Consider the following 120,030-nt stretch of genomic DNA (forward strand, 5'->3'; position numbering starts at 1 on the left):
CACGGGAGACATGCGGGGGACACATGGGGGTGACACGCAGGACACGTGGGGCACACGTGGGGACACACGGGGACACGCAGGGCACATGGGGGACACACGGGGTCACACAGGGGACACGGGGGACACGTGGGGGGCACGCGGGGGACGCGCGGGGGGGACACGCAGGGCACGTGGGGGACACATAGGGGACACACAGGGGACACACGCAGGACACGCAGGGGACACGCGGGGGGACACGCGGGGGGACACGGGGACACGCGGGGGACACGTGGTGGGGACATGCAGGACACGTGGGGGACACATAGGGGACACACGGGGGACACGCAGGGTACGTGGGGGACACGTAGGGGACACACGGGGGACACGTGAGGGACACGCAGGGGACACGTAGGGGACACACAGGACACGTGGGGGGACACACAGGACACGTGGGGGACACACGCAGGACACGCGGGACGCTGCTTCTCTGGGACTTGCCACGCAGGCACTGCTCTGCCACCCACATGGGGACAAGGGGACACATGGGACATGTGAGGACACATGCAGGACATGTGGGCACATGTGGTTTTACATGGGAACACATGGGGACATGTGGGGACACAGGCGGGACACGTGGGGGACACGTGGGGGACACGCTGCTTCTCCTGGAATCGCCACGCAGTCGCTTGAGCTGCTCCGCCACCCACACAGGGACATGGGGCCACATGCGACATGCGGGGACACGTGGGGTCACATGGAGACACGTGGGGGACACAGTGGGGACACACTGCGCCTGCATGCAGGGTGCCAAGAAGGGACAAGAGAGACAAGAAGGGAGAGAAGAAGCCGGGTGGGGGTGCCAGGAAGGGCCAGCACTGATGGCAGGGGCTGGAAAGGGCCCGGGAGGGGACACGAGGGGACAGCAGGGGACAGCAGGGGACAGCGCCCACCTCGCGCAGCTTCTCCTGCGCCTCGGCCTGGGCCGCCTGCTTCTCGGCCAGCTGGGCCATGGCGGCCGCCACGCGGATCCGCTTGGGCTCCACGACGCGGTGCACCCGCCCGTACGTCTGCGGGCCCAGGCGTCCGGGTGGGCCCCGGCGTCCGGGTGGGGCAGGGGGTGGGATGGGGCGGGTGGCGAGGGGGGCAGTGGGCCCAGGTGTCCGGGGGTGACACCCAGGAAGATGGGGGGGTTGGGGACACCCATGGGGCTGGGGGGGGACAGCCAGGGGAGTGGGGACACCTATAGGGGGTGGGAGGGGTGACGCTCATGTGGGCAGGGTTTGGGGACAGGGTGTCGGGACACCCATGAGGGCAGGGGGAGTGACACCTATGGGACAGGGAGGTGGCACCCATCGGGACAGGACGGGTCCCACCCACCTCCATGGCGCGCACCCACACGCAGAGCGAGCAGCGGCGCGGGGCAGGGCGGGTGGGCTGGGACACCCATGGGGCCGGGGAGGTGACACCCATGGGGACAGGGGGTTGGGGACACGCGTTGGGGGACACCCACCTCCATGGCGCGCACCCACATGCAGAGCGAGCAGGCGGCGCGCGAGGGCTGGGACACCCATGGGGACAGAGGAGGTGACACCCATGGGGCCGGGGAGGTGACACCCATGGGGACAGGGGAGGTGACACCCATGGGGACAGGGGATTGGGGACACCCACCTCCATAGCGCGCACCCACATGCAGAGCGAGCAGGCGGCGCGCGAGGGCTGGGACACCCACGGGGACAGGGGAGGTGACACCCATGGGGACAGGTGACACCCACCTCCCTGGCGCGCACCCACATGCAGAGTGAGCAGGTGGCGCAGGGCAGGGCGGGTGGGCTGGGACACCCATGGGGACAGAGGAGGTGACACCCATGGGGCCGGGGAGGTGACACCCATGGGGACAGGTGACACCCACCTCCATGGCGCGCACCCACATGCAGAGCGAGCAGGCGGCGCGCGCCACCCTGCCCACCACCTCGGGCTGGAAGTCGGGCTGGGCGCAGTAGGCGCCCACGCGCTTCAGCACCCGCTCGGGGATGTTGTCCCGGTCCAGGTTCAGCAGCTGCTTGATGAAGTTGGGCTCCCCTGGCGGGGGGGGGCGGAGCAAATGGGTCCCCCGGGACAGGCCCCGCCCCTCGCCGCAAGCCCCGCCCCCTCACAAGCCCCTCCATCACAAGCCCCGCCTCCCAGTCCCAAGCCCCTGCCTGGGTGGGGTGGGGGTTGCTAGCCCCTCCCATTAGCGCTCGGATCTCACAAGCCCCGCCCCTCCAAGAGCCCCCTCCAAGCCCCACCCACTTTGCCCAAGCCCCACCCCTTGCCCCAAACCCCACCCTCTGCCCAAGCCCTTTGCTCCTCCTTTTCTCCCCAGTCTCTTTCGCATCTCAGGCCCCGCCCCCTCTTCTTAGCCCCGCCCATCTCCCAAGCCCCGCCTCTGCCTCCCCTGAGGCTCCACCCCCTCACTGTTTGCCTGCAGCCCACATGGGCCAGTCCCCCACCTCTCCCGCTAAGCCCCGCCCTCCCTCAGAGAGTCCTCAGCCTCAGCCCAGGTGGGCCCGATGCCCCACCCCAGCCCGATAGGCTCCGCCTCCTGCTAGGCTCCGCCTACCCGTCAAGGACCCTCCCCTTCCATTAGGCCCCACCCCCTGGGATCCCTGGCATGCATCGAGCTGGTGCTTGGCCTCGGCCCACGTGAGCTCAGCTGCCCCTCCCCTCCCCTCCCGGCCAGGCCCCGCCCCCCGGTTAGGCCCCGCCCCCAGCACACCCAGCTGGCGCTTGGCCTCAGCCCACGTGGGCTCACTGCCCCGCCCCTCCGGTTAGACCCCACCCCTCCCAGCCAGGCCCCGCCTCCCCGGCCAGGCCCCGCCCCCTGCGCACCCAGCTCGCGCTTGGCCTTGGCCCACGTGGGCTCGCTGCCCTGCCCCAGTTAGACCCCGCCCCCGGTTAGACCCCGCCTCCTCGGTTAGGCCCCGCCCCTGGTGCGCACCCAGTTGGCGCTTGGCCTCGGCCCACGTGGGCTCGCTGCCCTGCCCCAGTTAGACCCCGCCCCCGGTTAGACCCCGCCTCCTCGGTTAGGCCCCGCCCCCGGTGCGCACCCAGCTGGCGCTTGGCCTCGGCCCACGTGGGCTCGCTGCCGCGCAGGATCATCACGGCTGCAGCACCGTCTCCACCAGCCCCGGCGGGCGCCCGTACGACTTGATCTCCGTCAGGTCCTTCTTGTTCAGCGACTCCAGCGCCTGCCGCCACCGCCACGCCAGTGTCACCGCCATGTCACCAGCACCACCACGTCACCGGCACCGCCATGTCACCGCCACAGCAGCGTCACCACCCATGTGTCGTGGTCCCTGGGCCCCTTTCCTATGTTCCTGCCATCCCCATGGCTGTGTCCCAGGGTCCGTGCCAACCTTGGATCCCCATGTCCCATCCCTGCAGCCACCATGTCCCTACTTCTGTGTCCCCATAGCCCATCCCTGTAGTGCCCATGTCCTCATCCCTGTGTCTCCATGTCCCCACCTGTGTCCGCATGACCCCACAGTGTCCTGCAGTGCCCATGTCCCCTTCCCTGTGTCCCCACATCTTCATAACCCATCCCTGTGTCCCATGCCCCAACCTGTGTCCCCGTGTCCCTGCAGCCTCATCCTTGCAGTGCCCATGTCCCCATCCCTGTGTCTCTGTATTCCCCGGCCCCATCTCTGTAGTCCCTACAGCCCTCCTCCCAATGTCCCCATGTCCTCCCGCATGTCCCCACGGTGTCCCATGGCGTTCCCACGATGTCCCCATGGCGTCACCACAGTGTCCCAATGTCCCCGCAGTGTTCCCACCGTGTCCCTGCAGTGTCCCCGTGGCACCCCAATATCCTCCCACATGTCCCCATGGTGTCCCCGCGGTGTCCCCACGTCCCCACAATGTCCCTGTGTCCCCGCGGTGTCCCCGCACCCGCATGGCCTCCTCGAGGGCGGGCATGGCCTCGTCCAGGTCCCGCTGGGCCTCCTCGGCCAGCGCCCGGCACCGCTGCTCCTCCTCGCCGATCTTCTCGCTGTTGGCGGCCACCGCCTGCGGGGGACCTCGGTGGGGACCTCGGTGGGGACCCCCAGGACTCCCCAGACCCTTCCAGTACCTCCCCTGGCCCCCAAGATCCAGGACCCTTGGGACCTCATGGGGACTCTCCAAGACCCCCAGGAACCCCTCCAGGACCCCTGGGTGCCCCCAGACTCCCCTGGGCCCCTCCAGGACCCTCCAAGAGCCCTGGGTGCTCCTTGAGACCCTCCAGCTCCCATCCAAGACCCCCGGGACTCTCCAGGACCCTCTTGGGCACCTCCAAGAGCCCTCCAGGACCCTGCGACCATCCCTAGACCCTTCATGTCCCTTCCAGGATCTCTCTAGGATCCCTGGGTGCCCCCCAGTCTCCCTGGGACCCTCCAGACCCGCTCTGGGACCCTCCCTGGAACCCTGTAGGTCCCCTCCAGGACCCTGAGACCCTCCCCAAACCCCTCATGGATCCTCCAGGCCCCCTGGGACTCCATGGGACCCTCCAGGACTCTCCCAGGACCCTCAGGATCCTCCTCAGATCCCTGACGGACCCTCCACAACTCCGTGGACCTCCTGGGACTCCACGGAGACCCCCCAGGACTCTCCCAGGGCCCTCAGGAGCCTCCTCAGATCCCTGATGGACCCTCCAGAACCCCCCAGACCTCCTGGGACTCCACGGAGACCCCCCAGGACTCTCCCAGGGCCCTCAGGAGCCTCCTCAGATCCCTGATGGACCCTCCAGAACCCCCCAGACCTCCTGGGACTCCACGGAGACCCCCCAGGACTCTCCCAGGGCCCTCAGGAGCCTCCTCAGATCCCCCATTGACCCTCCTGAACCTCCAGGACACCCCAGGACCTCTCCAGAACCCCCGGGACTCCACGGGGACCCTCCAGGACCCTTGGGACTCCTCCAGGACCCCCCCACAGGGACCCTCCAGGACCCTCCCAGGACACCTGGACCCTCCTCATAACCCCCATGGACCTCCAGGACCCCCCGTGACCCCTCTGGGACCCCTGGAGCTCCATGGAGACCCCCCCAGGTCCCCTCCAGGAGCCCTGGGACCCTCCGGGCCCATCTTCCCCCGGGCGCCCCGCAGCCCCCGCGGCACCTTCTGCTGCTCGTCGGCCTCGGCCGTCTCGCGCCCGATGACGGCCAGGTAGTCCTGGCACTCGCGCTGGAACTGGGCCACCATGTGGCGCGCCTGGGCCAGCTCCACGGACATGGCGTCCGCCCGGGCGCGCGTCTCCTCGAGGCGCGCGAGGCCGCGGCGCAGCCGCCCCGCCGCGTGGCCCAGCGCCGCCCGCTGCTCCTCCAGCAGCCTGCGCGACACGGGGCCGCCGGGGACACTGAGGGACACCGTGGGGACACCGGGGAGTCCCCCGGTACCCGCCCCCTGCATTGGTGCCACCCCCTCAGAGGGGTCTCTGGGACTCCCAAGACCCCCGCAGAGGTGCCACCTGCCCAGATGTGTCCCCAGGACCTGTATTGGTGCCACCCCCCAGATATGTCCACAGGACCCCGTATTGGTGCCACCTGCCCAGATGCGTCCCCAGGACCCTGTATTGGTGCCACCCGCCAGATGTGTTCCTGAGACCCCATATTGGCACCACCCACCCAGATGTGTCCGTAGGACGCCGTATTGGCACCACCCGCCCAGATGTGTCCCCAGAACCCCACAGTGGCACCACCCACTCAGATGTGTCCCCAGGACCCCGTATCAGTGCTACCCCCAAGGTGTCCCTGGGACCCTGTATCGGCACCACCTGCCCAGATGCGTCCCCAGGACCCCATATCGGTGCCCCCCGGCCTGGCTGCGTCCCCAAGACCCCGTATCGGTGCCCCCCCCAGATGTGTCCCCAGGACCCCGTATCAGTGCCACCCCCAGATGTGCCCCTGGGACCCCATATTGGCACAACCTGCCCAGATGTGTCCCTGGGACCCTGCATTGGTGACACCTGCCCCAATGTGTCCCCAGGAGCCTGTATTGGTGCCACCCCCTAGATGTGTCCCTGAGACCCCATATTGGCACCACCCACCCAGACGTGTCCCCAGGACCCCGTATCGGTGCCACCCTCCAGGTGTCCCTAGGACCTCGTATTGGCACCACCTGCCCAGATGTGTCCCCAGGACCCTGTATCGGTGCCACCCCCCAGATGCATCCCCAGGATCTCCTATTGGCACCACCCACCCAGATGTGGCCCCAGGACCCTGTATTGGTGCCACCTCCCAGATGTGTCCCCAGCACCCCGTATCGGTGCTCCCGGGCCGGCTGTGTCCCCAGGACCCCGTATCGGTGCCCTCCGGCCTGGCTGTGTCCCCAGCACCCCGTATCGGTGCCACCCCCAGATGTGTCCCCAGGACCCCGTATCGGTGCCCTCCGGCCTGGCTGTGTCCCCCGCACCCCGTATCGGTGCCCCCTGGGCCGGCTGTGTCCCCAGGACCCCGTATCGGTGCCACCCCCAGATGTGTCCCCAGGACCCCGTACCGGTGCCCCCGGGCCGGCCGTGTCCCCACCTGCCGTAGGTGCCCACGAGGTGCAGGAAGCTGCGGGGCAGCACGTAGCCGTGGCGCTGCGCCTCCGCCTGCGCCCGCTGCGCCCGCTGCGCCGCCGCCGTGTGCACCGCCGCAAACGCCTCGGCCACCGCGCGCCGCGCCTGCCGGGCACGGGGACACGGCGTGGGGACACGGTGTGGGGACACGGCGCGGGGACATGGCACGGGGACACGGCACAGGGACACAAGGGGCATGGGGACATGGTGTGGGGACACGGCGTAGGGACACGGTGTGGGGACATGGCGTGGGGACATGGCACGGGGACATGGCACGGGGACACGACGTGGGGACATGGTGTGGGGACACGGCGTGGGGACATGGCACGGGGACACGGCACAGGGACATGGCGTGGGGACACGGCATGGGGACACGGCACGGGGACACGGGAGGCATGGGGGACACGTGTGGCATAGGGACACAAGGGCCATGGGGACACGGGGGGCATGGGGACACGGCGTGGGGACACGGCATGGGGACATGGCACGGGGACACGGCACAGGGACACAAGGGGCATGGGGACATGGTGTGGGGACACAGCGTAGGGACACGGTGTGGGGACACGGCGTGGGGACATGGCACGGGGACATGGCACGGGGACACGACGTGGGGACACGGCGTGGGGACACGGCATGGGGACACGGGAGGCATGGGGGACACGTGTGGCATAGGGACACAAGGGCCATGGGGACACGGGGGGCATGGGGACATGGCGTGGGGACACGGCACAAGGACACAGGGGGCACGTGTGGCATAGGGACACAAGGAGCATGGGGACATGGGGGACATGCGTGGCATACGGATACAATGGCATGGGGACAGGAAGGAAATGGAGACATGGTATGGGGACATGGGAGGCATGGGGGACACGTGTGGCAGAGGCACACAAGGGGCATGGGGACACGGGGGCATGGGGACACGGCATGGGGACACACCATAGGGATGCGGTATGGGGATATGGCATGGGGACATGGGGGGCATGGGGGACACGCGTGGCATAGGGACACAGGGGGCATGGGGACACGGGGGGCATGGGGACACGGCTTGGGGACACACCATAGGGACGCGGTATGGGGATATGGCATGGGGACATGGGGGGCATAGGGGACACGCGTGGCATAGGGACACAGGGGGCATGGGGACACGGCTTGGGGACACACCATAGGGACGCGGTATGGGGACATGGGGGGCATGGGGGACATGTGTGGCATAGGGACACAGGGAGCATGGGGACACGGGGGGCATGGGGACACGGCTTGGGGACACACCATAGGGACACAGTATAAGAACATGGCATGGGGATGGGGGGCATAGGGGACACGCGTGGCATAGGGACACAAGGGGCATGGGGACACGGTATGGGGACACGGGGAGCATAGGGACACAGCGTGGGGACGCACCATAGGGACGCGGTATGGGGACATGGCACGGGGACATGGGAGGCATAGAGGACACGCGTGGCATAGGGACACAGCGGGCCTGGGGACACGGTGTGGGGACACACCATAGAGATGTGGTATGGAGACATGGTATGGGGACACGGGGGCATAGGGGACACGCGCGGCATAGGGACACAAAGGGCATGGGGACATGGGGGGCATGGGGACACGGCGTGGGGACACACCATAGGGATGCGGTATGGGGACATGGGGGGCATGGGGGACACGTGTGGCATAGGGACACAAGCGGCATAAGGACATGGGGGACATGAGGACATGGTGTGGGGACACACCATAGGGACGCGGTATGGGGATATGGCATGGGGACATGGGGGGCATAGGGGACACGCGTGGCATAGGGACACAGGGGGCATGGGGACACGGCTTGGGGACACACCATAGGGACGCGGTATGGGGACATGGGGGGCATGGGGGACATGTGTGGCATAGGGACACAGGGAGCATGGGGACACGGGGGGCATGGGGACACGGCTTGGGGACACACCATAGGGACACAGTATAAGAACATGGCATGGGGATGGGGGGCATAGGGGACACGCGTGGCATAGGGACACAAGGGGCATGGGGACACGGTATGGGGACACGGGGAGCATAGGGACACAGCGTGGGGACGCACCATAGGGACGCGGTATGGGGACATGGCACGGGGACATGGGAGGCATAGAGGACACGCGTGGCATAGGGACACAGCGGGCCTGGGGACACGGTGTGGGGACACACCATAGAGATGTGGTATGGAGACATGGTATGGGGACACGGGGGCATAGGGGACACGCGCGGCATAGGGACACAAAGGGCATGGGGACATGGGGGGCATGGGGACACGGCGTGGGGACACACCATAGGGATGCGGTATGGGGACATGGGGGGCATGGGGGACACGTGTGGCATAGGGACACAAGCGGCATAAGGACATGGGGGACATGAGGACATGGTGTGGGGACACACCATAGGGACGCGGTATGGGGATATGGCATGGGGACATGGGGGGCATAGGGGACACGCGTGGCATAGGGACACAGGGGGCATGGGGACACGGGGGGCATGGGGACACGGCATGGCGACATGTGTGGCATAGGGACATGGAGGGCATTGGGACATGCCGGGTACAGGGACCTGCGGAGCATGGGGACCCCCCATCCCTCCGTGGGTGTCTTGGGGGCAGGGGCACCCCCGTGGGCCCCCCCGGCGTGGGGCCGGGGTCTCACCTGGGGGTCGGGGCCCAGCTCGAGCCCCTCGAGCGCCGCGTGGGCCACCTCGAGCAGGGCCGAGCGGGGCCAGGGGCCCACCCAGTCCAGGGTGCTGCAGGCCAGCAGCGCCGGGAAGTCGCGCAGGCGGGTGCTGCGGGCGCAGCGTGAGCGGGGCGCCACGGCGGGGGGCGCGGGGGGCCGCGGGGGGGGTCCTGGGTGCCCGGAGGGGGGTCCCGGGGTGCCACGGTGGGGTCGTGGGGTGCAGGAAGGGGTCCCAGGGAACCCGGGAAGGGGTCCCAGGCTGCCAGGGGCAGGTCCTGGGGTGCTGGGGTAGGGTCCAGGGTGCAGGGGGGGTCCTGGGGCACCAGGGAGTCCGGAGGGGGAGGTGCCAGGGTGAGGGGGGTGGTCCTGGGGTGCGGGAAGGGGTCCTGGGTCCCCGGGGAGGTGTCTCGGGGTGCTGGGGGGGGGTCCCAGGGTCCAGGAAGGGGTCCTGGGGTCCCCAGGAGGGGGTCTGGGTGTACTGAGGGGTGTTCTTGGGGTGCGGGGGGGGTTTCAAGGTGCAGGGGGGGGTCCCGGGGAACCTGGGAAGGGGTCCCAGGGTGCCGGGGGTGGGTCCTGGGGTACTGGGGGGAGCTCCTGGGGTGCGAGGCGGGTCCCAGGGTGCTGGGAGGGGTCATGGGGTGCAGGAAGGGGTCCCAGGTGGGGGGTCCTGGAGCCCAGAGGGGGTCCCGGGGTGCCAGGGGGAGGTCCCAGGGTGTGTGCGGGGGGTCCTGGGCTGCGGGAAAGGGGTCCTGGGGTCCCCGGGAGGGTGTCCCGGGGTGCCGGGGGGTGTCCCGGGGTGCCGGGGGTGGGTCCGGGGTGCCGGGGGGGTGGTCGGGGGGTATCCCGGGGGGTCCCGCTCACCGGAAGGCCTCTCCCACAGGGCTCACGCACAGCAGCACCCGCAGGTCCCGGCGCAGCCTCTGCGCCAGCAGCGCCCGCAGCTCCGCGTCGCTGTCCGGGGCCGGCGCTGCCGCCCGCAGCTGCGTCTGCATCTGGGGGGACATGGGGGGACGGCGTGGGGGGGACACGTCGGGGATGAGGGGGGCAGTGAGGGGGTGGTGCTGGGGACGCTGTGGGTCTCTTGTGGGGGTGGGAGTCTGGAGGAAGGAGACTGTATTTGGGGATCCCTTGGGGGACACTGGGGACCCCACATGGGGAGCAGGGAGCCCTTGGGGGGGACCCCATAGGGGCACTGGGGACCCCGTGGGGGATGCTGGGGACACCACATGGGCAGCAGGAAGCCATTGGGGGACACTGGGGACGCCATAGGATCACTGGGGACCCCGTGGGGGACGTTGGGGGACCCCACATGGGGAGCAGGAGTCCTTGGGTTCACTGGGGACCCCACGTGGGGAGCAGGAAGCCCTTGGGGGACATTGGGCGACCCTGTGGGGCACTTAGGGACCCTGTGGGGGATGCTGGGGACCCCATGTGGGGAGCAGGGAGCCCCGTGGGGGACACTGGGGACCCCATAGGGGCACTGGGGACCCCGTGGGGGACGCTGGGGACCCCATGTGGGGAGCAGGGAGCCCTTTGGGGGACACTGGAGACCCCATAGGGGGCACTGGGAACCTCATGGGTGACACTCAGGACCCCACGTGGGGAGGAAGGAGCCATTGGGGAACACTGGAGACCTCATGGGGACACTGTGGACCTCATAGGGGGCACTGGGGACCCCGTGGGGGAGGCTGGGGACCCCATGTGGGGAGCAGGGAGCCTTTGGGGGACACTGGGGACCCATAGGGGCACTGGGGACCCCGTGGGGGACGCTGGGGACCCCAAGTGGGGAGCAGGGAGCCCTTGGGGGACATTGGCGACCTTGTGGGGCACTAGGGACACTGTGGGGGACACTGGAGACCCCAGGTGGGGAGCAGGGAGTCCTTGGGGGACACTGGGGACCCCATGGGGGGAGCAGGGAGCCCTTGGGGGACATTGGGTACCCCGTGGGGGACACTGGGGACCCTGTGTGGGGAGCAGGGGAGCCCTTGGGGGACATTGGGGACCCCGTGGAGCACTGGGGACCCATGAGGGACACTGGGGACCCCACGTGGGGGAGCAGGGAATCCTTGGGGGACTCTGGGGACCCCCGTGGGGGGAGCAGGGAGCCCTTGGGGGACACTGGGGACCCCGTGGGGCACTGGGAACACCATGGGGGACACGGGGGGACCCCATGTGGGGGAGCAGGGAGCCCTTGGGGGACACTGGAGACCCCATAGGGGCACTGGGAACCTCATGGGTGACACTCAGGACCCCACGTGGGGAGCAGGGAGCCCTTGGGGGACATTGGGGACGCTGTGGGGCACTGGGGACCCCGTGGAGGACACTGGGGACACCAAGTGGGGAGCAGGGAATCCTTGGGGGACTCTGGGGACCCCGTGGGGGGATCAGGGAGCCCTTGGGGGACACCGGAGACCCCATGAGGGGACATGGGGGACCCCATGTGGGGAGCAGGGAGCCCTTGGGGGACGTTGGGGACCCCGTGGGGACACCGGGGTGTCACCCACCTCGTGCCAGTGCGGGGGGGCGCAGAGCGCGGGCGCCTCCCCCTCGGCCATGAGCCCCTGCAGGTCCTCCAGGACGGGGGGGGGGCAGCTGCGCGTCCGCGAGCAGCAGGGCCAGGGGGCCCCCCCCGGCCCCCACCTCCACCACCAGCTCCCGCAGGTCTGGGGGGGGCAAAGGGGCGGGGTCAGCTCGGCCACGCCCCCTGCCTGGCCCCGCCTCCCCACTGCCCCCAGCAGAACTACCTGAAAGGGGGAGATAAAAGGAAGCTCCACCCACTGGGAGGGACCTTAGGAAAAGGGGTGGGGCCAGAGGCGGGAGGGAGCTGCTGGGCGGGGCTTGCCACAAGGGGAGAGTGTGAAAGGGGGGCGGGGCCCTGGACAGGAGAGGGAGGAGCCAAAGCGAGAAGACGAAGCGCTTGCCATAAAGGGAGGGTGTGATGGGAAAGGGGAGGAGCATCGGCAGGGGGCGGGGCATAGAGGAGTCATTTAAAGTGCTGAGTGGCAGAGGGGGCGTGTCCGGACAGAGGGGGCGTGACTGGGTGCAGAGGGCGTGGCCGGCCACAGGGGGTGTGGCCGGGCAGAGAGGTGTGGCCGGGATGAGCGTTACTCGGGTAGGGGCGTGGCCAGAGGAGGGCGTGGCCAGAGAAGGGGGTGTGAGTCGGCAGGGGGCGTGGCCGGGCGGGGGGGCGTGTCACTCACATGCCTGGAGGCGGGTCCCGCTCGGCGGCGGGGGCGGGGCCAGGCGCAGCCGGCAGAGCTCCGCCCCCAAGGCGGGCCAGGCTGCGGCGCCCGCTGCCCCCCGCGCCCAGCAGCAGCACGTGACCTCCGGGCTGCCCCGCGGCGCGCGCCACGCGGGTCACTGCGGGGACACGTGTCAGGGACACGGGGACACCCCCTGCCACCCCCACGGGGGACACTGCGGGGACGCGCGTCAGGGACATGGGGACACCGGCACGGGGGACACTGCAAGGACGTGTGTCAGGGACACCCCCTGCCACCCCACCATGGACACTGCGGGGACGCGCGTCAGGACACGGGGACACGCGTCAGGGACAGGGGGACACCCCCTGCCACTCCCACGGGGGACAGTGCGGGGACACGCGTCAGGGACACCCCCTGCCACCCCACCGGGGACACCACGGGGACAAGTGTCAGGGACACAGGGACATGCGCCAGGGTCACAGGAACACCCGCAAGGGGGACACTGCAGGGACACGCGTCAGGGACATGGCGACACCCGCACGGGGGACACTGCGGGGACACGCAGCAGGGACATCGTCACAGGGGACACCATGGGGACACGTGTAAGGGACACAGGGACACGCGTCAGGGACACCCCTGCCACCCCACCGGGGACACCGCGGGGACACACGTCAGGGACATGGGGACACCCTCTGCCACCCCATGGGGGACACTGTGGGGACACATGTCAGGGACACATGTCAGGGATATGGGGACACCGGCATGGGGGACACTGCGGGGACACGCGTCAGGGGACACGCGGCCACCCTCCGTGGTCCCCGGTGTCCGGGTGGGCTCCCCGCGCTCACTGTGCTCGATGGCCTCCCGGAACAGCACCGTGTCGAGGGGGGGGCCGCCGCGCTGGGCCCCCCCCAGGCGCCGCTGCAGCTCGGCCCGCAGCGCCCCCGCCTCGCCCAGGTCCTCGTAGACCCCCCGCGCGCTCAGGAAGTCCCCTGCGACCCCCCCGCTCAGGGCCCCGGTGTCCGGGGGTCCCCGCGGGCCCCCCCGGCCCAGAAGGGCCCCGGTGTTTGTGACCCCCCCAGCCCCAGGCATCCAGGTGCCCCCCCCACCACCCAGGTGTCCCGGGTGTCCCCTCCCCCCCATTCCTGGGGGTCCCTGGTGCCCCCACGGGGGTCCCAGGTCCCCTCCCGTCACAGGGCCCCCCCACATCCCATGTCCCCCCCCCCCCGGTCCCGTATGCCCCCCCGAGGGTCCCGACACACCCCCCAGATCCCATGTCCCCCCCCCCAGTCCCACGTGCCCCCCCAGGGTACCCAGATGTCCCCCCCCCAGTCCCAGGCACCCCCCCCCCGTCCTATGTGCCCCCTCCCGGGGCTCCAAGACACCCCCCCGGTCCCAGGTGCCCCCCCCCCCATCCCACGTGCCCCCCCCCAGGGCTCCCAGATGCCCCCCCGGTTCCATGTGCCCCCCTGGGGGTCCCGGTGCTCCCCCCATTCCCCTGTGTCCCCCCTTGGTCCCCCCCGGTCCCCGCTCACCGAACAGGGGCGGCCGCCGCTCGGGACACGCGCGGTGGAAGGGCAGGTCGAAGAAGGTCCCCAGCTTGTCCCCCAGGAGCCCCACGAAGGCCTCGGCGTCACTCGGCTCCGCCAGCCGGTCCGAGAACACCCTGCGTCACCCGCGTCACCCGCAGCGCCCCACAGCACCCGGCCTTCCCCCCGGGTCCCCCTGTGCACCCCTGTGTCACCCTGCATCCCCCTGTGTGTCACCGTGTCCCTGCATGTCACCCTGCGCCCCCCCATGTCACCCTGCCTCCCCCCATGTCCCTCTGGGTGCCCCTGCATCCCCCTGTGTGTCACCGTGTCCCTGCATGTCACCCTGCATCCCCCCGTGTCCCCCTGGGTGCCCCCATGCATCACCTTGTCCCTACATGTCACCCTGCATCCTCCCATGTTCCCCTGGGTGTCCCTGCATCCCCCGTGTGTCACCATGTCCCTGCACGTCACCCTACATCCCCCTAAGTCACCCTGCATCCCTGTGTCCCCGTGGGTGCCCCTGCATCCCCCGTGTGTCACCGTGTCCCTGCATGTCACCCTGCATGCCTCCATGTGTCACCGTGTCCCTACATGTCACCCTGCATCCCGCCGTGTCACCCTGCATCCTCCCGTCTCCCCCCGTGTCCCCCTGCATCCCCTCGTGTGTCACCATGTTCCTGCATGTCACCCTGCATCCCCCCATGTCCCCCTGGGTGCCCCCACGCATCACCTTGTCCCTACATGTCACCCTGCATCCTCCCATGTTCCCTTGGGTGTCCCTGCATCCCCCGTGTGTCACCATGTCCCTGCACGTCACCCTACATCCCCCTAAGTCACCCTGCACCCCCGTGTCCCCGTGGGTGCCTCTGCATCCCCCGTGTGTCACCGTGTCCCTGCATGTCACCCTGCATGCCTCCATGCGTCACCGTGTCCCTACATGTCACCCTGCATCCCGCCGTGTCACCCTGCATCCTCCCGTGTCCCCCCGTGTCCCCCTGCATCCCCTCGTGTGTCACCATGTTCCTGCATGTCACCCTGCATCCCCCCATGTCCCCCTGGGTGCCCCCATGCATCACCTTGTCCCTACATGTCACCCTGCATCCCGCTGTGTCACCCTGCATCCTCCCATGTCCCTCTGGGTGCCCCTGCATCCCCCTGTGTGTCACCGTGTCCCTGCATGTCACCCTGCATCCCCCCGTGTCCCCCTGGGTGCCCCCATGCATCACCTTGTCCCTACATGTCACCCTGCATCCTCCCATGTTCCCCTGGGTGTCCCTGCATCCCCCGTGTGTCACCATGTCCCTGCACGTCACCCTACATCCCCCTAAGTCACCCTGCACCCCCGTGTCCCCGTGGGTGCCCCTGCATCCCCCGTGTGTCACCGTGTCCCTGCATGTCACCCTGCATTCCCCCATGTCCCCCTGCATGCCTCCATGCGTCACCGTGTCCCTACATGTCACCCTGCATCCCGCCGTGTCACCCTGCATCCTCCCGTGTCCCCCCGTGTCCCCCTGCATCCCCTCGTGTGTCACCATGTTCCTGCACGACACCCTGCATCCCCCTATGTCACCCTGCATCCCCGTGTCCCCATGGGTGCCCCTGCACCCCCCCGTGTGTCACCTTGTCCCCCCATGTCACCCTGCATCCCCCCGTGTCACACTGCAGCCCCCAGAATGGGCACCCGCGTCTCCCTCATCGCCCCCCTGCAGGTAACACCCAAGTCCCCCCGTGTCCCTCTGCATGGGACATCCATGTCCCCTGTGGCCCTGGTGGCCCCGATGTCCCCACATGTCCCTTGGCAAAGAGCCCAGCCCTGCCGTGTGCTCTGGGGAAGGACCCGTCACCTCCAGGGCGAGGGACGTGACACCCACTGAAAGGGACCTGCCACCATGTCCCCCACCCCCAGGAAAGACCTGTCACCCTGCGGGGACCTGTCACCCTGGAAGGGACCAGTCGCCCTAGGAGGGCTGTGTCCCCGGGGAGGGGGGGACACCAGTGTCACCTGAAGCACTCGTGGATCCAGAGGCGGGTGAGGGCGGCCTTGGTGTCGTGGAAGTCCTTGTGTGCCCTCAGCATCCCCTGGAAGACCTGTGGGCCACCAGAGCGTGGGGACAGGGACACCCGTGTCCCCCACGGCGTCCTCAGCCCCCCTGCTGCCGGCCTTGACCCGCGTCCCCCCGCAGCGTCCCCTGCTCCATGGGGACAGCCAGAGGGCAGCACGGGGTGGCCCTGAGCCTGATGTCCCCTGAAATGCGGGGACAGTGACACGTGCGGGGTGTCCCCCGTGTCCTCGCGCCCACCTTGGCCACGTCGCGCAGGCAGAACTGGTAGTGGCTCCTGGCGGGCACGGGCGGGAAGCGCAGGGCCACCGCGCGCCACAGCTCCAGGGTGGCCTCGGTCAGCACCGTCCCCAGCGGCTTCACGGCCTCCTCGAAGTCCTGCAGCTTCTGGGCCAGCAGCGTCCCGAAGACGCGGCGGACCTGCGCGTCCTGCGGGGCCACCGCGGCGTCACCCGCCCGCGACGCGGGGACGGGCTGGGGACAGGGACCCCCGCGTCCCCAGGACCTCGAGTGCTGGGGCAAAACCGGCTGTTTGGGGGCAACATTTGCCAACAAAACGGCCATTCGGGCGCAAAAGCTGACACGTTGGGGCAAAACCTGCCATGTTGGGGGAAGAAGTGTTCTTTTGGGGCGAAACCTGGCGTGTTTGGGCAAAATCCTCCGTGTTGGGACAACATCTGTTTTGTGGTATCATCCCTCCTGCCCTGCCCTGGATTGGGGCAAAACCCACTGCGTTTGGGCAAAATGACCCATGTTGGGGCACAACCCTTCATGCTGGGGAAAAAAACACCCTTTTGGGGCCAAACCCAGTGTTTTGGGACATAAACCTGCCATTTTGGGGCAGAAGCCTGGCATTTTGGGGCATAAACCTGCCATTTGGGGGCAAAGCACCCTGTTTTGGGGTCAAACCCAGTGTGTTTGAGCAAAACGTCCCATGCTGGGAGAAAACCTGCTGTTTTGCAGCATAATCCCCCCCGTCCTGCCCTGGATTGGGGCAAAACCCGCTGCATTTGGGCAAAATGACCCGTGCTGGGACAAAACCTGCAGTGTTGGGGCACAACCCTCCGTTCTGGGGAAAAAAACACCCTTTTGGGGCCAAACCCAGTGTTTTGGGACATAAATCTGCCATTTTGGGGCAGAAGCCTGGCATTTTGGGGCATGAAGGTGTCATCTGGGGGCAAAGCACCCTGTTTTGGGGTCAAACCCGGTGTTTTTGGGCGCCGGGCGCTCACCGCGGCGCTGCCCACGCCGAGCAGGGTGAAGCGGCTCTGCAGTCGCGCCGGGAGGGGGCGGCAGCCGCCGCCGGGGGGGGCCATGGCGGCCAGCAGTGCGATGCCCTGCGGGGACACGGTGACACGTGGAGGGACACGGTGGCGGCATGCAGTGTGTCCCGAGGTGTGGTGGCACGCGGCAGCATGTGGTGGCGCGTGGTGGTGGCATGTGGTGGTGTCACACGGTGTCCCGCGGTGTTGGCACGCGGCGGTGGCATGCAGCGGTGGCATGTGGTGTCCCACAGCGGTGGCATGTGGTGGTGTCACGCAGTGTCCCGCGGTGTTGCCATGCGGCGGTGGCATGCAGTCGTGGCGTTCAGCAGTGACGCATGGTGGTGTCACATGGTGACCCGCAGCAGTGGCCCGTGGCGGTGTCCCGCGGTGTCCCACAGTGGTGGCACACGGCAATGTCCCACAGTGGTGTCCCGCGGTGTTGGCACATTGTGGTGTCCCACAGTGGTGTCGTGCGATGTCCCGCGGTGTTGGCAGTGGCTGTGTCCCGCGTTGGTGGTGTGTGGTGGTGTCACGTGGTGACCCGTGGCAGTGTCCTGCGGTGTTGGCATGTGGTGGTGTCCCGCAACGGTGGTGCATGGTGGTGTCACGCAGTGTCCCATAGTGTTGGCATGCGGCAGTGTCCCGTGATGTTGGCCCGCGGCGGTGTCCCGCAGTGGTGGTGCGCGGTGGTGTCCCGTGGCGGTGGTGTGCGGTGGTGTCACGCAGTGTCCCGCGGTGTTGGCAGTGGAGGTGTCCTGCAGCGGTGGTGCGCGGTGGTGTCCCGCGGTGGTGTCACGCAGTGTCCCATGGTGTTGACCCGCAGCGGTGGTGCGCGGTGGTGTAACGGGGTGTCCCATGGTGCTGGCAGTGGCGGTGTCCTGCAGCGGTGGTGCGCGGTGGTGTCATGCAGTGTCCCGCAGCGGTGGTGTCACGCAGTGTCCCGCGGTGTTGGCAGTGGCCGTGTCCTGTGGCGGTGGTGCACGGTGGTGTCCCGCAGCGGTGTCCTGCGGTGGTGTCCCGCGGTGTCCCGCGGCAGTGGTGCATGGTGGTGTCACGCAGTGTCCCGTGGCGGTGGTGCGCAGTGGTGTCCCGCGGTGTCCCGCGGTGGTGGTGCGTGGTGGTGTCACACAGTGTCCCGTGGCAGTGGTGCGTGGTGGTGTCCCGTGGTGTCCCGCAGGGGTGTTGACCCGCAGGGGTGTCCCGCGGCGGTGGTGCGCGGTGGTGTCCCGCGGTGTCCCGAGGCGGCCGCGGCGCCGTGCCCGTACCTGCACGCGGCGCAGGGCGGGCGCCCCGCGCTGGTACCAGCAGCCGTGCTCCAGCCACAGGCGCAGCAGCTCGAGCGGCGCCGCGGCCGCCGGGGCGCCCAGCGCGTCCAGGAAGGCGGCGACGCGGCGCCCGCGCGCGGGGACGTAGGTGCCCTGTGTGCGCCGCTCCACGCGGCTGCGCAGCGCCGCCCGCAGCGCCCGCGCCGAGCTCTGCGGGGCCAGCGCGGCTCGGCCACGTGCCCGATGGGCCGGGGACCCCCCGCCATGGCTCCTCTCCACAGCCCCTCTCCGTGTCCCATGGCCCCTCTCCATGGCCCCTCTCCACATCCGCCCACCGTGTTCCCTCTCCATGTCCCATGGCCCCTCTCCATGTCCCTTCTCTGTGTCCCCTTGCCATATTCCCCCGTGTCCCCTCTCCATGGCCCCTCTCCATGGCCCCTCTCCGCATCCCCTCTCTACATCCCCCTATCATGCTCCCTCTCCGCGTCCCCCCACGGTGTCCCCTCTCCATCTCCCCTCTCCATGTCTCCATGTCCTCTCTGCGTGTCCCCTCTCCGCGTCCCCCCCACCATGTCCCCTCTCCGCGTCCTCCCACCACGTCCCCTCTCCATGTCCCCTCTCCATGTCTCCATGTCCCCTCTCCGCGTCCCCTCTCCACATCCCCCCGCGGTGTCCCCTTTCCATGTCCCCTCTCCATGTCCCCTCTCCATGTCTCCACATCCCCTCTCCACATCCCCCCGCGGTGTCCCCTCTCCATGTCCCCTCTCCACGTCCCCTCTCCGTGTCTCCGCGTCCCCCCGCGGTGTCCCCTCTCCATGTCCCCTCTCCACGTCCCCTCTCCATGTCTCCACGTCCCCTCTCCGTGTCCTCCCGCGCTGTCCCCTCTCCATGTCTCTGTGTCCCCTCTCCGCGTCCCCTCTCCATGTCCCCTCTCCGCATCCTCCCACCACGTGCCCTCTCCACGTCCCCTCTCTGTGTCTCCGCGTCCCCTCTCCGCGTCCCCCCGCGGTGTCCCCTCTCCATGTCCCCTCTCCACGTCCCCTCTCCGTGTCTCCGCGTCCCCTCTCCGTGTCCTCCCGCGGTGTCCCCTCTCCATGTCTCTGTGTCCCCTCTCCACGTCCCCTCTCCATGTCCCCTCTCCGCATCCTCCCACCACGTGCCCTCTCCACGTCCCCTCTCCATGTCTCCGCGTCCCCCCGCGGTGTCCCCGCGCCGTCACCTGCGCCGAGAGGCTGACGCAGAGCGTGGCCCAGCGCGGCCCCTCGAGGCCCTGCAGCAGCCCGTGGGCCAGCGCGGTCTTGCCGGCGCCCGGCGGCGCCACGAGCAGCACGGGGCTGCCGGCGTCCAGCAGCGCCCGCGCCACGTGCTGGTAGCGCGCCGTGTCCGCCGTGGGCACCAGCACCTCCGCGAAGGGCGCGCTGGGGACAGGACCGCGGCGCCCGTCACCCTGGGCACCGCCCGCGGGGAGGGGGACAGGCCACAGCGATTGGGGACAGGCTGTGGGGCTTGGGGACAGGCTGTGGGGCTGGGGGACAGGCCGTGGTGCTAGGGGACAGGCTACAGCGTTTGGGAACAGGCCACAGCATTTGGGGACAGGCTGCAGGGGCTGGGGGACAGGCCATGGGGCTAGGGGACAGGCCACAGCGATTGGGGACAGGCTGTGGGGCTTGGGGACAGGCTGTGGGGCTGGGGGACAGGCTGTGGGGCTGGGGGACAGGCTGCGGGCGCTGGGGGACAGACCACAGCATTTGGGGACCAGCCACGGGACTTGGGGACCGGCTGCGGGGCTTGGGGACAAGCCGTGGTGGCACCTGGGATGAGCCCCGGAACCAGGAATGAGCCATGGAGCTTGGGAATGCTCCACGGTGTTCGGGAATGAACCACAGAGCCCAGGAATGAGCCAGGGAACCTCGGAATGAGCCAGGAAGCCCGGGAATGAGCCAGGGAGCCCAGGAATGACCCAGGGAGCCCAGGGATGGAGCCTGGGAATGAACTAGGGAGCCCGGGAATGAGCCAGAGAGCCCAGGGATGAGCCAGGGAGCCTGGGAATGAGACAGGGAGTCCGGGAATGAGCCAGGGAGCCTGGGAACGAGCCAGGGAGCCCGGGAATGAGCCAGGAATGGAGCCTAGGAATGAGCTAGGGAGTCCAGGAATGAGGCAGGGAGCCCAGGAATGAGCCAAGGAGCCTGGGAACGAGCCAGGGAGCCCAGGAACGAGCCAGGGAGCCCAGGGATGGAGCCTGGGAATGAGCTAGGGAGCCCAGGAATGAGCCAGGGAGCCCAGGGATGAGCCAGGGAGCCTGGGAATGACCAGGGAGTCCAGGGTTGGAGCCTGGGAATGAGCTAGGGAGCCCGGGAATGAGCCAGAGAGCCCAGGGATGAGCCAGGGAGCCTGGGAATGAGACAGGGAGTCCGGGAATGAGCCAGGGAGCCTGGGAACGAGCCAGGGAGCCCGGGAATGAGCCAGGAATGGAGCCTAGGAATGAGCTAGGGAGTCCAGGAATGAGGCAGGGAGCCCAGGAATGAGCCAAGGAGCCTGGGAACGAGCCAGGGAGCCCAGGAACGAGCCAGGGAGCCCAGGGATGGAGCCCAGGAATGAGCCAGGGAGCCCAGGAATGAGCCAGGGAGCCCAGGGCAAGCCATGGAGCCCGAGAATGAGCCAAGGAGCCCAGGAATGAACCAAGGAGCCCGGGAATGAGCCAGGGAGCCGGGGCCGCGTCCCCCAGGGAGCCGGGGCCGCGTCCCCCGCGCGCTCACTCGGGCGGGTAGCGCCAGGCGGGCGGCAGCAGCTCCTCGAAGGGGGCCCAGCTCTTCTTCTTGGGGTCCACAAAGTAGTCGTAGACGGTGTCCTGGGGCGGCGAGGCGGTGAGGGCTCCGTGTGTCCCCGTGTCCCCCGTGGGTCCCCGCGTCCCCTGTGTCCCCGTGTCCCCGCGTCCCCGCGGCACCTTGCTGGGGAAGGAGGCGTCCGTCTCGCGCAGCCACGCGTCCAGGCGCTTGCGGCCGCCCTCGTCCACGGCGCCGCCCACGGCCCACACGAGGCTGAAGAGGAAGAGCAGCTCCAGCAGCACCGGGTCGATGCCGCCGGCCGCCAGCGCCTGCGGGGACAGGGGCCACTGTCGCCACGGAACGGGGGGGCACCTTGGGGTGCGCGGGGCACCCTGGGGCACGTGTGGAATGGGTTTGGGGCACCCTGGGGTGCATGTGGGACGGGTTTGGGGCACCCTGGGGTGTGCAGGGCACCCTGGGGCGCATGCGGGATGGGCTTGGGGAACCCCGGGGTGCACGTGGGACGGGTTCAGGGCACCTTGGGGTGCACGGGGCACTCTGAGGCGCATGTGGGATGGGTTCGGGGCACTCTGGGGTGTGCAGGGCACCCCAGGGTGCATGTGGGATGGGTTCAGGGCACCCTAAGGTGCATGTGAGTTGGGTTTGGGGCACCCCAGGGTGCGCAGGGCACCCCGGGGCACATGCGGGATGGGTTTTGGGAACCCCAGGGTGCATGTGGGTTGGGTTCGGGGCACCTGGGGGTGCATGCGGGATGGGTTCGGGGCATCCCAAGGTGCATGCAGGATGGGTTCGGGGCACCCTGGGGTGCATGGGGCGCTCCGGGGTGCATGCTGGATGGGTTTGGGGCACCCCAGGGTGCGCAGGGCACCCTGAGGCGCATGCTGGATGGGTTCGGGGCGCCCCAGGGTGCGCAGGGCACCCCGGGGTGCATGCAGAATGGGTTTGGGGCACCCTGGGATGCATGGGGCACTCCGGGGTGCATGTGGGATGGGTTCGGGACACCCCAGGGTGCACACGGGATGGGTTTGGGGCACCTTGGGGTGTGCAGGGCACCCCGGGGTGCATGCAGGATGGGTTTGGAGCACCCTGGGGCGCACGGGGCACCCCGGGGTGCATGTGGGATGGGTTCGGGACACCCTGGGGCACACAGGGGACGGGTCGGGGGCACCCTGGGGTGTGTGGGGACACCCTGGGGTGCATGCGGCGATGGCACTAAATGGGGGAAAACATGGCAAAAAAGGGAGCGATGGTGCTAAAAGGAGAGGAATGGTGCAAGAAGAGGCTGAAATGCAGCCAAAAAGGACAGAAATGCCCCTCAAAAAGACAGAAATCCTGCAAAGAAGGGCAGCATTGACCCCAAAAAGAGCATAAATGCCCCCAAAAAGCAGAAAGGTCCCCTAGAAAGACGGAAATGCTGCTAAAAGGGGCAGAAATGCCCCTAGTTAGGGCAGAAATGCCGCAAAAAAGGGCAGAAATGCCCCCAAAAGGGAGACAGACCAGAAAAAGGGGCGGAATTTGGGAAGACGTGGTGGGAAGAGCGGAGGAGGGAGCCCGTGCGGGGGTGGCAGGGCCGTGGCTCGTCCCCGATGTCCCCACCATGTCCCTACCCCGTCGGGTGGCGTGGCCAGCGCGCCCAGCAGGTCGCAGAGGGAGGTGACGGCGCCGTGCGGGCTCAGGGCCACCGGCTCGTGGCACGAGGCCGCCTTGAAGGCCAGCAGCGGCTCCAGGAACTTGTCGAAGAGGCGCTGCAGCGTCTCCGCCTCGGCCTGCGCGGGGACGAGGCCGGTGACAGCGGGGACGAGCCCGGTGACACCAGGGAGGAGCCCGGTGACACTGGGGATGAACCCAGGCACACCAGGGATGAACCCAGGGACACCAGGGAGGAGCCCAGTGACATCAGGGATGAGCCTGGTGACACTGGGGATGAACTCAGGGACACCAGGGACAAACCCGGTGACATCAGGGATGAGCCTGGTGACATCAGGGACGAGCCCAGTGACACTGGAGATGAACTTGGTGACACCAAGGACGAGCTTGGTGACACCAGGGACAAGCCCAGTGATATTGGGTAAGAGCCCGGGCGCATCAGGGATGAAGCCAGTTACATGGGGACACCCTGGGGAAGAGCCTAGTGGCACTAGGGACAAGTCTGGTGACACGGGGACAAGCCTGGTCATGCCAGGGACAACCTCGATCTCATGGTGTCACGCTGGGGACAACCTAGGCCTTATGGTGTCACAGTGGGGACAAGTCTGGTCATGTTGGGGACAAGCTTGGCCTCATGGCGTCACACTGGGGATGAGCCTGGTCATGGCAGGGACAACCTTGGCCTCACGGTGTCACATTGAGGGCAACCTTGGCCTCCCAGTGTCACACTGGGGACAATCTCAGCCTCCTGGTGTCACACTGGAGATGAGCCCGGTTGTGCCAGGGACAACCTTGGCCCCACACTGTCACATTGAGGACAACCTCAGCCTCCCGGGGTCACACTGGGGACGAGCCCAGTTGTGCCAGGCACAACCTTGACCTCACGGTGTCACATTGGGGATGAGCCCGGTTGTGCCAGGGACAACCTTGACCTCACGCTGTCACATTGAGGACAACCTCAGCCTCCCGGGGTCACACTGGGGATGACCCCAGTTGTGCCAGGCACAAACTTGACCTCACGGTGTCACATTGGGGATGAGTCCGGTTGTGCCAGGGACAACCTGGGCCTCCTGGTGTCACATTGAGGACAACCTCAGCCTCCCAGTGTCACAATGGGGATGAGTTCAGTTGTGCCAGGGACAACCTTGGCCTCCCAGTGTCACATTGAGGACAACCTCAGCCTCCCAGTGTCACACTGGGGATGAGCCCAGTTGTGCCAGGGACAACCTTGACCTCACGCTGTCACACTGAGGACAACCTCAGCCTCCCAGTGTCACAATGGGGATGAGTTCAGTTGTGCCAGGGACAACCTGGGCCTCCCGGTGTCACATTGAGAACAACCTCAGCCTCCCAGTGTCACACTGGGGATGAGCCCAGTTGTGCCAGGGACAACCTTGACCTCACGCTGTCACATTGAGGACAACCTCAGCCTCCCAGTGTCACAATGGGGATGAGTTCAGTTGTGCCAGGGACAACCTTGGCCTCCCAGTGTCACATTGAGGACAACCTCAGCCTCCCAGTGTCACACTGGGGATGAGCCCAGTTGTGCCAGGGACAACCTTGGCTTCACGCTGTCACACTGAGGACAACCTCAGCCCCCCAGTGTCACACTGGGGAGGTCACCGGTGTCCCCACTGTCCCCACGGCGGGTACCTGGGGCCGCGTGCGCAGCCAGGCGCGCACGTGGGGCCGCCAGCCGCCGTAGGGGACGTAGATGACGCCGCAGCGGGACACGGCGGCGGGGGAGGCGCCCGCCAGATCCTCCACCTCCAGCAGCAGCGACACCTGCGGGGCCAGGGGGGCAGTTAGGGGCGTCCCCGCCGTGTCCCCAGCCCGTGTCCCCGTGTCCCCGCTCGCCTGCGCGGGCAGCGCGATGCGCTCGCCGGAGCCCAGCGGCAGCACGCGGCTCCCGTCCAGCGCGGGGTGCAGCGCGTCCATCCAGAGCGGCGCCGCGGGGCCGTCCAGCACCAGCCACGTCGCCTCGGGGCGCCCGTCTGCTGTGGGGACCCGGCAGCACCCATGGGTGCCTCCGTGTGCCCCAAGAGGTGCCCCTCGACATGTCCCAGGGTGTCCCTGTGCACCCCAGGGTGTCCCCATGCCCCCAGGGTGTCCCCGCGCCCTCCAGGGTGTCCCCCCACGTCCAGGGTGTCCCCTCGCACCCCAGAGTGTCCCCGCACACCCCAGGGTGTCCCCGTGCACTCCAGGGTGTCCCCCCATGTCCAGGGTGTCCCTGTGCACCCCAGGGTGTCCCCGCGCGCCCCGGGGTGTCCCCCCACGTCCAGGGTGTCCCCGCACACCGCGGGGTGTCCCCGGGGTGCCCCGCACCGGCGCAGGCGTCGCGCAGCAGCCCCGCGAGGACGCCGTCCTGCCAGTCGCCCGTGGCGGGGTCGTACTCGCCGTAGAGCTCCCCCGGGGACAGCGCCGCCGGGTTCAGCACCAGCTCCTGGGGACAGTGCGGGGACAGTGTCCCCGTGTCCCCTGTCCCCGTGTCCCCATGCTGTGCTCCCGCCTCCCTGCGTCCCTATATCCTGACATCCCCAATGCCCCCTGTCCACATGCCCCTGTGACTCCATATCCCTGTGTCCCCACCTCCCTGTGTCCATGTCCACACATACCCATGTCCCCATGCATCCCCATGTCCCCACGTCCGCACACCCCGCCATGTCCCCATGTCCCCACGCTCCCCATGTCCCCCCACACATCCCCGTGTCCTCACATGCCCACGTCCCCACGCATCCCCATGTCCCTACACTCCCTGTGTCCCCGTGTTCTCGCATGTCCCCGTGTCCCCACACGTCCCCGTGTCCCATGTCCCCACATGCCCACGTCCCATGTCCCCATGTCCCCACGTCCCATGTCCCTGTGTCCCCGCATGTCCCCGTGTCCCCATGTGTCCCCACATGCCCACGTCCCCACCTGTCCCCATGTCTCCACGTGCCCACATCCCCACGCATCATTTCCCCACGCGTCCCGTGTCCCTCTGTCCACACGTGTCCCCGTGTCCCCACCTGCCCATATCCCCCGTGTCCCCGTGTCCCTACATGCCCACGTCCCCCCATGTGTCCCCGTGTCTCCACATCCCCACATCCCCACGCGTCCCCATGTCCCCACATGCCCATGTCCCTACGTGTCCTCGTGTCCCCACCTACCCACGTCCCCCCATGTGTCCCCGTGCCTCCACATCCCCACGCGTCCCCATGTCCCCACATGCCCACGTCCCCTCATGTGTCCCCGTGTCCCCACGTGTCCCCACATCCCCCCGTGTGTCCCCATGTCTCCACATCCCCCGAGTCCCAACATGCCCACACCCCCACATCTCCCCGTGTCCCCACGTGTCCCCACGTCCCCACATCCCCCCATGTGTCCCCATGTTCCCACATGCCCACATCCCCACGCATCCCCATGTCCCCACATGCCCACGTCCCCCCATGTGTCCCCGTGTCTCCACGTGTCCCCACGTCCCCACATCCCCCCGTGTGTCCCCATGTCCCCACATGCCCATGTCCCTACGTGTCCCCGTGTCCCCACATGCCCATGTCCCTCCATGTCCCCCTGTGTCCCCACGTGTCCCCACGTCCCCACATCTCCCCATGTCCCCACATCTCCCCGTGTCCCCACGTGTCCCCACGTCCCCACATCCCCCCGTGTGTCCCCATGTCCCCACATGCCCACATCCCCACGCATCCCCATGTCCCCACATGCCCACGTCCCCCCATGTGTCCCCGTGTCTCCACGTGTCCCCACGTCCCCTCATGTGTCCCCGTGTCCCCACGTCCCCCCGGGTCCCCCCGGGTCCCCCGTCCCCACGCACCCGCACGGGGCGCCCGCCGGGTAGCCCCTGGGCCGCCAGCTCGCGCAGGCCGCGCTGCAGCGCCCGCCAGGCCGCGCTCTTGCCGCTGCCCGGGGCGCCCACGAGGGCGGCCGGGCGCCCGCCCCGCAGCACGGCCCAGAGCGCCCGCGCAGCCGCCCCCGCCGGCCCGGCCTGCGCCGCCCCCGCCAGCGCCCGCCACACCTGCGGGGGGCGGGGCCTCAGGGAGGGGCCCGGAGGGGGCGGGGCCTGGCAGGAGGGGCGGGGCCTGGCAGGGACGGAACTCTGCAGGGTGGGGCTGAGGGGTGTGGAGCCTGGGAGGAGGGGCGGGGCCTGGCAGGAGGGGTGGGCCTGGCAGGAGGGGCGGGGCCTGGGATGAGGGGCGGGGCTTGGCAGGAGGGGTGGGCCTGGCAGGAGGGGCGGGGCCTGGGATGAGGGGCGGGGCCTGGCAGGGACGGACCTCCGCAGGGTGGGGCTGAGAGGGGGCGGAGCCTGGGAGGAGGATCGGGGCTTGAGGCGGGGCCTGGCAGGGGTGGTGTCTCCATGGGGCGGGGCCAAATAGGAGAGGAGGGACCTGGCCAGGACAGGCCTCAGCAGGGTGGGCCGAGAGGGGGTGGAGCCTGAGAGGAGGGGCGGGTCTTGGGGAGGGGCCTGGCAGGGGTGGGGCCTCCACGGGGTGGGGCCAAAAAAGGGGCGGGGCCTGGTAGGGACGGACCTCTGCGGGGTGGAACTGAGGGGGCAGGGCCTGGGAAAAAGGGCGGAGCTTGAGGCGGGGCTTGGCAGGGATGGGGCCTTCATGGGGCGTGGCCAAGAAGAAGGGGCGGGGCCTGGTGGGGATGGGACCTCTATGGGGCGGAGCTGAAAAGGAAGGGCGGGGCCTGGCAGGGATGGGGCCTCCCTGGGGTGGGGCTGAGAAGGAGGGGCGGGGCTAGCAGGGGCTGGGAATGATGGGGCGGGCCCTGATGGGAAGGGTGGAGTCTGCTGGTAGGGGCGGGGCCTAGGAGGGGTGGGGCTTGCTGGGGGTGGGGCTTGGCAGGGGTGGGATATGGAAGGGGCAGGGCCTGGTGGGCAGGGCTAGGCTGGGGCTGCAGCCAGCAGGGGCGGGGCCTGGTGGTAGGGGTGGGGCCACGCTAAGGGAGGCGGGATTTGGGATGTGGGGGCGTGGCCTTCCCATGGTGGGGCGTGGCCGGGCAGGTCCCTCCTCACTTGTCTGCTCTCCTCATCCTCCTCGTCGTCGTCACCGCCACCGTGGTCACCGTCACCATCCGTGTCCCCATCGCCGTCCCCGGGGGGGTTGTCGGTGTCACCCGTCTCGGTGCCCGCGGGGGGCTGGGTGTCCGGGAACAGGTCGCGCAGGAGGGCCCGGAAGGGGACGAGGTCCTCGGGTGCCAGCGCCGGCTCCAGCACCGCCTCTGCCGCCTCCAGCAGCACCTGGGGACAGACACGTCCCCAGACTGTCCCCTGGGGGAGCCCCCATGGGCCCAAGAGCCCCCATGGGCCCAAGAGCATCCCTATCCCCGCAGTGTCCCCGGTCCTGGGATCTCCCGCTCCTAGTGGTCCCTGTCCCCAGGGTGTCTTTGTCCCCATGGTGTCTCCAAGCCTTGGTGTCCCCCAGGGTGTCTTTGTCCCCATGGTGTCTCCAAGCCTTGGTGTTCCCAGTGCTCTCTGTCCCCAAGGTCTCCTCACCCTCACAGTGTCCCCAGTGGGCCCTGTCCCCAGGGCATCCTCGTCCCCACGCTGTGCCCACCCCGGTGGGCCCCATGTCCCCAGGGTCCCCTCTCCTGGGGGCCCCCCGTCCCCAGCGCTCCCTGTCCCTGCAGCCCCCTCCTCCCCGTCCCCGTCACCTCGTCGTCCCCGCGCTGGGGGTGGCGGCGCCGGGCGGCCCCCGCGCGTCGCAGCAGCGGCGCCAGCGCCCGCAGCCCGAAGGCGGCTTCGTAGTGCGGCTGCGGCGAGAGCTGCGGCGGCGCCAGGGCACACAGGGCCTGCAGGCGCCGCGCCAGCACCTGCAGGGGCGACGAGCACCCATGGGTGCCCCAGCACCCACGGCTGCTGCGCCAGCACCCGCAAGGGCCACCAGCACCCATGGGTGCCCCAGCACCCACGGCTGCCGCGCCAGCACCCGCAAGGGCCGCCGGCACCCATGGGTGCCCCAGCACCCACGGCTGCCGCGCCAGCACCCGCAAGGGCCGCCAGCAGCCAGGAGGTCCAGGAGGGACCCCGAGCACCCAAAGGACATGGGTGGACACGCAGGAGGGACCCTAAACACCCAAAGGGGCACAAGGAGGCACCCGGGAGGCACTCTGAGCACCCAAGGGACATGAGGGGCACCCAGGAGGGACCCTAAACACCCAAGGGCCACCCAGGGAGGACCCTGAGCATCCAAAGGACATGGCTGGACACCCAGGAGGGACCCTAAACACCCAAAGGGGCACAAGGGGGCACCCAGGAAGCACCCTGAGCACCCAAGGGACACGAGGGGCACCCAGGAGGGATCCTAAACACCCAAGGGACACCCGAGGGGGGGGACCCTGAGCACCCAAGGGCCACCCGGGGATGGGGACCCTGAGCACCCAAGGGACACGGGGGGACACGGGGGGACGCGGGGGTCGCCGTGAGCACCCACGGGGCCCAGGGCAGCACCCATGGGTGGAGGCGGCGCCGGCACCTTGCAGTCCTCGAAGCCCTCAGTGAGCAGCAGCACCTCGGCCACCAGGGCCACGTCGGGGGCCACCATGGCCACGGGGCGCAGGGCCTCCTGGAGCCCGGGGGGCAGCTCCGCCAGGCCCTGCCCGTCTGCACCCCTGTGTCACCAAGGGTCCCCCGCGGCCACCGCTGTCCCCTCCGCCCGCTGCCGCTGCCCCCGCTGCCTGCAGCCCCCGGGGGGACCGTCCCCGGGGTCCCCTGCGGTGCCACCTCTGGCACCCTGCGTCACTGTGTCCCTATCCCCCAGAGACCAGTGCCACCTGCCCTGTCCCTGCACTCACCATGTCCCTTGCAGTCCCCGCAGTGCCCTGTTGCCACCCTTCTTGACCTCACAGTCCCCTTGGTGTCCCCAAAAGCCCTATGCCACCTTCCCTGTCCTAATGACACTACCCCATTCCCTATAGTCCCCATGTCCCTGTCCCCATCCCCTTAGTCCCCGTGGCACCACCCCTGTCCCCCACGCCACTGTCTCCAGCGTGCCCCCCCCCCACCGCCCTGGTGTCCCCTGTGGGGATGTCCCCACCCCAGTGTCCCCTGCAGTGGGTGTCCCCTCCCCGGTGTCCCCGCTGGGGGTGTCCCCGCTGCCACCGCGTCCTACCCAGGTCAGTGGTGATGAAGATGCCGCAGGAGGGACGCAGGGCCACGGGGGGACCCTCCAAGGCCACCTGGTCCCTGCCGGCGCCCAGGGCGGCCAGCACGGCCAGCGCCAGCTGGGCCACCACGGCCACCAGGGCGGGCGGCAGCCGGGGCAGCTCCTCCAGGCAGCCCCAGGCGCCCGTCTGCGCCGCACGCCCAGGGGACACGCGTGTCACCCCCCGGGGCACGGGTGGCACGCGCCCCGTGTCTCGCACATGGGGCACGCGCCCCATGTCACACACGATGTCACACACCCCACATCACACATTCCATGTCACGCACATGCGTCACACACCGTGTCACACCCTGTCACACACGTGTGTCACATGCCCACATGCACACAGTCCATTGCACATGTGCGACACCCCGTGTCACACCATGTCACCTCATGTCACACACGTGGGTCACACATGCCATGTCACACGCCCTGGCACACGTGTGTCACATGCCGTGCCACACATCCCATGTCACACATGTGCGTCCCATGCCCTGTGTCACACATCCCATGTCACACACGTGTGTCCCATGCCCTGTGTCACATGTCCCACGCTCCGTGCCATGTCTCATATGCCCCATGTCCCTCACCGCGTGCCCCATGCCTGGTGTCACACACGTCCCATGCCCCGTGTCACACATGCACGTCCCCACCCCGTGTCCCCCATGCCACACACGCGTGTCCCCTCCCCGTCCCCCCGTCCCCCGCTCACCTGTGCCAGGCCGGCGAAGAGGTCGGCGATGGCGGCGGCGTCGGGGCGGGCGGCGCCGCTCAGCACCAGCACCCACGCGCCCAGCGCCCGGCCCAGCTCCGCCACCGTCTCCGTCTTGCCGCAGCCCGCGGGGCCGCCCGGGGCGCCGCCGTGGCGCAGGTGCAAGGCCAGGGTGAGGGCCACGAAGCACCTGCGATGGCGGCAGCGCGTCACGGGGGGGCCACGGGGCGGCGGTGGCCTCGGGGCCGCGCGCGGGGGACGCGCGGGCACCTCTCGGTGAGCGGCGTCACCACGAGGCGCCCCGCGCTGCCCTGGTACTCGTAGCCGTAGGGCAGCAGGGCGCAGGTCTGGCGGGCCACGCAGTCGTCGGCGTCCTGTGGTAGGTGGCGTGTCCCTTGTGTCTCTCGTGTCCCCTCGTGTCCCCCGGTGTCCCCTCCCGCGCGCGGCGGCCCCGCTCACCTTGTCCCAGTAGAAGCGCAGCTGGCCCAGCCACTCGAAGGCGGCGGTGTCGGCGGCGCCGCTGCGGTACAGGCGCTCGGCCACGTCGCGCGCGTGGGCCTCCACGGTGACGAGCGCCGCCAGGCGCCCGCGGGCACCCGGCGCCATGCGGCCCCGCAGCGCCTCCGCGTAGCGGCCCAGCACGGCCGCCTGCGCCACAGCCGTCAGTGCCACCGCCGCGGGGACACGGCGCGGGGACACGGCGCGGCTGCGGGGACACAGCACGAGGACACGGCGCGGCTGGGGGGACACGGCACGGTGACATGGCACGGCCACGGGGACACGGTGCGGGGACACGGCACGGGGACACGGCGCGGCCAGGGGGACATGGCGCGGGGACACAGCGCGGCCGGGGGGACATGGCATGGCCGGGGGACATGGCACAGCCGCGGGGACACGGCGTGGGGACACAGCATGGCTGGGGGGACACGGTTTGGGGACACAGTGTGGCCGGGGGGACACGGCGCGGCCGGGGGGCAAGGGGACACGACCCCTCGCCAGGGCACTTGGCTCCAAGCTGTGGTCACTTGACATGGCACCATGGCCACTCGGCAGGACACTATGGCCACTTGACATGGCACCATGGCCACTTGGCAGAACACTGTGGCTATTAGGGCTCTGTGACGTGGCCACTCGCCATGGCACTGTGGCCACTTGCAGGGCACCATGGCCACTTGACATGGCACTGTGGCTATTGGGGCTCTGTGACGTGACCACTCGCCCTGGCACCATGGCCATCCAGCAGGGCACTGCGGCCACTCGGCAGGGCACTATGGCCACTTGACACAGCACCATGGCCACTTGGCAGGGCACCATGGCCACTTGACATGGCATGTGGCTAGGGCTCTGTGACGTGGCCACTTGCCATGGCACTGTGACCATTCAGCAGGACACTGTGGCCACTCACAGGGCACTGTGGCCACTTGACATGGCACCATGGCCACTTGGCAGGGCACTGTGGCTACTAGAGCTCTGTGATGTGGCCACTCGCGATGGCACCATGGCCACTTGCAGGGCACTGCGGCCACTCAGCAGGGCACTATGGCCACTTGACATGGCACCATGGCCACTTGGCAGAGCACCATGGCCACTTATGGCTCTGTGGCTAGTAGGGCTCTGTGACATGGCCACTCACCATGGCACTGTGGCCACTTGCAGGGTACTGCAGCCACTCGGCAGGGCACTATGGCCACTTGACATGGCACCGTGGCTATTAGGCCTCTGTGATGTGGCTGCTCCCCATGGCACTGTGGCCATTCAGCAGGGCATTGCAGCCACTTGGCAGGGCACCGTTGCCACTTGACATGGCACTGTGGCCACTTGGCAGGGCACTGTGGCTATTAGGCCTCTGTGATGTGGCCACTCGCCATGGCACCGTGGCCATTTGGCATGGCACTATGGCCACTCGGCAGGGCACTACGGCCACTCTGCTCCATGACACGGTCACTCGGCTGGCCCCGGTGGCTCCTCACCTGCCTCTTGCGCGCGGCGCGCAGGGAGCGGCGGTCCCCGCGCTCGCGGCTCTGCGCCAGGCTCCGCGTCACCTCCGCCGTCCACTGGATCTGGCTGGCCACGATGGCCAGCTGGGCGCGAGGACACCGGTGGGTGCCAGGCGGTGGCCGTGTCCCCCCCGCCGCTGCCACCCCTCTGCTGTCCCCCGAGTCCCCAGGGCCCCTGGGGGCCTCCCGTGGCCCCCGTGCCGCCCCGGGAGGAAGAGGAGGGTTTGGGGGCGCTGGCACGGGGTCCCCCCCGGCGCTGGCCGCGCTGCGGGCCCGGGCTCACCTGGCTGGGCCACTCGCGGGCCCATTTGTCCCTTCGGGCCGGGGCCTTGCGCAGGGCGAGCAGGCAGGCGCGCAGCAGCTCGCGCAGCGTCGCCCGCATGCTGCGCTCCACGGCGCACAGCCACTCCTGCGGGCACGGGGGGACAGCGGGGGCTCTGGGGGTGCCAGGGGGGCTCTGGGGGGTGCCAGGGGGTGCTGGGGGGTTTCAGGGGGTCCCAGGGGGTCTCTGGGGGTGCCAGGGGGGCTCTGGGGGGTGCCAGGGGGTGCTGGGGGGTTTCAGGGGGTCCCAGGGGGTCTCTGGGGGGTGCCAGGGGGTGCTGGGGGGTTTCAGGGGGTCCCAGGTGGGCTGGGGGTGCCGGGGGTGCCAGGGGGTTCTGAGGTTCTGGGGGTGCTGGGGATGCCAGGGGATCTCTGGGGGTCCCAGGGGGGCTGGGGGTGACAGGGGGGGTCTATGTGGATGCCAGGGGGTGCCAGGGCGTTCCAGGGGGTCTCTGGGGGGTGGCAGCGGGTGCTGGGGGGCTTCAGGGGGTCCCAGGTGGGCTGGGGGTGCCGGGGGTGCCAGGGGGTGCTGGGGGTGCCGGGGGTCCATGGGGGGACGGGGGTGGTGGGGGTGACGGGGGGGGGTCTATGTGGATGCCAGGGGGTGCCAGGGTGTCCCAGGGGGTCTCTGGGGGTGCCAGGGGGTGCTGGGGGGTTTCAGGGGGCCCCAGGGGGGCTGGGGGTGACAGAGGCTCTATGTGGGTGCTAGGGGGTTCTGAGGGTGCCAGGGGGCTCCAGGGGTGCTGGGGGGGTCCCAGGGGTGCTGGGGGGCTCCGGGGGATGCTGGGGGGCTCTCAGGGATGCCGGGGGGGTCCCGCTCACCTCCAGGGGCCCGTCCAGCGCCACGGGCCGGCTGAACTCCACGTACTCCCCGTCGGCAGCCTCCATTCCCGTGGCCTCCATCCGGCCTCCGGGGCCCACCTGCGCGGACGGGGGTGGGAGGGGGTGACGGTGCGGGGGGGGCTGCCCCCCGATTCCCCAATCCCATGGGAATGCCCACTCCCATAAGGATCCCTGGTGCGTCAGGGCACCCTCGACCCCACGGACCCTCCGTTCATATGGGAATTCCAGCTCCCACAGGGATCCCCGATGCAGAAGGGCTGCCCTCCCTTCCATGGGCCCCCCAATCCCATGGGAATCCCTCTCCGAGTGGGATTCTCGGTGCCTCATGAGTGGCACTCTGTAACTGACAGGCCCCCCTATTCCCATCAGGATCCCCGAAGCGTTGGGACACCCAGCTCCCAACAGGATCCCCAATCCCATCGGGATCCCCTATGTGTTGGGACACCCAGCTCCCAACAGGACCCCCCAGTCCCATCAGGATCCCTGATGCGTTGGGACACCCAGGACCCACCGGGATCCCCGATATGTGGGGACACCCAGCACCCAACAGGACCCCACAATTCCATTGGGATCCCCGAGGTGTCGGGACACCCAGCACCCATCAGGATCCCCAACGCACTGGGACATCCTGCATCCATCGGGATGCCCAATGCGTCGGGACACCCAGCACCCATCGGACCCCCCAGTCCCATCGGGATCCCCAGTGTGTGGGGACACCCAGTACCCACCAGCCCCCCCAATCCCATCGGGATCCCTGATGTGTGGGGACACCCAGTACCCACCAGCCCCCCCAATCCCATCGGGATCCCCGATGTGTGGGGACACCCAGCACCCATCGGACCCCCCAATCCCATCGGGATCCCTGATGTGTTGGGACATCCAGCACCCACCAGACCCCCCCATCCCATCAGGATCCCCGAAGCGTTGGGACACCCAGCTCCCAACAGGACCCCCCAGTCCCATCGGGATCCCCGATGTGTTGGGACACCCAGCACCCATCGGGATCCCCAACGCACTGGGACATCCTGCATCCATCGGGATGCCCAATGCGTCGGGACACCCAGCACCCATCGGACCCCCCAGTCCCATCAGGATCCCCGAGGTGTGGGGACACCCAGTACCCACCAGCCCCCCCAATCCCATCGGGATCCCTGATGCGTTGGGACACCCAGCACCCACCGGGATCCCCGATACATGGGGACATCCAGCACCCAACAGGACCCCCCAATTCCATCGGGATCCCCAATGCGTCGGGACACCCAGCACCCAACACGACCCCCCCAACCCCATCGGGATCCCCAATGCGTTGGGACACCCAGCACCCAACAGGATCCCCAACGCGTTGGGACATCCTGCACCCATCGGGATCCCCAATGCGTTGGGACACCCATCACCCATTGGGATCCCTGATGTGACACCCAGCACCCATCGGGATCCCCGATGCGTCAGGACACCCAGCACCCAACAGGACCCCCCAATCCCATTGGGATCCCCAACGCGTTGGGACACCCAGCACCCATCGGGATCCCTGCTGCCCCGGGGTGCCCTGCGCCCCCCAGATCCCTGCAGCCCCCCGGGGCCGCCCCGGCCGTCACCTGGCGCAGGCGCAGGCGCCGCAGCCCCGCGAAGCACTTGGGCAGCGCGTGGCGCAGCGCGGGGGCGGCGCGCGGGGCGCCCAGCGCCGCCAGCAGCTCCTCGCTGCCCAGGAAGCAGAGGCGGGGGCAGGCGAGGCGGCGGCGCTGCAGCAGGGCGCCCAGCGCGCGCCGCACGGCCTCCAGCGCGCGGCCCAGCGCCCGCAGCTCCCGCAGCAGCCCTGCGCCGGCGGGGGGCACCATGGGCACCGCGGGGGGGTTCGAGGGGCACCGCGGGGACGGCGAGGGGCAGCACGGGGCACCATGGGCACCACGGGGGGGTTCGAGGGGCACCGCGGGGACGGCGAGGGGCAGCACGGGGCACCATGGGCACAGCAGGGGTGGTTCTAGGGGCACCGCAGGGATGGCGAGGGGCAGCACGGGGCACCATGGGCACCACGGGGGCATTGGGGCACTGCGGGGGGGTTCTAGAGGCACCGCGGGGCACCCCAGGCACAACGGGGGCGTTGGGGCACCATGAGGGGGGTTCTAGGGGCACCGCGGGGACAGCGAGGGGCAGTACAGGGCACCATGGGCACCACGGGGGCGTTGGGGCACCGTGGGGACGGCGTGGGGCAGCACGGGGGCGTTGGGGCACTGCGGGGGCGTTGGGGCACCGCAGGGGGCTTCTAGGGACACCGCGGGGACAGCGAGGGGCAGCACGGGGCACCACGGGCACCACGGGGGCGTTGGGGCACTGTGGAGGATTTCTAGGGGCACCGCGGGGATGGCGAGGAGCAGCACAGGGCACCATGGGCACTGCGGGGGCGTTGGGGCACCACGGGGGGGTTCTAGGGGCACTGCGGGGGGGGTGAGGGGCAGCATGGGGGCATTGGGGCACTGCAGGGGCTTCAAGGGGCACCACGGGGATGGCGAGGAGCAGCACAGGGCACCAGGGGCACCGCAGGGGCATTGCGGCACTGCAGGGGTGGTTCTAGGGGCACCGCAGGGATGGCGAGGGGCAGCACGGGGCACCATGGGCACCGCAGGGGCATTGGGGCACCATGAGGGGGGTTCTAGAGGCACCGCGGGGATGGCGAGTGGCAACACGGGGCACCAGGGGCACCACGGGGACAGTGAGGGGCAGCACGGGGGTGTCAGGGGCACCGCAGGGGGCTTCTAGGGGCACTGCGGGGATGGCAAGGGGCAGCATGGGGCACCATGGGCCCCGCGGGGGTGTTGGGGCACCACGGGGATGGCAAGGGGCAGCATGGGGCACCATGGGCACCACAGGGACAGCGAGGGGCAGCACGGGGGTGTCAGGGGCACCACAGGGGGCTTCTAGGGGCACCGTGGGGATGGCGAGGGGCAGCACGGGGGCGTTGGGGCACCGTGGGGGGCTTCCAGGGGCTCCACAGGGGCTTCCAGGGGCACCGCGGGGCACCAAGGGCACTGCGGGGACAGCGAGGGGCAGCACGGGGGTGTCACGGGCACCGCGGGGGGCTTCCAGGGGCAGCACAGGGGCATCAGGGGCACCGCAGGGATGGTGGGGGACAGCACGGGCACCGCGGGAGGCACCGCGGGGGCATCAAGGGACACCATGGGGACGTCAAGGGGTAGGCCCATGGCGAGGCACCGTGGGGATGTCAGGTGGCTCTGTGGGGCTGCAGGGACTTTGGGTGGCACTGTGGGTGGTCCCCTGGGCCCATCGGGGGTGCTAGGGGGACGTCGGGTGGCACCGCAGGGACTTTGGGTGGCACTGTGGGGACTTCAGGTGGCACCATGGGGACTCTGGGTGGCCCTGCAGTCCCACTCGGGGCACTATGGGGATGTCAGGTGGCACCGCAGGGACTTTGGGTGGCACCGTGGGGACTGAGTGGCCCCGCGGGCCAGCTGGGGGGAACTATGGGGATGTCAGGTGGCACCAGGGGGCTGTCAAGGGGCACGGCGGGGACTCTGGGTGGCCCACAGGGCGCGGGGCACCCACCGGGCTGGTGCGTGGCACGCAGCGCGCCGCGCTCGGCGCCCAGGCGCTCCGTGATGCTCTTCCAGGTGGCATCGACGCGCGCGAAGGCGGCCGCCTCGGCCGGCAGCTCCCGGCGGGTGTCGTCGCACGTGAAGATGCTCTGGGGTGCCCGAGAAGAGGGGGGCGGTGGCACCCGGGCGTCCCCACCGTGTCCCCTCTGCGGTGTCACCCACCTCGAGCTGCATCCAGAGGCGCTGCGCGGCCAGCGCCGCCTCGGTCACCTCGAGGACGAGGGCCAGGTCCCGCTCCCAGCGGTCCACGGTGGCGGCGAAGGGCTGCGCGTGGCGGGAGCCCTTCATGGCGGCCAGGGCCACCTGGTGCTCCTCGAGGGTGCCCAGGAGCTGCTCGGTGCCCCTGTGTGGCCACGCGGTGGTGACACGGGGCTGGGGACACCAGGGAGCAGCGGGGAGAGGGATGTGGCTGTGATGGACATGGAGGTGATGGGGGGACATGAAGGTGGGGGGGGACGTAGAGGTGACAGGGGTACATGGAGGTGGGGGGTGATGTGGATGTAACAGGGGGACATGGAGGTGATGAGGGGGGATGTAGAGGTCATGGGGGGACATGGGGATCACAGAGGGGATGCACAGGGGATGAGGAGGTGACACAGAGGGGACAGCGGACGCAGCCTCACCGCAGCTGCCGGTGGCCCTTGTCCTTGTAGGGCACGATGTCCAGCTCGGTGCTCTGCCATGTCCGGGCCAAGTCTTCGAGTGCCTGCGGAGGGACACGGACACATGTGGGAGAAGAGGGACATGCGTGGGGCAGGAGAGACACGTGTGGGGCGGGGAGGGACATGGGACATGCATGAGGCGGGAGGGACATGTGTGGGGCGGGAGGGACATGTGTGGGGCGGGAAGGGACACGTGGGGTGGATGGGAGACGCGTGGTGTGGGTGACAGGCGCGTGGGTGCATCTGGGGTGGAGAGAACAAGTGGAGGAGACACAAGTGCACGCGTGGCCATGGGGACAGGCATGACAAGGACCCCGTGACACCCCTGTGGGCAGGAGGGGACAGGCACGTGTGGCCGCTTGGGGACCCCATGGGTGCACATAGGAGGCCACAGGCGCATGGAGACCCTGCAGGTGACACCCCTGTGCACACAGGAGGGCACCCAGGTCAATGGGGACCCCATGGGTGACATCCCCGTGCACACAGGAGGGCACAGCCGCATGTGGCCACCCCACGAGTGACAACCCCATGCACAGAGGAGGGCACCCGGGTGCATGAGGACCCCGCGGGGGACATCCCCGTGCAGGCAGGAGGGCACCTAGGTGCATGGGGACCCCACTGGTGACATCCCCGCACACAGAGGAGGGCACCCAGGTGCATGGGGACCCTGCGGGGGACACCCTCGTGCACAGAGGAGGGCACAGCCGCATGTGGCCACCTCACGGGTGACATCCCCGTGCACAGAGGAGGGCACCCAGGTGCATGAGGACCCTACGGGTGACATCCCCGTGCACATAGCAGGGCACAGCCGCGTGTGGCCACCCCACGGGTGACACCCCCGTGCACACGGGAGGGCACCCAGGTGCATGGGGACCTGGCGGGGGACATCCCCGTGCACAGAGGAGGGTATTGAGGTACATGGGGACCCCATGGGGGACCCCCCCGCGCACCCGCTCCACGCGCAGCTCGCGCGCGGCGGCGGCGGCCACGGCGCGCACGGCGCCCGCCTGCCGGTGCAGCCCCAGCTCCAGCAGCGGCTCCAGGCGCTGCTCGGCCGGGCCCGGCGCCAGCGGCCGCTGCAGCAGCGCCTGCACCTCGGCCCAGTGCCTGTCGGGGGACTGTGTCACCGCCTGTGCCCTCCCCTGCCACCCCTGCTGCTGTCACCTCCCCTTGGCACCTCCCAGTCCAGTCTGGCGCTCCCTGCCACCTCCTGTCCCCTCTTGTCACCTCCCACTCGCCCCAGCGCTCCCTGCCCAGCGCTGTCCCTTCCCGTCTCCTCTTGTCACCTACCACTTACCCCAACGCTCCCTGCCAGAGCCTGTCCCCTCCTGTCACCCCTTGTCACCTCCCACTCGCTCCAGTGCTCCCTGCCCATCCCTGTCCCTTCTGTCTCCCCTTGTCACCTCCCACTCACCCAGTGCTCTCTGCCCATCCCTGTCCCTTCCTGTCTCCCCTTGTCACCTCCCACTCGCCCCAGCGCTCCCTGCCCAGCCCTGTCACCTCTCGCTATCCTTTGTCACCTCCCCTTCTTCCTGTCACCCCTTGTCACATCTGATCCCCGATAGCCAGGTCCCCCAGTCACCTTGTGCCAACCTTGTCACCCTGTGCCAGCCCCATCCCAACTCTCCCCCAGTGTCACCCTCTCAAGCTCTTGTCACTTCCCTGCCACCCACCACTGCTGCCCCTCAGCCCTGTCACCTCGCAGCCCCCTATTGGCTCCTGTCACCCCCCAGCAGCTTGTCCCCCACCCATCGCCCCCCCGCGGTGTCCCCGTGTCCCTGTCACCTGGGCCGCATGGCCGGGCTGCGCAGGTCGCACACGAGGGGCACCGTGTGCCGGAAGTCGTCCAGCAGCGTCGCCGTGGCCTCCACCACGTCCCAGCGGCGGCCCTGGGCGCCGGCCAGCCAGGTCAGAAGGGACCTTGGGGACACGGGGCCAGCCGCGCGCCTCCCGAGCGGGCGCCCACCTCCAGCTCGCGGGCCAGGCGCGCCAGGCGCCGCGCCAGCTCGCCCGCCGTCACCTCCATGGGCTCGGTGCGCAGCTCGGGCAGCAGCTCGTCCTTCCAGAGCGCCCAGCGGCGCTCCCACTCCTGCGCCACCTCCCACGCCTCCTGCAGCATGTCCAGCTCCTGCGCGGCACGAGCGCGCCGGGGCTCAGCGCGGCGCCGGGCGCGCCGGGCACGGCCCCTGGCACCCGCCCTGTGCCACCTTCTCCAGGCGCTGCAGGTCCTTGGAGGGCGGCTGGTCGATCTTGAAGACGCCCAGGTCGCTGCGCAGGGCGCTCTCCTCGGCCTGCATGGCGGCCAGCGCGCGCCGCAGCTCGCCGATCTGCGCCAGCGCCGCCGCGCAGCCCGTGCCGCTGCTGAAGGGCCCTGCACCGCGCGGGGCACCGGCAGCGTCAGCGGGACAGGCCGGGGGCTCCACGGGGACACGCCAGGGGTGTCACCGTGTCCGTCACCCGGGGGGCTCCACAGTACCCGTCATATAGGGAGCTCTGTGGCACTCGTCACCCAGGGAGCTCTGTGGTACGCGTCACCTGGAGAGCTCTGCATTACCTGTCACCCAGAGAGCTCTGCGGTACCCACCACATGTGGAGAGCTCTGGGGTACCTGTCACCTAGGGAGCTCCGCAGTACCCATCCCATGTGGGTAGCTCTGTGGTACCCATCATGCAGCAAGCTCCGCGGTACCTGTCACCCAAAGAGCTCTGCGGTACCCATCACCCAGGGAGTTCTGCGGTACCTGTCACCCGGAGAGCTCTGCACTACCCATCTCACGTGGGGAGCTCCGCGGTACCCGTCACCCAGAGAGCTCTGCGGTACCCAGCCCGCAGTACCAGTCACCCAGAAAGCTCCATGGTACCCGTCACCCGGACAGCTCTGCGGTACCCATCCCATGTGGGGAGCTCCATGCCCCCATCACCCGGGGAGCTCTGCCGTACTTATGCCACATGGGGAGCTCTGCGGTCCCCGTCACCCCGGGAGCACCGTGGTCCCTGCCACAAGTGGGGAGCTCTGCAGTGCCCATCCCATGTGGGGAGCTCCAAGGTACCCGTCACCCGGAGAGCTCTGGGGTCCCTGTCACCCGGGGAGCTCTGTCGTACTCAGCCCACGTGGGGAGCTCCGCGGTCCCCGTCACCCCGGGGCGCTCACCGCCGTCGGTGAACTCCTGCAGCAGTCCCCGCGCTTTCTTCTTGAGGTCGTCGGCGTGGTGCACGAGGCCGGTGCGGAAGCGCTCCTTGTGCCGCTGCAGCATGGCCTCGCTCTCGCGCAGCGTGCGCTCGAACGCCAGCCGCTCGCCCTCCAGCGCGCCCAGCAGCCGCAGCGTCTGCGCGAGGGGACGGCGGCGCTGGCGGCGGCGGGCGCGGGGACGGCGCGGCGCGCGGGGACGGCCGCGGCGGCGGCGCTCACCTCCTCGCCCACGGGCACCTCGTACTTGTCGAGCACGGCGAACTGCTCGTGCAGCGGGGGCACGCGGGCGCGCAGCGACGGCGCCTCGCGCTGCAGGGCCTCCAGCAGCCGCAGGCTGGCGCCCAGCTCCTCCAGCGTCTCGGGCGGGCGGCGCACCCTGCGGGCGCGTGAGGGACAGTCGGACGCTGGTGGTGGCTCCCCCGTGTCACCCCATCACCGCCCCCTGCCATGGGGCAGGCGCCATGGGACACGGGGCACAGGCACAAGGGCTGCTTGCGTGTGGGTGTTGGCATAGGGGGAAGCGCAAGGGGGGCATGGGGTGGCCGTGGGGACATGTGGGGACACACGGGGGCTGGTCATGCACGGGTGTTCTCACACAGACAAGCATGCAAGCACGTGGGGAGAGGGCAGGGGACACAGGGAGCACACGGGGAACATGGGGACACACGGGCTGGTCACACATGGGTGTTCTCAGACAGGCGTGCAAGCGCGCGGGGAGAGAGCAGGGGACATGGGGAGCACACGGGGGACATGGACACACACGGGGCACACACAGGCACATGCAGGGGCCGCGGGCGCCGCTCACGCGCAGGCGTTGTCGCGCAGGTAGGCGTGCAGGCCGTGCAGGCACACGAGGAGCACTCAGGGGACATGGGCACACACAGGACACACGGGGTACACGCGGGGCACACGGGCTCTGCTCACACGCTGGCGTTGTCGCGCAGGTAGGCGGGCAGGCCATGCAGGCGCACGGGGAGCGCGCGGGGGACATGGGGACACACGGGGACACAGGGAGCACACGCAGGGGCCGCAGACGCTGCTCACGTGCAGGCGTTGTCGCGCAGGTGTGCAGGCTGTGCAGGCGTGCAGGGGACACGGGGACACACACGGGGACACACGGGGCACACGGGTGCTGCTCACGCGCTGGCGTTGTCGCGCAGGTAGGCGTGCAGGCCGTGCAGGCGCGCGGGGAGCACACAAGGAGTGCGCGGGGGACACGGGGACACACGGGGACACACAGGGCACACGCGGGCGCCGCTCATGCGCTGGCGTTGTCGCGCAGGTAGGCGTGCAGGCTGTGCAGGGGACACGGGGACACACGGACACACACGGGGCACACACGGGGACACACAGGGGACGCGGGCGCCGCTCACGCGCTGGCGTTGTCACGCAGGTAGGCGTGCAGGGGACATGGGGACACACGGACACACACGGGGCACACACAGGGCACACGCGGGCGCCACTCACGCGCTGGCGTTGTCGCGCAGGTAGGCGTGCAGGCCGTGCAGGGGACACGGGGACACATGGACACACACGGGGCACACACGGGGACACACAGGGGACGTGGGCGCCGCTCACGTGCAGGCGTTGTCGCGCAGGTAGGCGTGCAGGCCGTGCAGGCACACGAGGAGCACTCAGGGGACATGGGCACACACAGGACACACGGGGTACACGCGGGGCACACGGGTGCTGCTCACACGCTGGCGTTGTCGCGCAGGTAGGCGTGCAGGCCATGCAGGCGCACGGGGAGCACGCAGGGGACATGGGGACACACGGGGACACAGGGAGCACACGCAGGGGCCGCAGGCGCTGCTCACGCGCAGGCGTTGTCGCGCAGGTGTGCAGGCGTGCAGGGGACACGGGGACACACACGGGGACACACGGGGCACACGGGTGCTGCTCACGCGCTGGCGTTGTCGCACAGGTAGGCGTGCAGGCCGTGCAGGCGCGCGGGGAGCACACAAGGAGTGCGCGGGGGACACGGGGACACACGGGGACACACAGGGGACGCGGGCGCCGCTCACGCGCTGGCGTTGTCGCGCAGGTAGGTGTGCAGGCCGTGCAGGGGACACGGGGACACACGGACACACACGGGGCACACAGGGCACACACAGGGCACACGCGGGCGCCGCTCACGCGCTGGCGTTGTCGCGCAGGTAGGCGTGCAGGCCGTGCAGGGGACATGGGGACACACGGGCACACACGGGGCACACGGGGGGACACACAGGGGACGCGGGCGCCGCTCACGCGCTGGTGTTGTCGCGCAGGTAGGCGTGCAGGCTGTGCAGGGGACACGGGGAGCGCGCAGGGGACATGGACACACACGGGGCACACACGGGGACACACAGGGCACACGCGGGCGCCGCTCACGCGCTGGCGTTGTCGCGCAGGTGGGCGTGCAGGCTGTGCAGGGGACACGGGGACACACGGACACACACGGGGACACACAGGGGACGTGGGCGACGCTCACGCGCTGGCGTTGTTGCGCAGGTAGGCGTGCAGGCTGTGCAGGGGACACGGGGACACATGGACACACACGGGGCACACACGGGGACACACAGGGGACACGGGCGCCGCTCACGCGCTGGCGTTGTCGCGCAGGTAGGCGTGCAGGCCGTGCAGGCGCGCGCTCGCCATGTCGCGCAGCAGGGCGCTCAGGCGGCCCTGCCAGGCCGCGCAGTGCCGCACCACGGCGCCCTTGAGCGCCGCGCAGTCCAGCAGCGCCACGTGCGCGCTCACCACCGTCTCCTCCTTCTGCACGTTGTTGGCCACCTCCATGTACCTGCTCCCGCGCGGGGACGTCACCGCCAGCGCGGGGACATCCGGGCAAGGGGAGGAGGGGGTGCGAGGGCATGGGGACATTGTGACAAGGTTTGGGGTGGGAGCACAGGGACAGGGACAAGGGGCTGGGCACAAGGATGGGGACAGGGACTGGCAGAGGGGCTGGGCAGGAGCCACCAACAGGGGGACACCAAGGCAAGAGGAAGTGCTAAGAGGGTCACCATGGTGAGGACATTGGGTTAGGGACACAGGGCCAGGAAGAACGGGTGCCAGAGGGGACATCAGACCCGCATGGGACACCAGGGTTGGGTGGGGCTGCTGGGACAAGGTCACTGGGTAGGAAGGGAAGCAGCAGGAAGAGGCCACCAAGCTGGGACAAGGCCACTGGGTTGGGACAGGACCACCAGGGCGGGATGGGGCCACCGGGTTGGGATGGGGACACGAGGAGGCCACTGGGAAAAGGCCACTGGGTAGGAAGGGGGCCAGCAGGAGGAGGCCATCAGGGTGGGACAGGGCCACTGGGTTGGGCCAAGGCCACCAGGGTGGGATGGGGACACCAGGGTGGGGTGGGGACACTAGGAGGCCGGCAGGCAAGGTGGAGGCTGAAGGAAAGGTGGAGGCTGAGACCCACCGGGCAATGTCGGCATCGAAGGAGGACACGAGCGGGTCGAGGTGGCGGTAGCGGGTGATGAAGGCCTCCTTGTCCACCTCCCAGATCTCCCGGTAGCCGGCCCAGGTGCGGAGGTAGCCGCGGAGCTGCGCGGCGGCCGCCTGGACCCCGGCCGCGATCTGTGCCCGCAGCTTGGCCACCTCCTCGTCGCGCTCTGCGGGGCGGCACCCGCATAGGGTGGCACCGCGTGGGGGTGGCACCATGCGGGGGTGGCACCGCGTGCAGTTTGTCACTGCGTGAGGGTGTCACTGCGCAGGGTGTCCCCGCGCCCTCCTTACCCACGAGCGCAGAGATGGGCTCGCGCCGCGGGCGCCGCTGCCCCAGCAGCTCGGGCAGCCGGGGGAAGGCGGCGAGCACCAGGACGAGGTGCCCGGGGACGTCGTTCACCATGGTGGCCAGCTCGGCCAGGCTGGGCGAGAAGGCCACCTGCGGCAGGGGGGACACGCCGGGGTGATGCCCAGGAGGGACGCGGGGACACGCACGGGCACCGCGGCGCTCACCTGCGGCGGCGCCTCGCCCTGCCCCTCGGCCAGGAAGACGCGCACGCGGAACAGCGGCCCCGGGGGGCTCCGGCCGTCGCCGGCCACGGCGCGGGCCAGCTCGTGCAGCGAGCGGCGCACGTTGAGCCGCAGCGCCTCCTCCAGCATGCGGTCCAGCCGCGCCGCGTGCTTGAGCCACTGCTGCTGCACCTGCGGCGCCAGCACGTGGGCGCGCAGGACACGGGGACATGCGGGGGACACGGGGACACGCGGGGGACACGCGGGGGACGCACGGTGGCTGCTCACACGCAGGTGGAGTTGCACAGGTAGGTGTGCAGGCTGCGCAGACACGCGAGGAGCACGCAGGGGACACACGGGGACACGCAGGGGACACGGGGACGTGCAGGGGACATGCAGGGGATGCACGGTGGCGGCTCACATGCGGGTGGAGTTGCACAGGTAGGTGTGCAGGCTGTGCAGGTGTGCGCGGGGGACGCAGGGAGCACACAGGGGACACACGGGGACATGGGCGGGAGCGCGGGGGACACGGGAACACGCAGGGAACACGCAGGGGACGCACGGTGGCTGCTCACACGCTGGTGGCATTGCCCAGGTAGGTGTGCAGGCTGCCAGAGATGCGAGCAGCACACGGGGGACGCAGGGAGCACACAGGGGACACACGGGGACACGCAGGGGACACGGGGACGTGCAGGGGACACGCAGGGGACGCACGGTGGCTGCTCACACGCGGGTGGTGTTGCACGGGTAGCCATGCAGGCTGTGTAGGCACGCGAGGAGCACACGGGGGACGCAGGGAGCACACAGGGGACACACGAGGACACGCAGGGGACGCGGGGATGAGCGGGGAACATGCAGGGGACGCACGGTGGCTGCTCACACGCGGGTGGCGTTGCCCAGGTAGGTGTGCAGGCCGTGCAGACGCACGAGGAGCACGCGGGGGACATGCGGACGCGCAGGGGACATGCAGGGACACACAGGGGACGCGGGGCTACCTCGGGCCCATCGCGCGCGAAGACGAGGGCGGCGCGCTGCAGCAGCTGGGCGGCCTCGGCGTGCAGGGCGCCCAGCGCGGCCTGGGCGCGCGCGCGGTGCCGCTGCTGCTCCTCGGCGAACTCGAGCTCGCCGTAGAGCCGCTGCGCGGGCAGGCGCAGCAGCAGCGTCTCGCTCATGCGCTGCGCCAGCCGCGCCACCGCCACCGTGGCCGCCTTGAACTCCGTCACCAGCGCCTGCACCTGCCACCGGCACCGCCAGCACGTGCTCAGTGCCACCGGGGGCGGGGGGTGACGGGGACAGGGGGCTCCAGGGGTGCGGGATGGGGACAGGGGGACCCGGGGGGGTCAGGGCAACCCAGGGGGTTGCTCCTGCTAGGGAGGTGGAGGGGACTGGAGGTGACAGCGAGCGATGGGAGGTCACAGGAGCTGCAGGGGGACAGGAGATGGCAGAGAGGACAGGGTGGTGGGGGGTGACAAAGAGATGGCAGGGGGACAAGGAGAAAAAAGAAGTGGCAGGGAAGGGTGACAAGGAGATGACAGGGGCAACAGGGAGGTGGCAGGGGAACAATAAGTGGGGCATGGAAGTGCCATGGGGACACGTAGCTGTGTCAGGGAGTAGGACAGCGGGACATGGACCCACAGAAGGTGGGGACATGGTGGAGGGTAGGGGGACCACAAAGCCACCATGGGGAATGGGCGGGGAGTGGACAGGGGGACATAAGCCATGGCAGGGCGGGGGCCACAGAGTCACCATGGGGAGTGGGACAGGGGGACCCAGAGCCACTGCAGCAGGGGGACAAGGGAGGACCTAAAGTCATCGGGGGGACACAGAGTGCAGCAGGGGACAAGGGAGGACGTGGAGCTGCTGCAGGGAGCGGGACGGGAGAACATGAAGCCATGGAGGGCACCAGGGAGTCACTGCAGGCAGTGGGACAGGAGGAGCCCAGGGGAAGACCCAGCATCACCACGGAGGACACAAGGGGACGCAGGGGACACCTTGCTCGCGTGCAGGCGGCACTCGCTGATGAAGCAGCTGCTGGCGCCCTTGAGCGACCAGAGCAGCTTCTTGAGGCCGGGCTGGATCTTCCTGTCCAGCGCACGGAGGCGCTCGACGAAGAGCGGCCGCTCCTCGGGCGCCAGCTCGCACATGATGCTGCGGGCGCGCGAGGGCTCGGCGTCAGGCGGGCGCGCGCCGAGGGTACCGCCGCCCGCGGGGGACCGCGGCGCCGGCCTCACCGGTTGTAGTCGCGCACGACGAGCAGCAGGTTCTCACGCAGCGCGCGCAGGTCCTCGCGCCGCCGGTACACCTCGGCCACGTAGTGCGGCGTCTCGAAGAGCAGCCGCTCCCAGGTGCGCGTTTCCATCAGCAGCTTCAGCAGCTCCCTGCGGTGGGGAGCGCGCGGTGAGCGCACGGCGGGCACGCGGGGGGCACGGGGAGGAGCACGCAGGGTACACAGGGAGCGCGCGCTGAGCACATGGCGGGCACGCGGGGGGCACAGGGAGGAGCACGCAGGGTACACAGGGAGCGCGCGGTGAGCGCACGGCGGGCACGCGGGGGGCACGGGGAGGAGCACGCAGGGTACACAGGGAGCGCGCGGTGAGCGCACGGCGGGCACGCGGGGGGCACGGGGAGGAGCACGCAGGGTACACAGGGAGCGCGCGGTGAGCGCACGGCGGGCACGCGGGGGGCACGGGGAGGAGCACGCAGGGTACACAGGGAGCGCATGGTGAGCACACGGCGGGCACGCGGGGGGCACGGGGAGGAGTGCGCAGGGTACACAGGGAGCGCGTGGTGAGCACACAGCGGGCACGCAGTGGGCATGGGGTGCACGGGGAGGAGCACGGAGGGTGCAAAGGGAGCAAGGGGAGCACAAGGAGTGCGTGGGAGTTGCGCGGTGGTGCCTGGGGAGCATGCAGGGAGTGCAGGGAGCGTGCAGAGGGCTCACAGTGAGCACACAGTCGGCGGGGAGCACGCGGGGGTTGCGGGGTGGTGCCTGAGGAACACACAGGGAGCGCGGGTGGTGCCTGGGGAGCGCATGGGAGGCACGGCGGGAGCATGGGGTGTGCAGGGAGTGCACGGAGGACTCGCAGGGAGCGCACAGTCGGCGGGGAGCATGCGGGGAGCGAGGGGAGAGCGCGAGGAGCACACAGGGGTTGCGCGGTGGTGCGTGGGGACCATGCAGGGAGCACATGGAGGGCTCGCAGTGAGTGCACAGTCGGCGGGGAGCACGCGGGGAGCGCAGGGGGGTGCAGGGAGCGCACGGAGGGCTCGCAGTGCGCGCACAGTCGGCAGGGAGCACACGAGGAGCGCGTGAGGACTGTGCAGGGGTTGCGTGGTGGTGTGTGGGGACCATGCAGGGAGCGCAGGGGGCTCGTAGTGAGTGCACAGTCGGCAGGGAGCACGCGGAGAGCGCAGGGGGGTGCAGGGAGCACGCGGAGGGCTCGCAGTGCGCGCACAGTGGGCGGGGAGCGCGCGGGGAGCTCGCAGCGGGGCCCCGCACTTATCGAAGTTGAGGTCGAGCAGGCCGGGCTGGTGCACGCTGGGCGCCAGCAGCGGGGCGTCGAGGCGCGCCAGGCAGTCGCGGTCGAGCGCGCGGCTCCAGTCCTGGAAGCTGCGGCGCTCGAGCTCGTCCAGCGCCTGCACCAGCTGCTGGTGCGCCTGGCGGCTCTCCTCGCCGGCGCCCGCCTCGGGCAGGAAGCGCGCGGCGCCCAAGCGCTGCGGGGGGGAGCGTTGGTGGCGGCGCCGCGGGGCCGCGGGCGGGCCGGGGCGCGCGGGGGACACTCACCGCGGCGGGGCGGGCGGCGCGGCGCCGCAGGGCCCCCAGCCAGTGCGCCAGCCCCGCGTGGCGGCAGCCCCAGGGCGCGGGCGGCGGCAGCCGGCGGCTCAGCTCGCGGTTCACGAGCGCCAGCTCGCCGCCGAACAGCGTGTACACGCGCACCGACTCGCGGTCGAAGGCGCGCCGCACCGCCTGCGGGTGACACGGTGTGGGGCACCGCTGCGGTTGTACACCCCGAGGTGGTTGTACACCCCGCGGCGGCTGTACACCCTGCTGCAGTTGTATGCCCCGGGGCGCCTCTGCACCCCACACTGGTTGTTTGCCCCGCTGCAGTTGTACGCCCTGAGGCAGTTGTACGCCCTGAAGTGGTTGTACGCCCTGCAGTGTGTCTACATCACACAGTGATTGTACAGCCCACTGAGATCATACACCTGAAACGGTATGCCCCAACGCAGTTGTATACCCCACGACAATCGCACGTGCTGCAGCAGTTGTACACCCTGCAAAGCATCTACGCCCAGCAGCAGCTGCACACCCTGTGGAGGTTGTATGTTCCATGGCATTACTACACTCAGCAGTGGTCGTACGCCCCATGGCGGCTGTACATCCCGCAATGCATCTACACCCCGCTGTGGTTGTATGCCCTAGCATGTCTCTACACCCCACACGGGCTGTAACCTGACACCTGGTGCGTGCACACGCACAAACCTCGCGTGCGGCCAGCGGCTCGAAGGCGTCCAGGATCTCCAAGCCGTGCTCGGCGTCGCGCACCGTCTCGAAGGCCGAGGCCATCAGGTTCTGCGTCATCACCTCCAGGTCCTTGACGCCGGCGCGGAAGCTGCCGCCGGGAGGGGACATGGGCGCGCTGAGGCCGGGCGGCGGGCGCCGCGGCGAGGCCCGGGGCGCCGCTGCTCACCGGTTGAAGTCCTCGTGCCAGGAGGGGCTGCGCACGTCCAGCACGTGGCCCTTGGTGGCGCGCAGGGCCTGCAGGTGCTTCGCGAAGGTCTCCTCGATCTCCAGCAGACTCTGCGCCAGCTGCGGCCCCCGGTGCCCCGAGAAGCGCGGTGGGGGGCTCTGCTGCCCGTCCTCCCAGCGCCCAAAGTGCTGCTGGCAGTCGCACACCTGCCGGGGGCCGTTGTAGGCGTCACCGCGTGCACGGGTGTCACCACACTTGGTGGGGTGGGACGTCCCCTGCTTGTCCCCACCTCCAGGAGGTCCCGGCAGCGCTGGGCGAACGCGTCCACCTGGGCGAAGATGCTGGTCTGGTCGAGCACCCAGCCCTTGGGCGAGAGCCTGGTGGGATGGAGGGGGGCGCTCAGCACCCATGGGGGTGCCTGGGTGCCCCCCGCCCCGGGGGGCCATAAGGGGGTGGTGCTGGAAGGGTCCAGGTCCCAGCACAGGCGGTCGCAAGGGGCCGGGGCTGCTCTACTCCCTGCCACCGCCCAAAAGCAACCCTCGGGGGTGCCTGTAGATACCCCTGCGCACCGGTTGTGCATGTGGGCGGCGCGCAGGTAGCTCTCCTTCCAGGCCTCCATGCAGGCCACGCAGTCACGCAGGCAGCGGCGGCTGGAGACCACGTAGCCCTCGAAGAGCCGGTCCAAGGCCACGTGGCGGCAGCACAGGCGGATGATCTTGTTGCTCAGCTGCGGGTGACGGCGGTGAGGGGTGACGGCGGGCGGTACCACCCCGTTCCGCCCCCCGCCCCAGCACAAGCCCCACCTTGCGCAGCAGCGCGGTGATGCGCTCGCGCGAGTTGTAGTGCGGCGAGTTCACCCAGATGATGCGCACGAGGCTGAGCAGGTGCGGCAGGCGCGCGGGCACCGCGGCGGGCGCCAGCGCGCGCAGCTCGCGGCACGGCGCCTCCAGCACGGCCAGGAAGTGCAGGTTGGAGCGCGCCTCCTCGGAGCTGGCCTGCGGCGGGGAGCAGCCGCTGGCACGGCCGCACCGCCGCGCGCCACCGCCCCCGGCGCGGTGCCACCGCCGCCGGCCCCACCTCGATCTGCCGCGTGAGCTTCTGGAAGGGCGGCAGGTAGGAGGAGGCGGCGAGCGCCAGCGTGGCCTCGAGGCGCCGCACGCCGGACCGGCCCAGCTGCCGCCGCACGGCCGACAGGTCGGCGCAGCGGCGCTGCCAGAAGCGGATCTCCTCGAGCGGCCCCGCGCTCTCGCGGCTCTCCACCGCCTCCTGCGCGCGCAGAACCTCCTTGATCTGCCGCGTCCAGTGGATGATGGAGGCTGCGGGGGGAGCGGCGCTGCTGGGGGTGTCCCCACGGGGACGGGCGCTGTCCCCGCAGGGGGAACGGCCACGCGGGTGGCGGGGACTCACGCTCCAGGCGCTGCACCAGGGCCCGGTCGGTGGAGGCCACCTGCGGCTCGATGCTCAGCGCCTCCACGGGCACGTAGAGCACGGTGCGGCCGCGCAGGCGCGAGCAGGTGTCTGCGGGGCAGGGGACACCCGTGGGACGCGGTGGCGGCGGTGGCAGCCCCCGGCACGGGCGCCCGCCGCCTACCCGTCAGCGAGGTCATGAAGTGGTAGAGCTCGGCGAAGAAGTCGGCGCGGACGCTCTCGGGCCAGGCGGCTCCGCGCAGCAGGCGCGGCAGCAGCAGCGCCTCGAGCAGGCGCCGCAGCGCCTCGAGGCAGGGCCGCCGCGCCGTGCCGAACTGCACGGCCCGCGCCAACCCGCGCGGAACCACCTCCTCCGTGCCCAGGCGCACGAAGAAGGCCAGCTGCTCCGGCTCCTGCGCGGGGCAGGCGTCACCGGGCGGCGTCCCCGCGGGGCGTCCCCGCGCGTTGGCACCGCGCGGTGTCACCCACCTGCGGCGGCATGGCGTGCTGCACCTGCAGCCCCGCGGCCGGGTCCACGTAGACCGCGAGCAGCTGCGCGGCGCCGTCCCGGAGGAAGCGCGCGGCGGCGGCGCCGTGCTCCGCGCTCCACTCGTGCTCCCGCAGCCCGCTCAGCGCCACGCGGCGCCGGATGCAGGTGAGCTGGGGCGGGGGGGATGTTGGGGGCCAGGCGGGTGCCCCCCTGGGCAGCGGGTGCCTCACGCTGCCCGGGTCCTTGTGGACCCGGTCGAGAGCGGCCACCCTCCAGTTTAGGACCCCCCACCCCCCACCTCAGGACTCCCACCTACCGCATCCTCCTCCTCTTCCTCCTCCTCCTGCTCTAGGGCGAGAGCCGGCACCAGCTCCTCTTCCTCCTGGCCCGGGGGCTGCAGGGGCTCTGAGGGTCCCTGGGGCTCTGGGGGCTGTAGGGACTCTGGGGACTGCGGTGTCACAGGCTCTGGCGGGGGGGACAGCGATGAGGATGTCACCCCGCATGGCCAGGGTGCCACGTCCTGGTGCCACCAGGAGCTGGGGACAGGGACAGCCCGGGTACCGGTGCGGGGGGCAGGCGAGGGGCCCCGGCTCCGCTCCTCGGCCTGCGGCGGGGGCTGCGGCCCTGGGCGCCTCCTGCCCCGCGGGGCACCGCGGCCCTGGCCTCGCATGGCGCCTGTGGAGGGACAGGCTTTGGGGGGAGCCTTTGGTCCCCCCGTCCCCCCAACCCGCTGCCCCCCCATATTTGCTCTGCTCCCCGCTCTGCTTCCCCCAGCCCAGCCCCAACCAACTGCCCCTTCTGGTCACCAACTGCCCCACTCACTTGCCCTGGCTGCCACCTGCCCCCCCAAACCGACCCTCCCCAACTGCCTCTTCTCATGAACTGTCCCCCACTCTCCCAACCACCCTTTCTCCTCACAAATTGCTCCCCCAACTGCCTCTTCCTGCCACAAATCGCTTCCCTGATGCCACCAAATGTCCCTTCTCCTCATGAATTGCCCCCCAGCTCCCCCAACCATTCCTCCTGCTCATGAATTGCCTCCGCAAGTTACCCCTCCTCTTCACATATTGCTTTTCTAGTTTCCATAACTACCCCTTCCCCTCATGAATTGCCCCTCCAAGCCACCTCGGCTGCCCCTTCCTCACAAATTGCCCTTCCTTCCCCCCTAACCGTGGCCTGTTCTCTGAAATTGCCCCTCAAGCACCCCATCCCCTCACAAAATGTCCCTCCAGGTGCCCTTTCTCCTCAGAAATTCCCCTCCTGACCTACCCCAGCTGCCCCTTCCACTCACGTGTTACTCCCAAGTCCCCTCCAGCCACCCTTTTCCTTCATGAATTCCTCCCACGACCCCCCCAAAACCTTCCCAGCCACCCATGTACTTCACGATTTGCATCCCCGACCCTCCCAAACACCCTTTTACCTCACGATTTGGCCCCAACAACCCTCCCAAACACCCTTTTACCTCACGATTTGCCCCCAAGACTCTCCCAGCTACCCTTTTACCTCACGTTTTTCACTCCCAATGCTCCCAAACACCCTTTTACATCATGATTTGCACCCCCGATGCTGCCAAACACCCCTTTACCTTATGATTTGACCCCAAGATCCTCCCAAACACCCTTTTACCTCATGATTTGCCCCCAACAACCCTCGCGAATACCATTTTACCCCATGATTTGCACCCCCGACCACCCTTTTACCTCACGATTTGGCCCCAAGACCTTTCCAGCTATCCTTTTACAGCACGATTTTCACCCTCGATGTTCCTAAACACCCTTTTACTTCACGATTTACACCCCCCACCCTCCCAAACACCCTTTTCCTCACGATTTGGCCCCAAGACCCTCCAAACACCCTTTTACCTTATGATTTACACCCCAAGACCCTCCCAAACATCCTTTTACCTCACGATTTGGCCCCAACAACCCTTCCCAACACCCTTTTACCTTACAATTTGCACCTCCGACTCTCCCACACACCCTTTTACATCATGATTTGGGCCCAAGACCCTCTCAAACACCCTTTTACCTCACGATTTGCACCCCCGACCCTCCAAACACCCTTTTACTTCACGATTTACACCCCCCACCCTCCCAAACACCCTTTTACCTCACGATTTGGCCCCAAGACCCTCCCAAACACCCTTTTACCTCACGATTTGACCCCAAGACCCTCCCAAACACCCTTTTACCTCACGATTTGGCCCCAAGACCCTCCCAAACACCCTTTTACCTTACGATTTGGCCCCAACAACCCTCCCAAACACCCTTTTACCTCACGATTTGGCCCCAAGGCCCTCCCAAACACCCTTTTACCTCACGATTTGCGCCCCAGTCGCCCCCCGCCCACCTTCCTCTCTCGCTCTCTCCAACGGCTCTCCCGCCGCTGGCCCCACCCACCGCCGCGTCTCCCGGGGCAACAGGACAACGAACGTCGCAGGCCAATGGGAGCGCGGCGGGGCGGGGCGCGAGGCGCCCGGCGGGCCAATCACAGCGCGCGGGGCGGGACCGGGCGCGAGCCACCGCCCCGCCAGGTGCTGCTGTCAATCAACACCGCCAACGGCCGCCGGGGGTCGGTGTCAATCAGCGGCAGCGAGGCGCCTGATTGGCCGGCGGGAGGTGAAAGGGGCGGGACAGGCAGCAGTCGAGGTGTTGTCATGGGGGTATCTGGGGTGTTGTGGGGGTGTAGCAGGGTTTTCAGTGGGGCCCTAGCCAGGGGTAAGTGAGGCACCAGTGTGAGTGTAGCTGGATGGATGCTGGGGGTGTAGTTGGCTGGTCAGTGCGGGTGTTGGCGGTCAGTGTAGGTGTAGCTAGGTGGATGCTGGGGGTGTAGTTGGCTGGTCCAGTGCAGGTGTTAGGCGTCAGTGCAGGTGTAGCTCTAGCTAGTTGGGGTGTTGCTGGGGGCCTAGTGGGAGGTACCAGAGCCGCTGGAGCCAGAGTGTTGGTGTGGCTGGAGGTACATGGTGTGCAGGTGTAGCCGAGCAAGCCACGGTGTCTGTGTGGGTGTAGCCAAGAGTGGTTGCAGTGTTGGTACAGGAATAGCTACCCCACTCGCTCGGTGGTGGCAGAGACTCAAAGGAGACGTTGCTGAGTACAAACACTTCAATGGCAGCGGGGCGAACCCCCGCACAACACCCCAACACACACAGCCTCAACCACAACCCCCAACGTACGCACCCCCACACACACACACAACCCTGCTTGCGCACGCATCTCTCGCACACCCATGACCCCGCGTGCGCCTGTCCCTGCACACCCGCACAGGTGGCGCACACCCGCTGCACAACCGGCGCTAGGCTGTGGCTACCCCCGCCCAGCTCCAGAGCTGCAGGCAGTTGTTGCCGCGGGCGGGCGGCCCTTCGGCCTCCTCCTCCTCCTCCTCCTCGGCGCTGGCCCAGGGCTCCGGGAACAGCCGCTGCCCCGATGCCGTGGCCAGCAGCGGCAGGCTGGGGTGTAGGCTGCGGGCCCAGGCGTCCGGCTCAGCTACCCCCGTTCCCAGGGGGCCCAGGCGTCCGGCTCAGCCCCCTCCATTCCCAGGGACCCAAGAGGTCCCCCCCAGGCAGGGACCCAGGCGTCCAGGAGCCCCCCCCACCCAAATCCCCTGATGTCCCCAGTCCCCTCCCCAATGGGGGTCCCACGTGTCCTGGTACCCGCCCCCGCCATGAGGACCCAGGCGCCCCGGCACCCCCACCCTTGGGTGCCCGGGTGTCCCCTCCAACCCCCATTACAGGGGCCCAGGCGTCCGGGCACCCCCCATCCTTGGGTGCCCGGGTGTCCCCCCCGACTCCCTCTACAGGGGCCCAGGCGTCCGGGCACCACCATAGGGCACCCCCATACAGGGGGCCCAGGCATCTGGGCACCCCCCACCCTTGGGTGCCCCCCCTAGGCAGGGGCCCAGGCGTCCGGGCACCCCCATACAGGGGCCCAGGCGTTGGGATGCCCCCCACCCTTGGGTGCCTCCCCCGCACGCAGGGGCCCAGGCGTCCGGGCCCCCCGCACCTTTGGGTCCCTGGGTGCCTCCCCCTTCCCCCATGCAGGGGCCCAGGCGTCCGGGCGCCCCCATACAGGGGCCCAGGCGTCCGGGCACCCGCACCCTTGGGCGTCCCCCCCACGCAGGGGCCCAGGCGTCCGGGCGCTCCCCACCCTTGGGTGCCCAGGTGTTCCCCCCCCCCCACCCCTATAGAGGGGCCCAGGTGTCCGGGCACCCCCACCCTTGGGTGCCCCCCACACACAGGGGCCCAGGCGTCCGGGCACCCCCCATACAGGGGCCCAGGCGTCCGGGCACCCCCACCTTTGGGTGCCCCCCCCAGGCATCTGGGCACCCTCCAGCTTTGGGTGCCCAGGTGTTCCCCCCCCACTCCTATACAGGGGCCCAGGTGTCCGGGCACCACCATAGGGCACCCCCATACAGGGGCCCAGGCATCTGGGCACCCGCACCCTTGGGTGCCCCCCCCACGCAGGGGCCCAGGCGTCCGGGCCCCCCCTCACCTGGCGCCGTTGACGCAGTCGCGCAGGGCGCGGAAGCGCAGCAGGGGGGGCAGCAGCGGGGGGGTCCCCGGCGCCGGCGCCGCCGCCGTGTCCCAAACACGGACCCAGCCGCTCGAGTCGCCGCTCACCACGAAGCGCCCGCTCCTGCGGGGGCCCAGGCGTCCGGGCGCTGCCACCTCCCCCCCCAATAATGTAGGGACCCGGGCACTTGGGGACATTGTCACCGCCGCGCTGCGCACCCAGGTGACCAGGGCATCGTTGCTCCCCAAGGACCCAGGTGTCTGGGGACAGTCCCCAAAGGGACCCGAGTGGCCCCAATCCCCAGGAGCCGGGGGTCCCGCTGCCCCCCCCCAGCCATGGGGCCCAGGCGTCCGGCCCCCCCCGCACGTACGGGTCGAGGTCGAAGGTGACGCGCTGGTTGGTGGCCACGGGCCGCTCCAGGGCCACCAGCGGCTCCTCCAGGCGCCGCATGTCCCAGCACAGGATGTGCTGCGCCTGGGGGCGGGGCCGTCAGGAGGACACGCCCCCCCGACCACGCCCCCCGGCTCCGCCACATCCCTCAGCCCGGTCCCCACCCCCCTCCCACTTTGGCTCCACCCAGCTCCCTGCCTGGCCCCACCCCCAAGCCTTGAGGCTCCACCCAGCACTGCAGGCCCCGCCCCCTTCATGTGACCCCGCCCCCTTCATTTGGCCCCGCCCCCAACGCATTCCCTCTCTCCCAGCCCCACTCCATGCCCCCAAACCCTTGACACCCTCCTCTAGAAACCCCACCCCCCGCCACTAGCCCCGCCCCCTTTTATGGACCCACCCCTTCCCTTGGCCCCGCCCCCCAGCTCAGCCCTCCCTCCCACCCAACCTTGCCCCCATGACCCCACCCCCTAGGTAAACCCCGCCCCCTGCCCTTGACCACGCCCCATCTCGGCCCTCCCCCCGCAAGCCCCGCCCCCCGAGGCCCCGCCCACCTTGCGCCCCCCCGCGAGCAGGCGCTGCCCGTCGGGGCTGAAGCGCAGGTGGGTGGGGGCGAAGGGCAGGGGGGGCAGCAGCGCCACGGCCCCGCCCCCTTCGCGCGGGTACAGCCCCAGGCTCCGCCCATAGGAGCCGCACGCCAGCAGCGCCTGGGCGGGGCTACACGCCAGGCAGCCAATCAGGCCGCGCTGGCCACGCCCCCCCCACTGCACCAGCCCGTCAGCGGATGCCTTGGGGGGGAGGGGGCGGGACTCTGCCCCGCCCCCCCACTGCAAACCCACCCCCATGCAGCCCCGCCCCTCCGTGTTTGGCCCCGCCCCCGCCGTGACCCCGCCCCCTGCCATCACAGCCCCGCCCCCTACCACCCCACAGTCTGGCCCCGCCCCCCACGTGCTGGCCACACCCCCCAGGGAGTAGATGCAGAGCCCCAAGCCCCGCCCACCCGAAGCCCCGCCCCTCCTGCTGCAGACGGTGCCCTGGACGGGACCCATGCGGGGACATGTGACACAAACGTGTCCCCCTGTCCCCTCCACACACCCCGGTCCCTCCACGTGTCCCCCTACACCCATGTCCCCCTGTGTCACCCATGTGTCCCCCCCTGTGTCTCCCTCCACCCCCCCATGTCCCCCCACACATGTGTCCCCTGGTCCCCCCCATGTCCCCCCACACCCGTGTCCCCACACATCCCTGTCCCCCAATGTGTCCCTGTACACCCGTCCCCCAATGTGTCCCTGCACACTCCTGTCCCTGTGTCCCCCCACGTGTCCCCACACACCCCTGTCCCTCCACTTGTCCCCGCACACCCGCGTCCCCCTGTGTCACCCCTGTGTCCCCCTCCATACCCGTGTCCCCGCACACTCCTGTCCCCCCACATGTCCCCACACACCTCTGTCCCCCCACGTGTCCCCTGGTCCCCCTGTGTCCCCCCATGTGTCCCCGCACACCCATGTCCCCCGGTCCCCCTATGTCCCCCGTGTCCACACACACCCCTGTCCCTCCACTTGTCCCCGCACACCCGCGTCCCCGCACACGCGTGTCCCTTGGTCCCATCGTGTCCCCCTCCCGTCCCCCCGTGTCCCCCCCCCATGTCCCCCCGCGCTCACCGGCCGTGGGCCGCGTCTCGCACAGGCGCCCGGGCCGCTCGGTGACGAACACCCTGACGGCGCCGTCGAAGCCGCAGAACAGCCGGGCGCCGTCGGGGGAGAAGCAGAGGCTGCGCGCGGCCACCAGCTCGTCCTGGGACACGGGGGGGGGGGTGTCAGCGCCTGTCACCTCCCCCCGGGACCCCCGAACCGCCCGCCCGGACGCCGGGGCCCCCGGACGCCGGGGCCCCTCACCAGGTGGTTGTAGGCGCGGAAGGAGCCGCGCAGGCTCCCGTCGAAGGCGTCCCAGAGGTGCACGGGGTTGTCCCGGCTGCTGCTGGCCACCCTGCGCGGCACCGCAGTGTCACCCGGCGTCACCCAGTGTCACCCAGCGCCCCCCGTGTCACCCAGCACTCCCACCCTGTGTGGCCTCGCAGTGTCACCCGGTGTCACCCAGCGCCCCCAGTGTCACCCAGGGTCACCCAGCGCCCCCACCCTACGCAGCCCCGCAGTGTCACCCGGTGCCCCCAGTGTCACCCTGTGTCACCCAGGGTCACCCAGTGCTCCCACCCTGCGCGGCCCCGCACTGCCACCCGGTGTCACCCAGCGCCCCCAGTGTGACCCTGTGTCACCCAGCGCTCCCCGTGTCACCCAGCGCCCCCCATGTCATCCAGTGCTCCCAGTGTCACCCAGTGCCCCCTGTGACACCCAGCGCCCCCCCATGTCACCCGGCACTCCCCCCCTGCGCCTCCCCCCCCAGTGTCACCCAGTGTCACCCAGCGCTCCCCGTGTCACCCAGCACCCCCCGTGTCACCCAGTGCTCACAGTGTCACCCAGCACTCCCACCCTGCGCCTCCCCCCGCAGTGTCACCCAGCACCCTCCGTGTCACCCAGCGCTCCCACCCTGGGCGACCCCACAGTGTCACCTGGTATCACCCAGCGCCCCCCGTGTCACCCAGCACTCCCGCCCTGCATGGCCCTCCCAGTGTCACCCAGTGTCACCCAGCACTCCCGCCCTGCGCCTCCCCCCTGGTGTCACCCAACGCCCCCCGTGTCACCCAGCGCTACCACCCTGCGCCTCCTCCTACCAGTGTCACCCAGCGCTCCCCGTGTCACCCAGTGCTCCCAGTACCCCAGAGAGCTCCCAGAACCCCCCCAATACTCCCAATATGGCCCCAGTGCCCCCCAATAACCCATGGTGCCCCCCAGTGTCCCCAATAATGCCCAGTGCCCCAAATAACCCCCAGTGCCCCACAGTGTCCCCAACACCCCCAAGAAGCCCCAGTGCCCCCCTCATTGTCCCCAGTAATCCCAGGGGTCCCCCAGTGCCTCCAAGAACCCCCAGTGTCCCCAATAGCGCCCAGGGCCCCACAGTGTCCCCCTCAGTGTCCCCAATAATCCCAATGCCCCCAATAACTTCCAGTGCCCCTTTAGGTGTCCCCTATAACCCCAGTGCCCCACAGTGCCCCCCCAGTGCCCCCAATACCTTCCAGTGCCCCCCAGTAACTCCCAGTGCCCCCAAAACCTCCCCCCGGTGCCCCCCAATGCTCCCAGTGCCCCAAATAACCACCAGTGCCCCCAAGAACGCCCAGTGTCCCCCCAATAACTTCCAGTGCCCCCCGAGAACCTCCCCGTGCCCCCAAGAACCCCCTCAGTGCCCCCAAGGATCCCCCCAATGCCCCCCATGCCCCCAAGAATCCCCAGTGCCCCCCAATAACTTCCAGTGCCCCCCTAATAACTCCCAGTGTCCCCAAGAACCCCCCCCATGCTCCCAGTGCCCCCAAGAACCCACAGTGCCCCACAGTGCCCCCTCAGTGTCCCAAATAACCCAAGTGCCCCCAATAATGCCCAGTGCCCCCCAATAACCCCCAGTGCCCCCTCCCAATGTCCTCAATAACCCCAGTACCCCCCCAATAACTTCCAGTGTCCCCCCTCAGTGTCCCAAATAACCCCCAGTGCCCCACAGTGCCTCCTCAGTGTCCCCAATAACCCAAGTGCCCCCAACAACCCCCAGTGCCCCCCCCAGTGTCCCCAATAACTCCCAGTGCTCCCCAATAACCCAATGCCCCCCATGCCCCCCAGTGCCCCCAATAACTTCCAGTGCCCCCCAATAACCCCCAGTATCCCCAATAATGCCCAGTGCCCCACAATGCCCCCTCAGTGTCCCCAATAACCCCAGTGCCCCCAATACCTTCCAGTGCCCCCCCAGTAACTCCCAGTGCCCCCAAGAACCCACCCAGTGCCCCCCAATGCCCCCAGTGTCCCCAATTACTTCCAGTGCCCCCTCAGTGTCCCCAATAACCCCAGTGCCATCCCATACCTTCCAGTGCCCCCCAATAACTCCCAGTGCCCCCAAGAATCCCCCCGGTGCCCCCCAATGCCCCCAGTGTCCCAAATAACCCCCAGTGCCCCCTCAGTGCCCCCAATAACCCCCAGTGCCCCCTCAGTGTCCCCAATAACTCCCATTGCTCCCCAATAACCCCTCCCAGTGCCCCCCACACACCCCCGGTGTCCCCGGTGTCCCCAATAACTTCCAGTGCTCCCCAATAACCCCAGTGCCCCCCCCAGTGTCCCCGGTGTCCCCGCACAGGCAGCTCTCGGGCCGCGCCGACGCCATCGGGGGCAGCCAGCCGTAGTCGTAGACGCCGTCGCCCTCGGGCACCCGCAGGGCCGGCACCTGCGCCCGGACGCCTGGGTCCCTCCTGCCCCGGCACCCGGGGGGGGCTGCGACACCCCCGGGACCCCCGACCCCCCCCGGGACCACCCGGACACCCCCTGGGACCCCCAGACACCCCCCGGGACCCCCCGGGACCACCCGGACCCCCAGACGCCCCCCGGGACCACCCAGGCACCCAAGGGGGCTCCCAATATCCCGGGGAGCCCCTGGAGCACCCAGTGTCCCCCCCGCTCCCACCCAGACCCTATAGGTCGCTCCAACCCTGCCCGTCCCTCCCTGCTCCGGGGACCTATGGGCCCCTATGGACCCCTGGGACCCCCCAACACCCCAGAAACCCCCTCCAGAACCTACGGACCCCTATGGACCCACCCCTGGGACCCCCCAACACCCCAGAAATCCCCCCCCCCGGAACCTATGGACCCCTATGGACCCCTGGAACCCCCAAATATCCCCTAGGAGCCCCCCACACCCCATGCTCCCCCCCAGGAACCTATGGGCCCCTTAAACATCCAGGGAACCCCCCCACCACCACCCTATGGGCCCCCCACATCCCCCCAGCCCCCTATGGGACCCCCCACCCTATGGGGGTGCTAAACCCCCCCAGGGCCCCCTCAGGCCCCCCTTAAACACCCCAGATACCCCCCAGCACCCCCCGTGGGCCCCCAAATACCCCCTTAAAGCCCCCCCCAAGCCCCCCGTGACCCCCCCCCAATCCTCAAGCCCCCCCAAGTACCAGCTCGGGCAGGGCCCCCCCCCGCGTCCCCCCCCAGCCGGGGGGGCAGCTCGAAGACCCGCAGGGTGTTGTCGTCGCTGCAGCTCAGCAGGCAGGAGCCGTCGGGGGCCCTGCGGGGGCCCAGGCGTCCGGGAGGCTGCAACCCGCCCCCAGCCTCCGCACAACCCCCCACCTCCACTCCCACCTACCGGGGCCCAGGCGTCCGGGTACCCCCTCCCATTGACAAGGGGGGTCCAAGGGCTGTGTCCCCCCAGGGGCCCAGGCGTCCGGGTACCCCCTCCCATTGACAAGGGGGGTCCAGGGGCTGTGTCCCCCCAGGGGCCCAGGCGTCCGGGTAATTCAACCTCCCCCTCCCTTCCCTCCAGGGGGCCCAGGCGTCCGGGTACCCCCTCCCATTGACAAGGGGTGTCCAGGGGCTTTGTCCCCACAGGGGCCCCGGTGTCCGGGTACCCTCTCCCATTGACAAGGGGGTCCAGGGGCTTTGTCCCCCCAGGGGCCCCAGCGTCCGGGTACCCCCTCCCATTGACAAGGGGGGTCCAAGAGCTTTGGCCCCACAGGGGCCCAGGCGTCCGGGTAACCCAACTTCCCCCTCCCTTCCCTCCAGGGGCCCAGGCGTCTGGGTACCCCCTCCCCATTGACAAGGGGGGTCCAAGGGCTGTGTCCCCCCAGGGGCCCAGGGATCCGGGTACCCCCTTCCCATTGACAAGGGGGGTCCAGGGGCTTTGTCCCCCACAGGGGCCCAGGCGTCCGGGTACCCCCTCCCATTGACAAGGGGGGTCCAAGGGCTGTGTCCCCCCAGGGGCCCAGGCGTCCGGGTACCCCCTTCCCATTGACAAGGGGGGTCCAAGGGCTTTGTCCCCACAGGGGCCCCGGTGTCCGGGTACCCTCTCCCATTGACAAGGGGGGTCCAGGGGCTTTGTCCCCCCAGGGGCCCAGGCGTCCGGGTACCCCCTTCCCATTGACAAGGGGGGTCCAGGGGCTTTGTCCCCCCAGGGGCCCAGGAGTCTGGGTACCCCCTCCCATTGACAAGGGGGTCCAAGGGCTGTGTCCCCCCACGGGCCCAGGCATCCGGGTAATTCAACCTCCCCCTCCCTTCCCTCCAGGGGCCCCGGCGTCCGGGTACCCCCTCCCATAGACAAGAGGGGTCCGGGGGCTTTGTCCCCGCAGGGACCCAGGCGTCCGAGTGCCCCCCTCAATAGACAAGGGGGGTCCAGGGGCTTTGTCCCCACAGGGGCCCAGGCGTCCGGGTACCCCCTCCCCATTGACAAGGGGGGTCCAGGGGCTTTGTCCCCCCAGGAGCCCAGGCATCCGGGTACCCCCTTCCCATTGACAAGGGGGGGGTCCAGGGGCTTTGTCCCCCCAGGGGCCCAGGCGTCCGGGTAATTCAACCTCCCCCTCCCTTCCCTCCAGGGGGCCCAGGCGTCCGGGTACCCCCTCGCATTGACAAAGGGGGTCCAAGGGCTGTCCCCCCCCCGGGGCCCAGGCGTCCGGGCCCCGCTCCCGCTCACCACACGCAGCCCTTGAGGAAATTCTCCGGCCGCCGCTCGAATTCCCGTCGCCCCTCGGCCACCAGCTGCGGCGCCCGGAGCAGCTCCGGGGGCGGGGGCGGCCTGCGGGACCCCCCCACCCCGAGATGTCACGGTGAGGGGGGGGCCATAGGGTGCTGGGGGGATGTGGGGGCCCATAGGGTGCTGCGGGGGCCCATAGGGTGCTGGGGGGTGTATGGGGGCCCATAGGGTGCTGGGGGATATATGGGGGCCCATAGGGTGCTGGGGGGCCCCATAGGGTGCTGGGGGGTGCACGGAGGGTCTATAGGGAGCTGAGGAGCTGCAGGGGCCCATAGGGTGCTGCGGGGGCCCATAGGGTGCTGGGGGGTTTACGGGGGCCATAGGGTGCTGCAGGGGCCCATAGGGTACTGGGGGGGCCCATAGGGTGCTGGGGGGTATATGGGGGCCTATAGGGTGCTGCGGGGGCCCATAGGGTGCTGGGGAGTATATGGGGGCCATAGGGTGCTGGGGGGGTATATGGGGGCCCGTAGGGTGCTGCAGGGGCCCATAGGGTGCTGGGGGGTTTATGGGGGCCATAGGGTGCTGGGGGGTATATGGGGGCCTATAGGGTGCTGTGGGGGCCCATAGGGTGCTGGGGGGTTTAAGGGGGCCATAGGGTGCTGGGGGGGCCCATAGGGTGCTGGGGGGGCCCATAGGGTGCTGGGGGGTATATGGGGGCCTATAGGGTGCTGGGGGGTATATGGGGGCCCATAGGGTGCTGCAGGGGCTCATAGGGTACTGGGGGGGCCCATAGGGTGCTGGGGGGTATATGGGGGCCTATAGGGTGCTGCGGGGGCCCATAGGGTGCTGGGGGGTTTAAGGGGGCCATAGGGTGCTGGGGGGGCCCATAGGGTGCTGGGGGGTGCACGGAGGGTCTATAGGGAGCTGAGGAGCTGCAGGGGGCCCATAGGGTGCTGTGGGGGCCCATAGGGTGCTGGGGGGGATATGGGGGCCCATAGGGTGCTGGGAGGGAAGTGGGGGGCCCATAGGGTGCTGCAGGGGCCCATAGGGTACTGGGGGGGCCCATAGGGTGCTGGGGGGGAAGGGGGAGGCCCATACGGTGCTGGGGGACCCCATAGGGTGCTGGGGGGTGCACAGAGAGCCTATAGGGAGCTGGGGAGCTGCAGGGAGCCCATAGGGTGCTGGGGGGTTTAAGGGGGCCATAGGGTGCTGCGGGGACCCGTAGGGTGCTGGGCGGGATGTGGGGGCCCGTAGGGTGCTGGGGGGGCCCATAGGGTGCTGGGGGGGAGGTGGGGGGCCTATAGGGTGCTGGGGGGGGGGGGCGGTTTCCTGGATGTTTAAGGGCCCAAAGGTTCCTAGGGGGGGGGCATGGGGTGTGGGAGGTCCTAGGGGATATTTGGGGGTCCCAGGGGTCCATAGGGGCCCATAGGTCCCCGGAGCAGGGAGGGGCGGGCAGGGTTGGAGGGATCTATAGGGCGGGAGCGGGGGGGGCACCGGGTGCTCCAGGGGCCCCCCGGGACATTGGGAGCCCCCTTGGGTGCCGGGGGGGTCCCGGGGGGCATCTCGGGGTCCCGGGGGGGGGGAATTGAGGGTCCCGGGGGCATCTCGGGGGTCCTGGGGGGGAAATTGGGGGTCCCGGGGGCATCTGGGGGTCCCGGGGGGTGGAATTGGGGGTCCCGGGGGCATCTGGGGGTCCCGGGGGCGGAATTGGGGGTCCCGGGGGGTGGAATTGGGGGTCCCGGGGGGTGGAATTGGGGGTCCCGGGGCTGTCTGGGGGTCCCGGGGGGAATTGGGGGTCCTGGGGGGGGGAATTGGGGGTCCCGGGGCCGGAGGGGCCCCGGCGTCCGGGGCACTCACGGCTCCTCCTCGGGCTCCAGCGGCTCCTCCGGGCCCCGCCCCTCGCCGGGAGCTGCGGGGGGGGGGGGGGGTTCAGCGCGGCCGGGGGCCCCGGCGTCCGAGCCCCCCCCACGGGGAGCCCCGGGACCCCCCCCGCCCCCACGCACCTTCCTCCATGGGCGCCGCCATGACGGCCGAGGCCCCGCCCCTCCCGCGGGAAGCGAAATCTCGCGAGAGCAGTAAAAAAAAAGCAAAAAAAAAAAACCCCAAACCCCCAAAACTGCTACAAACCCCCACCCCCCCCCCCCCCCCCCCCGTCCATAGGACCCCCCCTTCCTCCTACGGGGCCGTTCATGGAGCCCATACGGGCCCTGGAGGGCTATATGGGCTCCATATGGGCCCAGACATGCTCTATGGGGCCATTGAGAGTCTCTGCGGAGCCCATATGGGCCCTAGTGGGCTATACGGGCTCCATATGGGCCTGGACATGCCCTGTGGAGCCATTGAGTCCATACGGAGCCCAAGGAGTCCATACGGGCCCTGGTGGGCTATACGGGCTCCATATGGGCCTGGACATGCTCTACGGGGCCATGGAGGGCCTCCATGGAGCCCATACGGGACCTGGTGGGCTATACGGGCTCCATATGGGCCCCAACATGCTCTACAGGACCATTGAGGTCCTCCACGGAGCCCATACAGGCCCTGGAGGGCTATATGGGCTCCATATGGGCCCCAACATACTCTACAGGACCACTGAGGTCCTCCACGGAGCCCATACAGGCCCTGGCAGGCTATATGGGCTCCATATGGGCCCAGACATGTTCTACGGAGCCACTGAGGGCCTCCATGAGGCTCCTGAAGGCCCTGGTGGGCCCTATGGGCCCCGTGGGGACCTGCATGGGTCCGTATGGGCCCAGACATGCCCTATGGGACCATTGAGGGCCTCCGCGGAGCCCATATGGACCCTGGAGGGCTATATGGGCTCCATATGGGCCCGGACATGCTCTATGGGGCCATTGAGAGCCTCTGCGGAGCCCATACGGGCCCTGGCGGGCTATACGGGCTCCATATGGGCCTGGACATGCCCTATGGAGCCATTGAGTCCATACGGAGCCCAAGGAGTCCATACGGGCCCTGGTGGGCTATACGGGCTCCATATGGGCCTGGACATGCTCTACGGGGCCATGGAGGGCCTCCATGGAGCCCATACGGGACCTGGTGGGCTATACGGGCTCCATATGGGCCCCAACATGCTCTACAGGACCATTGAGGTCCTCCACGGAGCCCATACAGGCCCTGGCAGGCTATATGGTCTCCATATGGGCCCAGACATGTTCTACGGGGCCACCGAGGGCCTCCATGAGGCTCCTGAAGGCCCTGGTGGGCCCTATGGGCCCCGCTGGGGCCCTGCATGGGTCCGTATGGGCCCAGACATGCCCTATGGGACCATTGAGGGCCTCTGCAGAGCCCATACGGGCCCTGGGGGGCTATATGGGCTCCATATGGGTCCGGACATGCTCTATGGGGCCATTGAGAGCCTCCACGGATCCCCTATGGGCCTTGGTGGGCTATATGGTCTCCATATGGGCCCGGACTTGCTCTACAGGGCCACTGGGGTCCTCCACAGAGCCCATAATGGGCCCTGGTGGGCTATACGGGCTCCATATGGGTCCGGACATGCTCCACGGGACCATTGAGAGCCCTCCGTGGAGCCCATATGGGCCCTGGTGAGCTATATGGGCTCCATATGGGCCCCAACATGCTCTACGGGGCCATTGAGGGCCTCCATGAGGCCCATAAGGGTCTTATTGGACTCTACAGGCCCCATGAGGGCCTCCGCAGAGCCCATATGGGCCCTGGCGGGCTATATGGGCTCCATATGGGCCCGGACATGATCTACAGGGCCATGGAGGGCCTCCACGGAGCCCATACGGGTCCTGGCGGGCTATATGGGCTCCATATGGGCCTGGACATGCTCTATGGGGCCACTGAGGGCCTCCAAGGAGCCCATACGGTCCCTAGTGGGCTATATGGGCTCCATATGGGCCCAGACATGCTCTACGGAGCCATGGAGGGCCTCCACGGTGCCCATACAGGCCCTGGCGGGCTATATGGGCTCCATATGGGCCCGGACATACTCTATGGGGCCATTGAGAGCCTCCACGGTGCCCATACAGGCCCTGGCGGGCTATATGGGCTCCATATGGGCCCGGACATGCTCTGTGGGGCCATTGAGGGCCTCCGTGGAGCCCATACGGGTCCTGGAGGGCTCCTGTGGACCCCAGGACGCCTGGGCCCCGTCCTGCCTCCGGGCCCCCAAAAAAGCGGCGCCGCAGCTGGATCTGGGGCCCCTTTTTATTAATTTTATCTTTAAAAATAACGCAATATGGGGGGGGGGGCGGCAAGGGGGGGTCCTGGATGCCCTTCCCCCCAATCCATCCCCTCCCGCCCGGGATATGAGGGACCCCCATGATATGAGGGAGGGGGGAAGGATTTGGAGGACCCCTGAAGTTTGGGGGGGAGGCACCGGATTTTGGGGTGAAATCCCTGGGTTTTGGGGCCACAAGGATTTTGGAGGGGAGGGAACCCTATAGATATATGGGGGGTGCAGAGTATGGGAGGCGGGCATGGATATTGGGGGGGGGGCCAGGGATATTGGGGGGCTGGGATATAGGGGGCCCCTATGGCTAATGGAGGGTCCCTAGGATATGGGAGACCCCATGGATATTGGGGGGGTCCTGTTTTTTGGGGGCATCTCCTGGGATATTGGGGACCCCTGTGGATATTGAGGGGGGTCCTGGGCTACAGGGGGACCCTGGGAGGCACTGGGGGAGTCCAGGGACACTTGGGGACACCTGGGGACACCAGAGGGGACACTGGAGGACCCGGGGGGGGAGACTTTGGCTCTGGGTCAGTCCGGGGGGGCGACACACGAGGGTCCATTTGGGGACGGTGATGGTGACGCTGTTGGGGGTGGTGCCGGTGTTGGTAGCGGTGTTGGTGGCAGTGACAGTGATGCTGGCGGTGCTGGTGCCAGTGCCGGTGTTGGTGCGATTGACAGTGTCGATGCCAGTGTTGGTAGCGGTGTTGGTACCAGTATCGGTGCCGGTGTTGGTAGCAGTGTTGATGCCGGTGTAGGCAGAGATGTCGGCAGCAATGTCAGTGTCAGTATCGGTGTTGATAGCGGTGTTGATACCAGTATCGGTGCCGGTGTTGGTAGCAGTGTTGATGCCGGTGTAGTCAGAGATGTTGGTAGCAATGTCAATGTCAGTGTTGGTGTTGGTAGCGGTGTTGATGCCGTTGCCAGTGTAGCTAGCGATGTCAGTGCCGGTGTTGGTAGCGATGCCAGTAGCAATGCCAGTGCCGGTGTTGGTAGCGGTGTTGACGCTGTTGCCAGTGTAGGTAGCGATGTCAGTGCCAGTGTAGGTAGCGATGTCAGTGCCGGTGTTGGTAGCGGTGTCAGTGCGGGTGTCGCTGCGGGTGTCGCTGCGGGTGTCACTGCGGGTGTTGCCGCCCCTCACAGCTCGGCGCACCGGTCCTGGCGGCTGTAGTGCTCGAACTGGCTCTTCCAGCGCATCATGTAGGAGCTCCAGCGGTGGAACTCGAGGCGCCACTGCCGCTCCGCCTCCTCCATGTTGTCTGCGCCACAACCGCTCAGAAACACCCCGAAATGGCCCCGAAACAGCCCCAAATGGCCCCCAAATGCCCCAAGTGCCCCAAACAGCCCCCAAATCCCACCAAATGGCTCCAAATACCCCCAAATGGCCCCCAAACAGCCCCAAATGCCCCCCAATGCCCCAAGTCCCCCCAACAGCCCCAAATCACCCCCCAATGCCCCCAAATCCCCCAAACAGCCCCAAATGGCCCCCAGATGCCCCAAGTCCCCTCAACAGCCCCCAAATCCCACCGAATGGCTCCCAAATCCCCACAAACAGCCCCAAGTCCCCCCAAATACCCCCCAAACAGCCCCCAAATGCCTCTAAATGCTCCAAATCCCTCCAAACAGCCCCAAATTGCCCCCAAATCCCCCCAAAGAGTCCCAAATAGCCCCCAAATGCCCAAGTCCCCCCAAAGAACCCCAAAATGCCCCTAAATGCCCCCCAAACAGCCCCAGACTTCAAATGCCCCCAAATACCCCCAAACTCCCTAAAACCCCCTCAAATGCCTCAAAATGCCCTGAATCTCCCAAACAGCCCCAAATGCCCCCAAATACCCCCAAAACATCTCCCCAATGCCTCTAAATGCCCCCAATCCCCCCAATCCCCCCAAATAGCCCCCAAATGCCCCCAGTTGGCCCGCAAATTCCCCAAATAGCCCCAAATGGCCCAAGTTCCCCCAAACAGCCCCCAAATCCCTCCTAAATACCCCCAAACAGCCCCAAAGGACCCCAAATGCCCCAAATACCCTAAGCTCCCCAAAAGAGCCCCCAAATGCCTCTAAATGCCCCCCAAATTGCCCTAAACAGCCCCCAAATGCCTCTAAGTGGCCCCCAAATCCCCCAAACAGCCCCAAATGCCCCCCAAATGCCCAAGTCCCCCAAACAGCCCCCAAATCCCCCTAATGCCCCCCCAAATCCCCGCAAACAGACCCTAATTGCTCCCAAATGCCCCCAAACCACCTCCAAATGCCCCAAATCCCCCCAAACAGCCCCAAACGGCTCCCAAATGCCCCAAATAACCCCAAATGCCCCCAAACAGTCTCCAAAGTGCCCCCCAAATGACTCTATGCCCCCAAATGACCACAAAACACCCCCAAAATCCCCGAACCCCCCCAAACCGCCCTGATCCCCCCCTGCCCCCCGCTGACATCCTAGTCTGGTGGCGGGGGGGTTGGTTTGGCCACCCGGACGCCTGGGCCCCCTCTGTGGGGGGAGGGGGGACTTGCAGGGGAGGGGTTTTGGGGGGGGGTCATCCCCCTCTGCACCCTCCCCATACATCCCATAGGGCCCCCCCAAACCCCTTATGGGTCCCATAACCCCCTCCCCACATACTCCAGGGACCCCCCTATATGTGGCCCCATATGGCCTTCCCCATAGCCCCCATGCACCCCACCCCCCCGCAAAACCCCTTATGGCTTCATATCTCCCTATACCCCCATGGGTCCCCTATATCTCCCATGCATCCCCGTATAGCCCCATGCACCCCCTATAGCCCCCATTTATCCCCTATAGCCCCCATGCACTCACAAACCCCCTTATAGCCCGATAGCTCCCTATACCCCCCATGCGTCCCCTATAACTCCCGTGCACCCCCTATAGTCCCCGTTTATCCCCTGTAGCCCCCATGCATCCCCCTATAGCCCCCATGCACCCCACAAACCACTTATGGCCCCATAGCTCCCCATACAACCCATGGGTCCCCTATAGGCCCCATGCACCTAATAGCCCCCATGCACCCCCCATACCCTCCATGCCCACCCTATAGCCTCCCCCCGTGGGTCCCCTATAGCCCCCATGCATCTAATAGCCCCCATGCACTCCCCCTATAGCCTCCATGCGCCTCCTATAGCCCCCCAGTGGGTCCCCTATAGCCCCCATGCAGCCCCCTATAGCTCCCATGGACCCTATAGCCCCCCCATGGGTCACCTATAGCCTCTATACCTTCCCTCTCCATCACAAGCCCCTCAAGTGGTCGCAAAGAGGGAGGTTTCTGGACCCCTTGCACACGCGTGTGCAAGCGCCCACCTGCGCAGCCGGCTTTGTGCACACGGATCCCCACACATGCACACGCGTGTGCAAGGGGCCCCAGGAGCACGTGTGCAAGGTGCTCTGGGGTGTGCGCACGTGTGCAATGACCTCCAGGGTGCACACATGTGTGCAACAGGCACTAGAGTGTGCACACGTGTGTGCAATGTGTTCCAGTGCTTGCACACGTGTGCAAGGTGCTCTGGGATGTGCACACATGTGCAATGTTCCCCAGGGTGCACACGTGTGCAACAGGCACTAGAGTGTGCACACGCATGTGCAATATATTCCAGCGCTTGCACACATGTGCAAGGTGCTCTGGGATGTGCACACGTGTGCAATGTCCCCCAGGCCACACACATGTGTGCAATGGGCAGTAGAGGGTGCACACGTGTGTGCAATGTGTTCCAGTGCTTGCACACGTGTGCAAGGTGCTCTGGGATGTGCACACATGTGCAATGTTCCCCAGGACACTGCACATGTGTGCAACAGGCACTAGAGTGTGCACACGCATGTGCAATATATTCCAGCGCTTGCACACATGTGCAAGGTGCTCTGGGATGTGCACACGTGTGCAATGACCTCCAGGGCACACACACGTGTGCAACAGGCACTAGAGTGTACACACGTGTGTGCAATGTGTTCCGGTGCTTGCACACGTGTGCAAGGTGCTCTGGGATGTGCACACATGTGCAATGTTCCCCAAGGTGCACACACGTGTGCAACAGGCACTAGAGTGTGCACACATGTGTGCAATGTGTTCCGGTGCTTGCACATGTGTACAAGGTGCTCTGGGATGTGCACACATGTGCAATGTTCCCCAAGGTGCACACACGTGTGCAACAGGCACTAAAGTGTGCACACACGTGTGCAATATATTCCAGCGTTTGCACATGTGTGCAAGGTGCTCTGGGATGTGCACACATGTGCAATGTCCCCCAGGGCACACACATGTGTGCAATGGGCAGTAGAGGGTGCACACACGTGTGCAGTGTGTCCCAGCACACATGCGTGCAAGCACACCCCCAACCCTGGGTGCACACATGTGTGTGCCAGGGCAATGCCACACGTGTCACCCCTTTGCACATGTGTGTGCCAGGAAGCCCCACATGTGTCACCCCTTTGCACACATGCGCGCCGGGGCAGTCCCACATGTGGGAGCCCTTTGCACACGCGTGTGCTGGGGCAGTTCCACGTGTGTCACCCCTTTGCACACGCGTGTGCCAGGAAGTCCCAAACGTGTCAGCCCTTTGCACACGTGTGCGCTGGGGCAGTCCCACACGTCTCATCCCTTTGCACACGCGTGTGCCGGGACAGGTCCACGTGTGTCATCCCTTTGCACACGCGTGTGCCGGGGCAGTCCCACACGTGTCACCCCTTTGCACACGCGTGTGCGGCCTCAGCGCAGCAGCGGCGGCAGCAGCAGGGGGAGGGGCAGCAGGAACGGGACGAGGGGCCCAGGCGTCCGGGCCAGGCAGGGCTGCCCGGGGGCTGCCCCACATGGTGACAGAGTCGGGGTCACCGGAGGGGCCCAGGCGTCCGGGGGGGGGGATTCCTGCAGCTCTGCTCCCCGTGTCCCCAGTTGGGGTCCCCACTTGTCCCCTGAGCCACAGGGTCCCATGTCCCCCTCCTCGCCATGTCCTTGTCCCCAATGCGGGTCCCCCCCGACCATGTTGTACCCCCCCCCCCCCCCAATGTCCCCATGCCACCCCATGTCCCCCATGCCGTGTCCTCCAGGTCATGTCCCCCTCATGCCACCAGATGTCCCCATGCCACTCCACATGCCCATGCCATGTCCCCATGCCACCTCCCTCCATGCCATGTCCTCCTAGGCCACCAGATGTCCCCATGCCTTGTCCCCCATATCACATCCCCCCCATGCCACCCCACACCCCCATGTCACATGTCCCCAAGCCACATCCCCCATGCCATGTCCCCCCCATGTCACCCCCATATCCGTATGCCATGTCCCCCCATGCTCCCATGCTGCCTCATGTCCCCATGCCACCCTGTATCCCCATGCCATGTCCCCACGCCACATTCCCATGCCACCCCATGTCCCTATGTCACATTCCCATGTCACCCCATAGTCCCATGCCATGTCCCCATGCCACATCCCCCATGCCACCCTGTATCCCCATGCCACCCCATATCCCCATGCCACCCCATATCCCCATGCCACCTCATGTCCCCATGCCACATCCCCCATGCCCCTGTGTCATGTCCCCATGCCACATCCCCCATGCCACCCTGTATCCCCATGCCATGTCCCCATGCCAACCCATATCCCCATGCCACCCCATGTCCCTGTGCCACATTCCCATGCCACCCCATATCCCCATGCCATGTCCCCATGCCATGTTCCCATGCCACATCCCCCATGCCACTCCCATGTCCCCATACCACATTCCCATGCCACCCCATATCCCCATGTCACATCCCCTTGCCACCCCATGTCCCTATGCCACCCCATGTCCTATGCCACATCCCTATGCCACATCCCCATGCCACCCCCATATCCCCATGCCATGTCCCCATGCCACCCCCATGTCCCCATGCCATATTCCCATGCCACCCCATATCCCCATGCCACGTGCCCCCATGCCACCCATGTCCCTATGCCATGTCCCCCCATATCCCCATGCTATGTCCGCATGCCACCCTGTATCCCCATGCCACATCCCCCATGCCACCCCATGTCCCTATGTCACATCCCCATGCCACCCCATATCCCCATGCCATGTCCCCATGCCATGTTCCCATGCCACATTCCCATGCCACATCCCCATGCCACCCCATATCCCCATGCCACACGTCCCCATGTCCCCATGTCATGTCCCCATGCCACCCCATATCCCCATGCCATGTCCCTATGCCATGTTCCCATGCCACTCCATATCCCCATGCCACCCCATCTCCCCATGCCACCCCATCTCCCTATGCCACATTCCCATGCCACCCTGCATCCCCATGCCACATCCCCATGCCACCCCATGTCCCCCCATGTCCCTGTGTCACATCCCCACGCCACCCCATGTCCCCGATGTCCCCCCACGCTGCTCACCGGTGACGTTGAGCAGCTTGGGCAGGAAGCGGGTCCAGAAGGCGCAGGCCTGGGCGCGCAGCCCCTGCGCCACGGCCAGCGGGCGCGCGCTGAGCCGCGCGTAGCGCTGCCCCGCCGCCGTGTACGCCGGCCAGCGCCGCTCCCGCTCCCGCGGCTCGTTGGGGTCCCTGCGGCGGGCACGGGCGCTGGCCGCACGCACGGGGGTCCCCGCGGTGCCGCCCGCCGGCCCCGGGGGCAACTCTGCGCCTCCGTGGGAACGTTGGGCGCCCAGGTGCCTCCGTGCTGTGCGCCCCATCTCCATGCAGCCATCCATCTGTCCGTCCATCCATCCGTCCATCTGTCCATCCATCCAACCGTCCATCCGTCCATCCGTCCATCCGTCCATCCATCCATCCATCCGTCCATCCGTCCATCCATCCCTCCATCCCTCCATCCATCCCTCCATCCATCCCTTCATCCCTCCATCCATCCATCCATCCACCTCATCTCCATGTGTCTCTGCACCCCATCTCCACCCGTCCGTCCATCCGTCCGTCCGTCCATCCATCCATCCCTTCTCTACCCATCTGTGCACCCCATCTCCATCCACCTTATCTCCATGTGTCTCTGCACTCCATCTCCAAGCATCCATCCATCCATCCATCCATCCGTCCGTCCATCCATCCATCCCTTCTCTACCCATCCGTGCACCCCATCTCCAACCATCCAACAATCTATCCTTTCTCCATCCATCCATCCCATCTCCATCCATCCATTCACCCAGCCACCCAGTCATGGATGCATCCATCGCTTTCTCCATGCACCCCTCCCTCCCTTGATTTACGGGGCCTTATCCCCATCCCTCCACCCAAGCAGCTCCATCTCTTCAGCCAACTACCTCCATCTCCATCCCTCCACCCAACCATCCCCATCCTTCCACCCAACCATCTCCACCTCCATCTCTCCACCCAACCATCTCCATCGCTCCACTCAACCATCCCCATCCCTCCACCCAACCATCTTCATCCCTCCACCCAACCATCTCCATCCCTCCACCCAACCACCTCCACCTCCATTCCTCCACTCAACCATCTCCATCCCCATCCCTCCACCCAACCATCCCCATCCCTCCACCCAACCATCTCCATCTCTCCACCCAACCATCCCCATCCCTCCACCCAACCATCTCCATCCCTCCACCCAATCATGCTCATCCCTCCACCCAATCATGCTCATCCCTCCACCCAACCATCCCCATCTTTCCACTCAACCATCTCCACCTCTCCAGCCATCTCCATCCCTCCACCCATCCCTCCGCCCCCATCCCTCCACGTCCCCCATGCCGGCACCTACCCAGTGCGGGCGAAGTTGCCCCAGTAGCGCATGATCCTGCGGCTGAACTGCTCCTCCTCGGCCGTGTAGTTGAGGCTGGGGTTGAGGGGCAGCCCGAAGATGAACTCGATCTCGTAGCCGTGGGGCACCCCCATCCAGGGCGGCCACAGCATGTTGGACGCGCGGTGCTCGAACAGGTAGGCGAAGACGGTGCCGCCGCGCTCGGCCCAGCGCAGCGCGAAGTGCATGAGCGGGCACACCACGTTGTGGTCGCCCACGATGTCGTCCAGCGCCTCGCGGTTCTTCACGGGGTTGTCCTGGTCCAGCCAGTCCGTGTACTGCAGCACCACGGCCTCGGCCGCCAGCTCGTTGGCGTGGGGCACGCCGAGCCGCACGCCGCCCAGGAACTCCTCGCGGCTGATGAGGCTCTCGTTGTCCTTGCTGAAGCCGGGCGCCCCGTACACCAAGAAGTAGCTGCCCTCGTCGCGCACGGCGCCCAGCAGCACCTGCGCCGCGGGGCGGCCCCCGGCGCTCAGCAGCGCCTCGGGGCTGTCGGCGAGGAAGTCGCCGTCCACCACGGGCACGAAGGCGAAGCGGAAGATGCCCTGGCGCGGCAGCACGGCGAACTCCTTGTCGATGAGCTCCTGCGGCTCCTTGGCGCGCAGGCAGCCCAGCAGCTCCGTGTCGTTGCCCGCGCCGCAGCCCACCAGCTTGGCCAGCGCGGCCGCGCGCCGCCGGCCCTCGGCGGCGCCCACGGTGGCCCAGGGCCCGTTGGGGGAGCCGCTCTGCAGCACGGCGCGCTGGAACAGGGGCCAGCTCCCCGGGGACAGCAGGTGCAGCCCGGCCGACGCGGCGCCCGCGCTCTCGCCGAACAGCGTCACGGCGCCCGCGTCGCCGCCGAACGCCGCGATGTTGCTGCGCACCCAGCGCAGCGCCAGCCGCTGGTCCAGCAGCCCCACGTTGCCCGGCGCCTCGGGGTGCCCCGGCAGCGCCAGGAAGCCCAGGGCGCCCACGCGGTAGTTCATGGACACCAGGACCACCCCCTCGGCGTGCGCCAGGTAGCGCCCGTCGTAGACGTCGAGCGAGGCGGCGCCGCTGTAGAAGCCGCCGCCGTAGATCCACACGAGCACCGAGGCGTTGCGCGGCCGCGGCGCCGGCACCCACACGTTGAGGTAGAGGCAGTCCTCGCTCATCTCGCGGTTGGGGTTCCACATCTCGGAGCCGCCGAAGCCCGGGTACATGGTGTCCACGTACTGGTGGCACGCGTGCCGGTAGGCCGAGGCGTCCAGCACGCCGCCCCACGGCCGCGGCGCCCGCGGGCGCTGGAAGCGCAGCCGCCCCACGGGCGGCTCCGCGTAGGGGATGCCCAGGAAGGCGCTGACGTGGCCCGAGCCCACGGGCACCCGCACGCCGCGCACGGCGCCCGCCTCCGTGGCCACCAGCAGCTCGTCGGCGCCCGCCCGGGCCAGCACCAGCGCCAGCAGCAACGCCGGGGCCGCCCGGCCCCACGGCGACCGCTCCATGGCCCTGCGGAGAGAGGCCGCGTGACGGGGACGCGGAGGGGACGCGGAGGGGACCCTGCCCGGCGCGCCCGTCCCACCTCCGGAGGACATGGGGTGATGGGACCTCCTCTTGTCCCGTCACTGGAGGTCATGGGGTGGTGGGACAAGTGGTGGGACCTCCATGTGGGTGCCCTTGTACCATCACTAGAGGCCCCCATGAAACAGAGCCCTCCATCTAGGTGCTCTAGGTGGGATGGGACAAGTGGTGGGGCCACCATCTGAGTGTTTTTGTCCTCTCAATGGAGAACTTAATGCGATGGGAGAAGTGGTGGGACCTCCACCTAGATGCTTTTGTCCTATCAATGGAGAACTTAATGCAAAGGGACACGTGGCAGGAGCCCCATCTGGGTTCTCTTGTCCCATCGCTGGAGGACATGGGGTGGTGGGACCTCCATCTGGGTGCTCTTGTCCCATCACTAGAGGCCCCCATGAAACAGAGCCCTCCATCTAGGTGCTCTAGGTGTGATGGGACAAGTGGTGGGGCCACCATCTGGGTGCTCTTGTCTCATCACTGGAGGACATGGGGGGGTGGGACAAGTGGCGGGAGCCCCATCTGGGTGCTTTTGTCCTATCAATGGAGAACTTAATGCAATGGGACAAGTGGTAGGACCTTCATCTTGTCCCAAGGGGTTGGGACTATCTTGTCCCATCATTGGAGGATGTGGAGTGGTGGGAAAAGTGGCGGGAGCCCCATCTGGGTGCTCTTGTCCCATCACTGGAGGACATGGGATGACAAGCAGTGGGACCCCTATCTCGGTGCTCTTGTCCCATCACTGGAGGTCATGGGGTGGTGGGAGCCCCATCTGGGTGCTCCTGAGCCATCACTGGAGGTCATGGGGTGATGGGACAAGTGGTGGGACCTCCATCTGGGTGCTCTTGTCCCATCACTGGAGGTCATGGGGTGGCGGGATAAGTGGTGGGAACCCCATTTGGGTGCTCTTGTCCCATCACTAGAGGCCCCCATGAAACAGAGCCCTCCATCTAGGTGCTCTAGGTGTGATGGGACAAGTGGTGGGACCTTCATCTGGGTGCACTTGTCCCATCACTAAAGTACCTGCCACTATTGGGCCACCATCTGGGCACTTCTGTCCCACCAACGGGGTGACCTGACGCAACGGGACCACAACCTGGCTGCTGTCACCCCATCAGTGGGTGACCCAGTGGAATGGGACCCCCATGCGGGTGCTCCTGTCCCCTCAGTGTCACAGGACCTCCATGGGACCCCCACGTGGGTGCTCCTGTCCCCTCAATGGGGGGTCCCAGTGTCACAGGGTCCTCATGCAGGTGCTCCTGTCCCCTCAGTGTCACAGGAGCCCCATGCGGGTGCTCCTGTCCCCACAATGGGGGGTCCCAATGTCACAGGACCCCTATGTGGGTGCTCCTGTCCCCACAATGGGGGGGGTCCCAATGTCACAGGACCCCCCATGTGGGCACTCCTGTCCCCTCAATGAAGGTCCCAATGTCACAGGACCCCCCCTGTGGGTGCTCCTGTCCCCTCAATGTCACAGGACCCCCATGGAACCCCCACCCGGGTGCTCCTGTCCCCTCAATGTGGGGGTCCCAATGTCACAGGACGCCCATGCGGGTGCTCCTGTCCCCTCAATGGGGGTCCCAGTGTCACAGGGTCCTCATGCGGGTGCTCCTGTCCCCTCAATGTCACAGGACCCTCCCATGTGGGTGCTCCTGTCCCCTCAATGGGGGTCCCGATGTCACAGGACCCCCCATGCGGGTTCTCCTGTCCCCACAATGGGGTGGCCCTGTCCAAGGGGACCCCCCCAGGCGCTGTCACCTCCCGTCCCCCTCCCGGGCGCTATCGAGGCCACCAGGCGCCCTGGGCCCTTATCGGCCCCCGGCAGCAGGGAGGGGGCAGCCCGGACGCCTGGGCCCCTTTTGGGAGGGCCGCAGATGGGGGCAGGGCCCACATTACCATGGGGGATATGGGGGGGGAGGGCGGACGCCCGGGTCCCTCCTGGTTGGGGATGGGGGGGCCCGGACGCCTGGGCCCCTCCTGGTTGGTGGCGGGGGAGTGCCCGGACGCCTGGGCCCCTCCTGGTTGGGGATGGGGGGGCTCGGACGCCTGGGCCCTTTGGTGGGGGGGGGTTGGAGGAAGCCTGGGCCCTGCCGGGGGGGGGGAGCAGGGGGACCCCCCCCCCCATCCCGGACGCCTGGGCCCTTTCCCCCCTGGCACAAGGGTAGAGCCCCCCACCCCGGACCCCTCAGTGCCCCCTGCCCGGTCCCTGTTTCCCCCCGGTCCTGCCTGTCCCTGTCCCCGCGGTCCCTCCGTGTCACCCGGCGGCGGCTGCGGCGTCGGGAGGGACCCAGGGCGGGGGCCACGGCCGTGGGGCAGGGCGGGGGGCGGGGGCACCGCTATGGGGCAGGGCCATGGGGCACGGCTGCAGGGCGGGGGACAAGGCTATGGGGCAGGGGGCAATAGGGCAGGGGACACATCAGAGGGGCAGGAGATGCCGCTGTCGGGCAAGGGGCACCACTATGGGGCAGGGGACGGGGCCACGGGGCAGGGGATCCAGCCATGGGGCAGGGGACAGGGCCATGGGACACAGCTGTGGGACAGGGGATGACACTGTGGGGTAGGGGACACCACTATGGGATAGGGAACACTGCTATGGGGCAGGGGATGTCACTGTGGGGCAGGTGATGTCACCGTGGAGAAGGGGACACTGCTGTGGGGCAGGGGACACATCCATGGGGCAGAGGATGCCACCATGGGGCAGGAGGTGTCATCATGGGGCAAAGGACACCGCTGTGGGACAGGGGACACCACTATGGGACAGGGGACCCGTTCATGGGCCAGGGGACCCGTTCATGGGGCAGGGGACCCATCCATGGGGCAGGGGACCCAGCTGCAAGTGACGACCATAGGGCAGGGGCTGGCGGGGGGCCAGCGCCCCCCCCCCCCATTTGGGGACAGCTGTGGGGCCGGGGCAGGTGGCAGCTCCCAAAATAGCCCCATAAATCCCGGGAGCGGAAACTGGGGGGGTGGCAGAGGGGATGAGGAGGCCACTTGTGGCGGGGGGGGGGGGGGGGAGCACACGCGTGTGCAAGGGCCCGCTCGCTGTGAGGCTGCACGCGTGTGCAATGGGGCACGTATGTGCAATGGGGCACGCGTGTGCAATGGGGCACGTGTGTGCAATGGGGCACGCGTTTGCAATGGGGCACGCGTGTGCAATGGGGCACGCGTGTGCAATGGGACATGCGTGTGCAATGGGGCACGCGTGTGCAGCTGCATGTGCGTTTGCAGCAGGACACGCGTGTGCAATCGCACGCGTCCGTGCAGGTGTCGTTGCACACGCGTGCGGTTGCACATGCAACGCGGCTGCACACGCGTGTGCGCCGTGGGGGTCACACACAAGACCCTGCCCTATAGATGGGGCCCTCAGAGACCCCCCCCTCCTCACTGCTCCATAGAGCCCCCCTGCCCTATGTTTCCCCCCCCATTCAGCCCCATGGGAAGACCCACTCCCATAGGGGACTGCCCCCCCCTATATATCCATAGGGAGACTTGTCCCCTACACATCCAGCCCTATAGACCAGCCTCATAAGGGGACTCATGCCCTACACATCCTGCCCCATAGGGACCCCCCCCCTCCTACACATCAAACCCCATAGGGAAGCCTGGCCCCTACATATGCAGCCCTATAGAGGCCCCACAGGGACATATGGCCCCTATGTGTCCAGCCCCATAGGGAGAGCCTGGCAGCCCCATAGCACCCCTCGCCTATACACCCAGCTCCATAGGGAGGCCCTGGCCCTATAGGCCCAGCCCTATAGTGACCCTCCCTTGTATTCCCACCCCCATAACGACCCTCCCCTATACACCCAGCCCCATAGGGGAGCCTGGCCCCACAGAGGCCGAGCCCCATAGGGAGACCTGCCCCCCCCCAACACCTCATAGAGGCCACCCTATAGGTCCCCCCCAGCCCTATAGGGGATCCCCCCCCTCCCATTTCCGGCTGCGGGAAGCGGTACCCGGGGTGTGGCCGGGAGGGAAGGATGGAGGGGGGGGATGGATGCAGGGATGCGGATGGGGAAGGAGGGATGGGAAGGAGGGAGGATGGAGGGAAGGGGGGGGGTGAAAGAAGGGATGGGGGGACGCGGGATGGAGGGAGGGATGGAGGGAGGGATGGAGGGAAGGGGGGATGTGGGATATAGGGGGGGATGTGGGATATAGGGAGGGATGTGGGATGCAGGGAGGGATGGAGGGAGGGATGGGAGGGCAGAGGGGGTGGGAGAGGGGGTCGGAATGGGGGTCCCGGGGGTGACTGGGGGGGAGGAAGGCGGGGGGGGCGATGGAAAAGGTGGAGGGATGAGGATGGGGATGGGGATGGGGATGAGGATGGGGATGGAGGGATGAGGATGGGGATGGGAATGAGGATGAGGATGGAGGGAAGGAGGAAGGAGGGATGGGGGGCGGGGGGGGGCCCCGCTCTTGCCTCTCTCCTCGGCGCCTCTGTCGCGGCGGCTGGAAAACACCGGGAGGCCGCGGGTTAAATGGGGGGGGTCACATGGAGCCGCCCCTCCCCCTGCTGCAGAGCCGCCCCTCCCCCGGCTGGGGGGGCGGGGGGGGCGGGGAAGGGGCCCAGGCGTCCGGGTCGCTGCGGCCGAGACCGCCCCCCCACCCCGCCGCACTGCGTGACCCCAATGCAGCCCCCCCCCCCCGACCCCCTCACTTATGGGGCTGGGGAGGCCGCTGCCCCCCCCCCCCCCCACCCCGTGCAGCGCCGCCCGCAGCCACCGGGGGGCGCCCTGAGCCCTGCGGGGCCCCGGACGCCTGGGCCCCCGCGGGGGGGGGGGGGGGGCGGGAGGTGATGTTGGACCCGGGGGAGGGGGGCGATGTTGGACCCGGACGCCTGGGCCCTCGGTGGGGGGGGGGCGGGAGGAGGGGGGCGATGTCGGAGCCGGGGGCGGGGGGGGCGATGTCGGACCCGGACGCCTGGGCCCTCGGAGGGGTCGGGGGGGGGCAAAGGGGCTCCCGGACACCTGAGTCCCCTGTGGGGGGGGGTCCCCAGGGGTCCCCGGGCTCCTGGGTCCCCTGCGGGGGGCGGGGAGGGGACCCGGACGCCTGGGCCCCCCAGGGGGTTATTCGGAGTGAGGGGGGGGTGAAGCGGAGCCCCCCCCCCCCCCCCGCGGGCCCTGGCATCCTCCCCCCCGCCCCCTCGGGCTTCCTGCCCCCCCGCCCCCGCGCCAGGAGGGGCCCAGGCGTCCTGGCGCCCGGCCCGGCCTCCCCGCACTGCGGCTCCGCTCCGGCCAGCGCTAAAATTAGCCCGGGGCAACCGGAGCCGGCGGGGCCGCCCGCGCACACGCGTGTGGGGCGCCCGACCCGCCTTTGCACACGCGTGTGCAAGCGTGTTGCAGGGGGTCCCGCAGGTGCACGTGGCCCAGACTTTGCACACATGTGTGCAAGCGTGTTGCAGGGGGTCCTGCAGGTGCACGTGCAGGTGCATGCATGTTGCACATGTGCAAGCGTGTTGCGGGGGGGGTCCCACATGTGCACGTGGCCCAGGCTTTGCACACGCGTGTGCAAGCGTGTGACAGGGGGCCCTGTGCAACATGCAGGTGCACGCATGTTGCACAGGGCCCAGGCTTTGCACACACGTGTGCAAGCGTGTGGCAGGGAGTCCTGCAGATGCATACGTGTTGCACAGTGCCCAGGCTTTGCACACACGTGTGCAAGCATGTTTCAGAGGGTCCTGTGTGTGCATGTGCACGTGGCCCAGGCTTTGCACACGCGTGTGCAAGCGTGTTGCAGGGGGTCCCACATGTGCACGTAGCCCAGGATTTGCACACATGCGTGCAAGCGTGTTGCAGGGGGTCCTGCAGGTGCACGCGTGTTGCACGTGGCCCAGGCTTTGCACACGCATGTGCAAACATGTTGCAGGGGGTCCCACGTGTGCAGGTGCATGCGTGTTGCATGGGGCCCTGGGTTTGCACACGCGTGTGCGTGTTGCAGGGGGTCCCACATGTGCACGTAGCCCAGGCTTTGCACACGCGTGTGCAAGCCTGTTGCAGGGGGTCCCAGGTGCGCACATGCAGGTACAACCGTGTTGCACGTGGTCTGCGCTTTGCACACGTGTGTCACACACCCGCACATGTCACCCCTCCACCCCCCGCTACCGCAGACGTGACACCCGTGGCTGGGTGACGGTGGTGGGGGTGACGCCTGGTGACGCCCGCGTAACAGCCACCGCCCACGGGTGTCACCGCGCACCCGTGTCACTGCCAACGTGCCCTGTTCAAAGGGTGACAGCCCCCCTCCCCCCCTCAGCACCTGTGGGCCCAGGCGTCCGGGTGCCCCCTGCCTTGAACCCCCCCAAAACAGCCTCTCCCCCTCCCCCATCTCAGTGTGGGCCCAGGCGTCCGGGCCCCTGGAAGTTCCTCGGCCCCAGGCACCCGGGAAGAGGGCCCAGGCGTCCGGGAGGGGGCCCAGGCGTCCGGGCTACTGTTTGTGTTGGCAACGGGCCGGGCAGGTAGCGGCGGGGTGACGCCCGCGGGAGCCGGGCGACGGGGACACAACACCCGGAGGGACCTGGCGACTGTGCTGGGAGACACTGGGAGGACCTGGGAGGCACCAGGAGACACTGGGAGGGCACTGGGAGACACTGGGGGGGGGTCTGGGGGCACTGGGGGATTCTGGGGGGCACTGGGAGACACTGGGAGGGCCTGGGGGGCACTAGGGGGGTCTGGGGGACACTGGGAGACAGTGGGAGGGTCTATGGGGGGCACTGGGAGACACTAGGTGCTGCTGGGGGTACTGGAGGGTCTGGGGGGCACTGGGAGGGTATTTGGGGCACTGGGAGACACTGGGAGGGCCTGGGGGGCACTAGGGGGATCTGGGGGTCACTGGGAGACACTGTGAGGGTCTATGGGGTCACTGGGTGCTGCTGGGGGTACTGGGGAGTCTGGGGGGCACTGGGAGGGTCTTTGGGGCACTGGGTGCTGCTGGGGGCACTGGGGCGGGGTCTAGGGGGCACTAGGAGACATTGGGAGGGTCTGGGGGGCACTGGGAGACACTGGGGGGTCTATGGGGGCACTGGGGGGGGGTCTGGGGGACACTGGGTGCTCCTGGGGGGCACTGGGGGGCACTGGGTGCTGCAGGAGGGACTGGGAGGCGCTGGGAGATGTTGGAGGCACTGGGAGCACTGGGAGACACTGGGAGCACTGGGAGGTGCAGGGGACACTGGAGGGCACTGGGACCTGCTGGGGACATTGGGGGGGGCACCAGGAGACATTGGGGGGCACAGGGATGTGTGGGCACTTTGGGGACACTAGAGGACACTAGCACTGGGACAGTTCTGTCCCCAAGGTCCTTCTGTGACCTGTGACATCCCTATGTCCCCTGTTCCCAAGACACCCCCATGTCCCCCGATGGAGCCCTGGGACAGCCCCATGTCCCCTGCCATGACCCAGGACGTGCCTGTGTCCCCCCACCCAGTGTCCCCACAGAAAACCGCGATGTCCCCTGTCCCCAGACCCCTGCCATGACCCAGGATGTGCCCGTGTCCCCTCACCCAGTGTCCCCACGGCGGTTGACACCCCCACGCCCCTGTCGCGCTGTTGTGGCATCTCCATGTCCCCAACACAAACACGCCGTGACCGCCCTGTCCCCGTTGAACCCGGTGTCCCCTCTGCCACCTCCCACTGTCCCCATTTCGGGGACAGCGACATCCCGGAGGGGAAGCGGGGACTCCCCCACCTCCCTGGTGGCCTCCGGGGGTCCCCGGGGTTGTCCCCTGCCCACCCCGGGGCGCGGCGGAGCGGTGACGCTCCCGCCCGGGTGTCACCTCTCATCCGCGCTGTCCTTTCACCTGCGGCACCACCCGGTGAAATAAAACCCGGAGAATCCGCCCCGGGGGGTGGGCAAAGGACACGGGCGGCCCCGAGGTGATATCGGCCCCGGCACCCAACGTCCCCGGAGCTCAGTCGGGCGCCAGCGGCCGGGAGGACAGAGATGAAGAGGAGGCGGCTGCTCTTCCTCTTCCTCCTCCTCCTCCTCAGAGGGCTGCGGGCAGGTGAGTCCTGGAAAAGGTCTTCCCAATTCCGAGGTGGGATGGGAGACGGGGGGGCACTGCAGAGGGGTCTGAAGGGCCACGGTGGTGGAAATGGCCCTAGGGAGGAGATGGAGGAGCTGGAGGGAGGAAGAGGAAGGGAGATCCCTGGAAAAGGGAGGGTGGAGGGAAGGGAGGGATAGGGAAGGACAAGAGGGTGGGGGGCTACAAGCCGCACCATGGAGGTGGCCTCTGTCACCAGCAGAAGAGGTGAAAGGGAGAGAGCTCCACTGAAGCTCAGCTGAACTGTACCTCAACTGAAGTGTAAACTTCCATGGCAGCCTCTTCTACAACAACCAACGAAAGTACATCAGTCACATCATCTACTATCATTACCATGCCGACCTCCACCACGCCGACCACGAACACGTCGACCTCCACCACGCCGACCTGCACCACGCCGACCTCCACCACGTCGAGCACCACCACGTCGAGCACCACCACGCCGAGCACCACCACGCCGACCTGCACCACGCCGACCTCCACCACGCCGACCACCACCACATCGACCTCCACCACGCTGACCTCCACCACGCCGACCTCCACCACGCCGACCTCCACCACGTCGACCTCCACCACGTCGACCTCCACCACAAAACCAACTACCACAACCACAAACCCCACTACCTCCTCGACCTCCACAGGCAATGGGAGCACCACAAAATTGACATTAACCACAACAACAACTACTGTCTCTTCCACATCACAGACCATCAAAACAGGAAAAACCACAACTACGGAGAGTTCTACGAAATCTCCCTCTACACCCAGCACCACATCAGCTACCACGACCTCAACGAGCACTTCCACATCATCCACATCAAGCAGCACTACAGAGGTGACCTCAACCGCATCACCTGTGACATCGTCCACCTCCCAAGACACGACCTATGGAGGAACCACCAGTGCAGAGACCTCTGTGACCTCCAGCTCTCAGACCAGCACCACAGCAGCTCCCACCACCTCAACGGAGACCTCCACATCAACCTTCACCACCCTGGGAGTCACAGGGACCTCAAGCAGCAGCACAGAGGTGACCTCAAGCACATCAGCTGTAACATGGTCCACGTCCCAAGCCACAACCTATGGAGGAACCACCAGTGCAGAGACCTCTGTGACCTCCAGCTCTCAGGCCAGCACCACTGCAGATCCCAGCACCTCAACGGAGACCTCCACGTCATCCTTCAGCACCTTGGGAGTCACTGGGACCACAGGCAGCAGCACAGAGGTGACCTCAACCACATCACCTGTGACATCGTCCACCTCCCAAGCCACCACCTATGGAGGAACCACCAGTGCAGAGACCTCTGTGACCTCCAGCTCTCAGGCCAGCACCACTCCCACCCTCAGCACCTCAACGGAGACCTCCACGTCATCCTTCAGCACCTTGGGAGTCACTGGGACCACAGGCAGCAGCACAGAGGTGACCTCAAGCACATCACCTGTGACATCGTCCACCTCCCAAGCCACCACCTATGGAGGAACCACCAGTGCAGAGACCTCTGTGACCTCCAGCTCTCAGGCCAGCACCACTCCCACCCTCAGCACCTCAACGGAGACCTCCACGTCATCCTTCAGCACCTTGGGAGTCACTGGGACCTCCAGCAGCAGCACAGAGGTGACCTCAACCACATCATCTGTGACATCGTCCACCTCCCAAGCCACCACCAATGGAGGAACCACCAGTGCAGAGACCTCTGTGACCTCCAGCTCTCAGGCCAGCACCACAGCTGCTCCCAGCACCTCAACGGAGACCTCCACGTCATCCTTCAGCACCTTGGGAGTCACTGGGACCACAGGCAGCAGCACAGAGGTGACCTCAAGCACATCACCTGTGACATCGTCCACCTCCCAAGCCACCACCTATGGAGGAACCACCAGTGCAGAGACCTCTGTGACCTCCAGCTCTCAGGCCAGCACCACAGCAGCTCCCAGCACCTCAACGGAGACCTCCACGTCATCCTTCAGCACCTTGGGAGTCACGGGGACCACAGGCAGCAGCACAGAGGTGACCTCAACCACATCACCTGTGACATCGTCCACCTCCCAAGCCACCACCTATGGAGGAACCACCAGTGCAGAGACCTCTGTGACCTCCAGCTCTCAGGCCAGCACCACTCCCACCCTCAGCACCTCAACGGAGACCTCCACGTCATCCTTCAGCACCTTGGGAGTCACTGGGACCTCCAGCAGCAGCACAGAGGTGACCGCAACCACATCACCTCTGACATCGTCCACCTCCCAAGCCACCACCTATGGAGGAACCACCAGTGCAGAGACCTCTATGACCTCCAGCTCTCAGGCCAGCACCACTCCCACCATCAGCACCTCAACGGAGACCTCCACGTCATCCTTCAGCACCTTGGGAGTCACTGGGACCTCCAGCAGCAGCACAGAAGTGACCTCAAGCACATCACCTGTGACATTGTCCACCTCCCAAGCCACCACCTATGGAGGAACCACCAGTGCAGAGACCTCTGTGACCTCCAGCTCTCAGGCCAGCACCACAGCAGCTCCCACCACCTCAACGGAGACCTCCACGTCATCCTTCAGCACCTTGGGAGTCACTGGGATCACAGGCAGCAGCACAGAGGTGACCTCAAGCACATCACCTGTGACATCGTCCACCTCCCAAGCCACCACCTATGGAGGAACCACCAGTGCAGAGACCTCTGTGACCTCCAGCTCTCAGGCCAGCACCACAGCTGCTCCCAGCACCTCAACGGAGACCTCCACGTCATCCTTCAGCACCTTGGGAGTCACTGGGACCACAGGCAGCAGCACAGAGGTGACCTCAAGCACATCACCTGTGACATGGTCCACCTCCCAAGCCACCACCTATGGAGGAACCACCAGTGCAGAGACCTCTGTGACCTCCAGCTCTCAGGCTAGCATCACTCCCACCCTCAGCACCTCAACGGAGACCTCCACGTCATCCTTCAGCACCTTGGGAGTCACTGGGACCTCTGGCAGCAGCACAGAGGTGACCTCAACCACATCACCTGTGACATGGTCCACCTCCCAAGCCACCACCTATGGAGGAACCACCAGTGCAGAGACCTCTGTGACCTCCAGCTCTCAGGCCAGCACCACAGCAGCTCCCACCACCTCAACGGAGACCTCCACGTCATCCTTCAGCACCTTGGGAGTCACTGGGACCACAGGCAGCAGCACAGAGGTGACCTCAAGCACATCACCTGTGACATGGTCCACCTCCCAAGCCACCACCTATGGAGGAACCACCAGTGCAGAGACCTCTGTGACCTCCAGCTCTCAGGCCAGCATCACTCCCACCCTCAGCACCTCAACGGAGACCTCCACGTCATCCTTCAGCACCTTGGGAGTCACTGGGACCTCCAGCAGCAGCACAGAGGTGACCTCAACCACATCACCTGTGACATCGTCCACCTCCCAAGCCACCACCAATGGAGGAACCACCAGTGCAGAGACCTCTGTGACCTCCAGCTCTCAGGCCAGCACCACTGCAGCTCCCAGCACCTCAACGGAGACCTCCACGTCATCCTTCAGCACCTTGGGAGTCACTGGGACCACAGGCAGCAGCACAGAAGTGACCTCAACCACATCACCTGTGACATGGTCCACCTCCCAAGCCACCACCTATGGAGGAACCACCAGTGCAGAGACCTCTGTGACCTCCAGCTCTCAAGCCAGCACCACAGCAGCTCCCAGCACCTCAGCGGAGACCTCCACGTCATCCTTCAGCACCTTGGGAGTCACTGGGACCACAGGCAGCAGCACAGAGGTGACCTCAAGCACATCACCTGTGACATGGTCCACCTCCCAAGCCACCACCTATGGAGGAACCACCAGTGCAGAGACCTCTGTGACCTCCAGCTCTCAGGCCAGCACCACAGCTGCTCCCAGCACCTCAACGGAGACCTCCACGTCATCCTTCAGCACCTTGGGAGTCACTGGGACCACAGGCAGCAGCACAGAGGTGACCTCAAGCACATCACCTGTGACATTGTCCACCTCCCAAGCCACCACCTATGGAGGAACCACCAGTGCAGAGACCTCTGTGACCTCCAGCTCTCAGGCCAGCACCACAGCAGCTCCCACCACCTCAACGGAGACCTCCACGTCATCCTTCAGCACCTTGGGAGTCACTGGGACCACAGGCAGCAGCACAGAAGTGACCTCAAGCACATCACCTGTGACATCGTCCACCTCCCAAGTCACCACCTATGGAGGAACCACCAGTGCAGAGACCTCTGTGACCTCCAGCTCTCAGGCCAGCACCACAGCAGCTCCGAGCACCTCAACGGAGACCTCCACGTCATCGTTCACCACCTTGGGAGTCACTGGGACCTCCAGCAGCAGCACAGAAGTGACCTCAACCACATCACCTGTGACATGGTCCACCTCCCAAGCCACCACCAATGGAGGAACCACCAGTGCAGAGACCTCTGTGACCTCCAGCTCTCAGGCCAGCACCACTGCAGCTCCCAGCGCCTCAACGGAGACCTCCACATCACCCTTCACCACCTTGGGAGTCACGGGGACGTCCGGTAGCAGTACAGAAGTGACCTCAAGCACATCACCTGTGACATCGTCCACCTCCCAAGCCACCACCAATGGAGGAACCACCAGTGCAGAGACCTCTGTGACCTCCAGCTCTCAGGCCAGCACCACAGCAGCTCCCAGCACCTCAACGGAGACCTCCACGTCATCCTTCAGCACCTTGGGAGTCACTGGGACCACAGGCAGCAGCACAGAAGTGACCTCAACCACATCACCTGTGACATGGTCCACCTCCCAAGCCACCACCTATGGAGGAACCACCAGTGCAGAGACCTCTGTGACCTCCAGCTCTCAAGCCAGCACCACAGCAGCTCCCAGCACCTCAGCGGAGACCTCCACGTCATCCTTCAGCACCTTGGGAGTCACTGGGACCACAGGCAGCAGCACAGAGGTGACCTCAAGCACATCACCTGTGACATGGTCCACCTCCCAAGCCACCACCTATGGAGGAACCACCAGTGCAGAGACCTCTGTGACCTCCAGCTCTCAGGCCAGCACCACAGCTGCTCCCAGCACCTCAACGGAGACCTCCACGTCATCCTTCAGCACCTTGGGAGTCACTGGGACCACAGGCAGCAGCACAGAGGTGACCTCAAGCACATCACCTGTGACATTGTCCACCTCCCAAGCCACCACCTATGGAGGAACCACCAGTGCAGAGACCTCTGTGACCTCCAGCTCTCAGGCCAGCACCACAGCAGCTCCCACCACCTCAACGGAGACCTCCACGTCATCCTTCAGCACCTTGGGAGTCACTGGGACCACAGGCAGCAGCACAGAAGTGACCTCAACCACATCACCTGTGACATCGTCCACCTCCCAAGTCACCACCTATGGAGGAACCACCAGTGCAGAGACCTCTGTGACCTCCAGCTCTCAGACCAGCACCACAGCAGCTCCCAGCACCTCAACGGAGACCTCCACGTCATCGTTCACCACCTTGGGAGTCACTGGGACCTCCAGCAGCAGCACAGAAGTGACCTCAACCACATCACCTGTGACATGGTCCAACTCCCAAGCCACCACCAATGGAGGAACCACCAGTGCAGAGACCTCTGTGACCTCCAGCTCTCAGGCCAGCACCACTGCAGCTCCCAGCGCCTCAACGGAGACCTCCACATCACCCTTCACCACCTTGGGAGTCACGGGGACGTCCGGTAGCAGCACAGAAGTGACCTCAAGCACATCACCTGTGACATTGTCCACCTCCCAAGCCACCACCTATGGAGGAACCACCAGTGCAGAGACCTCTGTGACCTCCAGCTCTCAGGCCAGCACCACAGCAGCTCCCACCACCTCAACGGAGACCTCCACGTCATCCTTCAGCACCTTGGGAGTCACTGGGACCACAGGCAGCAGCACAGAAGTGACCTCAAGCACATCACCTGTGACATCGTCCACCTCCCAAGCCACCACCTATGGAGGAACCACCAGTGCAGAGACCTCTGTGACCTCCAGCTCTCAGGCCAGCACCACTCCCACCCTCAGCACCTCAACGGAGACCTCCACGTCATCCTTCAGCACCTTGGGAGTCACTGGGACCACAGGCAGCAGCACAGAGGTGACCTCAAGCACATCACCTGTGACATCGTCCACCTCCCAAGCCACCACCTATGGAGGAACCACCAGTGCAGAGACCTCTGTGACCTCCAGCTCTCAGGCCAGCACCACTCCCACCCTCAGCACCTCAACGGAGACCTCCACGTCATCCTTCACCACCTTGGCAGTCACTGGGACCTCCAGCAGCAGCACAGAGGTGACCTCAACCACATCATCTGTGACATCGTCCACCTCCCAAGCCACCACCTATGGAGGAACCACCAGTGCAGAGACCTCTGTGACCCCCAGCTCTCAGGCCAGCACCACAGCTGCTCCCAGCACCTCAACGGAGACCTCCACGTCATCCTTCAGCACCTTGGGAGTCACTGGGACCACAGACAGCAGCACAGAGGTGACCTCAAGCACATCACCTGTGACATCGTCCACCTCCCAAGCCACCACCTATGGAGGAACCACCAGTGCAGAGACCTCTGTGACCTCCAGCTCTCAGGCCAGCACCACAGCAGCTCCCACCACCTCAACGGAGACCTCCACGTCATCCTTCAGCACCTTGGGAGTCACGGGGACCACAGGCAGCAGCACAGAGGTGACCTCAAGCACATCACCTGTGACATCGTCCACCTCCCAAGCCACCACCTATGGAGGAACCACCAGTGCAGAGACCTCTGTGACCTCCAGCTCTCAGGCCAGCACCACTCCCACCCTCAGCACCTCAACGGAGACCTCCACGTCATCCTTCAGCACCTTGGGAGTCACTGGGACCTCCAGCAGCAGCACAGAGGTGACCGCAACCACATCACCTGTGACATCGTCCACCTCCCAAGCCACCACCTATGGAGGAACCACCAGTGCAGAGACCTCTATGACCTCCAGCTCTCAGGCCAGCACCACTCCCACCATCAGCACCTCAACGGAGACCTCCACGTCATCCTTCAGCACCTTGGGAGTCACTGGGACCTCCAGCAGCAGCACAGAAGTGACCTCAAGCACATCACCTGTGACATCGTCCACCTCCCAAGCCACCACCTATGGAGGAACCACCAGTGCAGAGACCTCTGTGACCTCCAGCTCTCAGGCCAGCACCACAGCAGCTCCCACCACCTCAACGGAGACCTCCACGTCATCCTTCAGCACCTTGGGAGTCACTGGGATCACAGGCAGCAGCACAGAGGTGACCTCAAGCACATCACCTGTGACATGGTCCACCTCCCAAGCCACCACCTATGGAGGAACCACCAGTGCAGAGACCTCTGTGACCTCCAGCTCTCAGGCCAGCACCACAGCTGCTCCCAGCACCTCAACAGAGACCTCCACGTCATCCTTCAGCACCTTGGGAGTCACTGGGACCACAGGCAGCAGCACAGAGGTGACCTCAAGCACATCACCTGTGACATGGTCCACCTCCCAAGCCACCACCTATGGAGGAACCACCAGTGCAGAGACCTCTGTGACCTCCAGCTCTCAGGCTAGCATCACTCCCACCCTCAGCACCTCAACGGAGACCTCCACGTCATCCTTCAGCACCTTGGGAGTCACTGGGACCTCTGGCAGCAGCACAGAGGTGACCTCAACCACATCACCTGTGACATGGTCCACCTCCCAAGCCACCACCTATGGAGGAACCACCAGTGCAGAGACCTCTGTGACCTCCAGCTCTCAGGCCAGCACCACAGCAGCTCCCACCACCTCAACGGAGACCTCCACGTCATCCTTCAGCACCTTGGGAGTCACTGGGACCACAGGTAGCAGCACAGAGGTGACCTCAACCACATCACCTGTGACATGGTCCACCTCCCAAGCCACCACCTATGGAGGAACCACCAGTGCAGAGACCTCTGTGACCTCCAGCTCTCAGGCCAGCATCACTCCCACCCTCAGCACCTCAACGGAGACCTCCACGTCATCCTTCAGCACCTTGGGAGTCACTGGGACCTCCAGCAGCAGCACAGAGGTGACCTCAACCACATCACCTGTGACATCGTCCACCTCCCAAGCCACCACCAATGGAGGAACCACCAGTGCAGAGACCTCTGTGACCTCCAGCTCTCAGGCCAGCACCACAGCAGCTCCCAGCACCTCAACGGAGACCTCCACGTCATCCTTCAGCACCTTGGGAGTCACTGGGACCACAGGCAGCAGCACAGAAGTGACCTCAACCACATCACCTGTGACATGGTCCACCTCCCAAGCCACCACCTATGGAGGAACCACCAGTGCAGAGACCTCTGTGACCTCCAGCTCTCAAGCCAGCACCACAGCAGCTCCCAGCACCTCAGCGGAGACCTCCACGTCATCCTTCAGCACCTTGGGAGTCACTGGGACCACAGGCAGCAGCACAGAGGTGACCTCAAGCACATCACCTGTGACATGGTCCACCTCCCAAGCCACCACCTATGGAGGAACCACCAGTGCAGAGACCTCTGTGACCTCCAGCTCTCAGGCCAGCACCACAGCTGCTCCCAGCACCTCAACGGAGACCTCCACGTCATCCTTAAGCACCTTGGGAGTCACTGGGACCACAGGCAGCAGCACAGAGGTGACCTCAAGCACATCACCTGTGACATCGTCCACCTCCCAAGCCACCACCTATGGAGGAACCACCAGTGCAGAGACCTCTGTGACCTCCAGCTCTCAGGCCAGCACCACAGCAGCTCCCAGCACCTCAACGGAGACCTCCACGTCATCCTTCAGCACCTTGGGAGTCACTGGGACCACAGGCAGCAGCACAGAAGTGACCTCAACCACATCACCTGTGACATGGTCCACCTCCCAAGCCACCACCAATGGAGGAACCACCAGTGCAGAGACCTCTGTGACCTCCAGCTCTCAGGCCAGCACCACTCCCACCCTCAGCACCTCAACGGAGACCTCCACGTCATCCTTCACTACCTTGGGAGTCACTGGGACCACAGGCAGCAGCACAGAGGTGACCTCAACCACATCACCTGTGACATCGTCCACCTCCCAAGCCACCACCTATGGAGGAACCACCAGTGCAGAGACCTCTGTGACCTCCAGCTCTCAGGCCAGCACCACTCCCACCCTCAGCACCTCAACGGAGACCTCCACGTCATCCTTCACCACCTTGGCAGTCACTGGGACCTCCAACAGCAGCACAGAGGTGACCTCAACCACATCATCTGTGACATCGTCCACCTCCCAAGCCACCACCAATGGAGGAACCACCAGTGCAGAGACCTCTGTGACCTCCAGCTCTCAGGCCAGCACCACAGCTGCTCCCAGCACCTCAACGGAGACCTCCACGTCATCCTTCAGCACCTTGGGAGTCACTGGGACCACAGGCAGCAGCACAGAGGTGACCTCAAGCACATCACCTGTGACATGGTCCACCTCCCAAGCCACCACCTATGGAGGAACCACCAGTGCAGAGACCTCTGTGACCTCCAGCTCTCAGGCCAGCATCACTCCCACCCTCAGCACCTCAACGGAGACCTCCACGTCATCCTTCACCACCTTGGGAGTCACTGGGACCTCCAGCAGCAGCACAGAGGTGACCTCAACCACATCACCTGTGACATCATCCACCTCCCAAGCCACCACCAATGGAGGAACCACCAGTGCAGAGACCTCTGTGACCTCCAGCTCTCAGGCCAGCACCACAGCAGCTCCCAGCACCTCAACGGAGACCTCCACGTCATCCTTCAGCACCTTGGGAGTCACTGGGACCACAGGCAGCAGCACAGAAGTGACCTCAACCACATCACCTGTGACATGGTCCACCTCCCAAGCCACCACCTATGGAGGAACCACCAGTGCAGAGACCTCTGTGACCTCCAGCTCTCAAGCCAGCACCACAGCAGCTCCCAGCACCTCAGCGGAGACCTCCACGTCATCCTTCAGCACCTTGGGAGTCACTGGGACCACAGGCAGCAGCACAGAGGTGACCTCAAGCACATCACCTGTGACATTGTCCACCTCCCAAGCCACCACCTATGGAGGAACCACCAGTGCAGAGACCTCTGTGACCTCCAGCTCTCAGGCCAGCACCACAGCAGCTCCCAGCACCTCAACGGAGACCTCCACGTCATCCTTCAGCACCTTGGGAGTCACTGGGACCACAGGCAGCAGCAGAGAAGTGACCTCAAGCACATCACCTGTGACATCGTCCACCTCCCAAGTCACCACCTATGCAGGAACCACCAGTGCAGAGACCTCTGTGACCTCCAGCTCTCAGGCCAGCACCACAGCAGCTCCCAGCACCTCAACGGAGACCTCCACGTCATCGTTCACCACCTTGGGAGTCACTGGGACCTCCAGCAGCAGCACAGAAGTGACCTCAACCACATCACCTGTGACATGGTCCACCTCCCAAGCCACCACCAATGGAGGAACCACCAGTGCAGAGACCTCTGTGACCTCCAGCTCTCAGGCCAGCACCACTGCAGCTCCCAGCGCCTCAACGGAGACCTCCACATCACCCTTCACCACCTTGGGAGTCACGGGGACGTCCGGTAGCAGCACAGAAGTGACCTCAAGCACATCACCTGTGACATCGTCCACCTCCCAAGCCACCACCTATGGAGGAACCACCAGTGCAGAGACCTCTGTGACCTCCAGCTCTCAGGCCAGCACCACAGCAGCTCCCAGCACCTCAACGGAGACCTCCACGTCATCCTTCAGCACCTTGGGAGTCACTGGGACCACAGGCAGCAGCACAGAAGTGACCTCAAGCACATCACCTGTGACATCGTCCACCTCCCAAGCCACCACCTATGGAGGAACCACCAGTGCAGAGACCTCTGTGACCTCCAGCTCTCAAGCCAGCACCACTCCCACCCTCAGCACCTCAACGGAGACCTCCACGTCATCCTTCAGCACCTTGGGAGTCACTGGGACCACAGGCAGCAGCACAGAGGTGACCTCAACCACATCACCTGTGACATCGTCCACCTCCCAAGCCACCACCTATGGAGGAACCACCAGTGCAGAGACCTCTGTGACCTCCAGCTCTCAGGCCAGCACCACTCCCACCCTCAGCACCTCAACGGAGACCTCCACGTCATCCTTCACCACCTTGGCAGTCACTGGGACCTCCAGCAGCAGCACAGAGGTGACCTCAACCACATCATCTGTGACATCGTCCACCTCCCAAGCCACCACCAATGGAGGAACCACCAGTGCAGAGACCTCTGTGACCTCCAGCTCTCAGACCAGCACCACAGCTGCTCCCAGCACCTCAACGGAGACCTCCACGTCATCCTTCAGCACCTTGGGAGTCACTGGGACCACAGGCAGCAGCACAGAGGTGACCTCAAGCACATCACCTGTGACATCGTCCACCTCCCAAGCCACCACCTATGGAGGAACCACCAGTGCAGAGACCTCTGTGACCTCCAGCTCTCAGGCCAGCACCACAGCAGCTCCCAGCACCTCAACGGAGACCTCCACGTCATCCTTCAGCACCTTGGGAGTCACGGGGACCACAGGCAGCAGCACAGAGGTGACCTCAACCACATCACCTGTGACATCGTCCACCTCCCAAGCCACCACCTATGGAGGAACCACCAGTGCAGAGACCTCTGTGACCTCCAGCTCTCAGGCCAGCACCACTCCCACCATCAGCACCTCAACGGAGACCTCCACGTCATCCTTCAGCACCTTGGGAGTCACTGGGACCTCCAGCAGCAGCACAGAAGTGACCTCAAGCACATCACCTGTGACATCGTCCACCTCCCAAGCCACCACCTATGGAGGAACCACCAGTGCAGAGACCTCTGTGACCTCCAGCTCTCAGGCCAGCACCACAGCAGCTCCCAGCACCTCAACGGAGACCTCCACGTCATCCTTCAGCACCTTGGGAGTCACTGGGATCACAGGCAGCAGCACAGAGGTGACCTCAAGCACATCACCTGTGACATCGTCCACCTCCCAAGCCACCACCTATGGAGGAACCACCAGTGCAGAGACCTCTGTGACCTCCAGCTCTCAGGCCAGCACCACAGCTGCTCCCAGCACCTCAACAGAGACCTCCACGTCATCCTTCAGCACCTTGGGAGTCACTGGGACCACAGGCAGCAGCACAGAGGTGACCTCAAGCACATCACCTGTGACATGGTCCACCTCCCAAGCCACCACCTATGGAGGAACCACCAGTGCAGAGACCTCTGTGACCTCCAGCTCTCAGGCTAGCATCACTCCCACCCTCAGCACCTCAACGGAGACCTCCACGTCATCCTTCAGCACCTTGGGAGTCACTGGGACCTCTGGCAGCAGCACAGAGGTGACCTCAACCACATCACCTGTGACATCGTCCACCTCCCAAGCCACCACCTATGGAGGAACCACCAGTGCAGAGACCTCTGTGACCTCCAGCTCTCAGGCCAGCACCACAGCAGCTCCCACCACCTCAACGGAGACCTCCACGTCATCCTTCAGCACCTTGGGAGTCACTGGGACCACAGGCAGCAGCACAGAGGTGACCTCAAGCACATCACCTGTGACATGGTCCACCTCCCAAGCCACCACCTATGGAGGAACCACCAGTGCAGAGACCTCTGTGACCTCCAGCTCTCAGGCCAGCATCACTCCCACCCTCAGCACCTCAACGGAGACCTCCACGTCATCCTTCAGCACCTTGGGAGTCACTGGGACCTCCAGCAGCAGCACAGAGGTGACCTCAACCACATCACCTGTGACATCGTCCACCTCCCAAGCCACCACCAATGGAGGAACCACCAGTGCAGAGACCTCTGTGACCTCCAGCTCTCAGGCCAGCACCACAGCAGCTCCCAGCACCTCAACGGAGACCTCCACGTCATCCTTCAGCACCTTGGGAGTCACTGGGACCACAGGCAGCAGCACAGAAGTGACCTCAACCACATCACCTGTGACATGGTCCACCTCCCAAGCCACCACCTATGGAGGAACCACCAGTGCAGAGACCTCTGTGACCTCCAGCTCTCAAGCCAGCACCACTCCCACCCTCAGCACCTCAACGGAGACCTCCACGTCATCCTTCACCACCTTGGCAGTCACTGGGACCTCCAGCAGCAGCACAGAGGTGACCTCAACCACATCATCTGTGACATCGTCCACCTCCCAAGCCACCACCAATGGAGGAACCACCAGTGCAGAGACCTCTGTGACCTCCAGCTCTCAGGCCAGCACCACAGCTGCTCCCAGCACCTCAACGGAGACCTCCACGTCATCCTTCAGCACCTTGGGAGTCACTGGGACCACAGGCAGCAGCACAGAGGTGACCTCAAGCACATCACCTGTGACATCGTCCACCTCCCAAGCCACCACCTATGGAGGAACCACCAGTGCAGAGACCTCTGTGACCTCCAGCTCTCAGGCCAGCACCACAGCAGCTCCCACCACCTCAACGGAGACCTCCACGTCATCCTTCAGCACCTTGGGAGTCACGGGGACCACAGGCAGCAGCACAGAGGTGACCTCAACCACATCACCTGTGACATCGTCCACCTCCCAAGCCACCACCTATGGAGGAACCACCAGTGCAGAGACCTCTGTGACCTCCAGCTCTCAGGCTAGCATCACTCCCACCCTCAGCACCTCAACGGAGACCTCCACGTCATCCTTCAGCACCTTGGGAGTCACTGGGACCTCTGGCAGCAGCACAGAGGTGACCTCAACCACATCACCTGTGACATCGTCGACCTCCCAAGCCACCACCTATGGAGGAACCACCAGTGCAGAGACCTCTGTGACCTCCAGCTCTCAGGCCAGCACCACAGCAGCTCCCACCACCTCAACGGAGACCTCCACGTCATCCTTCAGCACCTTGGGAGTCACTGGGACCACAGGCAGCAGCACAGAGGTGACCTCAAGCACATCACCTGTGACATGGTCCACCTCCCAAGCCACCACCTATGGAGGAACCACCAGTGCAGAGACCTCTGTGACCTCCAGCTCTCAGGCCAGCATCACTCCCACCCTCAGCACCTCAACGGAGACCTCCACGTCATCCTTCAGCACCTTGGGAGTCACTGGGACCTCCAGCAGCAGCACAGAGGTGACCTCAACCACATCACCTGTGACATCGTCCACCTCCCAAGCCACCACCAATGGAGGAACCACCAGTGCAGAGACCTCTGTGACCTCCAGCTCTCAGGCCAGCACCACAGCAGCTCCCAGCACCTCAACGGAGACCTCCACGTCATCCTTCAGCACCTTGGGAGTCACTGGGACCACAGGCAGCAGCACAGAAGTGACCTCAACCACATCACCTGTGACATGGTCCACCTCCCAAGCCACCACCTATGGAGGAACCACCAGTGCAGAGACCTCTGTGACCTCCAGCTCTCAAGCCAGCACCACAGCAGCTCCCAGCACCTCAGCGGAGACCTCCACGTCATCCTTCAGCACCTTGGGAGTCACTGGGACCACAGGCAGCAGCACAGAGGTGACCTCAAGCACATCACCTGTGACATGGTCCACCTCCCAAGCCACCACCTATGGAGGAACCACCAGTGCAGAGACCTCTGTGACCTCCAGCTCTCAGGCCAGCACCACAGCTGCTCCCAGCACCTCAACGGAGACCTCCACGTCATCCTTAAGCACCTTGGGAGTCACTGGGACCACAGGCAGCAGCACAGAGGTGACCTCAAGCACATCACCTGTGACATCGTCCACCTCCCAAGCCACCACCTATGGAGGAACCACCAGTGCAGAGACCTCTGTGACCTCCAGCTCTGAGGCCAGCACCACAGCAGCTCCCAGCACCTCAACGGAGACCTCCACGTCATCCTTCAGCACCTTGGGAGTCACTGGGACCACAGGCAGCAGCACAGAAGTGACCTCAACCACATCACCTGTGACATCGTCCACCTCCCAAGTCACCACCTATGGAGGAACCACCAGTGCAGAGACCTCTGTGACCTCCAGCTCTCAGGCCAGCACCACAGCAGCTCCCAGCACCTCAACGGAGACCTCCACGTCATCGTTCACCACCTTGGGAGTCACTGGGACCTCCAGCAGCAGCACAGAAGTGACCTCAACCACATCACCTGTGACATCGTCCACCTCCCAAGCCACCACCAATGGAGGAACCACCAGTGCAGAGACCTCTGTGACCTCCAGCTCTCAGGCCAGCACCACTGCAGCTCCCAGCGCCTCAACGGAGACCTCCACATCACCCTTCACCACCTTGGGAGTCACGGGGACGTCCGGTAGCAGCACAGAAGTGACCTCAAGCACATCACCTGTGACATCGTCCACCTCCCAAGCCACCAGCTATGGAGGAACCACCAGTGCAGAGACCTCTGTGACCTCCAGCTCTCAGGCCAGCACCACAGCTGCTCCCAGCACCTCAACGGAGACCTCCACGTCATCCTTCAGCACCTTGGGAGTCACTGGGACCACAGGCAGCAGCACAGAGGTGACCTCAAGCACATCACCTGTGACATCGTCCACCTCCCAAGCCACCACCTATGGAGGAACCACCAGTGCAGAGACCTCTGTGACCTCCAGCTCTCAGGCCAGCACCACAGCAGCTCCCAGCACCTCAACGGAGACCTCCACGTCATCCTTCAGCACCTTGGGAGTCACTGGGACCACAGGCAGCAGCACAGAAGTGACCTCAAGCACATCACCTGTGACATCGTCCACCTCCCAAGTCACCACCTATGGAGGAACCACCAGTGCAGAGACCTCTGTGACCTCCAGCTCTGAGGCCAGCACCACAGCAGCTCCCAGCACCTCAACGGAGACCTCCACGTCATCCTTCAGCACCTTGGGAGTCACTGGGACCTCCAGCAGCAGCACAGAGGTGACCTCAAGCACATCACCTGTGACATCGTCCACCTCCCAAGCCACCACCTATGGAGGAACCACCAGTGCAGACACCTCTGTGACCTCCAGCTCTCAGGCCAGCACCACAGCTGCTTCCAGCACCTCAACGGAGACCTCCACGTCATCCTTCACCACCTTGGGAGTCACTGGGACGACAGGCAGCAGCACAGAGGTGACCTCAACCACATCACCTGTGACATGGTCCACCTCCCAAGCCACCACCTATGGAGGAACCACCAGTGCAGAGACCTCTGTGACCTCCAGCTCTCAGGCCAGCACCACAGCTGCTCCCAGCACCTCAACGGAGACCTCCACGTCATCCTTCAGCACCTTGGGAGTCATTGGGACCACAGGCAGCAGCACAGAGGTGACCTCAAGCACATCACCTGTGACATCGTCCAACTCCCAAGCCACCACCTATGGAGGAACCACCAGTGCAGAGACCTCTGTGACCTCCAGCTCTCAGGCCAGCACCACAGCAGCTCCCAGCACCTCAACAGAGACCTCCACGTCATCCTTCAGCACCTTGGGAGTCACTGGGACCTCCAGCAGCAGCACAGAGGTGACCTCAAGCACATCACCTGTGACATCCTCCACCTCCCAAGCCACCACCTATGGAGGAACCACCAGTGCAGAGACCTCTGTGACCTCCAGCTCTGAGGCCAGCACCACTCCCACCCTCAGCGCCTCAACGGAGACCTCCACGTCATCCTTCAGCACCTTGGGAGTCACTGGGACCTCCAGCAGCAGCACAGAAGTGACCTCAACCACATCACCTGTGACATCGTCCACCTCCCAAGCCACCACCTATGGAGGAACCACCAGTGCAGAGACCTCTGTGACCTCCAGCTCTGAGGCCAGCACCACTCCCACCCTCAGCACCTCAACGGAGACCTCCACGTCATCCTTCAGCACCTTGGGAGTCACTGGGAACACAGGCAGCAGCATAGAGGTGACCTCAAGCACATCACCTGTGACATGGTCCACCTCCCAAGCCACCACCTATGGAGGAACCACCAGTGCAGAGACCTCTGTGACCTCCAGCTCTCAGGCCAGCACCACTGCAGCTCCCAGCACCTCAGCGGAGATCTCCACGTCATCCTTCAGCACCTTGGGAGTCACTGGGACCACAGGCAGCAGCACAGAAGTGACCTCAACCACATCACCTGTGACATGGTCCACCTCCCAAGCCACCACCTATGGAGGAACCACCAGTGCAGAGACCTCTGTGACCTCCAGCTCTCAGGCCAGCACCACAGCTGCTCCCAGCACCTCAACGGAGACCTCCACGTCATCCTTCAGCACCTTGGGAGTCACTGGGACCACAGGCAGCAGCACAGAGGTGACCTCAAGCACATCACCTGTGACATCGTCCACCTCCCAAGCCACCACCTATGGAGGAACCACCAGTGCAGAGACCTCTGTGACCTCCAGCTCTCAGGCCAGCACCACAGCAGCTCCCAGCACCTCAACGGAGACCTCCATGTCATCCTTCAGCACCTTGGGAGTCACTGGGACCACAGGCAGCAGCACAGAGGTGACCTCAAGCACATCACCTGTGACATCGTCCACCTCCCAAGTCACCACCTATGGAGGAACCACCAGTGCAGAGACCTCTGTGACCTCCAGCTCTCAGGCCAGCACCACTGCAGCTCCCAGCACCTCAACGAAGACCTCCACGTCATCGTTCACCACCTTGGGAGTCACTGGGACCTCCAGCAGCAGCACAGAAGTGACCTCAACCACATCACCTGTGACATGGTCCACCTCCCAAGCCACCACCTATGGAGGAACCACCAGTGCAGAGACCTCTGTGACCTCCAGATCTCAGGCCAGCACCACTGCAGCTCCCAGCGCCTCAACGGAGACCTCCACATCACCCTTCACCACCTTGGGAGTCACGGGGACGTCCGGTAGCAGCACAGAAGTGACCTCAAGCACATCACCTGTGACATCGTCCAACTCCCAAGCCACCACCTATGGAGGAACCACCAGTGCAGAGACCTCTGTGACCTCCAGCTCTCAGGCCAGCACCACAGCTGCTCCCAGCACCTCAACGGAGACCTCCACGTCATCCTTCAGCACCTTGGGAGTCACTGGGACCACAGGCAGCAGCACAGAGGTGACCTCAACCACATCACCTGTGACATCGTCCACCTCCCAAGCCACCACCTATGGAGGAACCACCAGTGCAGAGACCTCTGTGACCTCCAGCTCTCAGGCCAGCACCACAGCAGCTCCCAGCACCTCAACGGAGACCTCCACGTCATCCTTCAGCACCTTGGGAGTCACTGGGACCTCCAGTAGCAGCACAGAGGTGACCTCAACCACATCACCTGTGACATCGTCCACCTCCCAAGCCACCACCAATGGAGGAACCACCAGTGCAGAGACCTCTGTGACCTCCAGCTCTCAGGCCAGCACCACAGCAGCTCCCAGCACCTCAACGGAGACCTCCACGTCATCCTTCAGCACCTTGGGAGTCATTGGGACCACAGGCAGCAGCACAGAGGTGACCTCAACCACATCACCTGTGACATCGTCCACCTCCCAAGCCACCACCTATGGAGGAACCACCAGTGCAGAGACCTCTGTGACCTCCAGCTCTCAGGTCAGCACCACTGCAGCTCCCAGCACCTCAACGGAGACTTCCACGTCATCCTTCAGCACCTTGGGAGTCACTGGGACCACAGGCAGCAGCACAGAGGTGACCGCAACCACATCACCTGTGACATGGTCCACCTCCCACGCCACCACCTATGGAGGAACCACCAGTGCAGAGACCTCTGTGACCTCCAGCTCTCAGGCCAGCACCACAGCAGCTCCCAGCACCTCAACGGAGACCTCCACGTCATCCTTCAGCACCTTGGGAGTCACTGGGACCACAGGCAGCAGCACAGAGGTGACCTCAACCACATCACCTGTGACATGGTCCACCTCCCAAGCCACCACCTATGGAGGAACCACCAGTGCAGAGACCTCTGTGACCTCCAGCTCTCAGGCCAGCACCACTCCCACCATCAGCACCTCAACAGAGACCTCCACGTCATCCTTCAGCACCTTGGGAGTCACTGGGACCTCCAGCAGCAGCACAGAAGTGACCTCAACCACATCACCTGTGACATTGTCCACCTCCCAAGCCACCACCTATGGAGGAACCACCAGTGCAGAGACCTCTGTGACCTCCAGCTCTGAGGCCAGCACAACAGCAGCTCCCAGCACCTCAACGGAGACCTCCACGTCATCCTTCAGCACCTTGGGAGTCATTGGGACCACAGGCAGCAGCACAGAGGTGACCTCAAGCACATCACCTGTGACATCGTCCAACTCCCAAGCCACCACCTATGGAGGAACCACCAGTGCAGAGATCTCTGTGACCTCCAGCTCTCAGGCCAGCACCACAGCAGCTCCCAGCACCTCAACAGAGACCTCCACGTCATCCTTCAGCACCTTGGGAGTCACTGGGACCACAGGCAGCAGCACAGAGGTGACCTCAACCACATCACCTGTGACATCGTCCACCTCCCAAGCCACCACCTATGGAGGAACCACCAGTGCAGAGACCTCTGTGACCTCCAGCTCTCAGGCCAGCACCACTCCCACCCTCAGCGCCTCAACGGAGACCTCCACGTCATCCTTCAGCACCTTGGGAGTCACTGGGACCTCCAGCAGCAGCACAGAAGTGACCTCAACCACATCACCTGTGACATCGTCCACCTCCCAAGCCACCACCTATGGAGGAACCACCAGTGCAGAGACCTCTGTGACCTCCAGCTCTCAGGCCAGCACCACAGCAGCTCCCAGCACCTCAACGGAGACCTCCACGTCATCCTTCAGCACCTTGGGAGTCACTGGGACCACAGGCAGCAGCACAGAAGTGACCTCAAGCACATCACCTGTGACATCGTCCACCTCCCAAGTCACCACCTATGGAGGAACCACCAGTGCAGAGACCTCTGTGACCTCCAGCTCTCAGGCCAGCACCACAGCAGCTCCCAGCACCTCAACGGAGACCTCCACGTCATCCTTCAGCACCTTGGGAGTCACTGGGACCTCCAGCAGCAGCACAGAGGTGACCTCAAGCACATCACCTGTGACATCGTCCACCTCCCAAGCCACCACCTATGGAGGAACCACCAGTGCAGAGACCTCTGTGACCTCCAGCTCTCAGGCCAGCACCACAGCTGCTTCCAGCACCTCAACGGAGACCTCCACGTCATCCTTCACCACCTTGGGAGTCACTGGGACGACAGGCAGCAGCACAGAGGTGACCTCAACCACATCACCTGTGACATGGTCCACCTCCCAAGCCACCACCTATGGAGGAACCACCAGTGCAGAGACCTCTGTGACCTCCAGCTCTCAGGCCAGCACCACAGCTGCTCCCAGCACCTCAACGGAGACCTCCACGTCATCCTTCAGCACCTTGGGAGTCATTGGGACCACAGGCAGCAGCACAGAGGTGACCTCAAGCACATCACCTGTGACATCGTCCAACTCCCAAGCCACCACCTATGGAGGAACCACCAGTGCAGAGACCTCTGTGACCTCCAGCTCTCAGGCCAGCACCACAGCAGCTCCCAGCACCTCAACAGAGACCTCCACGTCATCCTTCAGCACCTTGGGAGTCACTGGGACCTCCAGCAGCAGCACAGAGGTGACCTCAAGCACATCACCTGTGACATCCTCCACCTCCCAAGCCACCACCTATGGAGGAACCACCAGTGCAGAGACCTCTGTGACCTCCAGCTCTGAGGCCAGCACCACTCCCACCCTCAGCGCCTCAACGGAGACCTCCACGTCATCCTTCAGCACCTTGGGAGTCACTGGGACCTCCAGCAGCAGCACAGAAGTGACCTCAACCACATCACCTGTGACATCGTCCACCTCCCAAGCCACCACCTATGGAGGAACCACCAGTGCAGAGACCTCTGTGACCTCCAGCTCTGAGGCCAGCACCACTCCCACCCTCAGCACCTCAACGGAGACCTCCACGTCATCCTTCAGCACCTTGGGAGTCACTGGGAACACAGGCAGCAGCATAGAGGTGACCTCAAGCACATCACCTGTGACATGGTCCACCTCCCAAGCCACCACCTATGGAGGAACCACCAGTGCAGAGACCTCTGTGACCTCCAGCTCTCAGGCCAGCACCACTGCAGCTCCCAGCACCTCAGCGGAGATCTCCACGTCATCCTTCAGCACCTTGGGAGTCACTGGGACCACAGGCAGCAGCACAGAGGTGACCTCAACCACATCACCTGTGACATGGTCCACCTCCCAAGCCACCACCTATGGAGGAACCACCAGTGCAGAGACCTCTGTGACCTCCAGCTCTCAGGCCAGCACCACAGCTGCTCCCAGCACCTCAACGGAGACCTCCACGTCATCCTTCAGCACCTTGGGAGTCACTGGGACCTCCAGCAGCAGCACAGAAGTGACCTCAACCACATCACCTGTGACATGGTCCACCTCCCAAGCCACCACCTATGGAGGAACCACCAGTGCAGAGACCTCTGTGACCTCCAGATCTCAGGCCAGCACCACTGCAGCTCCCAGCGCCTCAACGGAGACCTCCACATCACCCTTCACCACCTTGGGAGTCACGGGGACGTCCGGTAGCAGCACAGAAGTGACCTCAAGCACATCACCTGTGACATCGTCCAACTCCCAAGCCACCACCTATGGAGGAACCACCAGTGCAGAGACCTCTGTGACCTCCAGCTCTCAGGCCAGCACCACAGCTGCTCCCAGCACCTCAACGGAGACCTCCACGTCATCCTTCAGCACCTTGGGAGTCACTGGGACCACAGGCAGCAGCACAGAGGTGACCTCAACCACATCACCTGTGACATCGTCCACCTCCCAAGCCACCACCTATGGAGGAACCACCAGTGCAGAGACCTCTGTGACCTCCAGCTCTCAGGCCAGCACCACAGCAGCTCCCAGCACCTCAACGGAGACCTCCACGTCATCCTTCAGCACCTTGGGAGTCACTGGGACCTCCAGTAGCAGCACAGAGGTGACCTCAACCACATCACCTGTGACATCGTCCACCTCCCAAGCCACCACCAATGGAGGAACCACCAGTGCAGAGACCTCTGTGACCTCCAGCTCTCAGGCCAGCACCACAGCAGCTCCCAGCACCTCAACGGAGACCTCCACGTCATCCTTCAGCACCTTGGGAGTCACTGGGACCACAGGCAGCAGCACAGAGGTGACCTCAACCACATCACCTGTGACATCGTCCACCTCCCAAGCCACCACCTATGGAGGAACCACCAGTGCAGAGACCTCTGTGACCTCCAGCTCTCAGGTCAGCACCACTGCAGCTCCCAGCACCTCAACGGAGACTTCCACGTCATCCTTCAGCACCTTGGGAGTCACTGGGACCACAGGCAGCAGCACAGAGGTGACCGCAACCACATCACCTGTGACATGGTCCACCTCCCACGCCACCACCTATGGAGGAACCACCAGTGCAGAGACCTCTGTGACCTCCAGCTCTCAGGCCAGCACCACAGCAGCTCCCAGCACCTCAACGGAGACCTCCACGTCATCCTTCAGCACCTTGGGAGTCACTGGGACCACAGGCAGCAGCACAGAGGTGACCTCAACCACATCACCTGTGACATCGTCCACCTCCCAAGCCACCACCTATGGAGGAACCACCAGTGCAGAGACCTCTGTGACCTCCAGCTCTCAGGCCAGCACCACTCCCACCCTCAGCGCCTCAACGGAGACCTCCACGTCATCCTTCAGCACCTTGGGAGTCACTGGGACCTCCAGCAGCAGCACAGAAGTGACCTCAACCACATCACCTGTGACATTGTCCACCTCCCAAGCCACCACCTATGGAGGAACCACCAGTGCAGAGACCTCTGTGACCTCCAGCTCTCAGGCCAGCACCACAGCTGCTCCCAGCACCTCAACGGAGACCTCCACGTCATCCTTCAGCACCTTGGGAGTCATTGGGACCACAGGCAGCAGCACAGAGGTGACCTCAAGCACATCACCTGTGACATCGTCCAACTCCCAAGCCACCACCTATGGAGGAACCACCAGTGCAGAGACCTCTGTGACCTCCAGCTCTCAGGCCAGCACCACAGCAGCTCCCAGCACCTCAACAGAGACCTCCACGTCATCCTTCAGCACCTTGGGAGTCACTGGGACCTCCAGCAGCAGCACAGAGGTGACCTCAAGCACATCACCTGTGACATCCTCCACCTCCCAAGCCACCACCTATGGAGGAACCACCAGTGCAGAGACCTCTGTGACCTCCAGCTCTGAGGCCAGCACCACTCCCACCCTCAGCGCCTCAACGGAGACCTCCACGTCATCCTTCAGCACCTTGGGAGTCACTGGGACCTCCAGCAGCAGCACAGAAGTGACCTCAACCACATCACCTGTGACATCGTCCACCTCCCAAGCCACCACCTATGGAGGAACCACCAGTGCAGAGACCTCTGTGACCTCCAGCTCTGAGGCCAGCACCACTCCCACCCTCAGCACCTCAACGGAGACCTCCACGTCATCCTTCAGCACCTTGGGAGTCACTGGGAACACAGGCAGCAGCATAGAGGTGACCTCAAGCACATCACCTGTGACATGGTCCACCTCCCAAGCCACCACCTATGGAGGAACCACCAGTGCAGAGACCTCTGTGACCTCCAGCTCTCAGGCCAGCACCACTGCAGCTCCCAGCACCTCAGCGGAGATCTCCACGTCATCCTTCAGCACCTTGGGAGTCACTGGGACCACAGGCAGCAGCACAGAGGTGACCTCAACCACATCACCTGTGACATGGTCCACCTCCCAAGCCACCACCTATGGAGGAACCACCAGTGCAGAGACCTCTGTGACCTCCAGCTCTCAGGCCAGCACCACAGCTGCTCCCAGCACCTCAACGGAGACCTCCACGTCATCCTTCAGCACCTTGGGAGTCACTGGGACCACAGGCAGCAGCACAGAGGTGACCTCAAGCACATCACCTGTGACATCGTCCACCTCCCAAGCCACCACCTATGGAGGAACCACCAGTGCAGAGACCTCTGTGACCTCCAGCTCTCAGGCCAGCACCACAGCAGCTCCAGCACCTCAACGGAGACCTCCATGTCATCCTTCAGCACCTTGGGAGTCACTGGGACCACAGGCAGCAGCACAGAGGTGACCTCAAGCACATCACCTGTGACATCGTCCACCTCCCAAGTCACCACCTATGAGGAACCACCAGTGCAGAGACCTCTGTGACCTCCAGCTCTCAGGCCAGCACCACTGCAGCTCCAGCACCTCAACGAAGACCTCCACGTCATCGTTCACCACCTTGGGAGTCACTGGGACCTCCAGCAGCAGCACAGAAGTGACCTCAACCACATCACCTGTGACATGGTCCACCTCCCAAGCCACCACCTATGGAGGAACCACCAGTGCAGAGACCTCTGTGACCTCCAGATCTCAGGCCAGCACCACTGCAGCTCCCAGCGCCTCAACGGAGACCTCCACATCACCCTTCACCACCTTGGGAGTCACGGGGACGTCCGGTAGCAGCACAGAAGTGACCTCAAGCACATCACCTGTGACATCGTCCAACTCCCAAGCCACCACCTATGGAGGAACCACCAGTGCAGAGACCTCTGTGACCTCCAGCTCTCAGGCCAGCACCACAGCAGCTCCCAGCACCTCAACGGAGACCTCCACGTCATCCTTCAGCACCTTGGGAGTCACTGGGACCACAGGCAGCAGCACAGAGGTGACCTCAAGCACATCACCTGTGACATCGTCCACCTCCAAGCCACCACCTATGGAGGAACCACCAGTGCAGAGACCTCTGTGACCTCCAGCTCTCAGGCCAGCACCACAGCAGCTCCCAGCACCTCAACGGAGACCTCCACGTCATCCTTCAGCACCTTGGAGTCACTGGGACCTCCAGTAGCAGCACAGAGGTGACCTCAACCACATCACCTGTGACATCGTCCACCTCCCAAGCCACCACCAATGGAGGAACCACCAGTGCAGAGACCTCTGTGACCTCCAGCTCTCAGGCCAGCACCACAGCAGCTCCCAGCACCCTCAACGGAGACCTCCACGTCATCCTTCAGCACCTTGGGAGTCACTGGGACCACAGGCAGCAGCACAGAGGTGACCTCAACCACATCACCTGTGACATCGTCCACCTCCCAAGCCACCACCTATGGAGGAACCACCAGTGCAGAGACCTCTGTGACCTCCAGCTCTCAGGTCAGCACCACTGCAGCTCCCAGCACCTCAACGGAGACTTCCACGTCATCCTTCAGCACCTTGGGAGTCACTGGGACCACAGGCAGCAGCACAGAGGTGACCGCAACCACATCACCTGTGACATGGTCCACCTCCCACGCCACCACCTATGGAGGAACCACCAGTGCAGAGACCTCTGTGACCTCCAGCTCTCAGGCCAGCACCACAGCAGCTCCCAGCACCTCAACGGAGACCTCCACGTCATCCTTCAGCACCTTGGGAGTCACTGGGACCACAGGCAGCAGCACAGAGGTGACCTCAACCACATCACCTGTGACATCGTCCACCTCCCAAGCCACCACCTATGAGGAACCACCAGTGCAGAGACCTCTGTGACCTCCAGCTCTCAGGCCAGCACCACTCCCACCCTCAGCGCCTCAACGGAGACCTCCACGTCATCCTTCAGCACCTTGGGAGTCACTGGGACCTCCAGCAGCAGCACAGAAGTGACCTCAACCACATCACCTGTGACATTGTCCACCTCCCAAGCCACCACCTATGGAGGTGGACAATGTCACAGGTGAAGTGGTTGAGGGTCACTTCTGTGCTGCTGCTGGAGGTCCATTGACTCCAAGGTGCTGAGGATGACGTGGAGGTCTCCGTTGAGGCGCTGAGGGTGGGAGTGGTGCTGGCCTGAGAGCTGGAGGTCACAGAGGTCTCTGCAACTGGTGGTTCCTCCATAGGTGGTGGCTTGGGAGGTGGACGATGTCACAGGTGATGTGGTTGAGGTCACCTCTGTGCTGCTGCCTGTGGTCCAGTGACTCCCAAGGTGCTGAAGGATGACGTGGAGGTCTCCGTTGAGGTGCTGGGAGCTGCTGTGGTGCTGGCCTGAGAGCTGGAGGTCACAGAGGTCTCTGCACTGGTGGTTCCTCCATAGGTGGTGGCGTGGGAGGTGGACCATGTCACAGGTGATGTGGTTGCGGTCACCTCTGTGCTGCTGCCTGTGGTCCAGTGACTCCCAAGGTGCTGAAGGATGACGTGGAAGTCTCCGTGAGGTGCTGGAGCTGCAGTGGTGCTGACCTGAGAGCTGGAGGTCACAGAGGTCTCTGCACTGGTGGTTCCTCCATAGGTGGTGGCTTGGGAGGTGGACGATGTCACAGGTGATGTGGTGAGGTCACCTCTGTGCTGCTGCCTGTGGTCCCAGTGACTCCCAAGGTGCTATGAAGGATGACGTGGAGGTCTCCGTTGAGGTGCTGGGAGCTGCTGTGGTGCTGGCCTGAGAGCTGGAGGTCACAGAGGTCTCTGCACTGGTGGTTCCTCTCATTGGTGGTGGCTTGGGAGGTGGACGATGTCACAGGTGATGTGGTTGAGGTCACCTCTGTGCTGCTACTGGAGGTCCACGTGACTCCCAAGGTGCTGAAGGATGACGTGGAGGTCTCCGTTGAGGTGCTGGGAGCCTGCTGTGGTGCTGGCCTGAGAGCTGGAGGTCACAGAGGTCTCTGCACTGGTGGTTCCTCACCATAGGTGGTGGCTTGGGAGGTGGACGATGTCACAGTGATGTGCTTGAGGTCACCTCTGTGCTGCTGCCTGTGGTCCAGTGACTCCCAAGGTGCTGAAGGATGACGTGGAGGTCTCGTTGAGGTGCTGGGAGCTGCTGTGGTGCTGGCCTGAGAGCTGGAGGTCACAGAGGTCTCTGCACTGGTGGTTCCCTCCATAGGGTGGTGGCTTGGGAGTTGGACGATGTCACAGGTGATGTGCTTGAGGTCACTTCTGTGCTGCTACCGGACGTCCCCGTTGACTCCCCAGGTGGTGAAGGGTGATGTGGAGGTCTCCGTTGAGGCGCTGGGAGCTGCAGTGGTGCTGGCCTGAGATCTGGAGGTCACAGAGGTCTCTGCACTGGTGGTTCCTCCATAGGTGGTGGCTTGGGAGGTGGACCATGTCACAGGTGATGTGGTTGAGGTCACTTCTGTGCTGCTGCTGGAAGGTCCCAGTGACTCCCCAAGGTGGTGAACGATGACGTGGAGGTCTTCGTTGAGGTGCTGGGAGCTGCAGTGGTGCTGGCCTGAGAGCTGGAGGTCACAGAGGTCTCTGCACTGGTGGTTCCTCCATAGGTGGTGACTTGGGAGGTGGACGATGTCACAGGTGATGTGCTTGAGGTCACCTCTGTGCTGCTGCCTGTTGGTCCCAGTGACTCCCAAGGTGCTGAAGGATGACATGGAGGTCTCCGTTGAGGTGCTGGAGCTGCTGTGGTGCTGGCCTGAGAGCTGGAGGTCACAGAGGTCTCTGCACTGGTGGTTCCTCCATAGGTGGTGGCTTTGGGAGGTGGACGATGTCACAGGTGATCGTGCTTGAGGTCACCTCTGTGCTGCTGCCTGTGGTCCCAGTGACTCCCAAGGTGCTGAAGGATGACGTGGAGGTCTCCGTGAGGTGCTGGGAGCAGCTGTGGTGCTGGCCTGAGAGCTGGAGGTCACAGAGGTCTCTGCACTGGTGGTTCCTCCATAGGTGGTGGCTTGGGAGGTGGACCATGTCACAGGTGATGTGGTTGAGGTCACCTCTGTGCTGCTGCCTGTGGTCCCAGTGACTCCCAAGGTGCTGAAGGATGACGTGGAGATCTCCGCTGAGGTGCTGGGAGCTGCAGTGGTGCTGGCCTGAGAGCTGGAGGTCACAGAGGTCTCTGCACTGGTGGTTCCTCCATAGGTGGTGGCTTGGGAGGTGGACCATGTCACAGGTGATGTGCTTGAGGTCACCTCTATGCTGCTGCCTGTGTTCCCAGTGACTCCCAAGGTGCTGAAGGATGACGTGGAGGTCTCCGTTGAGGTGCTGAGGGTGGGAGTGGTGCTGGCCTCAGAGCTGGAGGTCACAGAGGTCTCTGCACTGGTGGTTCCTCCATAGGTGGTGGCTTGGGAGGTGGACGATGTCACAGGTGATGTGGTTGAGGTCACTTCTGTGCTGCTGCTGGAAGGTCCCAGTGACTCCCAAGGTGCTGAAGGATGACGTGGAGGTCTCCGTTGAGGCGCTGAGGGTGGGAGTGGTGCTGGCCCTCAGAGCTGGAGGTCACAGAGGTCTCTGCACTGGTGGTTCACTCCATAGGTGGTGGCTTGGAGGTGGGAGGATGTCACAGGTGATGTGCTTGAGGTCACCTCTGTGCTGCTGCTGGAAGGTCCCAGTGACTCCCAAGGTGCTGAAGGATGACGTGGAGGTCTCTGTTGAGGTGCTGGAGCTGCTGTGGTGCTGGCCATGAGAGCTGGAGGTCACAGAGGTCTCTGCACTGGTGGTTCCTCCATAGGTGGTGGCTTGGACGTTGGACGATGTCACAGGTGATGTGCTTGAGGTCACCTCTGTGCTGCTGCCTGTGGTCCCAATGACTCCCAAGGTGCTGAAGGATGACGTGGAGGTCTCCGGTTGAGGTGCTGGGAGCAGCTGTGGTGCTGGCCTGAGAGCTGGAGGGTCACAGAGGTCTCTGCACTGGTGGTTCCTCCATAGGTGGTGGCTTGGAGGTGGACAATGTCACAGGTGATGTGGTTGAGGTCACTTCTGTGCTGCTGCTGGAGGTCCCAGTGACTCCAAGGTGCTGAAGGATGACGTGGAGGTCTCCCGTTGAGGCGCTGAGGGTGGGAGTGGTGCTGGCCTGAGAGCTGGAGGTCACAGAGGTCTCTGCACTGGTGGTTCCTCCATAGGTGGTGGCTTGGGAGGGTGGACGATGTCACAGGTGATGTGGTTGAGGTCACCTCTGTGCTGCTGCCTGTGGTCCCAGTCGACTCCCAAGGTGCTGAAGGATGAACGTGGAGGTCTCCGTTGAGTGCTGGGAGCTGCTGTGGTGCTGGCCTGAGAGCTGGAGGTCACAGAGGTCTCTGCACTGGTGGTTCCTCCATAGGTGGTGGCGTGGGAGGTGGACCATGTCACAGGTGATGTGGTTGCGGTCAACCCTCTGTGCTGCTGCCTGTGGTCCCAGTGACTCCCAAGGTGCTGAAGGATGACGTGGAAGTCTCCGTTGAGGTGCTGGGAGCTGCAGTGGTGCTGACCTGAGAGCTGGAGGTCACAGAGGTCTCTGCACTGAGGTGGTTCCTCCATAGGTGGTGGCTTGGGAGGTGGACGATGTCACAGGTGATGTGGTTGAGGTCACCTCTGTGCTGCTGCCCTGTGGTCCCAGTGACTCCCAAGGTGCTGAAGGATGACGTGGAGGTCCTCCCGTTGAAGGTGCTGGAGCTGCATGTGGTGCTGGCCTGAGAGCTGGAGGTCACAGAGGTCTCTGCACTGGTGGTTCCTCCATTGGTGGTGGCTTGGGAGGTGGACGATGTCACAGGTGATGTGGTTGAGGTCACCTCTGTGTCTGCTACTGGAGGTCCCAGTGACTCCCCAAGGTGCTGAAGGATGACGTGGAGGTCTCCCGTTGAGGTGCTGGGAGCTGCTGTGGTGCTGGCCTGAGAGCTGGAGAGTCACAGAGGTCTCTGCACTGGTGGTTCCTCCATAGGTGGTGGCTTGGGAGGTGGACGATGTCACAGGTGATGTGGTTGAGGTCACCTCTGTGCTGCTGCCTGTGGTCCCAGTGACTCCCAAGGTGCTGAAGGATGACGTGGAGGTCTCCGTTGAGGTGCTGGGGAGCAGCTGTGGTGCTGGCCTGAGAGCTGGAGGTCACAGAGGTCTCCTGCAACTGGTGGTTCCTCCATAGGTGGTGGCTTGGGAGTTGGACGATGTCACAGGTGATGTGCTTGAGGTCACTTCTGTGCTGCTACCGGACGTCCCCGTGACTCCCAAGGTGGTGAAGGGTGATGTGGAGGTCTCCGTTGAGGCGCTGGGAGCTGCAGTGGTGCTGGCCTGAGATCTGGAGGTCACAGAGGTCTCTGCACTGGTGGTTCCTCCATAGGTGGTGGCTTGGGAGGTGGACCATGTCACAGTGATGTGGTTGAGGTCACTTCTGTGCTGCTGCTGGAGGTCCCAGTGACTCCCAAGGTGCTGAAGGATGACGTGGAGGTCTCCGTTGAGGTGCTGGGAGCAAGCTGTGGTGCTGGCCTGAGAGCTGGAGGTCACAGAGGTCTCTGCACTGGTGGTTCCTCCATAGGTGGTGGCTTGGGAGGTGGACCATGTCACAGGTGATGTGGTTGAGGTCAACCTCTGTGCTGCTGCCTGTGGTCCCAGTGACTCCCAAGGTGCTGAAGGATGACGTGGAGATCTCCGCTGAGGTGCTGGGAGCTGCAGTGGTGCTGGCCTGAGAGCTGGAGGTCACAGAGGTCTCTGCACTGGTGGTTCCTCCATAGGTGGTGGCTTGGAGGTGGACCATGTCACAGGTGATGTGCTTGAGGTCACCTCTATGCTGCTGCCTGTGTTCCCAGTGACTCCCAAGGTGCTGAAGGATGACGTGGAGGTCTCCGTTGAGGTGCTGAGGGGTGGGAGTGGTGCTGGCCTCAGAGCTGGAGGTCACAGAGGTCTCTGCACTGGTGGTTCCTCCATAGGTGGTGGCTTGGGAGGTGGACGATGTCACAGGTGATGTGGTTGAGGTCACTTCTGTGCTGCTGCTGGAGGTCCCAGTGACTCCCAAGGTGCTGAAGGATGACGTGGAGGTCTCCGTTGAGGCGCTGAGGGTGGAGTGGTGCTGGCCTCAGAGCTGGAGGTCACAGAGGTCTCTGCCACTGGTGGTTCCTCCATAGGTGGTGGCTTGGGAGGTGGAGGATGTCACAGGTGATGTGCTTGAGGTCACCTCTGTGCTGCTGCTGGAGGTCCCAGTGACTCCCAAGTGCTGAAGGATGACGTGGAGGTCTCTGTTGAGGTGCTGGGAGCTGCTGTGGTGCTGGCCTGAGAGCTGGAGGTCACAGAGGTCTCTGCACTGGTGGTTCCTCCATAGGTGGTGGCTTGGGAGTTGGACGATGTCACAGGTGATGTGCTTGAGGTCACCTCTGTGCTGCTGCCTGTGGTCCAAATGACTCCCAAGGTGCTGAAGGATGACGTGGAGGTCTCCGTTGAGGTGCTGGGAGCAGCTGTGGTGCTGGCCTGAGAGCTGGAGGTCACAGAGGTCTCTGCACTGGTGGTTCCTCCATAGGTGGTGGCTTGGGAGGTGACCATGTCACAGGTGATGTGGTTGAGGTCACCTCTGTGCTGCTGCCTGTCGTCCCAGTGACTCCCAAGGTGGTGAGGATGACGTGGAGGTCTCCGTTGAGGTGCTGGAAGCAGCTGTGGTGCTGGACCTGAGAGCTGGAGGTCACAGAGGTCTCTGCACTGGTGGTTCCTCCATAGGTGGTGGCTTGGGAGAGTGGACGATGTCACAGGTGATGTGCTTGAGGTCACCTCTGTGCTGCTGCTGGAGGTCCCAGTGACTCCCAAGGTGCTGAAGGATGACGTGGAGGTCTCCGTTGAGGTGCTGGAGCTGCTGTGGTGCTGGCCTGAGAGCTGGAGGTCACAGAGGTCTCTGCACTGGTGGTTCCTCCATAGGTGGTGACTTGGGAGGTGGACGATGTCACAGGTGATGTGCTTGAGGTCACTTCTGTGCTGCTGCCTGTGGTCCAGTGACTCCCAAGGTGCTGAAGGATGACGTGGAGGTCTCCGTTGAGGTGCTGGGAGCTGCTGTGGTGCTGGGCCTGAGAGCTGGAGGTCACAGAGGTCTCTGCACTGGGTGGTTCCTCCATAGGTGGTGGCTTGGGAGTGTGGACGATGTCACAGGTGATGTGGTTGAGGTCACTTCTGTGCTGCTGCTGGAAGGTCCCAGTGACTCCCAAGGTGCTGAAGGATGACGTGGAGGTCTCCGTTGAGGCGCTGAGGGTGGAAGTGTAGGCTGGCCTGAGAGCTGGAGGTCACAGAGGTCTCTGCACTGTGGTTCCTCCATAGGTGGTGCTTGGGAGGTGGACGATGTCACAGGTGATGTGGTTGAGGTCACCACTGTGCTGCTGCCTGTGGTCCCCAGTGACTCCAAGGTGCTGAAGGATGAGTGGAGGTCTCTGTTGAGGTGCTGGAGCTGCTGTGGTGCTGCCTGAGAGCTGGAGGTCACAGAGATCTCCCTGCACTGGTGGTTCCCTCCTATAGGTGGTGGGCTTGGGAGTTGGACGATGTCACAGGTGATGTGCTTTGAGGTCACCTCTGTGCTGCATGCCTGTGGTCCCAATGACTCCCAAGGTGCTGAAGGATGACGTGGAGGTCTCCGTTGAGGTGCTGGGAGCTGCTGTTGTGCTGGCCTCAGAGCTGGAGGTCACAGAGGTCTCTGCACTGGTGGTTCCTCCATAGGTGGTGGCTTGGAGGTGGACAATGTCACAGGTGATGTGTTGAGGTCACTTCTGTGCTGCGCTGCTGGAGGTCCCAGTGACTCCAAGGTGCTGAAGGATGACGTGGAAGGTCTCTGTGAGGTGCTGATGGTGGGAGTGGTGCTGGCCTGAGAGCTGGAGGTCACAGAGGTCTCTGCACTGGTGGTTCCTCATAGGTGGTGGCTTGGGAGGTGGACCATGTCACAGGTGATGTGGTTGAGGTCACCTCTGTGCTGCTGCCTGTGGTCCAAGTGACTCCCAAGGTGCTGAAGGATGACGTGGAGGTCTCCGTTGAGGTGCTGGGAGCTGCTGTGGTGCTGGCCTGAGAGCTGGGAGGTCACAGAGGTCTCTGCACTGGTGGTTCCTCCATAGGTGGTGGCGTGGGAGGTGGACCATGTCACAGGTGATGTGGTTGCGGTCACCTCTGTGCTGCTGCTGTCGTCCAGTGACTCCAAGGTGCTGAAGGATGACGTGGAAGTCCTCCGTTGAGGTGCTGGGAGCTGCAGTGGTGCTGACCTGAGAGCTGGAGGTCACAGAGGTCTCTGCACTGGTGGTTCTCCATAGGTGGTGGCTTGGGAGGGTGGACGATGTCACAGGTGATGTGGTTGAGGTCACACTCTGTGCTGCTGCCTGTGGTCCAATGACTCTCCAAGGTGCTGAAGGATGACGTGGAGGTCTCCGTTTGAGGTGCTGGGAGCTGCTGTGGTGCTGGCCTGAGAGCTGGAGGTCACAGAGGTCTCTGCACTGGTGGTCCTCCATTGGTGTGGCTTGGGAGGTGGACGATGTCACAGGTGATGTGGTTGAGGTCACCCTCTGTGCTGCTACTGGACTGGTCCAGTGACTCCCAAGGTGCTGAAGGATGACGTGGAGGTCTCCGTTGAGGTGCTGGGAGCTGCTGTGGTGCTGGCCTGAGAGCTGGAGGTCACAGAGGTCTCTGCACTGGTGGTTCCTCCATAGGTGGTGGCTTGGGAGGTGGACGATGTCACAGGTGATGTGGTTGAGGTCACCTCTCTGTGCTGCTGCCTGTGGTCCCAGTGACTCCCAAGGTGCTGAAGGATGACGTGGAGGTCTCCGTTGAGGTGCTGGGAGCAGCTGTGGTGCTGGCCTGAGAGCTGGAGGTCACAGAGGTCTCTGCACTGGTGGTTCCTCCATAGGTGGTGGCTTGGGAGTTTGGACGATGTCACAGGTGATGTGCTTGAGGTCACTTCTGAGCTGCTACCAGGACGTCCCCGTGATCTCCAAGGTGGTGAAGGGTGATGTGGAGGTCTCCGTTGAGGCGCTGGAGCTGCAGTGGTGCTGGCCTGAGATCTGGAGGTCACAGATGGTCTCTGCTACTGGTGGTTCCTCCATAGGTGGTGCTTGGGAGGAGGACCATGTCACAGGGTGATGTGGTTGAGGTCACTTCTGTGCTGCTGCTGGAGGTCCCCAGTGACTCCCAAAGGTGTGTGAACGATGACGTGGAGGTCTTCGTTGAGGTGCTGGGAGCTGCAGTGGTGCTGGCCTGAGAGCTGGAGGTCACAGAGGTCTCTGCACTGGTGGTTCCTCCATTGGTGGTGACTTGGAGGTGGACGATGTCACAGGTGATGTGCTTGAGGTCACCTCTGTGCTGCTGCCTAGCTTGGTCCCAGTGACTCCCAATGGTGCTGAAGGATGACATGGAGGTCTCCGTGAGGTGCTGGAGCTGCTGTGGTGCTGGCCTGAGAGCTGGAGGGAGGTCACAGAGGTCTCTGCACTGTGGGTTCCTCCATAGGTGGTGGCTTGGGAGGTGGACGATGTCACAAGTGATGTGCTTGAGGTCACCTCTGTGCTGCTGCCTGTGGTCCCAGTGACTCCAAGGTGCTGAAGGATGACGTGGAGGGTCTCGTTGAGGTGCTGGGAGCAGCTGTGGTGCTGGCCTGAGAGCTGGAGGTCACAGAGGTCTCTGCACTGGTGGTTCCTCCATAGGTGGTGGCTTGGGAGGTGGACAATGTCACAGGTGATGTGTGTTGAGGTCACTTCTGTGCTGCTGCCTGTGGTCCCAGTGACTCCCAAGGTGCTGAAAGGATGACGTGGAGATCTCCGCTGAGGTGCTGGGAGCTGCAGTGGTGCTTGCCTGAGAGCTGGAGGTCACAGAGGTCTCTGCACTGGTGGTTTCCTCATAGTAGGTGGCTTGGAGGTGGACCATGTCACAGGTGATGTGCTTGAGGTCACGCTCTATGCTGCTGCCTGTGTTCCAGTGACTCCCAAGGTGCTGAAGGATGACGTGGAGGTCTCCGTTGAGGTGCTGAGGGTGGAGTGGTGGCTGGCCTCAGAGCTGGAGGTCACAGAGGTCTCTGCACTGGTGGTTCCTCCATAGGTGGTGGCTTGGGAGGTGGACGATGTCACAGGTGATGTGGTTGAGGTCACTTCTGTGCTGCTGCTGGAGGTCCCAGTGACTCCCAAGGTGCTGAAGGATGACGTGGAGGTCTCCGTTGAGGCGCTGAGGGTGGGAGTGGTGCTGGCCTCAGAGCTGGAGGTCACAGAGGTCTCTGCACTGGTGGTTCCTCCATAGGTGGTGGCTTGGGAGGTGGAGGATGTCACAGGTGATGTGCTTGAGGTCACCTCTGTGCTGCTGCTGGAGGTCCAGTGACTCCCAAGGTGCTGAAGGATGACGTGGAGGTCTCTGTGAAGGTGCTGGGAGCTGCTGTAGGTGCTGGCCTGAGAGCTGGAGGTCACAGAGGTCTCTGCACCTGGTGGTCTCCTCCATAGGTGTGG

The 120,030-nt window shown here is 65.8% G+C and overlaps 4 protein-coding genes across 4 annotated transcripts; 1 reads left to right on the forward strand and 3 right to left on the reverse strand.

Annotated features, from left to right (window-relative positions):
* Positions 1 to 929: 929 nt before the first annotated feature.
* LOC148590760 (dynein axonemal heavy chain 2-like) lies at positions 930 to 52,677 on the reverse strand (the record flags this gene model as incomplete). Its single annotated transcript, XM_088538618.1, is given in 63 exon segments — positions 930 to 1,046; positions 1,889 to 2,058; positions 3,066 to 3,122; positions 3,125 to 3,206; positions 3,907 to 4,023; positions 5,109 to 5,319; positions 6,515 to 6,654; positions 9,219 to 9,351; positions 10,104 to 10,234; positions 11,747 to 11,834; positions 12,443 to 12,602; positions 13,294 to 13,437; positions 13,981 to 14,111; positions 15,980 to 16,065; positions 16,278 to 16,466; positions 17,270 to 17,374; positions 18,568 to 18,777; positions 19,787 to 19,985; positions 21,324 to 21,415; positions 21,512 to 21,661; positions 22,961 to 23,119; positions 24,654 to 24,785; positions 24,858 to 24,994; positions 25,326 to 25,443; positions 26,812 to 27,012; positions 28,015 to 28,239; positions 28,653 to 28,811; positions 29,474 to 29,601; positions 30,110 to 30,290; positions 30,855 to 31,044; positions 31,125 to 31,228; positions 31,314 to 31,502; positions 32,825 to 32,935; positions 33,135 to 33,260; positions 33,995 to 34,093; positions 35,611 to 35,828; positions 37,574 to 37,712; positions 37,786 to 37,966; positions 38,247 to 38,329; positions 39,236 to 39,392; positions 40,071 to 40,174; positions 40,252 to 40,413; positions 40,493 to 40,656; positions 41,436 to 41,610; positions 41,694 to 41,850; positions 44,056 to 44,256; positions 44,887 to 45,079; positions 45,204 to 45,351; positions 45,426 to 45,614; positions 46,418 to 46,657; positions 47,414 to 47,570; positions 47,654 to 47,800; positions 48,919 to 49,133; positions 49,204 to 49,386; positions 49,903 to 50,032; positions 50,111 to 50,316; positions 50,914 to 51,105; positions 51,188 to 51,426; positions 51,518 to 51,628; positions 51,702 to 51,930; positions 52,007 to 52,177; positions 52,324 to 52,355; positions 52,569 to 52,677. Coding segments are annotated over 63 exon segments (9,603 nt in total), but the record flags the coding sequence as incomplete, so codon positions are not given.
* A 2,621-nt stretch (positions 52,678 to 55,298) lies between these two features.
* Positions 55,299 to 65,485, reverse strand: LOC148590761 (telomerase Cajal body protein 1-like). The gene is given in 13 exon segments (XM_088538620.1): positions 55,299 to 55,464; positions 56,495 to 56,638; positions 56,886 to 56,989; positions 57,457 to 57,666; positions 57,851 to 57,853; positions 58,568 to 58,696; positions 58,798 to 58,888; positions 61,131 to 61,219; positions 61,953 to 61,973; positions 61,975 to 62,062; positions 63,461 to 63,562; positions 65,318 to 65,369; positions 65,464 to 65,485. Coding segments are annotated over 13 exon segments (1,221 nt in total).
* A 3,318-nt stretch (positions 65,486 to 68,803) lies between these two features.
* On the reverse strand, positions 68,804 to 76,816 carry ACHE (acetylcholinesterase (Yt blood group)). Its single transcript, XM_088538619.1, has 3 exons — positions 75,376 to 76,816; positions 74,044 to 74,210; positions 68,804 to 68,935 (listed from the first exon to the last, which is right to left on the reverse strand). The coding sequence occupies exons 1-3, from the start codon at positions 76,593 to 76,595 to the stop codon at positions 68,814 to 68,816; spliced, it is 1,509 nt and encodes a 502-aa protein (XP_088394745.1). The 5' UTR covers positions 76,596 to 76,816; the 3' UTR covers positions 68,804 to 68,813.
* LOC148590763 (uncharacterized) lies at positions 76,717 to 103,952 on the forward strand (the record flags this gene model as incomplete). The annotated part of the gene is made up of 10 exons (XM_088538621.1): positions 76,717 to 76,898; positions 85,261 to 85,817; positions 91,126 to 91,487; positions 94,098 to 94,145; positions 95,508 to 95,597; positions 95,973 to 96,068; positions 97,923 to 98,060; positions 100,956 to 101,033; positions 102,285 to 102,335; positions 103,851 to 103,952. Coding segments are annotated over exons 1-10 (1,704 nt in total), but the record flags the coding sequence as incomplete, so codon positions are not given.
* Between the last annotated feature and the right edge of the window lie 16,078 nt (positions 103,953 to 120,030).

The sequence above is a fragment of the Tinamus guttatus genome, unplaced genomic scaffold (assembly GCF_059628265.1).
Source record: "Tinamus guttatus ecotype Peru unplaced genomic scaffold, ASM5962826v1 Tinamus_guttatus_pri_ptg001109l, whole genome shotgun sequence".
Taxonomy (NCBI): domain Eukaryota; kingdom Metazoa; phylum Chordata; class Aves; order Tinamiformes; family Tinamidae; genus Tinamus; species Tinamus guttatus.

What these genes read in the sequence shown, in the direction of transcription:
- ACHE (XM_088538619.1), bottom strand. Translation starts at nt 76,595, where the DNA reads ATGTACCCGGGCTTCGGCGGCTCCGAGATGTGGAACCCCAACCGCGAG. An exon ending in GGCAACTTCGCCCGCACTGG is followed by an intron (nt 74,211 to 75,375) that starts GTAGGTGCCGGC and finishes TGCCCGCCGCAG; the next exon opens with GGACCCCAACGAGCCGCGGG. An exon ending in CAAGCTGCTCAACGTCACCG is followed by an intron (nt 68,936 to 74,043) that starts GTGAGCAGCGTG and finishes GTTGTGGCGCAG; the next exon opens with ACAACATGGAGGAGGCGGAG.